Below are 144,179 nucleotides of genomic sequence, written 5' to 3' on the forward strand. Positions count from 1 at the left end.
GCCCCCTGTAGGTAATGCCACACAGCCCCCCTGTAGGTAATGCCACACAGCCCCCCTGTATGTAGTGCTACACAGCCCCCTTGTACATAGTCACCCCCCACAGATTTAATATTATTGAATTCTTGAAGATAATATAAGGATGTCATAGAGATGGAGCAGGTCAGGGCAGGTGAACGGGTTGGGTATAATCAGTAAATTTAGAATGCCATACTTCAGACCAAAAAGGAGACAACATGGGACACTCCCAAAAAATGTGTAATGCCCAATTCACACGACAGGGATTCTCGGCTGTGTGACGGGCGTTTTTTGAACCATCATATGTACGCGACACTATGGATGTGCAGAGGAGACTGGAGGACCTTTGTTTCACCCCTGGTACTATTTTAGCTAGTTTGGACGTAGAGGCCCTATATAGCTCCATTCCTCATGCTGAGGGTCTTAGAGCGATTAACCCCTTAACGACCACTAATACGCCTTTTCACGGGTGTCCTGTGCCGGCTAAAGCGGGTGTCGGGCGGTCTAAAGACAGCCGGGCACCTGCTCTATCTGGCAGGATCGATTTAAACATCGGTCTCAAACGTTTAACCCCTTAGATGCGGTGCTCAATAGCGAGCGCCGCATCCAAGTTGTTTTGGAGGGAGCTCCCTTTCTCACCCCACCAGCACACTGCAATGGCAATCGCAGGGTGCCAATGGCTTCTATGGCAACCGGGAGCCTAACAAAGGCCCCAGGTCTCCCTGTAGTGGATGCCTGACAGGCAATAATACGCTGCAATACATAAGTATTGCAGTGTATTATAAAAGCGATCAGATCGCATAGTGAAGTTCCCTAGTGGGAGCAAAAATAAAGTTATCAAAAAGTTTAATAAAGTAGAACTATATCCGCATGATGTATTTGTTCTGTTGGGTGGGGACACATGGCTATACAAGCGGTTTCTTTAATGGTGGGCCCCCTCATTTGCTGTTTGGCTGGTCTCTTTGTTGTAAGATCTCATTGGTTGGACTTGGTCGTTCGCCAGAATGCCACACTATATTCCTGACATGTGGCCTGTTGCCATCATGTGTGCAATACAGTATGATTTGTGGATGTTCGATATATTCAGACATTCTGTACTACCGTAGTTGTTTTATTTGATGTTATAACCCCCCCCATTTTATATTATTTTAATATTTCTATACTGCTTATGACTGAAGGTCTGCATGCCTTTAGTACATTTATACTTGTTTAAATGCTTTGAAATTCAATAAAAACTAATTTGAGAAAAAAAAGTTTAATAAAGTAAATATTAAATAAAAATCCCAAATAAAAAAAGTTTAAAACCCACTTTTTCCCTTATAAAATACTTTAATATGAAATTGTATTTTATTTTTTTAAATATTACACATTATTGGGATCACTAAATCTGTGACGACCCCAACTATAAAGCTATTACGTTATTTAACCCAGACGGTGAATGCTGTAAAAAAAAAAAGAACAATGTTAGAATTGCTGTTTTGTGTTCAACCTACCTTCAAAAAAATTTGAAAAAAGTGATCAAAAAGTCGGATGTACTCCAAAATGGTACCAATAAAAATTAGAAGTCGTCCCGCAAAAAACAAGCCCTCATACAGCTGCATCGGCGGAAAAATAAAAACTGATGGCTCTTAAAAACATGGCGACACAAAAACAAATAATTTTGAAGAAAAAAAAGCGTTTTTACTGTGTAAAAGTAGTAAAACATACAAAATTTATATAAATTTAATATCGCCACAATCGTAATGACCCACTGAATAAAGTTATTATGTTATTTATACCACACAGTAAATGGCATAAATCTAAGACGCAAAAAAGAGTGACGAAATTTATGGTTTTTTTCCCATTATCCCCCAAAAAAGTTAATAAAATTTAATCGATAAATTATATGTACCTGAAAATGGTGCTACTAAAAAACACAACTTGTCCCGCAAAAAAACAAAACTTTATACAGCTATGTCTACGCAAAAATAAAAAAGTTATAGCTCTTTGAATGCGATGATGGAAAAACTTAAAAAATAGCTTGGTCAAAAATAGGCCGGCAATTTAAGGGGTTAAACGCATTTAGGAGTTGTGAGGAAGGCATCTAGTCTGGTACAATGACTTCATCCTGTCACTTGTAGATTTTACGTTAAACCATAACTATTTCTTGTTTGATGGCAAGTATTTCCAGCTCAGGGCTACGGCTATGGGGACACCCTGTGCCCCCACCTACGCCAATCTATTCCTGGGCTGGAGGACGGAAAGAGTAGTGTTTGTTGACACTTATGAAAAAATGGACGTCACATATAGACCTATGGTTGAGGTATACTGATGACGTCCTTATACTGTGGACAGGCACACAAGTGTGTTTCCAGGAATTTGTCTCGTGCCTGAATATCAATGATGTAGGCCTGAGATTCACATCGGAGATCAATGATCAATGTATCTCGTTTTTGGATTTGTCTATTAGCATAGACTCACGGTGTGGTCTTAACACCACGGTGTTCAGGAAATCAACGGCCACGGACAGCTTGCTTGGTTGGCACAGTCATCACCCAGTCCCATTGAAAAGAGGTTTCCCCAAAGGACAGTTCCTAAGGCTGCGACGGAACTGTTCTACATTGTCTGAATTTAGAACAAAAGCCAATGAGTTGGACCTTAGCGTTATTAGAAGGGGGTACCCTAATAGAGTTCTTGAATCAGCATTTCATAACGCGATGGCCTCTGATCGAGCCTCTCTCTTAGTACCCAAACCAAGAAAGGAGGGAGAAGGGATACTACGATTAATAGACACATATGATAACCAATCTGGCAAAGTGCTTGAAATATTGAGAACCTATTAGGGTATCCTCGGTCTAGACCCAGATGTTGGTGACAAAGTTATGAAACATCCCTCTGTCACATACCGCCGATGGACGAAATCTAAGGGATAGGCTAGTTAAAAGTCATCTCTCAACACCTATGACAGCAAACACATGGTTGGGTAGACCCAACATAGTTGGCTCATTCAGATGTGGAGGACGTAAAGCTTTGCGAGTACGAGAATCCCAGTAAGAACTTCAGAAGTGTAACCACAGGGATGATTTATGCTAATAGCAATGTTATCAATTGTAGAATACAAGGCATTGTGTACATGGTTAGCTGACCTTGTCCTCTCAACTACGTGGGAAAGACCATACGCCAGTTTAGAAGACGCATTCTGGAACACGTAGGAAATGTCTTAAGAGAGGAGTATATGCCAGTAGCCAAACATGTTTTACTGCATTATGGAGGAAATCCAAAATGTTTAAAATTCCAGGGCGTTGAGATAGTACGACCTAATATCCGAAGGGGTGACTTTGATAATAGACTTCTTCTAAAGGAATCTTAGTGGATATTTAGGCTTAAAACGATTAAACCTAGAGGCCTAAATGATTCCATTTCTTTTGTGCCATTCATCTAACTCCTGTCTCACTTTGGTATTTTTCCAGTTGATGCGAGGAAGGTGAATTATTTTTCTATAGGGTGTGAGAAATTGAGGATATATAAATTTTTCAGTGTATCTTCTATATTATAATAGGGTATATTGGTTTAGGTCCATGTAATAGATCTGCAATATGTGACCTAATGCACTGGATTGGCATTATGCAGGTCTAATATAATAGTATCACTGTCAGACTATAAGGCTATGTTCACACTGCTTATTTTAAGCCGTTTTTCAGGCCGTAATCGCCCCAAAAAAAGTCTGAAAATACGTAAGCTGAACACTTCCAAACATCTGCCCATTGATTTCAATGGGAAAAACTGTGTTTCATTCCCAAGGGGCATTTTTTACACAGCCGTTTATAAAAAAAAAAAGGCGTGTAACAAAACGCCCCGTAAAAAAGAAGTGCATGTCACTTCTTGAGCCGTTTTTCATTGTCTTAATAGAAAAACAGCTCCAAAACGGCTGTAAAAAAACGCATCAAGTGTAACGTCTATGGCCACGGCCCGTCGTTCTGACTTACTCCTCGACGGCCGTGGCCATGGACATCCGAGTTCCTTGCAGCGTCGTCCTCCTGTGAGGCGCCGGCACTCACTTCCGGGTATCGAGACTGTCTCCGGAGGGGGCGCGCGCGCCCGCAAGTGCACGGTCTTAAAGGGCCTGTGCACGCATTATTGCAGGAAGTCTGCAATCTAGCCCAGAATGCTCTGGGTTATAAAAGGGGCTCTGCCCTCTTATTCTTTGCCTGAGCGTTGTTCGTTACCCAAAGTTTGTCTTGCTAATGGTCCCCTACTGTCTTCCAGTGTCCTAGTGTTCCCTGTTCCTGTATCCTGTTCCCGTGCTATCCAGATATAGTGCCGTGCTGAGCTGTTGTCGTATTGTGCTGCATTCCACGCCTGTTCTACTACGACACGCCTGACGTCTACCTGCCGCCTGGTCCCAGCCGTGCCTGCCTTGCTACTGTCTACATTGCCTCAGGTATCCTCTCTGGACTATGGATTCTGTACTTTACCTATTTGGCCAGCTGCCATCCCGCTACGCGGTACGGCCCAGTGGGTCCACACCCCGCATCGTGACAGTACGCTCAGGCCATGAACTTTGCTGGTCAATTCAAGGGCATGTCACCCTCCCAAGCCATGCAGGATCTCCCAGGTAGACAGGATCAACTTCTTGTGGCAGTGGACTCCATGGTACAGCAGCTAAGGACGCTAGCTGCTTCTCTTCCTGCCTCTATGCAAGCTCCTCAGATCAACCCTCCTGCTACACCACCTGGCAGTTCCGGTTTGGCTCCTCGGTACTCGCTGCCATTACCTTCTTGGTTCTATGGAGACGGCAGTACGTTGGGGGTTTCTGAACTAATGCTATATCCATTTTAACCTGCACGCCCGAGCATTTCCGTCGGACGGAACCAAGATCGCTTTCATCGTGTCTCTACTTGCCGTCAAGGCCCTGGCATGGGCAAGCCCTATCTGGGAACGTCAGGGACCCAAAACTTCCAGGTGTTTGTGCGGTTCTTCCGGACTGTTTTCGAAGAGCCAGGACGAGTCTCTTCGGCAGCTACTGCTATCTTTAATCTTCGCCAGGAGGACACCTCCGTGGGCGAATACACCATCCAGTTCCGGACCCTGGCAGGAGAACTATCCTGGAACAATGAGGCCTGGTGGCAATCTTTTGGCATGGTCTATCGTCCGAGATCAAGGATGAACTGGCCGCTCGAGATCTGCCACCTGCCTTGGACGACTTGATTCTGCTTGCCACTCGGGTGGACATAAAGCTGAGGGAGAGATCTCATGAAGTTCGTCAGGAGAGACGGCTTCCTAGACTGGCGCCCAACTTCCAGCAACCCCTCTTGCCTCCTTCTACTGCTGTGCCCAAGTTTCCGATGCAAGTGGATCGGGTAAAATTGTCCGTCCAGGAGAAACAGCGCAGGCGCACCTCTGGACTCTGTTTATATTGCGGCCTCGCTGGCCATGTCGTGCGTCTGTGTCCTCAGAAGCCAAAAAAAAACAGCGCCTAGGTTTGGTTGGAGAGAAAACCCTGGGCGACACTGCATTTAATCGAGAACTCTCTTCCAAACTGTTTATTCCAGTAACCATCATTGCTGGTGGGAGGCCCCATCCGGTCTCTGCCTACCTGGACTCTGCAGCCAATTTCATCTGCCAAGACCTTGTGGACCTTTTTCAGTTGCCCACTGTCCTGCTGGAAAGGCCATTGATCGTTGCCTCGGTAGATGGACTGCCATTGCCTGACCCAGTGGTCTGTGACCAAGCCATTAAGACTTCAAGTGGGAGCTCTTCATGCTGAGCTCATCTCCTGTCCAAGGCCGTCAACTCCGTGCTGCTGGGTTTGCCTTGACTCAGTTTGCATGCCCCAGTCCTGGATTGGAACTCTGGAGAGGTTCTCCAGTGTTTCTCTATTTTCTCCGATGTCTTTGATAAGGAAGCTGAGACCTTGCCGCCACTTCGAGCATTCGATTGTCCGATCGACGTGGTTCCTGAGTCGTCTCCTCCTCGCGGTAGAGTGTACCCTCTCTCCTTGCCAGAGACCCAGTCTATGTCAGCCTACATTAAAGAGAATCTGGAGAGGGGATCATTCGTAAATCCTCATCCCCGGCCGGAGCTGGGTTCTTCTTTGTCAAGAATAAAGATGGATTGCTACGACCTTGCATTGACTACCGAGGCCTCAACCAGATCACGGTGAAGAACAGGTACCCACTGCCTTTGATTTCAGAACTGTTTGATCGCATACAGCGGGCAAATTTTTTTTCTAAACTGGACCTGCGGGGAGCCTACAATCTGATCCGGATTAGTCGAGGTGACGAGTGGAAGACTGCTTTTAATACTCGTGATGGGCACTACGAATACCTAGTTATGCCCTTCGGCCTGTGTAACGCACCCGCGGTGTTTCAAGAATTTGTCAATTACATTTTTCGTGATCTCCTTTATGTTGGTGTTGTGGTGTATCTCGATGACATTTAGATTTTTTCCCCAGATCCAGTAAATCATCAGAGTCATGTCCGCTAGGTGTTGCTTCGTTTAAGAGAGAATCATCTTTATGCCAAGCTGGAGAAGTGTGTGTTTGAGAAAAAGTCTCTACCCTTCCTGGCCTATATCATATACGATCAGGGTCTCAAGACGGACCCTGAGAAGGTAAAAACTGTCCTGGAGTGGCCACGCCCCCAAGGCTTAAGGGCCACACAAGGCTTCCTGGAATTGGCCAACTTCTACCGGCTGTTCATTCCCAACTTCTCATCTTTGACTGCTCCCATTTTTACCCTCACTAAAAAAGGTATGAATGCCAAAGTGTGGACTCCGGAGGCAGAAGCCGCATTTGAGTCCTTAAAAAAAGCCTTCACGTCAGCCTCTATTCTTCACCCCCTGATGTATCCCTACAGTTTTTTTTAGAGGTGGAAGCTTCCTCTTTTGGTGCTGGTGCACTATTGTTGCAGAGAGGTTCGAAAGGCAAGTCTGTGGTATGTGGCTACTATTCCATGCTGTTTTCTTCCGCAGAGCGCAACTACTCGATTGGGGATCGGGAGTTACTGGCCATCAAGCTGGCTCTGCAGGAGTGGAGACATCTACTGGAAGGCGCAGTCCATCCTATCCTGGTCTTCACGGAGCACAAGAACTTGACCAACCTACAGTCGGCCCAGCGGTTGAATCCTCGTCAAGCAAGGTGCTCGTTGTTCTTTGCTCGGTTTCGGTTCGAACTCCACTACCGACAAGAATGTGAGGGCCGATGCCTTGTCTAGGTCATTTGCAACTGAGGACACTGTGGAGTCCCCACATAATATTATTGACTTTTCCTGCATCTTCTCTGTGAACCCCCTGCAAGTTAGAGACATTCATCCGGGAAGGACTTTTTTGCGTCTGGCAGACAGAGGAAGAATCCTTCGCTGGGGTCACAGTTCCAAGCTGGCAGGTCACGCAGGTGCTCGTAAGACTCAAGATCTAATCGCCCGCCAGTTCTGGTGGCCCACGCTGCCCAAAGACGTTATGGATTTTGTCTCCTCATGCACGGTATGCGCAGCAAATAAAGTTGCTCACTCCAGACCTGCTGGCCTGCTCCAACCACTGCCTGTGCCCGTTGCTACCTGGCAACATGTCGCAATGGACTTCCTCCTTCTGCGAGTTGCAGTGTGATCTGGGTGGTGGTGGATCGATTTTTTAAGATGGCTCATTTCGTTCCCTTTGATCGGTCTGCCTTCTGCTACGCGATTGGCTGACCTCTTCATTCAACACATCTTCCGTCTGCACGGCTTACCCCTGAATACTATCTCGGACTGAGGGGTCCAGTTCACCTCGAAGTTTTGGAGAGCACTCTGCGGTCTCCTCGGTGTAAAGTTGGATTTCTCTTCGGCCTATCATCCCCAGTCCAATGGGCAAGTCAAGAGGGTTAACCAGATTATGGAGAACTATATGCGTCACTTTGTTTCCAGGCGGCATGATGACTGGGTGCAGCTGCTTCCGTGGGCAGAGTTCTCCTATAATAACCACACTAGTGGTCCACCACTTCCAGTCCGTTCTTCATCATCTACGGCCAACATCCTCGTATACCTCTTCCTGTCTCTACTATGTCCCAGGTGCCTGCAGCTGATGCTACCTTCAGGGACTTTCTGCAAATATGGCAACAGACCCGATCTTCTATCCTGCTGGCGGTGGACCGCATGAAGAGAAAGGCGGATACAAGAAGACGGGCTCCTCCTCAGTTTCTTCCAGGTACAAAGGTCTGGTTGTCTTCAAGGAATATCCGGCTGAGGGTGCCGCCCTGCAAATTTTCCCCTAGGTTCCTCGGACCCTTCGAAATCCTGCTACAGATCAACCCGGTGTCTTACAAGCTGCGGCTGCCTCCTACCCTCAAGATCCCTAACTCCTTCCATGTCTCCTTGCTGAAACCCGTGGTCCTGAACTGCTACTCCAGGACTCCTAGTTCCCAAGTGGTCCCTGGCGGCTCATCCGGGACTTTTGAAGTAAGGGAGATTCTGGCCACCAAGAAGGTGGGAGGAAGGACGTTTTATTTAGTGGATTGGAGGGGGGTTCGGTCCAGAAGAGAGGTCTTGGGAGCCAGAGGAGAACATCGATGCCCCTGTCCTCATGAGGAAGTTTTTCTCCTGCTCTGTTCCGAAGAAGAGGGGGCGTGAGAGGGGGGATACTGTAACGTCTATGGCCACGGCCCGTCGTTCTGACTTACCCAACGGCAGTGGCCATGGACATCCGAGTTCCTTGCAGCGTCGTCCTCCTGTGAGGCGCCGGCACTCACTTCCGGGTATCGAGACTGTCTCCGGAGGGCGCGCGCGTTCACTGTCTTAAAGGGCCAGTGCGCACATAATTGCAAGAAGTCTGCAATCTAGTCCAGAATGCTCTGGGCTATAAAAGAGGCTCTGCCCCTTTGTTCTTTGCATGAGTGTTGTTCGTTACCCAAAATTTGTCTTGCTAATGGTCCCCTAGTGTATTCCGGTTCCTAGTGTTCCCTGTTCCTGTATCCTGTTTCCGTGCTATCCTGATCTAGTGCCGTGCTGAGCTGTTGCCGTGTTGTGCTTCATTCCACGCCTGTTCTGCTACGCCACGATTGACGTCTACCTTCCGCCTCGTCCCAGCCGTGCCTGCCTTGCTACTGTGTACATTGCCTGAGGTATCCTCTCTGGACTATAGACTCTGTACTTTACCTGTTTGGCCAGCTGCCATCCCGCTACGCGGTACGGCCCAGTGGGTCCACACCCCGCACAGTGACATCAAGAAACGCTTCATGCTTTAAAAATGGCTGAAAATCAGAGGCTGTTTTCCCTTGAAAACAGCCCCATATTTTACAGCCGTTTTTTCTTTACTGTGCAGGTCGGATATTCATGCATAATCATCCAGCATGAAAGATCAAATTTAATGTTGTTAATACATGGAGACAGAGAATAGGAACCATATCATGTATTGGACTGGGCTGGAGTAAACACTATTATTATTCCGTGGCTCTGTGGAGTTGTATGGACCATACTCCCTTAAAATATAGATTATGCTGAATATACTACCTTAATGTCAAAGACAGTTTACATCAGGTAAAAATACGATGCTTTGTCAAAATATTACTATCTTAGCCGATGTCTTTATTGGTGACCAGGGTAACAGCCGAACCTCCTGTGATGTTTATTATGACGCGCGCCGTGCCTGTGATCTCATTGGCTCTGATGAGAGATGGGAGGAGGACCCGGCGTGCGTCACTCCAGGGAGGGTTGAGCCTAGCTCTTATAAACATGGCGTTCGTGCCGCCGAGTGCGGCTCTCATCGTGGGCCCATCGGATTTTGAATATCAGAACTACGGCCTTATGAATTGGTATTATCTTAATATTGAAAATAGTCTCCTGAGGTGTCTGTGGGTTACACTACAGACGAAACGTGTTGAGGCTTTTATAATACGCTCACAGACACTCCTGAGTGTAGTGCAAAACTAGGGGCAGAATTTGTGTTGCTAGATTGAATGCAAAACTGTGATCTTAGACTGAGATGCATTGTCTCCCTTGTGGCCTTGAGGAAGCGTGTACGCACGTGAAACGGCCGTAGGCTAATTCCACATCCTGACCGAGATCCAGAAATAAAGAAGTTTGTTGATAATCCTGTGAGTGCCTCGATATCTTCTATCTCGTTTTTTTCTTAATTTATTATATCCACAAGAGAGTCAGTGATAGGGAATATGCTTTAAGGATATGTTGGAGGCTTCTGTCATATTTTGTCAATTTGACAGGAAAAACGGCAGTGAATGCAGCACCATTTTTTTCCCGTCAAAACAACAGACAGCTCAGCGGAACCCTTTGTAGGTCAATGTGGTCCATCGTGCGACGGATCCATTGCTTCTGTTATAAATTAAAGCCACAAAGCAAATTGGAACAGAATCTAATTCTATTGTTGCATGAAGGAAAGCAAAACACAGGACACTCCAGATCATAGAAATATGAAATTAAAGGGCACTTCGTTTTGGATCTAATTACAGTAAGGAAGACTGTACCAGCAATAAGTTGGCACTGTTTATAGGTAAAGGGGCACTCGGGTGTGGCCTGTATTTAGCAGCTGCATTTCAAGTCCCTTTATAAATGATTGTTAAAAGATTAAAGTATGCCCTAAAGAACACCTCTCTTTTGGCTGAGATTTTCAGCAGGAGGGATGAAAATCCTTTAAGACAGGTGTCGCAGAAAAAAAAAATTTCATATAAATTTGCTTTTAGTGGGTTATTAAAATACATTTTATTTATTTGTGTTTTACTGTGTTCTTACTTTTACTTCTCTATGGGGGCTGCCATTTTTTTTTCCATCTCTGTATGTGTCGATTAACGACACATACAGAGATGGAATACGGCACATACATCCCCATAGAGAATGCGAACGGGAGCCGTTCCATTCACTATGGCGTACGCTGTCTGTGTGGGAAAGGCGCATGCGCCGCTCCCACACAGCCCAAAAGGAAGGTCTTCGGCAGAGCGACATCCGGCGCCATTTTCATGTGGACCGGAAGCCGCGGCCGGACAGTAAGAGGACTACTTCCGGTCGCGGCTTCCAGACATATGTTCCAGGCAGCGAAGCCGCGAGGAGTAGGAGCGGAGGCAGCAGCGGCGGCAGGAGCAGGTAAGTTATGTTTGTGTATGTGATGTGTGTATTATGTTCGTGTTATACTGTCTGATTACCACTGTATCTAATCCTCCTACACGGTGTGCCGCCATTTTCTGAGCGAATGCAGTGTAGGAGGATTAGAAGATTCAACCACCTCCTTCTCCTGGCACTAGCCAGGATAAGGGAGGGGGGATTGTGTGAGGACACTAGAGCGTGTGTGTCTACACCAAATTTGCAGCATAAAGCAATGAGGTTGCTTTACCACATTGCAATGCTGCAATTTTGGGAATTGCTCCCTCTAGTGACCAGCACATGGAAATGTTATAAATTAGAATCTAATTTATAATATTTCCTGACTTGTGAAAAAATGTAAAACAATGTTTAACCACTTAAATACTAACTGTTTAACTGAAGAAAAAAAAAATTCTAGCAACACATTTAAGTTACCCCTCAGTACCACACTGCAAAAATAGAACTCGTTCTGTTTGTACAATCACTCGGAGTATGTGCTTACAATTTGCTGCTAAAGCGCAAACGAGAAACGTTGAAATTGTTTTACACCGTAAAGCACGTCCTTTATCACGGACATGATATAGACTCTCACCTGAGCGGATATCCGGTGCAATACCAAGTCACATGATAAGGGGCGTGACCGGCACTTACAGCTCGCATCTGCGGCGCATGCGCAGGAAGCAGCTGGGACTAGAGTCTTTTACGCATGCTCAGTTTTCAAGAGACGGGCACCGAGTGACAGAAACAGACCGAGAAACCGACTGGGAACTGGCACCACGGGAGTAAACGTAGGCTTGTGTGCACATACCGGGAACCTCCAAGTCTTCAGAGTGTGACGGACGCGGGTTGTTATCGGAAGAGCTAGCCTGGACAGCTCAGTGTGGGGCAAGGGCTGACAGGCCACACACACTAAACTGTTTATTAGTGTCCCCCCACCCCCTCAGCCTGTCTGCTTGCCGGCCTCCCTCTCGCTTACTGCATTCTCCTGACATACATTGTCACCCGGTCACTCTGCTGCGCCTCTTTATTCCTATGGCCTCCCTTGAATGACAGCTATTGGGGCTGGGCCCCTTCTCGCACCTGGATAAAGTCCTCTCCTTCTGTGCTGCTCTCACCCCGGCTGGATCATCATGGGGGAGACCAAGGTTATTTACCATCTGGATGAGCAGGAGACGCCGTATTTAGTCAAGTTGCCGGTGCCATCTGATCGAGTGACACTCGGAGATTTCAAGGGGGTGCTTAACAAACCCAACTACAAGTTCTTCTTCAAGTCTATGGACGATGATTTTGGGTGAGTGTCCTGTAAAATGATAACGTATAAGACTTGTGAGAGCTGGGGTGCTGCTGCATCTTCCCCTGTCACATCCTATAATGTGAGTGCTGTAAAGGTATAGACTACTTCTGTGCTGCTGCATCATCTTTCCGTTTGGATAATAATCTCCGTAGTATTCCATTGGTAATGATTGATCGTCCAGTGGGAAGAATAAAGTATTTGGTAATACATAAAAAGTTTCTCAACATTATATAATACATATAATGGACCAGATCATCGGTACCGCTCTATGAAACTGCTGCAGTCAATATCACGTACGTACGCAGAGCGGTGAGCTGTGGCTTATTGGCGAACGCTCTATGTAACTTGACAAGAAGCTTTATATTACATTTGATCATTTTATTTTCTATTTTTATGGTTACTTTTCGGCTCAGGCGTTCAGAGTTTCTGGGGGCACAGACCATTGAAAGCCTTGAATGTGCCCTGTCCGATAGGCCTAATATATGGATTTGGGTCACGCCGCATGTCCCTTTTTACAATATTTTTGACTGTAGGTAACAAGCCTTTGTCCACCCTTTTAAAGTGTTCTTTTTTTTTTTTGTGCCCCCATAGACTTTTTAATGTTCTATTTTCTATATTTAGATCTTAAATGACATTCATTGGAATGATTATTTTCCAGGTCTTTTCCATTGGAGAACCATTGAGGTGTCGGGCAAACTGCTGGACAAAAGGAATGAGTCCAGACACTCTTCTTGATGGACATGAGTCATTGTCCTGAAGGATTAGTGAATAATAACATTGCTGTGATTCTATGGGCAGACACTCCATACGTGTCTGATATTATACAATCCTTCTATAAGCTGTAGTGACGTCAATGGTCCGCTGTGGACAGGGATGATGTGAGCCCGGCATCGGCGGATACAATGGCATGTCTAGGGCTGTTTGCTTCTTCCGTACCTCCTTGAAGCTCTGCCCAGGCCCTTTGTCTGCTGGAGAGTGAACAGATCTGCAGAAGCCAAGGCTGCTGTGACAGGGAAGAGTTTAGAAAAAGTAACCAAGTCTTCTTGCCAAATGTAAACAGTGGCAAAGGTTGAGCAATGACGGCTATAGCAGCCTATGATATTTATATAAGTGCTCAGCAGGAGGGGTCGGGATATACTTTATCGCTTTGCTACGTTGCCTATGACTGGTTTTGAAGATAAGAATGTAATAACTGACCATGTGGATTATAACTGTGATTATTGATATTGCTTGCAACAATGTAATGTGTGAATATTGTTACAATCCCATCCAATGAATGAGAGTAAACTTGATCTGTTGTCAAATGTAAAGAAACTATCGGCCTGAGAAGTGATGCTCGCTGTGTTATATTTCATAGCAGTGATGGATCAAGTTTCCAGTATTCTTTACTTTGCACTGTGAAAGGATGACTTCCATTTGTAGTTTTTTTTTGTTTTGTTTTTTTCTCTTCTCCTGTAATCCCTTTGCATCCAGATAAAGGATCACATTCCCTGGCAATATTTCTTTACTGGTTTGGGTTTGTAGTGAAGTTCAAAAGCAGTATTGCAGAGCTTGGAGCATGTCCAGAGCTGTAGGTCGCTCTCTATACTTGTTTGAGGATTAAAGAGTTACTAGCACATGATGCTGTCACTTCACAAGTATACAATGTACAACAATAGGGGAAGGAAAATTAGTCAGATTAATAGTGGTTTTATTTGACATGATAAATATAACTAGCATGATGTGTATATAAGTTATGTGAACACGTTGTGGTATAATATTTAAGTGTAATATGATTCATTAATGTTGAGTGTTGGCAAAATAGCCTAAAAAGTATTCTGTGTGTGTGAACTTGACCTAAGTGACAGGAACAAGGCTGATGACTAACATGTCCTTATTCCTGCCTGTGAACAAATTCTGCAGCCGTCCCTGTTATTTCTTGTAACCTGCTTCTTCGCTTGTCACTCACTAGCGGGCAGTTACTGAGAAGTACGGAGAGGGGTGTTAAAGGATCAGACATTTTGACAGAAATACCGTCTACCCCCTACACTGTACCATCTCTGCGCTGTCCAGATAGAAGTCAGGCATGGCTTTCTACTACAGGGCACTTTCTATGGTGTGTAGGTGGATAAAGATACAAGTCATGTATTAACACGGGTGACACTCTGTAGCCGGCCGACCCGAAAATCACGGCCGTGCACGTGGCTACGGTCGTGTTCATGAGGCCTAAAGGAGAGAGGTTCCTCCCCATAAGAGCTTACTTTTTAAATGTCCTTGAATTTCAATGGTATAGTTTTAAAGTCCACCACCTAAACTTACTTTTTGCAATTCGACATAGTAAATAGATCAGGAGTTTTGTATGTAAAATATAACCTTTACTTTATTTTCATATAAAATCTCTTGAAAAAGTGTTAACATATACCGGTAGTGCATATATGTATAGAAAAATCTTTCTACATACAAAACTCCGGATCTATTTTTTCCTAATATATTTAAATGTACTGAAAGGAGTGGGCAAAGGGTATAAAGTTCTAATTTTATCCAGAGGACCTTCCCCTTGTGTAGACATGGGGAATATATATATATATATATATATATATATATATATATATATATATCTGCATGAACCCAGCCAGTGTCTGAGCTGAAATGGGTATAAATTTTAGAGTGACGCGACAAGAAAAGCCAGTTGAGGAGCGGTTCAAATATATACAGTACGTATTGCGCTCCACCACCATCAAGGATACGATATCAGGGAGTTAAATCCTCCTCAACCTCCCAGGAATCTATGTCCATTCACATCTTCGAAGATGTATAACCAGGTCCTGTTGTGTATAGGCCACGGATATGGTTATGTGACATCGGCGTCCTTAAAGAAATTCGTTTTTATCGTGCACTGAACATTGAAAATGCTAGAAGCAAGTCTAGTGGTCCAGGGTAGTGAGTTACACAGGAGAAGTCCTGCAGATGGGATTGAATGGATATAAAAAACTTAAAAGATCTAAAATGTCATAATGCATGGAGGACACTTCACCAGGAAATGACAATCCATTTGCACAGACCAGACAATTAACTTAAGGGATACAAAAAAGTACCATATAATACATGAGGGGGGGGGGGGGAATAAAATGTATTAGAAGAAAATCCTCTAAAGCTTAAGCAGCATCTCACAAGTTGACCCCTTCGGTGACAAATGCCTTGCATATACAGTGCTGGTGCTATGTAGTTGGTGCGAGGTACTGTAAATGTACCGTGCTGGGATGACACTTTGCTGCAACGGCCGGTATTGAAGGTAACTCTGATCCTGGCTGTTTAAGACCACAGATGCTGCAGTAAATAGTGACCGCCGCGTAAATGGTTAGACCCTGTGCACGTTAAGTTTTTTGCCTACATTTGACAAATGCATCAGGATAAAGCTCCTGACATAGGCGTTCATCGCAGTCTATGTTTAATGTAGAACAGTGACACATAATTGCTATGTTTAACGGATACGTCATGACCCTGTTCATGATGTATCCATTAAACTGATACCATAATTATCTGTAAGTTATGGATGCCATTGTTGGGTATTCGTCGCTGGCCTCCATACAGCTCCAGTGATGTCAGGAAGCTCCACGTAACTGTCCATATATGGACCGTTACACTGGAGTTTCCCGATGCAGCAGAGCCTGCCCTGCCCGCAGGCCCTGGTGTCCCTTTGGGATCCACACAGAACACCCCACCTGCTTGCTGGCCCTGTTGCACCTTCCGATCGTAGTCCCTGGCTCCTTTCAAAGTGACATAGCTTCACAGGGCTGAGATCGCATTCAGAGACTTCAGAAGGTGCAATAGGGCTGCCGTGGGGGGTCTGTTCTCTGTGGAGATCTCATAGATCTGACATTGCTACATCCTGAGGAGACAGAGCGGGATGGCCTCTGCGGTGTTGAGAAACTCCAATATGAATGCCATACATTGGCATCCATCACCAATAGTCCCCCATGTTTTACAAAAAAAACTATACTGGTCGTCTTCTTCGCTATTCCATACTTCAAAAAAAGGTATCTTGGCAGATACTAGCCTGGCGGAGGCCAAAGGGACACTCTCTTGGCCTCCCGTTGGGCTAATGGAGCCTTATGGACACGTTTAGCGTGTATGTCGACGTGCACTCGCTAAATGTGGGGCATAACTGTGATGTGTACAGGGCCTTAGACGGAAGGGCTGCCACTATCCTTCGGCGGCACACACCTATGGGTTGCCATAGCAGGTCTGCCATGTTTGTATGCCAGAGGCAGGGCTTAATACAGAAGTATTTTCAGTATATTATGCAAGTTATCAAACGATTAAAGGGGTTGTCAAGGATTGGAAAAACACGACCGCTTCCTTGAGCTGCAGTACCAGACACAACCCATGGACAGGAGTGGTGCTTTTTTGGAAAGAAGGCAGACATGTTTTGAAGGCCCAAAATAGATGCGTCTTTAAGCAGTTAAAGGGGTTGTCTCATGAAGGCAATCCCTTTATAACGAAGTCTGCTGATTGCTACTCTGACCCCTGACGATCAGCCAGTATCGCCAGGGGAAGCTACATCTGCAGTTGCAGAGAAAATATAGCATTACATGGCGGCCATTCAAATGAATGGTCTTCGGGGTAATGCATGGGAGGGCTTAGTCTGCTATAGCTGATATAGGGGTGTCCCGAGTGGGGTGGGGACACCCTTCTATGATGTCCTAATAGGGCATTAGGACAGTGGTTGTCTTCATGAGATAACCTTTTTTATTTTTGCTAGATCCATAAATTATGAACCGGTACTGAATGAAACCAATAAACAAGACCAAGAAAATACTAGTGGTGTAACATAAAAAAAAAGTAACCAGTTTTCAGGCAATCAAGGAGGCTCACGAATAAATGCAGCATATAGGGAATACATAACGAAAAGACCTGTGTGGCCAACGAACACAGACACCTGGGGCTTACAACATTCATCCCCATGTGTCGCTAGGCAACCATCTTCTTTAGGGGGGCAGAAAAAAAAAAACATTTTACGTTAATCTCTACTGAGATGCAGAGGTAAGTGTAACTGGCCATACACATTAGAGAAGTCGTTTGGCTGGGCTTATTTTGTACGGGATTGGCCTGCAATCTAATGTGTATGGGGGACTCCCGATTCGACACTGACAGCAGATGTCGGGGAGGGAGAAAGATTGGGCATGTTGCATTTCAACATGCCTGATCAATTTTTCCCGCAAGATATTAGCCTCTGCCATAAGTGGCAGCGACATATTCCCCTCTCCACATTTAAAAACGGGCAATATTTATAGTGGTTTTTGGAGAAATAGCTGTTGGCTGAAATCAGCATTGCTCTGATTTGTACATTAGACCAGCAGATGCCATCTTGCTGATGTAACATAGAAGCATGGGGGACTGGGAAGAATAGACTGGCAGCAGCATTTTTTTGTTTTGTTTTTTTGTTGTTTTTTTTAACTTGAAGTTTAGTTTTATTACTTCTCTGTGTAGGTTAACTTTTAAAGTGAATGTCTGTGACCTATTAGAGCATTTGGATGTAATAGAGGGGATGCCCTCTCGGGACCACCCTCCACTTGCTGCCGCAAAGATTTCATTCACGAGAGCTCAGTACCTCAATACATTACATGGACCATACACATGAAGCCATGTAGTGCTTCATTTTCCCTGCATGAAGTTGAAGGAAAGTGCGTATTCCCATCTCAGGCATTTATGGCATACCTATAGGATATGTCTAAAAGCTATAGCTGAGATCCACACCTAATAAACCGATTTGGGGTCCCAGACCCCAACTCCTCCTGGTGATATGGCTGCCGCTTCCAGGCAGAGGAATCGGTGCAGCTGGGACCTGTATCTATCAGATATTTATGGAATAACCTATGGATCCATCATAAATGTCTGAGATGGGAATACCCCTTTATGCATGATCAGCTTATTGTCGTGGAAAGCGGCAGGAGAACAGGAATTGTTCAAATATGACAGCGGTACTGGACAGAGCTCTTTGAATAGATGTTAACATACAAAAAACTGACAGTTGTGTAAACTTTCTTCTTGAGGAAAACCTACACCTGCCATTGTGACGGTCCTGTTGTCCGGTTTCAAACCAAGAAACTCTTGTGTCACAGGCAGTAGCTCTTCTCATTGAGCTACTGGTGATGCTTGACAGCTCCAATGCTGGATCTGTTGTCTAAGTTCTTTTTGATTTTTGCCTCTTGAGATTCCTTGATTACCTGAAAAGTTACACCTTTTTGGATTCCTATATAAGCCTGGCCCTTGAAGTTCTTCCTTTCTAGACTATTGAGCTACCTGCCTCTAGTCTGTTTCATTTGAATCTTAGGCCCCCTACACATGGCCATGCCCATAATGACGCCGGTGATTATGGGCGCGGTCGGTGATCAGCAGTTGCGGGCTGTTCTCCCATTCTAAAGTATGGGAGCACGGTCCATAAAGTCAAAATGTCAAATGTCCTATGTTTTTTGTGGGTCATTTCTATGGCCCGGATACCTGTAAATATTTGGGAAGGGGTCTGTGGGCAATAGAAATTAATGGGCTTGTACTCTGATCCACAATTGTGGCCTTTTTGCATCGGGCCTTAGGCTGGGTTCACACAGTGTGTTTTGTTGCGTGAACCCAGCCTTACTCTAAGGCTGGACTCACACGAGCATGTTCGGTCTGTGATTATACGGGCCATATGTCGGCAGTGTTTCAAGGACCGAACACGCTTCAGGGAGACTCCCTGCGCAGACCGGCATGATGAGGTACTGCAACACGCCGGTCTGCGCATGCGTCTAGTCCGGAGGATTCACATGCGTCCAGCTAGAGCGGCCGCCACAGGGCAAGGTATGTAAAATATATATATATTTTTTTTTTAGGTGGGGCTAGCGCTGTGTATATATACAAGGAGGGGTGGGGGAGTGCTCCAATACACTATATACAAGCGGGAGTGCTGGGTGGCCCTATATACAAGGGGGAGGGTAGCGCTGTGTGGGCCTATATACAAGGGGGAGGGGAGCGCTGTGTGGCCCTATATACAAGGGGGAAGCGCTGTGTGGCCCTATATACAAGGGGGAAGCGCTGTGTGCACTATATACAAGGGGGAAGCGCTGTGTGCACTATATACAAGGGGGAAGCGCTGTGTGCACTATATACAAGGGGGAAGCGCTGTGTGCACTATATACAAGGGGGAAGCGCTGTGTGCACTATATACAAGGGGGAAGCGCTGTGTGACCCTATATACAAGGGGGAAGCGCTGTGTGACCCTATATACAAGGGGGAAGCGCTGTGTGACCCTATATACAAGGGGGAAGCGCTGTGTGACCCTATATACAAGGGGGGAGGGGAGCGCTGTGTGCACTATACAAGGGGAGGGAGCGCTATGTGGCCCTATATACAAGGGTGGGGCGCTAAGTGGCCTATACACAAAGGGGAGAGTGCTGTGTGGCGCTATATACAAAGGGTGAGGGCTGTGTAGCACTATATACAAGGGGGGGCTGTGTGGCGCTATCCACAGCGGTATGCGTGTGGCGCTCTTTACAGGGGGGCACTGTGGCGCTATTTACAAGAAGGGGAGGGCTGTGTGGTGCTCTCTACAGGGGGGCTGTATGGCGCTATCTATAGGGGGCTGTGTGTAACGCTCTCTACGGGGGGGGGGTGCTAGCTATAGTGGGGATGTCTGATATATACAGGGTGCTGTGTGTGGCCCTATGTACAGGGGGCTGTGTGTATGTGGTGTTTTACAGTGTATGGTATTATTATATTCAGGCGCGCAGTGTTTGGTGCTATTATATTTAGGGACACCGTATGTGGCACCATGATAATTTTATTTTCGTTTATGGGTGTGGAAAAGTGAGGAGCTGAAAACATCTGAGTGGCAAATTCTGCAGAAATGGGTCATGGCCGAGATAAGTCGTCATGAGCTCTGGACAGGATGGATAAGAAAAGAGGAGAAAAAAACTAGAATCTGAGACGTTGTCACCTGTGAGTCACTAGATTTATAGAGAATCTGTCACCTCTCCTGACATGTTTATTATAGGAAATCCTTGTATTTCACAAAAAGTTTTTCTGCAGTCCAGGACTGATGGACAATTCCCCTTGTCAAGAGGATGTGTACCTACCCAGTGTGATATTGTCAGTATGTAGGGACACAGCACTGTGACAAGTGGAATCATAACACCCATTTGTTAATGCATGCCCAAAAAGGTAGTGCGTGGCAGGGCGGCGGTGCGGAAGAGGGGCCCAAGTTTGGCTAACAGCCCAGGGCCTATGGTCTACTTAATCCGCCACTGACCGCATTGGTGTACACCACCTAGGTAAGTATGATTAATAGTGTGCGTGTGTGCGTGTGTGCGTGCGCGAGCTCACACTCCCCTATGGGCAAAGAACAAGTGTAGCGTGTAATGTGTTAGAGTACAAGCAGGTTACAAAATAGCGAACTACAGACTGCAGTCTACACTACAAACAGCATGTAGACGCTTAAACTAGAAGCCGCCTGGATGGCAGCGCTGCCGGAATAAAATCCGGACCGTGCAGTCTCCCGCAGCGGCGTTCCATGAGGATAGCAGTGGAGCGGCAGTGTAGGAGATGCTATCTGGAGTAAAGAGCCGGTACACGCGAGGTCTCCTCGCTGTTCTGTACCAGTGACGGCTTACAGTAAAGCGCTGGTGCTATGCAGCCTGCGTGGCCGGAACTACACCGGACAAGGCGATGGTCTGCAGCGGCGCCCTGAGTGAGTCTCACTGGGACGGCGATGCAGGAGAGACTGTCGGGTGTGAGATAACGGTGGGATTATCCGCCAAAGTAAGGTAGGAGGATGAAGTGGAGCGCTGAGTTACACTCCACTGCTGCTCTAAAGAGCAGCGAGGTTTGCTGTAAGATCGCGAGACCTTGATGGCTTACATCCAGAACAGCGTGTAGCTTATTCGGATATTACAAGTAACTAGCTACGTACACACTGTTTGAATTATAGTGGACTGTAAATCGTAATAGACCCTATTGTTGCACCTAGGATGGTTTAAAAAAAACTAGGCATCTGACGTGCGTTTCGCCAGCATTCTGGCTTCTTCTATCCGGCTAAGCTTTACGCTGTTCTGGATGTAAGCCATCAAGGTCTTGATTTATGATAAAACCCGTTTAAGGCTTAGTTCACATTTGTGTCGGGGGCTCAGTCACAGATCTGGCATGGATTACCGGAGACCATAGCGCAGCATGCTGCGCTATTGTGTCCGGTAAAATCATTGACGGAAAGCCGACAAAACCTATTATCAATGGGTTCCGTCGGCAAACAGCGGTGTCCGTTGGTTCCGTTATTCCCTTGTTCTGCTCCTCTGACAGAGCAAAACAATGAAATGTCACAACGCAGGTGTGAACCCAGCCTAAGCAGTTCCCTTCTATATTTATATATTTGCCATAACAAACCCTTAAGTCTGCATTGAATCTTCCACTTTTTGTGATCATGTATCCAAGTTTGGAGTCTAAGGGTATGTTCACGGGCACTGTTTTCAGATGTAATTCGGGCGTTTTACGCCTCGAATTACGCCTGAAAAAACGGCTCCATTACGCCTACAAACTTGCCCATTGCTTTCCTTGGGAATTCCGATGTTCTGTTCCCACGAGCCTTTATTTTACGCGTCGCTCCGTATTTTCAGACGTTTTTGCTCACTGCGTGTGAACATACCGATATACACAAAGCCTAAACTACAGCAGGAATTTTGCTAAATTGATGTACTAAATACTAAAAAAGTGGTTTATGTAAACCCCTTACTTGGGTTGTATCGTGATCTCTCCTGTACAGTCATAAGAACATTTCCAAAATGTTTTTGTTTTTTTGTAACCAGTGAATTATTTTCCATTTAGTGATTTGCTTTTAGCTTCATTTGTTGACTAAACAAAGGACAATACATTAGACATATTTGCCAGTTCAAGAATAACAATGATGTAAATGTAAGGCTGGGTTCCCACAGAGTTTTTTGCAGGAGAAAAATCTGCCTCACAATTCCGTTTGGAATTTTGGGGCAGATTTTCCTCTGCCTACATGCCGATTTTCACAGCGTTTTTCGTCCGCGGCCATTGAGCGCCGCGGGAATAAAACGCCACAGGCATAAAACACAGCGAAATACGCTTTCTCTGCCTCCCATTGTCAGAGGCATAAACGCCCGAATATAGGCCATTTCCCTTCTTTTTCCTGCTTGCAGGAAAAAAACGCCTCCGTCTCCCATTGAAATCAATGGGAGGCATTTTCGTCCGTTTTTTGGCACGTTTTGCGACACGGCTTCCGCGTCAAGAAATTCTGTGTGAACTCCCCCTTAGAGGCTTGTTAAATTCCCTTTCGAGTACTTTATTTCTTGTTAGGCGCATGGAAGCCGTTCTACAGTTCCAGCAGTCACAAGCAGGCAAAAAAATTGAGGCCGTCTCTTGGTGTCTTGGCTCATACCCCCGCCCCCTCCCTCTTACACACCCTTCAAGCACTCTGCCAGACCATTTGAAGATTGCGGGCTGAGGGGAAGACTGCAGATGTGAGACTCCTGTGGGAGATAGAAAAGCAGACAACACAAGGAATCCTTTACATTTCCTGCACCACTAAAAAAAGACATAGGAAGTTAAAAAATGTGCCTACTCGTGAAAATATTTACAGTACATGATATAGACACTTTGTGTAAGGGCTCTTGCACACGGCAATGCACAGAGGCAGTACGAAAAAACCTCAGTGAAATTGGAAGCATACGTAGGTACAGTATAGGCCTCATGAAACTCTGTGGTAGCCTAGTTCACACTGAGTATTTTGCTGGCAGAAAAAATCTGCATCAAAATTCCTTCAGGAATTTCTTAGGCAGAATTTGATCTGCCTGCATTTTTTTGCTAAAGCATTTTTCGCCTGCGGCAATTGGGGACCGTGGGCAAAAACCATTTCAATGGGAGATCAGAGGGGGAACCGCGCAAGAAAGGATGTGCCACTTTTTTCCCCATAAGCGGCTGAAAGCCGCCTGGGAAAGAAAACGCCTCAATCAATGAGCGGCGATTTTGGCAGTTTTTTGGCGCTGATTCTGACTCCGTTTCCGCATCAAAAAGAGTACCTTAAAACTCAGTGTGAACTGGGCCTTGCAACTCTGTACAAAACAAAGCCATATACAGCAGTGTGCATTAACCCTAAGACCCTAGCTCCAAAGCATCACTCGCAAGTCGCAGTAAAAATGCTACCACCGACTATCTTAAAAAATAAATACATTTTTAAGGCTCAATTAGGGTAATCCCAAAATTTTACCTCTAAAATTTTGTGAGTCAAAGGAGCGTAAACTAAATAGATAAACCAGGCCTCATGCACAAAGTGTTTTTAAAAAGTGTCATTGTCCATAATAGCCAATAAGATCCCAGCTGTCATTTTTCCAGAGCATATTTGAGAATAAGAGGTGATCTAATTCGCTCCTATAGGCATTATTGTTTTTCTCTTTTAACGACCAATCAATTTAAATGTCGTTTTCGGAAACTGGCGAGTTTTCCAGCAGTAAATAAGCAGGACTGCCTAAGTAGTGGATGTGGCGGGTAATACTTCAGGGGTAGGAAAGGGTCCGGAGTCTGGGCAAAATGAAGAAAAAAAAAAAGGTAAGCATTTTAAAGGAAAAGCCTAAGGTTCTGTTCAGACTAATGTTAAAATACAATATCTCATTATATCCTGAATGGTGTGAATTATGCTCCTCATGAATTGGTTATATGTCCTCTGCCATCCATGTAACACAATAATAAGAATCTTAGGAACTCAACGACCACTAAGGTACAGGACAATATTTTGAACAATAGGGCACCCGAAGTTAGCACTGTTCTATCAGAATATACCCACAGAATTTACCTTCTCTCCCCAACGGCACCTGACTATGAGATTATCTTCCTCCACTCGGGTACAGTAGTTGACTGATTTAAACACCATGTTCACACTGGTGTTTTCTGTCAGGTTTTTGTTGCTTTTTTGAAGGGCAGAATAGCGTAGCATTCTGTACTATTCTATCCAGTAAAAAAAAGCCACGAGTATGCATTTTTTTCTGAAGAACTTCTCAGCCCTCCGTCTTCACAAGAATTGGCGGTCAGACACCAAATTTGTTTCCTTTGGCCAATCGCCTTATCCACCCTTCATCGGGAAGTAGCAAAATAGGTGAACTCTCCAAATAGCCGTGTTTGTAGCAGAAACAAACAAAAATGTGGCAAACTTGTTCTCCATTAATCCCAAGGAAAACCTGACCATGAAATACACCTTTAGTTTTATTGTGCAAACGCTGCAAAACATAAAAAAAACTATATACTTATGGTATCACCATAATCCTATCGACCCTCAGAATAAAGTAAAATTGTCATTTATAGCCCACGGTGAACACTTAAAGTGTAGCTAAACGTTCGACAAACTTCTGACATGTCATAGTGATATGTCAGAAGTTTGGATTGGTGGGGGTCCGAGCACTGAGACCCCCACCAATCGCTAGAACGAAGCAGCTGAAGCACTCGTTTGAGCGCTCGGCTGCTTCGTGTCTGTTTGGCTTTTTCCGGAAAGCAGATGTATCGGAGTACGGGCTCATAGACTTTCTATTGAGTCCGTACACCGATACATTCAGGATCTCAGTGGTCGGACCCCCACCAATCCAAACTTCTGACCTGTCACTTTGACATGTCAGAAGTATGTCGAACGTTTAGCTACACTTTTATTTTATTTGATTTTTTCAGTTAAACAATTAGTATTTGAGTGATTTACACTTTTTTTTTAAAATTTTTTCACAAGTCAGGAAATATTATAAATTAGATTCTCATTTATAACATTTCCATGTGCTGGTCACTAGAGGGAGCAGTTCCCAATATTACAGCATGGTCACTGTGGTAAAGTAACCTCATTGATTTATGCTGCAAATTTGGGGTGGACACACTCTCTCTAGTGTCCTCACACAATCCCCCCTCCCTTCTGGCTAGTGCCAGGAGAAGGAGGGGTTTGAAGGTCTTCAAACCTCCTACACTGTGTGCCGCCATTTTCTGAGCGACTGCACAGTGTAGGAGGATTAGATACAGGGCTCAGCAGACCGTATAACACGAACATAATACACACATCACATACACGAACATAAATTACCTTCTCCTGCCGCCGCCTCCACTGGTCTACGCTCCTCTTTCTTGCGCCTTCGCTTCGTTGAACATATGGCCGGAATTCGTCATCTTACTGTCCGGCAGCGGCTTCCACTCCACATGAAAATGGCGCCGGATTTCGCTCTACGAACGAGCTTCGTTTTGGTCTGTGTGGGAGCGGTGTTTGCATTCTCAATGGGGTTGTATGTGTCGTATTCCATCTCTGTATGTGTCGTTAATCGACACATACAGAGATGAAAAAAAATGGCAGCCCTCATAGAGAAGTAAATGTAAGAACACAGTAAAAAGTTTAAAGTCACAACACTAATAAATAAAAATTTTGTGTATATTTTATTAAAAGCAATATAATAATAAAAAAAAGAAATCATGACGCCTTCCCTTTTAAAACAAACAGAAAAAACATTGTTAGATTTGCTTGTTTTTGGTCACCTTGCTTGCCAAGAAATGGAATAAAAAGTGATCAAAATATTGCCTGCACCCCAAAATGGTACCAATGAAAACTACAGATTGTCCCGCAACAAATAAGCCCTCACACGGCTCCGGTGGATAAAAAAAAAAAGTTCTGGCTCTCAGAATATGGCGACTCAAAATGTGCAGAGCGTTCCAAAAGCGGATAAGATCTGGCGCCATTTATCAGTGCGACACCGTCCACACATCTGTGGATTTATTTACCGCATTTATACCCTCTTATTATACCCTGATGTTCTCCGCCCAGCTTACATATGACTCCACATTATGAACTGAAATACCAGTAAAACCCCAAACAGAACTATTACCAAGCAAAATCTGCGTTACAAAAGCAAAATGGCGCTCCCTCCCTTCTGAACGATACAGCGTGCCCAAACAGCAGTTTACATCCACATATATGGCATCGCCATACCTGGGAGAACCCGATGAATATTTTATGAGTTATTTGTCTTCAGCGGCGCAAACTGGGCACAACATATTGTGCAGTAAAATGGCATATAGGTGGAAAATTGCAATTTTTACTTTTGCACCATCCGCTGTGCATTAATAAAATGCCTTGAGTGTAGTTTCCAAAATAAGGGTCACGTCTAAGGGTCTTGTTTTACGATTTGACCTCAGAGCCCTGCAATTGTGGGTCAATGCTCTGAAAATCGCCAAAACAGACCTCAAATACGCACGGCGCTCTTCACTTCTGAGCCCTGTCATATGTCCAGGCAAATAAATGACTTGGGGGATGTAGTTTCCAAAATGGGGTCACTTCTTGGGGGCTTCCACTGTACTCTGGTACTTTTTTAGTGTTTTGCACATGCGACATGGTGCCCAAAAACCAATCCAACAAAATATGCATGCCAAATAGCGCTCCTGTCTTTCTGAGCCCTGACGTGTATCCAAACAGCAGTTTATGACCACGTGGGGTATTACCGTACTCAGTAGAAATTTCTTTACAAATGTCGGTGTGCTTTTTCTCCTGTATCCCTTGTGAAAATCAAAAAAATCAACGTTTCATTGGAAAAAATGTTGACATTCATTTTCATGGCCTAATGCTAATAAGTTCTGCAAAAGACCTGTGGGGTCTAAATGATCACAATACCTCTAGATAGATACCTTAAGGGGTGTAGTTTCCCAAATGGGCAAATTTTTGTATGGTTTCCACTGTTTTGGTCACTCATGGGCTTTTCAAACGCGACAGGACACCTGAAAACCATTCCAGCTAAATTTGAGCTCCAAATGGCGCTCCTTCCCTTCATACCCTGGCATGGGTCCAAACAGCAGTTTATCACTGTATGGGGAATTGCCATAATCGGGAGAAATTTCTTTACAAATTTTGGGCTTCTTTTTCTCCTTTTATTCCTTGTAAAAAAAATCTACGTTTTTTTCAGCAAGAAAGTAGATTTTCATTTTTACAGACTAATTCCAAAAAATCCAGCAAAAAACATGTTGAGTCAAAATGCTAACTATGCCCCTAAATAGAGTCCTTGAGGGGTGTAGTTTCCAAAATAAGGTCACTTTTGTGGGGTTTCCACTGTTTTGGCATCACAAGACCTCTTCAAACCTGACATTGTGCCCAAAATTATATTCTTAATGGCTTATTCAGACGGGGGCCATGCAGACTGTCCGTGACTTTCACGCAGCGTGTCCGCTGCGTAAAACTCACGACATGTTCTATATATGTGCGTTGTTCGCGCATCACGCACCCATTGAAGTCAATGGGTGCGTGAAAATCACGCGCAGCACACGGAAGCACTTCCGTGTGACGCCCGGGATTCGCGCAACAGCAGTAAAAAGTATGCATGAAAACCGAAAACCACCACGTGCTTTTCTGTTTACAAACATAGTGTCATAATGATGGCGGCTGCGTGAAAATCACGTAGCCCCGCATCATACGCGGCTGACACACGGAGCTGTTAAGTACCTTTTGCGCGAGCAAAACGCCATGTTTTTTCGCGCGCAAATCGCACACGCTCGTGTAAATCCGGCCTAAACAAAAGGAGGGCCCAAAATCTACTAGGTGCTGCTTTGCTTCTGACGCCTGTGCTTCAGTCCATTACCGCACTAGAAATATCCCACATGTGGCCCTAAGCTTCAGAATCTGGGCAATTAATATTGAGTTGCGTTTCTCTGGTAAAACTTTGTATTACAAAAAAATGTATTACAAATGAATTTTAGGGAAAAAACATAAAAAAATTATGTGTAAATTTCACCTCTACTTTGCTTTAATTCCTGTGAAAAGCCTAAATGGTTAAACTTTCTGAATGCTGTTTTGTATATTTTGAGGGGGGCAGTTTTCAAAATGGGATAATTTATGGGGACTTTCTAATATATAAGGCCCTCAAAGCTACTTCTGAACTGGTCCCTGTAAATATAGCCTTTTGAAATTTTCTTAAATGTGAGAAATTGCTGCTAAAGTTTTAAGCCTTGTTACATCCTAGACATTAACATAAAGTACAATGTGTCACGAGAAAACAATCTCAGAATCACTTGGATAGGTGAAAGCATTCCGAAGTTATTACCACATAAAGTGACACATGTCAGATATGAAAAAATTGGCTGTGCCACAAGGCTAAAACTGGCAGTGTGCTCAAGGGGTTAAGACCGCACACTACCGTGTAGTAAAGGATGGAGTGGGAGGAGCTGTCAGCATTTTATGCACATTGGGGAGGAGCTACACGGATTTTGCTTTTCGCACTCCTGATGAGTTTTCAGTGGAGAAAGGATGGGGCAGACATTGACCCTCGAAGACCAATTTGTACATGAACTTGTACTTTAGGAATTTGGAATAAGTGCTTGTCCACACGCAACGGAATTGCTGCAGAAATTCCACTGCGAAAAAACTGCACCATTTGCTGCGTTTTAGGGAAATTGTGATATCTCCTCTGGAAAAACGCAGCAATTCAGTTCACTTTCCGCAGCAGGAATTGACTTGCTGCGGTACGAAAAATACGCACCGCAGGTGAATTTCTGCTGGGAAATTTTACGCAGCGTGTGGATAAGATTTGTTAAATCTCACACACTTTGCTGCTACTGTATTCTGCTGCGTACTTTCTGTCCGCAATTCCGTTATGTGTGGACAAGCCCTAAGACTGGAGCATGTGGAGCCTGTACAAGCTGACATGGTCCAGTTCAAACCCGTGCATCCCTAACAACTAATACACAATGCTATAAATGTAAAATACTATAACAGAGAAGCGTGAAGTATGAACGCAATTTGTAGAAAAGTTGCCTGCAGGTATTAGGTTTGCATTTACAGTATTGGCGTTCTTTCTTCGGACTTATTTTATGTTCGATTAGTGGGATGTTAATAACTGGCTAAATGTATCATTGACATACACACGCACATTTTCTTCAGGCCCTGTGGTAAAATCTTTATTTCTGCTCCTATTGGCAGCTGCTGTCTGGGTTTCCAGAGTTTTCTGTGGAATGGTGTTTACAGTAGGCAGGTCGCATTTGTGGTGGAAATTCCTGACTGAAACTTTTGGCACTCTTTACACTTGCAGTGCTTGTTTCTGTCAGCTGTGGACCCTCGCTTACCTATCTTTCCGCCATGCGTCTTACATGCCTCGACCAGGTGCAGATGGTTGCGCTCTGTTCTCCTGCTGAGGTAAACACTTTTGGTTATTTTGCTTTTACAAGCACTTTTGTGAAATTTATTTTGTCAGGCAGTATTCTGGGATTTTAGGATGAAAGTGAATTAACTGTAGTAATCTACTACGTTCTTGCACAGTTGTAGCAACCTACATGTTTGTTTTTTTTACCACCACTGCACATTTCTTTTAATATTCTTGAGTACAGGTTTTGTTTTTTTTTGTAATGGGAACAAATACACCATACGGACAAAAGAATCGGGAGACACCTATTAATTATTGAATTCAGGTGTTCCATTCAGTCCCATTACAGGTGTATAAAATCCAGCACCTCGCCATGCAGTCTGTCTTTATATACATTTGTGAAAGAATGGGTCATTGTAAAGAGCTCACTGAATTCTAGTGTCCGACTACGGAGGATGTCACCATTGCAACTAGTCAGCTCATGAATTTTCTTCCCTCCTAGATATCATAGAGATGTGAGTGTTATTATTGCAAAGCATTTAGGAACCACAGCAACTTGGCCCCGAAGTGGCAGACCACGTAAAATTAGAGAGCGGGTCGCCAAGAACTGAGGCGCATAGTGCATAAAAGTTGCTAACGCTCTGCTGACAATAACTGCAGAGTTCAAAACCTCCTCTGACATTAATATCCGCACAAAAACTGTGCCCGGGAGCTTCATGACATGGGTTTTTTGGCTAGTAGCTGCATGTAAGTCTTACGTCACCAAACACAATTCCAAGTGTCGGATGGTGTAAAGCACGCCGCCACTGGACTCTGGTGCGGTGGAAACATATTCTGTGGAGTGACTAATCACGCTTCTCTATCTGTCAGTCTGGTGGACAAGTTTGATGAATGCCAGGAGAACGTGACCTGCCTGACTGCATTGCGCCAACTGTAAAGTTTGGTGGAGGAGGAATAATGCTATGGGGTTATTTTTTAGGGGTTGGCCTAGGCCTCTTCGTTCCAGTGAAGGGAAGTCTTAATACGTTCCCATACCAAGACATTTTGGACAATTGTATTCTACCAACTTTGTGAGCACAGTTTTGGGAAGACCCTTTTATGTTCCATCATGACTGTGCCCCAGTGCACAAAGCAAGCTCCAAAAAGGCATGGTTGGGTGAGTTTGCTATGGAGGAACTCGTCTGGCCCGCACAGGACCCTGACCTCCACCTCATCAAACACCTTTGGGATGAACTAGAACGGAGATTGCTAGCCAGGCACAATATTCGTGTCTGACCTCACAAATTCTCTTCTGGAGGAATGGACAAAAAATTCCCATAGACTTCTCTTCTAAATCTGGCAGAAAACCCTCCCAGAAGAGTGGAAACTGTTTTAGCTGCAAAGTGGGGAAAAAACTCCATGTTAATTAATGTATTTAGAATGGGATGTCAAAAAAGCTCCTGTAGGTGTAATGTGCAAGTAGGGTTGCACGATGCATCAAAATATCGCTACTATAGCTCAATTCATGTATTTCGATACATGAATTCGGCCGCACGTCTTAGTATTTTAACACATAAATGTAGTGGGAGCTGGGATTCGGCTGTGTAACACCGCTATTGCCCCGTTTCTGACAAGTGTGCGCATAGTCCACATGAGGTGATGCGGCCGGCGCTGCACTAATGAGCGCCAGCACTGAAAACAGAGAACGTGGCAGGCGCACTGAAAAACACCCCCAAGTTTTGTCTTCAGTTCAGGTGCCGCCATTCGTAAGTGCAGCGCCGGCCGCATCGACACATGCTGACTGCGCATACTTGTTGTGAGGAGTGAGGCAATGACACAACCGCAGCTCCGCTCTAACGGCAGAGATCAGAGAAACCTCTGATCTCTGCCACAATTCCCTTGAATGCTGCAATCAAAGCTGACCGCACCATTCAATGGGAAAATTAGAAGGGGGGATGTCCCTTGGATCGGGTCACAGGGAATCCCTGTGATGCGATCAAGGGACATACCATATATGGTCAGACAATCCAGGGTCCATTGAAGGAGCCCAGGGCTGTCTGACCTTATTTCTTGTTCTTAGCGCATACTTAGTACACAGGCAGTTGTTAGGACATACCTATCAGTACACAGGCGAATGTAATGGCATATAGATATATATATGCCACTACATTAACGTTTAAGAATTAAAAAAGTCAAAAAAAAAATTTGACATTTAAAAAAAACAATATTTTTTTTACAATAAACATTAAAATAAGTCTCGATACATAAAATATACACACATTCGATATCATCACGACCGTAATAACCTGCACACATTTATAGCGTCATTTATGATGTGTATTCTGTAAAGAAATAAAATAAAAGCTGCTTTCTTTCACTTATTAATGTGAGGCACGAGGTTTTATAAATTTAGTACCTCCATGTGCCTCACATTAATAGTAATTAACCCCATCATGTACCTCACATTCACACGAGCGTATCAGATTCACACGTGTGAAAAATGTGCGTGAATCTGGTCCGTTATGCATCAGTGTTCTTTGCGAGGGCATCCGTTATTCATGCACTCGCAAAGCACATCCTTTTTTTTTTCCTTCACTTGAATTGATGCATAAATCCAGCACGGCACACGGACGTGAAAAACGCACCAATATAGGATGTTTTACGCAACGGACACACGCTGCTTGAAAAACTCCTGCATATGTGAACGGCCCCATTGAAATCAATGAGTCCGTGTGCTGCGTGTGATTTTCCTGCGCAGCACACGGTTGTTATTCAGGTTAGTCTGAATGAGCCCTAACCCAATGTTGTCCATTATGACTGTGGGAAACATGATTGGGGTTAAAGGGGTTGTCCACTACTAAACAACTGATGACCTATCCACCAGATAGGTCATCAGTAGATCATCGGTGTGGGTCTGACACCCAGAGCCCGCACCGTTAGGGTATGTTCACACGTAGTGACCAAAAACGTCTGAAAATACGGAGCTGTTTTCAAGGGAAAACCGCTCCTGATATTTCAGACGTTTTTTGAGCAACTCACGTTTTCGCTGTGTTTTTCGTCCGTTTTTGGAGCGGTTTTCAATAGTCTATGAGAAAACGGCTCCAAAAACGCCCCAAGAAGTGTCCTGCACTTCTTTTGACGAGCCGTCATTTTACGCGCCATATTTTGACAGCGACGCGTAATATGACAGCTTGTCTGCACAGAACATCGTAAGACCCATTGCAGGCAATGGGCAGATGTTTGCCGACGTATTGGAGCCGTCTTTTCAGGCGTAATTCGAGGCGTAAAACGCCTCCATTACGTCTGAAAAGAGGTCGTGTGCACATACCCTTAAGCGCCTCCGGGCACCTGATGTTATGGCCCATTATGCGATGTATGGAGCCGTAAGCAGTTGGCTCTGTACATAGCATAGCGGCCATGCTGCTGAACTGCAGCTCTGCTCCTATTCACTTGACAGTACTGCAGCTCTGCTCCTATTCACTTGACAGTACTGCAGCTCTGCTCCTATTCACTTGACAGTACTGCAGCTCTGCTCCTATTCACTTGACAGTACTGCAGCTCTGCTCCTATTCACTTGACAGTACTGCAGCTCGGCCGATATTCAGTGGCCAGAGCCAACGGCTTCCGGCATGTACGTCCGGTTCTCGGAGGCAGCCAGAGCGGCTTAACGGTGCGGGGTCCGGGTGTCTGGCCTCCACAGATCATGTACTGATGACTTATCCTGTGGATAGGTCATCAGTTGTCCAGTAGTGGACAAGCCCCTCAATTATTATTAAGGTGAGGAACATGGAAGTTTAAAATTCATCACACCACATGCCTCACATCAGAAAATGGAAGAACTTTTTATTTATTTTATTGTTGGCAAGGTATCGTTTTGGTATAGAGAATCACAATACTACACAAAGTATCGGCATCAAAGTCCAAATTCTTGTACCATGACAACCCTACGGGTAAGTGTCCCAATAATTTTGTCCATAGAATGTATGTCCTTTTAATGAATTATTGGTATTGACGTATACTGAAGTGAAAAGGAATACTATATTTGTCAGTTGCATCCACCTTTTAAATGCAATTTTACAGGTGACATAAAGGATTATTTTTATAAGCAGTTCAGTAACTATGTTAAAGAGGCTCTGTCACCACATTATAAGTGGCCTATATTGTACATGATGTGATCGGCGCTGTAATGTAGATTACAGCAGTGTTTTTTATTTAGAAAAACGATCATTTTTGTCGGAGTTATGATCTATTTTAGCTTTATGCTAATGAGTTTCTTAATGAACAACTGGGCGTGTTTTACTATATGGCCAAGTGGGCGTTGTACAGAGGAGTGTATGACAGTGACCAATCAGCGTCACTTCTAATGTGGTGACAGAGCCTCTTTAAGACATCGCATTACTTATCTTTTACTGATCCTGACTACTAAATTGTGTTCTAGTCCATAGCTGCATTTACAATCCTGCAGACTTCAGAGCTGAAATTTCTCAGCATTCCTAACTAGCTCAATTGGAGAGATTTGTTCTACCATTTGCAACAGTATTCTGGCAGAAATGAAAGCTTTAAATAGTGGTGCCTGTTTTGCACAAATTTTTTTTAAAAAACATTTTTCTTCCACTTTCAAAAGCGGAACAGGGTCATCCGCGGCCTGACAGATCTACTATAAATTATGTCAGAATTTGGCATAGTTTATGGTGGACGTCTACGCCAGCTCATAGCTGGCATAGACCCCCCGAGATGCGACATATTTATTAAGATCCACTTAAACAATTTCACGCATCTTACTACATCGGGTTTCTTTTCGAGTATGAAACGCCAGTCTTAATAAATCCAGGCCGATGTCTGCACAAAGCTAGCAGTGGTGATTTGCATTGTATATATTCTGTATAACAGGCCTTGTACAATATTCTCCCCCTGCCTCATAGGAGCCCAGCTAAGCTGTTGGTGATCGGCCCACCATCAGGCTTTACTGAGAACACTAAATTCTGATGAAGTATATAGAAACACAGCTCAGGATTCTGCAGATCTGGCCTAGTGACCAGTTGATCCTACCAATGTACACATCTGAAATAACTACTTCATCCTCACTAGCAGCAAAAACATTACCTGGGTCATGCGTTGTGTTAATGAATTTATATGTTAACCCTTTTCCTTCCTTTTATTCATCCTTTATGAAACCGATGCACTATACATGTCATGTACTTTTCTACAGCTCTTTCTTTAATTAGTTCCAGGACGGCTATTGTAAAAATATTGCAACATGAGACCCACAATCTATGGGAAACTAGTAATTGGTTCCAAAGCGCCTACATTTCAACCCAAAATAAGATTAAAATTGGTCCTTACATATCCAAGTCCTAAAGCGCTACTGGTAAGTCACTTTTTATGTTGAGGACCTGAACTACTTCAGGGTCCTATAAAGTTCATACAAGGTATAGTAATCATAAAATGGAAACCTCCTCACCCGGCATCTAAAGGAGCATCTTATCCTAGCACCGATAAAGAGCAGTACAGTACGTGTAGAATTGTAATGTACCTGATGCCATTGAGCGACCGCTACACCATCATCCATCAATATCATGCAGATTGTAGGTTTTCCTCCAAACCCACAAAATAATTATTTTCCTTAGATTTTGCATGTGCGGCCTTATCCATATTGCAAAACAATGTTTGAACTCGACTTCTTGGCACCCATGTGCTGGTGATGCTTACATGCCAAGTGATAGAGGCGCTTAAGTGCTCAACCATATGGACCCATTATAGGAGGGATGGGGCATTTGAATTAATCCGTCACATCTGTCATGGATTCTGTTTGGACGGAGCCGTAGATTATTTTAAGCAGTGAATTTCATTGTTTATAACCACCACACCGGAGTTGAGTTGTTCATAAGTGTACACACTGTGTGGAAACCTGAACATCACACCTCTATGAGCTGGTAGGACATCCCATTCCAAACCAATAGTTTTATTATGAATTTAGGACCCATATTGAGGCTATGACCGCCTCCACTCTACCAAGAAGGCTGTCCACAAGATTTTGAAGTAACTGGGAATTTATGATCACAATGCCAATCGTCGGCTGAAGTAGTGTAAAGCACGCCACTGCTGGAGCAGTGGATTATTCTCTGGAGTGATGAATCGCGTTTCACTATCTGAAGATCTGATGTGTAAATATGGGTTTGGCGGGTACCTGGAGAATTCTACCTATCGGGATGCATTGTGCCTGCTGTAAAATTTGTGGAGGAGGGATAATGGTCTGGGGCTTTTTTCAGGGTTGGCCTAGGCCCCTTATTTACAGTGTAGGATAATGTTAAAGGGGGTTTCCAGCCACTAAAAATGTATGGGTCTGGGTCTGACTCCTGGATGTAGCGGGGGATTCACAGGTATTGCAGCCTTTTCTCCCATTCACTTCAATGGGAGAAAAGACTGCAATACCTGTTACTCGCCACTAAATGCGTGTCGACGATTCACAGTGAGGCAAGAAGAAATGAAGGGGAAGCAATGCTCGTATGTGCGCTGCAGTCCCTTCAAAACAGCTGATTGGCGGAGGTCCTGAAAGTCGGACCCCGACCCATCAGCTATTTATCGCCTATCCTGAGAATAGGCCATCAATTTTTAGTGGCTGGAAAACCCCTTTAACATTATCTTTCACTGGAAATAAGGGGCCTAGGCCAACCCTGAAAAAAGTCCTAGTCCGTTATCTCTCCTCCACAAATTTACAGTAGGCACTATGCATCCTGATAGGTAGCATTATCCTGGCATCTGCCAAACCCAGGATTATACATCAGATCCCCAGATGGTGAAATGTGTTTAATCACTCCTCCAGAGAACGTTTCCACTGCTCCAACGGTGGCATGCTTTACACTACTCCTGTCAATTAAGTCCTACATTTCCAGGAGGAATAACAGAGGAATGGCATAAAGCAGACATGTCAGGAGAGATGGCAGGTCCTACTTAAAGGGATTGTACCTTTTATCGCATCCAGCTTCCTGTGCATGGTATGCATACATTTTAGTGTTTGTATGTATATTTTATAATTTTTGTGTTCGTTGTCATATCCAAGATATAAGAAGATTATTTTCACAGGAAGAGAAGGCTGCACTTGTGTCAATTATTACATCCGTAAATTGCTGTACAACAAGACAGGTGTCCTACACTATTGGTCTGTCCCTACTTTGACAGCTGTCTTGTCCCTATGGGTGTTAGTCTGTCTGACACTTATTGATATTTATCCCTTTATATTCATCGGGGGATGGGAGATTTTGTCAGTTCCTGATTTAACAGCTGTGTATCTGCTATTCATCACTGTTGGGAAGATTGTAAATTCTGCGTGCTTAAAGAAACATAGTAAGGCCGTGTTTAGACAGTGCCATTGATGCACATGTTTTCTGCTTAACAGTGGGGTCGGTCAGTTCCTAAAAAAGTATATTTTGTATATTTTTATTATAGCTTTTAATGGGAAAATAAATATGCGTATAGCAGAGGCACCATCTGATCCCAGCCTAAGGACCTGTTCACATCACTTATGTGATGTACGTTTAGCGTGTACGCCAGGAAAGCTCCCGAGGTGCACGCTTTACATTTCCATAGGGTTGCATTAGTCCGATGGAAACCAAGAGTGTTCTTTTGGCCTCATTAGATGGAGCTAAAAAAAGAAATCGTGATGTGAAAGTGCCACGTGTGTAGGGTATGCCGAGCGATATCACCGCTGTAAATGTTTCATTTTGGCCTATGGAATATAGTTACTTGCATATAAGTTGTGTATGATTCTGCACGGTTCATCAGGGTGCTATAATTTGGCATCTGCAGGGGACTAGTTATAGTCGTCAGATTTCATGGCTTATTATGCACTGTTGGGGGCCATCAAAAATGCAATAGAAGATGTTTTAAAACTCCCCCGAACCCTAGACTAGATTCTTTAATGATTGATTTACTATTGTATGTGTTAGACCTTATTCACATGACCCTGTCTGATTTGCATCCGCAAAAAAACGGACCACTTTTTAATCCATATAAATGTCCGTGTGTCAAACATATATTTTTTTTTTTTTGCTCGTTTTTCTCCTGCAAGAACTTTCTGGTTTCACTTTTTTCATTTATTATTATTTTTTTTTTTTCTAATGCATTTCTTAGCTACGGATCTGTGAAAAACAGACCGCATATGGATGTCGTCCGTGGGCTGTTTTTGTTTTGTTTTTTCTCCCATGCACCCGCAAAAACAGACCAGATTAGGGCAATCGTTGAGTTTCCTGCAAGAGACACGCTCTGTGAAAAATAACAAAAAACTGGATGTGTGAAAAGCCCGATTGACTAAATATACGTTAGTGTGAATAAGGCTTTAGCGTTTTTAAGACTATTTTTTTCTATTACTTTTTTTTTTTTTTTTTTCCTTTCTGTAAAACTGGAATAGATCCCAGAGAAGGGGAGAAAGATAAACGAAAACGTTCATGAAGGCATTAGGGGTGCATAAGGCTGTAGCTTGGCAGATTGTGTTGACTTTCACTGCTTGGTGATGACAGCTGGCCACAATATGAATGGGTTTCTCTATAGATCTATGAAGAAAAAAACAGGCCCTTCTTTTTCTAACTAAACTGGCATTGCGGTGAGCATAATGTAATTGTTACTTACCTTTGAGGCTCCATGCACATGTAGCGCTTTTGCTGCAGGTTTTCCGTCCGGAATTACAGATGGAAAATTGGCAGTGTAAGGGTATGTTCACACGGGCTATTTTCAGCCGTTTTTCAGGCCGTAAACCCCCCGAAAAACGGCTGAAAAATTGATAGCAGAACGCCTACAAACATCTGCCCGTTGATTTCAATGGGAAATACGGCGTTCTGTTCCGACGGGGCGTTATTTTACGCCTCATTTTAAATGGCGCGTAAAAAGACGCCCCGTAAAAAGTGCGTGTCACTTCTTGAGCCGCTTTTGCGGCCTTTCTTCATTGACTCAATAGAAAAACCGCTCCAAAAACGGCAGTAAAAAACGCCGCATAAAACAGTAGCTGCTTAAAAAACGGCTGAAAATCAGGAGCGGTTTCCCCTTGAAAACCGCTCCGTATTTTCAGCCGCGTTTTGTTAAGCGTGTGAACATACCCTTACAGTAGAAGCAAAGTGGATGGGATTTTAAAATCTCATTTACGTGCTGCTGAAAAATTGACCAGCAGTGCAGATTTTTTAAAACTGCATGTTAATCTATGCTGCAGAATGGTTGCAGATTTGTTGCAAACTTTCCCAATTGAGTTAGATGGGGAAGTGAACTTCTGCAACAAATAGCAAGTCTTGTGATTTTTGCTGCAGAAAGTTTGCGAATTCGAGCAAATATAGCGAGTAAGACATTCCACACAAACACGATTTGGTGCAGACTTTTAAATGGAATTTCCTGCAGTATCTGGGTCGGATTTGTTGCAAAGTTTTCTGTAGCAAATCCGACCCGCGTGCAGGAGGCCTTAGTTCACGCAGGGCAGATACGCTGCGTAAAAGCACACCGCGTATCCACTCTGGTCACCGCAGGGAATTCCGGCTGAAAAACCGCACCAAATATCGATGCGTTTTTTTTTTACGGAATGTCCACTGTGGAAAACTGCACGTAAAAAAATATTCATACGTGCCCGCGTCCCTCTTCCGTCATTCAGCCTGTCCCCCTGGGATGACGTTTCATACCATGTGACATCTGCAGCTTGTGATTGGCTACAGCGGTCACATGGAATGAAACGTCTTGGATGAAGAAGCACAGGCTGGCTTGGATGAAGAAGCACAGAATTCTGGACAGGTAACATTTTTTTTTTTGTCTCCTCTGTTGCGATTTTTGCAGCGGAATCAAAGCTTTTCGGCTGCAAAAATCACAATATCTGCTATTTTTTGCGGGTTTTACCTTCCATTGAATTCAATGGGGAAAAGCAGCGATTACGCAAATACAATTGACATGCTGCGGATTCCAAAAACCGCACCGCAGGTCCATTTCTGAGCAGATTTTCTGCTTCTCATTTACGCAACGTGTGGATGGGATTTTTAAAAATCTCATCCACTTTGCTGCTACTGTATTATGCTGCGGATTATCCTCAACGAATCCGTTGCAGAAAATCCACAGTGTTTACGCTACTTGTGAACCCGGCCTTAACTGGCCATACCCATGATAGTTGTCAGTGAAATGGAAATAAAGCGGTGGGAATAAGTGATAAATAGACACACGTATTGCTCCCAATCTCCTGGTGAAATAAAGGATTAGACCGGTTCAAATTCAACCTGTCTTGATTATTGTTTTCCTAAAGAACATTTGCTTATGGGTTATTTTTTCCATTTCGCTGACAGCTATCAGGTGTATGGCCAGCTTAAGGGCTTATTCAGACGACAGACGAACGTATAATATGTCCGTGCTACGCGCGTGATTTTCACGCGCATCGCACAGACCTATATTAATGAATGGGGCCGTTCAGACCGTGAGTGAATTTCACGCTTCGTATGTCCGCTGCGTGAAATGCACGACATGTCCTATATTTGGCCGTGCTTCGCGCAGCATGCACCCATTGAAGTCAATGGGTGCGTGCAAATCGCTCTCGGCACACAGAAGCACTTCCGGGTACCGCGCGTGATTCGCGCAACAGTAGTAAAATGAATGAATACAGAAAAGCACTTACTTTAGACCAATTCTGGTGCATTTTGAGGCTAGTTCCTTTGTAATAAACCACTATCCCTTTTTTCTAGATACACTTCAAGGCGTCATACACTCCTCCATTCATTTACACAGCAGCGATGTGCAGCCACATAAACAGAGATTAACGTTAATCAAGTGTCCTGATAATGAATACACATGATCATCCAGCCTGGACGTCATGTGTATTCAGAATCCTGACACTTCTGACTCTTTTCTGTGAGATTCCAGCAAGCCACGCGTAATCTCGCGAGATTACGGAGGTAAACGAGATTTCATTTCCCTTGCTGGAAATCTCAAAGAAAAGCGTCAGAAGTGTCAGGATTCTGAGTACACATGACGTCCAGGCTGGATTTCATGTGTATTCATTATCAGGACACTTGATTAACGTTAATCTCTGTGTATCTGGCTGCAGATCGCTGCTGTGTAAATGAATGGAGAGGAGTGTATGACACTGACTGGTCATTGATTTGTCGGCGTCATACACGTAAACACGCCCAGTTAAAAACACAATACATGCCCAGTTGGACATAACGAAAAAAAAATGCCCGGTTGTCCATTTCAAACCTTATTTGCATATATATAAAATAGCTCATAACTTGGCCAAAAATGAACGTTTTAAAAAAAAAAAAAAAAAAAAAAGTTACGGTTATCTACATTGCAGCGCCGATCACATGCAATAGGAGATAGGGATTTGAGAATCTGGTGACAGAGCCTCTTTAAGATTTATGCTAATGACTTTAATAGACAAGTGAGCATGTTTTTACTTTTTGACCAAGTGGGCATTGTAAATAGAAGTGTATGATGCTGACGAATCAGTGACCAATCAGCGTCATACACTTCTCCCCATTCATGTACTCCGACATCGTGATGTCACTTAACTACACATTAACGTTACTGAAGTGCCTTGAGAGTGAATAGACATCGCTTCCAGCCAGGATGCGATGTCTATTCGCAATCCCGACGCTTCGGTAACGCTTGTGTGGGACTTAATGACAGCAAGCTTAATCTCGCGAGATCATGCTGTAAATTACAACACAAGGTGATCTCGATGTGCTGTAAGTCACACACAAACGTCTATTCACTCTCAAGGCACTTCAGTAATGTTAATGTGTGAGTAAGTGACAGATCACGATGTGCTGAGTACATGAATGGAGAGAAGTGTAAGACGCTGATTGGTCAGCGTCATACACTTCTCTCCACAACGCCCACTTGGTCAAAAGGTAAAAACACGCCCAGTTGTCTATTAAGAAACTAATTAGCATAAATCTAAAATAGGGTGGGTCCAAACAGTTTATTACCACATATGCGGTATTCCCGTAATCAGGAGAAGTTGCTTTACAAATTTTGTGGTTCTTTTTCTCCTTTATTCCTAGTAAAAATTAAAAATGTCTGTTTTTTGAGAAAAAAGATGTACTTTCAATTTTACAGACTATTTCCAATAATTTTAGCAAAAAACCTGTGGGGTTAAAATGCTAACTATACCCCTCGATAAATTCCCTGAGGGGTGTAGTTTCAAAAATGGGGTCACTTTTGGGGGATCTCCACTGCTTGGGCACCACAAGACCTTTTCAAACCTGACATGGTGTCTAAAATATAATCTAAAAAAAGGAGGCCCCAAGATCCTCTAGGTGCTCCTTTGCTTCTGAGGTCCGTGTTTCAGTCCAAGAGTACACTAGGGCCACATGTGGGATATTTCCAAAAACTGTAGAATCAGGGTAATAAATGTTAAGTTGCAATCCTTGGCTAAAACCTTCTGTGGTACTTGTTTTTTTTTTTTTATCACAAATTAATTTTGGCAAAAAAAAATGAAATTAGTAAATTTCACGTCTATTTTGCTTTAATTCCTGTGAAACGCCTAAAGGGTTAAGAAACTTTTTGAATGCTGTTTTGAATACTTTGACGGGTGCAGTTTTTAAAATGGGGTAATTTATGGGGTCTATCTAGTACATATGGCCTTCAAAGCCACTTCAGAACTGAACTGGTCCCTGTAAAAATAGCCTTTTAAAATTTTCTTGAAAATTTTAGAAATTGCTTCTAAAGTTCTAAGCCTTGTAACGTCCTAGAAAAATAAAAGGACGTTCAAAAAACGATGCAAACATAAAGTAGACATATGGGGGATGTTAACTAGTGACTATTTTGTGTGGTATTACGATCTGTCTTCCAAGCATATACATTTAAATTAAGAAAAATGCTAATTTTCACATTTTCTCAAAATTTTGGTGTTTTTCACAAATACTGAATTTATCGACCAATTTTTTTCACTAACATAAAGTACAACATGTCACGAGAAAACCATCTCAGAATCGCTTGGCTAGGTGAAAGCATTCCAGAGTTATTACCACATAAAGTAACACATGTCAGATTGGAAAAAATCTGTTGTGTCCTGAAGGGGTTAAACAAAAAAAGGGTGTGTATTTTTTTATGGTTTGCATTGTTGCGCTTTGCTGCGGAATTCAATGGGGAAAACCCGCAACAAAAGAGCAACTAATCCACAGCATAAATTGACACGCTGTGGGTTTAAAAACTGCACCGCATTTCAATTTATGAACGTTTTCGCAGCAGATTTTTCTGCAGTGTGTGGATGAGATTTGTTGAAATCTTATCCACTTTGCTGTGGAATTTCTGCACAGAATCCAGTTTCGGAAAATTCCGCAGCATTTACAAAACGTGGGTATCCAGCCTTGGGCTTTAATGGGCGAGTCTAGTCTGCAAAAACAGACCAGAATAGGGCATGCTGTAGGGTTCTCACTACGAACACACGTTCTGTTAAAAAAAAATGGATGTCCATTGAATTGCATGGGTCTGTTGAGAAATGGGTTCGTTTGTATAAGGCCTAAAACACATAATAAATCTGTCGCTTTTCGCTTAGTAAATCATCTTCATTGGCTACTGGGTTCTGGGATATTGTAAAGCATTATATTAATAATTGCATTGGTCCATGTATAAACCAATGACCTGAATTGGTTGGTATTCCACCTTCTAACTCTCGCTTCGGACACACTGGGGATTATGTAGCGTCCTGGTCACTGTGTGTGGCCTGCAGTGACCGCCTATGAGGTTTATAGTTCAGCAGGTGGAAGCGTAGCACTGCACTGTCATTACACCCGTTGTTTTGTGTCTGTTGCATACGAAGTGTTCTGTATTTCTATACCTGTTTGTGTCCTACTTTCTTCTATATTTGTTCTGATGTATATTGCACGTATATGTTCATGTCATTAACTCCAGTGTCGTTCTCGAAGGTAGCGTCCAACGTGCTGCCACTTTAACGGCAACATTTTAGCGTCTCTGAAAGCAATGCTGTGCGCTCCTCTGTGACTTCGGTTTGTTCAGCTGTGCTCCACATCCACTTCTGAAGCATCCACCCTTACCAGCAGGAATCCCTATACTTATGTCTGCTTTTATGGTGTTTGCATATTCCCAGTGTGGAATTTATTCCCAAGGTTTATGTTTTTGGGAGTGTCTGCTGCCTTGACTCTGTAGACATCTGTTAATGCCCCAAGAGACATTGACGGTAATTGGGTGTGCAAGTCACAAGGATGCCTGCTATAGGTTTACTAGGTCATGTCTATGGAGAACATCTGAATCCTCTATCCTTAATATGCCATTTGGTTTTGTTTAGCATTGATCCCCCATTTCTCCTCTGACTTGATTTGAAACATATTTCTGGGTTTTCGGCTTCAGCCTTATCTGCTGTGCACTAGTTTATTATAGAAGAAGCGTATTTCAGTGTCTGGTTAATAGGAGCAAGAAACTAATCAAATAAATACACACAGTACACGTCTATTGTCACCTATAGATATTCTCCCTGTGACATTGGTGGCTATATATTAAACAAAGTAACCTCCGATCTAAAAAGCCAAGCAAAAGCTTTACATTTTCCTTTGTTTAAAAATATTTTGGCCTATTACTTAGCATGTAGTTTTTTTTTGTGCATTAGGACTACCTGTCGGCTCCCATGTTGTCTGTTATACTAAATACTTGTATTCTCAATTAAATATTGTTGTTATATACATATTTTCTTCGATTACTGCAATGTGCTCTGTTTATTCCTTGTGGTAATGTATGAATAAATTGACAGCTCGACGTCCTTATTCCCCCATGTTAACAGGAGGTGTAGTCCATTTGTTCAAAAGTTTCCAGGGGGAATTGCAGAGCACCGGCACACTGCAGAGTGAGTCACAGGCACATACAGTGGTGTCATCTGCTATAAGCAGCTTCTAATAAAGTTTCACATTAAAAAAAAACAACTTCATTTTTGTATTCTGAATTCTCTATTTTTCTTGCAGGGTGGTAAAAGAAGAAATTTCTGATGACAATGCAAAGCTGCCATGTTTCAATGGAAGAGTTGTATGCTGGGTAAGTGATTTTGTAGTCTAATTTATTTTCTGACAAAAGAAAAAAAAGATTGCATTCTTTAAAAAATACTGTGGTCCCTTTTCAGATATCCTCATTGCAGAAGAGGGCCACATAAGTTACCTCTTATCCCTATTAGGCCTTCACACGGCGGAATTCCATGTTCCGACGCGTTTTCTGCATTGGAATTGGCGCGAATGTTTTTTTAAAAAGCCTCCCATTGTCGTCAATGGGAAACCGTCCCATTGTTCATACAGACATGTCACTGCTTGACACAATTTCCACCGCATATTCCGCTGTGAAAACAGCGTCGGGTAGTCACATGCAGATTGTCCCCATTAAATGGTGCTAATCTGCATGCAGAAATGCACCTGTTTGTACTGCAAAATTGCGAACGAATTCCCAAGGTCATCCTCCGGTTTCTGCCGCGGAATGTCAGAACATAGCCTTAGAAGTTTCATAGGCAATTTGATTTTCTTGCTCCTACTTCACAGTAATATTATGGGGAAAACAACCTAAGATACAGTATAAGGCTATGTTCACACGTTTTTTTTTAAGTGGAGAACGCGCCAAAAAACGTCCGAAAATACCTCCCATTTATTTAATTGAGATGCGGAGGCGTTTTTTTCCCGCGAGCGGAAGAACAGTCTCACGGGAAAATGTGACATGCCCTATGTTTGGGCGTTTACGTCTCTGGCCTCCCATTGACCTCAATGGGAGGCAGAGAAAGCTTACTTCGCTGCGTTTTTGCCCATCGGCACTCCACTGCCGTGGGCGAAAAACGGAGTGCTGGCAGAGCAAAATCTGCCTCAAAATTCCAAATGGAATTTTGAGGCAGATCTTCTGCCTGCAAAAAACTCTGTGTGAACCTATGCTAAGGGTCCATGCACACTACATTGCCGTACTTAGTGAGGTGTATTATCCAGTATCTCCATAACCCAGCATTAAATGGCATATAATATCTGTGACACTCCATAGTACAGCCGCGTACATTAGCACGTTAGGTTCTGGTGGATGGCTTAAAGCCCTTGTAGTTATTGGCTCTGACTATTTAGTAAAGGGAAAAGTGAGAAAACTTGGGGTTCTGCCATCCAAAAGTAGAAGTAAATCTATGGTGTCTGTCTCGGGCCTAGGCCTAAAATCCCACTAGGCTCATGAGAGAGAGCGAGTCTCTGGATGTACTTCTATTGGATGACCGCCCCCATGTTTCCTCGGTTTTGCCTGCATGCTACTGTTCACCTCTTCCTGCAGCCTGCGGAGGGAGAAGCAGTGGCATTTACATCTTACTATGTACCCGAAAACACCCTTACTAGTCTTGTGCCTATTCTTTCACGTTCCATTCAGGTAAGTGCCACCTTGGCTATTGTACCTAACATACCTACCCTAAGGGGCGCCATGTTTCTTTTTACTTCGAGTTCATTTTTTAGTGCAGAGATTCCTACTATAGACATGTGTCTATATTTGCTGGTTCTTTAGCGGTCACCCTTGCTGAGCATTTAGAAGTCCGTGTGCCCATCATTTTCACTGGTTCCAGAATGCGAGAAGTTGACAAATCCTGTTGTATTATAGTTGGCAAGTTGGCACGTTCCCCAGATTTTGGTCATTATGAGCATGTTACCTGGCAATGGGCAGTTAGGTTTTATGTATCTTGTTATATTCTAAAAACAAGTTTAGTCATGTTACCTGTCCCTGCCGTCATTACACATGGATATAGTTACATCCCTTGTTCTCTTCCAAATCAAGAAAAAAGTTTTTCATGCTTGCGTGTCTATCCAGTAAAATCTGCCAGGCTTCTGTTATTATCATGCGTTGCTTTAGCATTTCTTTTTCCCCATTGAATCCATTCCTCTTTGTCTTTCCCTTACTTGGCTGTCGTCTTCCTATCTACATATTTGTGCTATGAGTCATACCATGCACCAGCTCTGTGTTCAGAGGGAATGGCTGACCACATGCTCTTCTATCTTTTTGGTCTACAGGTCAGATGAGGTAATAGGATTTTGTCAGCAATATAATTTTTAACCTGTAAGGCTATGCTCACACAGTGTGGATACGCTGCGTAAAAGTACACAGCGTTTCCCTCTGGAACCCTGCTGGTATTCCGGCCGAAAAAACGGCACCAAATTGTACTGCAGATTTTTGGGCTGAGTGTCCACTGCGGGGAAAAAATTGCGGTGAAAAGAAAACAACAAAAGTCCCTCTGTTGTCCGTGCAGCCTGGCCTCCTGGGATGACGTTTCATCCCGTGTGAGTGCTGCAGCAGTCACATGGGATGAATTGTCATCGCAGGAGGCCGGCCAGGACGGAGAACAGAGGGACACCTCACCATTACTACGGAGACCAGCGTAAGTAAGGCCCCATGCACACAAATGTAAATTTCGTCTGTAATTACGGACCCATTCATTTCTATTGACCACGGACACCTTCCCATATATTTGCCACAGAAAGCCTCCGCAAAAGATAGGACGTGTCCCATCTTTTGCTTTTTACGTGCCGTGCTCCCACGGGCCGAAAATGCGGTTGGCTGTCCGCAGCCGGCCGTGCCCGTAATCGCGGATCGTGATTATCGGCACGGCAGTGTGCATGAGGCCTCCGCTTTTTTTTTTCCTTCTGAGTTGCGATTCCGCTGCAAAAATTGCAGCATTTACTGTTTGTTGTAGGTTTTATCTTGTATACAATGGGGAAAGCCTGCAACAGAAAAGCAGCGATTCTGAAGCATAAACTGAAAGCCCGCACAGCAGGTCAATTAATGAACGTGGGGTTTTTTTTCCAGTTAATTTTTTTACACCGTAAATCTCATCCGCTCTGCTGCTGCTACTGTATTACGTGCCGCATTTTCCGCAATTAAATCTGTTGTGGAAAATCCAAAGTATTTATGCTACGTGTGGACATACCCTGTATTTTGGAATATATTTGACCATTATGGGGAAATTGTCGTTCTTGTCATTCTAACTTTAGTCCTGTATATTATGTTTTTTATGTGTTCTGCCTATCTTTTTTTTTTCTTCCAGGTTTTGGTTGAATATTTGCTATTGATATATATATTCAGCTTCATCACTATTATAGATTATTATTCATGACCTATAATATAAAACTGTGGGATCCATAGCAAAATACTAATGTTATGTGTGCGCGTTCTGCAAGACGAGAAGAATATGTTAAAATCGAAATGTTTGTGTGTTAGTGATGAAAACGTATCTGTTACACATTAAGCTCATGGTCAGATCTGACATCGCAGTCAGGAATTCTACCTCCTGTAGTCTTATGTTTGGGTGTGTCTTTCTTTCATCACAAGGTGGCAGTAGACACTGACTGCTGTGTGGTTCGCACATACGTGTGTGGTCAATGTTCACGTCTCCTATGTTCTGTTTCTACAGCTTGTCTCTGCTGATGGGTCACAGTCTGATGCAGGCTCGGTGTGCGCTGACAGTCATTCTGATTTGCCTCCACCACTTGAGCGGACAGGAGGCATTGGGGACTCCCGTCCACCATCTTTTCAGTGAGTATAGAAGTTGTCTGTGTTTGGTGTCATCTTGTTTTTGTGAGGCTTGTGCCAAGCAATTGGCAGAGATGATCTTACAGAAACCAAACAAAATGTTACCAATTTTCCCCTGTAATCTCACACTTCAAGTTACCCATTTGTGTGACTTTATGGTGAAAGTACACGCCTTTCAACAGCATGTTATTTTTAGTTCATAAGATCTATGCTGTTTTGTATAATTTAGTTTCTTATAGGCGTCAGAATTTTTTTTTATTTAATTTTTTTGCTTTAACCATTTTTCTGCTGCAACAATTTATACATTTTATACATACCTGAATAAAACTGAATTCTAAAGTAACACAAACACAATACCCATTTATTTTCTGAAAGTGCCAAAAATGCTACTCAGCACTTTACACGCAAGCGCCTTCATGCAATTTTGTATGACATCGTAACGTAGTATAAAAGGAATGCAAAAAAAAAGAGGTAATAACATGAAGAAAAGTTCCTGTATTTCCCTGAGGTCATCGAAGTGAGGGGAGTGATGACCGTATCAGGCTGTGACCTTTCGCTCTGCTGTCACTTGCAGCCCCCCCCCCCCTCCACCCATTGAACCAGGAAGTAAGGGCCTGTTCAAATCACCGTTCGATTTCCGTTCCGGGGTTTCATCTGAGGTTTCCGTCGTAGAACGCCGCAACGGAAAGTCAAACAAAAACCACAGCTTCCGTTTACATCACCATTGATATCAACTGTGACGGAAACACTGCTAATGGAACCCCGGAACAGAAAGCGAACGGTGATGTGAACAGGCCCTAAAACTGTTAATGTTGCTCCCCAACTTTAAACGAGTGTTGCTCCTGATAATTTCACCAAGAGCTTTAACCCCTTCCCGACATCCGCCGTATATATACGGCGCACGCCGGGTGGGGGAATATGGAGCGGGCTCACGGGCTGAGCCCGCTCCATAGACCGAGTGTGTCGGCTGTGTGTTACAGCTGACACTTCCGGGTAACGAGCGGGATCCCGCTTGTTTTAACCCGTTAAATTTCGCATTCAATAGCAATCGCGGCATTTAAATGACTAAAAACAGGGGGTGACCCCTGTAACGTCCCAACGGCCCCCCGCAGCGAGATCAGGGGGTGCCGTTGGTGGGCATGACAGCCTGGGGGCCTGACTAAGTCCCCCAGGTCCGACATCTTTGTACTCCTATGAAGCCCTGCCTCCGGCATAGGAGACTGTCAAAATCACGATATACTGCAATACATTAGTATTGCAGTATATTGTGCAAGCGATCGAATGACCGCTGGTTAAAGTCCCCAGGGGGGGGACAAGTAAAAACCAGAAAAATAAAGTTTTTTTTTAACAAATAAAAAAAGAATTAAAAGCTCAAAACCCCCCCTTTTCCCATTTTTCCCTCAAGCACAATCAAAAAAAAAAAGAAAAAGCTAACATAACTGGTATCGACGCATCCGTAAAAGTCTGAACTATTACAATATATCATTATTTAGTCCGCACGGTGAACGCCGTAAAAAAATAAAAACATCAGAATTGCTGCTTTTTGGTCGCTTCATCTCCCACACAAAATTAAATAAAAAGTGATCAAAAAGTCTCACGTACCCCAAAACTGTACCAATATAAAATACAGCTTGCCCCACAAAAAATAAGCGCTCACACCGCTAAATCGACAGAAAAGTAAAAACGTTATGGCTCTCAGAATGTGGCGACAAAACCCTAATTTTTATTTTTAACAATCAGTATTTTCCTTGTAAAAGTAGTAAAACATAAAGAAAACTATATAAATTTGGTATCGCTGTAATCATATTGACCCGCAGAATAAAGTTAAGATGCCGTTTTTACTGTACGGTGAACGCCGTAAAAACGAAACCACACAAAATGTTGAGGAATCGCTGTTTTTTTTCCTATTCCACCCCACATGTATTTTTTTTCTCGTTTCCCACTACATTATATGGTACAAAAAATTGTGCTTTGAAAATCTACAACTCGTCCCGCAAAAAACAAGCCCTCGTACGGCAAGATTGATGGAAAAATAAAAAAGTTATGGCTTTTGGAATGTGGGGAGGAAAAAGAGTGAAAAATCCAAAAAATGGCTGCGGAGGGAAGGGGTTAATCCTGGTATCATGTGAAAGCTACATTTTTGGGCTTTAATATAATCTTTATATTCTAGCTGTGGCAAGCGTTTGAAGTCAAGACATATTGGATATGTGCTTGGCAGCGAAAGGGTTAAAGACTAAGTCCATCTTCGCAACAGATTTATTTTTTTCTTTAATTTTATCCCAATGCCTGTTTTTTTTTTTGTTTTTTTTTTTAAAAAGCAGTTAAGGACGTTTTTAATTGGGACCATGATTTAGTTTCACTGGCTCCTATACAGAAAGTGCTTCTCTATGGCAACAGACATAAAGTGGGTGACAAATGTATAGCAGGGCAGATATAGGGGAGTATGACGGATCGGACTATACAGGGTTTGTTCTGCATAGGAGCTGTAGAAACCCAAAAAAATTTTAGGAACATTTTAATCCAGACCTATTGCAAAGTTGCTGCATTCATTATTTTAGTTGCATTGGGACACGACAAAAAAAAAGTGGTTGCAGCGGTGAACATAACATAGCCATAGCGTTAAAGGTGTTTTTTTCATTCGACAACCCCGGTTATATGAGAGTTTGGCTCCCAAGATTCCCGGCAAAAACTGTAACTGATTGGCTATACAAACATAGTATTAAAGGGTTGTCTAGTTTCAGAAAATTACTGTTATTTTGTGTATAGTTTAGACCAAGGGTCTCAAACTCGGCCGGGTAAGTGGGCCGCATATAGAAAAAATGGGAAGTTGACGAGCCGCATTACTTTCAAATTTTATACAATACAAAATTATTATTAGTTATTTGAACTACAATAACACTACATTACTACAATACTACAATACTATAATAATACCGCTAGGTTTAAAATTTGAGATATTTCTCCACGTGCTTATTTCAACAATCCAGCTTTCCAGTTTAAGTGTCGCTAAATGCAGTCCGGAGGCTCAGTGAGCAGCGTTTGACAGAAACACATGTCAAGATTGGGCAGCCCCTTTTTAGATAGTGCCGCAGTGCCCTCGGTGGATGCTGCCGCAGTGCCCTCGGTGGATGCTGCAACACACCCCTAGATAAGGCCACAGTGCCCTCCAAAGAATGCTACCACAGTGATGTCAGGGTCTTGCCCAGAGCTGTAGTCCCGGAGCAGAGCCGCTTCTAGCACCCGAACTACAGTAGGTTTGTGATTGCAGCTCTGGATTTGTTTGGAGTATGGGACCTGATGTTACAGTACTGTTGTGACTGCAGCACTGGATGTGACTGGAGTATAGGACATGATGTTACAGTAGAGTTATGACTGCAGCTCTGGATGTGGCTGGAGTATAAGACATGATGTTACAGTAGAGTTGTGACTGCAGCTCTGGATGTGACTGGAGTATAGCACATTATATAATAGTATAGTTGTGGCTGGAGCTCTAGATTTGTTTGGAATATAAGACAAGATGTTTGCATCTGCATCTACTGATCTTGCAGTAGAGTTGTGAGTGTAGCTGTGGATATCTCTGGAGTATAGTACATGATACAGTAGAGTTGTAAGTGCAGCTCTGGATGTGACTACTGTAACATGTTATACTCCAGTCACATCCAGAGCTGCAGTCACCACTCTACTGTAACATGTTCTACTCCAGAGTGGTGACTGCAGCTCTGGATGTGACTGGAGTAAAGTACATGATATAATAGTAGAGTTGTGAGTGCAGCCTGGGATTCCAGCTCTGTTCCTGACATCACTGTCCATATATGGACAGCGATGTCAGGGAATTCCAGAGTCTCGGAGCAGGACAGATACTAGCGCTCTGCCCGGGACTCCGCTCTGGGGAAGCCACAGACATCGCTGTTCATATGTGGACAGCGATGTCAGGGAATTCCACAGAGTCCCGGAGCAGAGCCTGTACTAGCGCTCTGCCCCTGACTCCGCTCTGGGGAAGACCCTGACACACTGTCCATATATGGGCAACGATGTCAGGGAATTCCACAGAGTCCCCCGGAGCAGAGCCTGTACTAGTGTTCTGCCCGGGACTCCGGCTCTGGGGAAGCCCCAGACATCGCTGTTCATATGTGGACAGCGATGTCAGGGAATTCCAGAGTCCCGGAACAGAGCCGATACTAGCGCTCTGCCTGGGACTCCGCCCTGGGGAAGACCCTGACACACTGTCCATATATGGACAGCGATGTCAGGGAATTCCACAGAGTCCCGGAGCAGAGCCTGTACTAGCGCTCTGCCCCGGACTCCGCTCTGGGGAAGACCCTGACACACTGTCCATATATGGGCAACGATGTCAGGGAATTCCACAGAGTCCCCCGGAGCAGAGCCTGTACTAGCGTTCTGCCCGGGTCTCCGGCTCTGGGGAAGCCCCAGACATCGCTGTTCATATGTGGACAGCGATGTCAGGGAATTCCAGAGTCTCGGAGCAGAGCAGATACTAGCGCTCTGCCCGGGACTCCGCTCTGGAGAAGACCCTGACACACTGTGGAATTCCCTGACATCGCTGTCCATATATGGACAGAGTCCCGGAGCAGAGCCGATACTAGCGCTCTGCCCGGGACTCCGCTCTGGGGAAGACCCTGACACACTGTCCATATATGGGCAACGATGTCGGGGAATTCCACAGAGTCCCCGGAGCAGAGCCTGTACTAGCGCTCTGCCCGGGGCTCTGGGGAAGCCCCAGACATCGCTGTTCATATATGGACAGCGATGTCCGGGAATTCCAGAGTCTCGGAGCAGAGCCGATACTAGCGGCTCTGTGTCCCGCGGGCCGCAGATGACAGCCCCAGGGGCCGCATGCGGCCCGCGGACCGCGTGCTTGAGACCCCTGGTTTAGACCATTTTTTCAATATGCTTTCTGTATTCCTCACGGTTTTCAAGATTACTGCTTGTTGTTCAGTAGGAACATTCATTGTTTACATCTAGTGGATAAAGTTCTGTCCATGTGATGGACACACAGGTGCTGAGATCGTTAGAAGGCACATCTCTGATATACACACACAGGCCGGATTCACACGAGCGTGTTCTGTCCGGGATATACGGTCCCCGTATGTCGGCAGTATTTCCCAGACTGAGCACACTGCAGGGAGCTGGGCTCTTATAGTCATCGTTATCTATGACGATGGACAGAATTTTTTCCACTGGAATAAACCATGAATGTTCCTAGTATAAAACAAGCAGAGATCTTTAAAACCGTGAGGGCTTAATACAGAAAGTATATTAGGAAATTCTAAGGCCCTGTTCTCAGAGCGTTTTTTGCGGAAACCGCGGTAAAAAACCGCTGAAAAAAACGGCCGAAATGGCCTCCTATTGATTTTAATGGGAGGTGGAGGCGTTTTTTTCCCGCAAGCAAAAAAAACACTAGTGGGAAAAAGTAACGACATGCTTTATCTTGAGGCGTTTTCCGCCTTAAAAACCCCATTGAAATCAATGAGACAGAAATAAACGCGATTTTAGACACTATTTTTTTTTAATGCATTTTTTGCCAAAAAAAACGCTTGTGGTGATTCATTTGGTCTGTTGAAGAAATAGGTAAAAAAGAGCCTAAAAAAAACGCATAAAAAAATGTGTGGTGCAAAACCACTTCAAAAGAACCGGAGCTGATTTTTCCAGGCAGAATTTTCTGCCTGCAAAAAACTCTGTGTGAACATACCCTAAGGGTATGTTCACACGGCCTATTTACGGACGTAATTCGGGCGTTTTTGCCCCGAATTACGTCCGAAAATAGCGCCTCAATAGTGCTGGCAAACATCTGCCCATTGAAAGCAATGGGCAGACGTTTGTCTGTTCACACGCGGCGTAATTTACGCGCCGCTGTCAAATGACGGAGCGTAAATAGACGCCCGCGTCAAAGAAGTGACCTGTCACTTCTTTGGCCGTAATTGGAGCCGTTATTCATTGACTCCAATGAATAGCTGCGCCAATTACGTCCGTAATTGACGCGGCGTTCAAGCGCCTGCACATGCCGTTACGGCTGAAATTACGGGGATGTTTTCAGGCTGAAACATCCCCGTAATTTCAGCCGTTACGGACGCCCTCGTGTGAACATACCCTAAAGCTTTTAATTATAGGAGAAAGGAGGAAACCTCCATCTCACCGGTTATGCGTCTCGAATGAACACTTCGCTCGGATCCCCGCGACGGCCCACGGTAGGTAATGTAGGAAAAAAAGATGATCCAGCGCCGTGTCAAGATAAAAGCGATACTCCGTTCCCACTTTTATTGGTAGAAAAATAAAGTTAAAATAGAGAGGAGACGCAGTCTCTAGGTGGCTAATGATTGCGGGCAAATGCCCGAGCCCACGCGTTTCGAACACCGGCAGTGTTCTTATTCATGGCAGAAATATTTAATATATTTAAAATTTCATTTATAATTAATATTTAATTATACACCAAATAACATTAATTTGCTGAAACCGGACCATCACTTTAAATGCAGTCATTCAAGTGAATGGCTGTGGGAATGAGAGCTGCTGCGAAAATTCTGCTTGCCTACAACCACCACTAAAGGGGGCCGGGGATGTTTCATGTCATGCTGTTTTTAAATTTTTATTTATAAGCTCATGTACAGCTAAATGAAAGTTGTTGATAGACTCACTGTTTACTCTTTGACTTCCTGTCTAATAGCCCCACATGACTGTTGCCAGCAAAATAAAACATAACTCACATTTATGTCAATTTCTTTGAAATTCGGTCGGTCTCCGCACTACTAAGGGTCCTTTTTTATACAGCCCTATTTGGCGCGTGAAAATGAGCACCGATCAACGAGACAACTCGTTGATCGGTGCTCGTTTGCTCCTTTCGCAAGGAGCAATGATCAGTTGTGTATGGGGACAAGTGATCATTTCTATGATCGTTAGTTCCCATACGTTTCCATCATGCCGACTAGCAGACATTTTATTGGCTGTATAATGAGCAGATCAGCCGATGAATGAGCATTTTGTTGTTCATCAACTGATCGTTGCCCTGTATACACAGGGCGGTGATCGGGAACGAGCATTCATATGGACGCTCGTTACCTCATGATTGGCTGGTGTAAAAGGGCCTTAAGAAAATCAGAATAACCGTTTAGTTCTTATCTCGTCTAGAGCAATGGTGGAGAGAGAGAACTGATTAGACACCAGAATTAGCCGTATTTCACTACAGCACGGACTCCAGACATGAGCCTGGAGCCCGCTGCTATCAATAAATCTGTCAGAAGCTCACTGAGCAGCTTCTTGTGGCTGCTCCGCCTGGAGCTGTCCTGGAGAGATGAATACACTGTCCCAGTGCAGGACCGAGGCCAGAGGAGTGCGCATGCCCAGAGGCAGAGAGGACCTGGGATCCGGAGGTCTCTGTGTTTACTGTGCATGCACGTCCTCCACTGCTCTGCACTGCTGGGGGGGCTCCAATAGCAACCTAGGTAAACAGGAGCCCCCCCCCCCTCCCCCCCTTCATGGACTGTGCGTAATTATTTATTTGAATAAGGAAGCATTTTCAATTAAACATTGTGTTTTATCAAATTCTGATTGGGGGCATAATGAATCCTCTCGGATACAATCACTGTGATGACACTACCCATTTAAAGGGAATATTTACCCTATTAGGGGATTCTAAGTTTATGGAACTGTTACCTTCCCCCTTCATTACCCTCATCTGTTAGCCAGAGTGGAGAATGTTCAAAAATACTTTGCAGCCAGTTTCTGCTGGGTCTTGTCCATAACTTACATCTGATCACGTTTGGTAGACCATGTGATCGGATTAATTTGACACATACATATAAGGCGTTGTCCGCATTGGATAATACATTTTTATTAAATGACCCATATTTATTTTATATTGACCGTATACTTTTGATGTGAACATGATGATCACTGCTTCTTTAATCTGACCTTTCAAAACGCATAGGGTCATTTTACAGGCATACGTTATGTGGTGAATTTATGTGTGTGGTTATGTCCGTTTTGGTTTGTAATTTTCCTATTCACATCAAGGGTGCAGTAACATGCGGCAGATTTTGTTGCAGAAATTTTCACCGTTTAAAATGGATCCGTGTGTCCGTTGTGACATCAGTTTGGTTTCCATTGTCACGCCGTGTCCGTTCCGTTTTAAACGGATGCTGTGCTTCCGTTTGTCTTCCGTTTTAAACGGTCCGTTAAATTCCATCTTGTGTGTTGAATGTAGGGAACTTTGCCACGCCCTGCCGTTGTTTAGCAACGGATCCTTGAAAAACGGACGGGACACGGATGCCTTCCGTGTGCCGTCCGTTTTTTTGACGCACCCATAGACTTCAATGGGCCCCACGGTCACCGAACGACAGACAAAAGTAGGACATGCACTACTTTTGATGGAACGGAACCGTCAAAACAACGGTAGTGTGCATGGCCCCATAGAAATGAATGTGTCAGGGTGCCTTCAGTTAAAAAAACAGATCGCACCCTGAAGAAAATAACTGGAGTGGGCATGAGGCCTTATCTGAATAGAACCAGTAGAAATCCATGTGCTAGCTGCAGAAACAACTACATTCAGATGAATGGAAGTGATTTTCAAAATATGCCGCGTGTGACTGCAACCTTATAGGAAAAAAAACACTGCATTGAAAAGTGCAATGCCGTTTTCAATGGAGCAGTTTTAGTAAAAATTTTCTTGAAACTATATGTAATTTTCTACTAAAAAAATAAAATAAAAATTCCATGGTGGTATTGGTGTGGCATCACTATAAGCATGTGTAAAGATGCCCTAATGCTGAAAATGGCAAAATATATACAAGCTGGGAATCTCTTAACTGCTTTCCTTCTTTACAGCCCAAACACTCGAGGCAGCCAAGAAAACCTGGACAATGACACCGAGACGGATTCTGTCGTATCAGCACAACGAGAGAGACCAAGGAGAAAGGAGACATCAGAACATGGTAATTGGACATGTAGAAGACTGTTTTCCCATACCGTGGAGATGTATCAAAACTGGTGCAAATTAAAAGTGAAGTAGTTGCACGTAGCAACCAATCAGATTCCACCTCTCATTTTTCAGAGGCCTTTTGGAAAATGAAAGCAGCCAGTCTTGATTGGTTGTTATGGGCAACTACTCCACTTTTCCTTTGCATTGGTTTTGATCTATCCTCTCCACTGTTTTTACTGTGTAGTTGCGCTGCTGTACGTTACCGCAAAGGCCAGATGTTACACTAGTGAATAGGATTTTATGAAAACTCATTCACACGGTGAGGTTGAAAACGGAGCAGTTTTCAGGGCATGCTTGAAGTGGGGAAAATTGTGCCAGTGAAAACCACAATCTAGAACGGTTTCTTTTCTAAAACCGTGGCCGCTATCGTGGCAAAACCAAGGCAATAGACAAATGTCTCTCTAGAGGAGTGTGTTGTCACCCGTCACGTTTATTATATATTTCTGTTTAGTGTATCATAGGTGGTGCTTTAAAGCCAAGTCAGACCCTGGGTGGGTATTTGCGTCACAGCTCTGCAATTGCTGTGAATACACTTTTGCTGGGTTTTTTATATGGATGAATAAAGTGTGGGTTTTATGGATCGGGAGAGTGCCTTATTTTTACTTAACATTTTCAAGTATTGTGTACTTGTTTACCCTCAGTTTTTTTTTCCACATTTTTACCATCTTTACAGACCCGTTTAAATGTACCCTAAGATGCAGTAATAAGTTAATTTACGTTTTTGGTTTTTTTAAAAAACAAACATGTTTGAACATATATATGTTAAAGAGGCTCTGTCACCAGATTTTGCAACCCCTATCTGCTATTGCAGCAGATAGGCGCTGCAATGTAGATTACAGTAACGTTTTTATTTTTAAAAAACAAGCATTTTTGGCCAAGTTATGACCATTTTTGTAGTTATGCAAATGAGGCTTGCAAAAGTCCAAGTGGGTGTGTTTAAAAGTAAAAGTCCAAGTGGGCGTGTATTATGTGCGTACATCGGGGCGTTTTTAATACGTTTACTAGCTGGGCGTTCTGATGAGAAGTATCATCCACTTCTGTTCAGAACGCCCAGCTTCTGCCAGATCACGCTGTGACGTCACTCACAGGTCCTGCATCGTGTCAGACGAGCGAGGACACCGGCACCAGAGGCTTCAGTTGATTCTGCAGCAGCATCGGCGTTAGCAGGTAAGTCGATGTAGCTACTTACCTGCTGATGCTGCAGAATCAACTGAAGCCTCTGGTGCCGATGTGTCCTCGCTCGTCCGACACGATGCAGGACCTGTGAGTGACGTCACAGCGTGATCTCTCGAGAACACGGCTGTGTCTGCACTGCCAGAAGCTGGGCGTTCTGAAGAGAAGTGGATGATACTTCTCATCAGAGCGCCCAGCTAGTAAAAGTATTAAAAACGCCCCGATGTACGCACATAATACACGCCCACTTGGACTTTTACTTTTAAACACACCCACTTGGACTTTTGCAAGCCTCATTTGCATAACTACAAAAATGGTCATAACTTGGCCAAAAATGCTTGTTTTTTAAAAATAAAAACGTTACTGTAATCTACATTGCAGCGCCTATCTGCTGCAATAGCAGATAGGGGTTGCAAAATCTGGTGACAGAGCCTCTAAGTATCACATTGTTTTCTATGGGACCGCGTATGTCAAAGTATCTAAATTTGGCATGGGTTTTTGTGCAAACCTTGGGCATACCATTTTGTAGAACTTCATGCGTTTTTTTTTTTATGTGAAAAAAAAACTTTTTCTGTAATGGAAGGTAGTGGCAGATGTCTAGAGAAAATAAGTGTGTACATTTTTAAATGTGGGCCAAAAATGTGATGTGAATGGGTCCTAATATAGCTGGCATACATTTGTGCAGTTTTTTTTTTAATAAAGAAGGGAGCTCGGTCTTGCAGCACGATTATCTTTACAGCCACATACATACAACTATCTGTATTGTGAAAGACATTCACTGACCTCGCGTTTAATCTAAATTACTATTGCTGCAATTTTGTGGTAATATGTACTTTATAAATAAATAACTTTCCTATAGAAGTGCTTTTTCTTACTCTGGTCTAGAAACTATGGGCCTTAAGTATGAAAATTGATAGACAAAAATGTGTCCCGTTGTTGCTGGGAAAAGCCGCATATAGCCATACACATGAAGGCCATCCATGTAATGCATGGATGCCCTGGGTCTGATGGTGAGAGCCACTGTAACAGAGCTGTCCTCCGTTCTGGCTCATAGAGGATGGGCCCGAGTGGGAGACCCCTCTCTGACATCTGTGGGCTTTTAATAGGGCATTTGAACAGGTTGGTGTCGTGAGAGTCCCTTTCTGGTGTAGACCTACCTTTTGGAACCATATGCTTGTATATTATGGATTTGCATTATCAGTAATACAACTGTGCTATCAAGATTTGCTCTTATCACAACAGCTTCACTGTTTTTCCTTTTCACAGAATACAGGCACCAGTAGAGCAAAGAAAGGGTCAATTTGGCCTCTTAGGCCGGTTTTACACGAGCATGATAGAAGCGCATTTCTGTGTCTGTATTACGGTTGCAAATTCTAGCCCGACTGTGGGTTTATTAACTCTAACCGCATCATAGGTCGCTATTATGTGTGAAACCGGCCTTAAGGTGAATATAAAGTTTTTAATGGTCCGATTCATTTGATATCAGTCAAAAGAGATTTTGCAGCCTGTAAAATCTCTGGCCATTTGAGCTATATATGATATAGCCAAGGGTGCTCTTACACATGCAGAATTTCTGCACGGTAAACTAGCGGCGATCGTCTATAGATCATGTTGATTGGCGCTCATTTGTTCCATTTAAACGGGGCTATGATCGGCATGTATAGGGACAAACTTTTTTTCACCATACAGAAGCAGATTACCTGTTTATATAGAGAGATGTGCTGCCGACAAGCAACCATTTTTCGAATCGCATTAAAGATTAGATCAGCCAACAAACGAGGGTTTGCTTGTTTGTCGGCTGACAACTAGGGAAATAATTGGGTTCAAGTTCTCGTTCACCCGATCATTTGCCCGTGTAAAAGGACCTTAACATATATTCCCGTTCTAAAGATTGGTCTATATCTTGCCTAGAGTGTGTGAAGCTTTTGGCCATCCATGGCCAGCTTCCACTGAGTCAGTCTTATTGGTGACCCCCATTTGATCCACAAATTACTGTAATTTACAATCAAAATTGATAAACTGTCTTCTAGAAATAGTAGTTCCCTTTGTCTACCTGGAATTTGTGAAGCCTCATGATGAAATGATTTATTGTTTCTACTGTCTCGGTATGTTTGTATCCCGGGAAGAGAAGCTGTTGTCAGTTTTCATGTAGGGACTATAGCAGTCAGTGCTGCTTACATATCTCTTGCTTGACTTTGGGAATAGGGAGTGCGGCTTTTCTTGTCTTTTCTATAAATTTAAACTTGAAACTCTGTCACAAGCTCATGATATATTCACAAGCTCAATAGCTGGTCTATGAATTTTTAATAACTGAGCTTATACATTAACTCACTGCGTTCTCACCGATTTTTAATTCCCTTATTTGACTTATTTAAAAAAATACAGGGGGCTTTCCTACCAAAACAACTTTTCATCTATCCTGTGGAAAGGTGATAATAAGTGTTTGATCGCCGGGGGTTCTAGTGTTGAGATACCCACCGGGCAAGAGAACGGGGGGGGGGGGGGTCCCGAGTGCTCTACTTGGCTTTATCCAGCAGTCTTATAGAGCACGAATGGAGCTCTATAATTTAATCTTCAACATTAAAAGAAAAAAATGCTGGAAATAGATCACTCTGTGTGTAATGAAAATCAATATAATATAGGAGTTTCACTTTTTGAATTGAATTACTGAAATAAATTAACTTTTTGATGATATTCTAATTCATTGAGAAGGACTAGTATATATATGTCATGAAATGTACATTAGTGGGGGTCCCATCTTCAACCGATCTGACGTTTCAGTGGGATTAGTCAGCGATTTAATGTGTGGGCAGCCTGACAGTCCCCCAGTGTCTACAAGGGTTGCACATGTTTGATTTCAATATGCTCTGTCTTCTGTTCACCCGGAAGATAATGGATGTCAGCGGTGACTGGAAGCGGCTTATTCCAATCTTTGGAAGGGGCAACAAATGAAAAGATTGTTGTAAAATTGTTAATGTCTATAGTTTTATGTATTTCCTTGGGCAATAGTGAGCTTCACTACAATTGTAGCGTTTAGCACTACCGACCGAGAAAAATTAAGTAGGGAAGATGTTTGTAATAACTAATCGTTCAGTTGGAATCAATCGTTTTTGCTTCAATAGATGCAAAACAAATCATCTATTGGATCGTTAAGGATTATTGTTACCCACTCAGAAGAAGGTTATTACTATTCTAGTTGGAAAGGGAGATTATTTTAACATGCACAAAAAAAGGACACGTGAACAGTATTTCTTAGGATTCTAAGAAATACTGTTCACGTGTCCTTTTTTGTGCATGTTAACATAGTCTCCCTTTCCAACAGACCCCCACTAATGTACATTTCATGACATATATATACTAGTCCTTCTCAATGAATTAGAATATCATCAAAAAGTTAATTTATTTCAGTAATTCAATTCAAAAAGTGAAACTCCTATATTATATTGATTTTCATTACACACAGAGTGATCTATTTCCAGCATTTTTTTCTTTTAATGTTGAAGATTATGGCTAACCGTTATAACAGTTAATAAAAGCCCAAAATTGTGTCTCAGAAAATTAGAATATTCTATCAGCCCAATTTAAAAAATGATTTTTAATACCGAAATGTTGGCCTACTAAATATGTACAGTATATGCACTGAATACTTGGTCGGGGCTCCTTTTGCATGAATTACTGCATCAATGCGGCGTGGCATGGAGGCGATAACCCTGTGGCACTGCTGAGGTGTTATGGAAGCCCAGGTTGCTTTGATAGCGGCCTTCAGCTCATCTGCATTGTTGGGTCTGATCTCTCATCTTCCTCTTGACAATACCCCATAGATTCTCAATGGGGTTTAGGTCAGGCGAGTTTGCTGGTCAATCAAGCGCAGTGATACTGTGGTTATTAAACCAGGTATTGGTACTTTTGGCAGTGTGGGCAGGTGCCAAGTCCTGCTGGAAAAGGAAATCAGCATCTCCATAAAGCTTGTCAGCAGAGGGAAGCATGAAGTGCTCTAGAATTTCCTGGTAGACGTTGACTCTGGACTTGATATAACACAGTGGACCAACACTGCTGCTCAGTGGTCCAAAGTCCTGTTTTCAGCTAAAAGTAAATTTTGCATTTCATTGGGAAATCTCGGTCCCAGAGTCTGGAGGAAGAGTGGGGAGGCATCAATACAAGTTGCTTGCAGTCCAGTGTGAAGTTTCCACAGTCAGTGATGGTTTGGGGAGCCATGTCATCTGCTAGTATTGGTCCACTGTGTTCTATCAAGTCCAGAGTCAACGCAGCCGTCTACCAGGAAATTTTAGAGGACTTCATGCTTCCCTCGGCTGACAAGCGTTCTGGAGATGCTGATTTCATTTTCCAGCAGGACTTGGCACCTGCCCACACTGCCAAAAGTACCAATACCTGGTTTAATAACCACAGTATCACTGTGCATGATTGGCCAGCAAACTAAACCCCATAGAGAATCTATAGGGTATTGTCAAGAAGAAGATGAGAGACACCAGACCCAACAATGCAGACCAGCTGAAGGCCGCTATGAAAGCAACCTGGGCTTCCATAACACCTCAGCAGTGCCACAGGATGATCACCTCCATGCCACTCCGCATTGATGCAGTAATTCATGCAAAAGGAGCCCCGACCAAGTATTGAGGGCATATACTGTACATTTTAGTAGGACAACATTCCGGAATTAAAAATCATTTTTGAAATTGGGCTTATATAATCACATTTTCTGAGAAACTAAATTTTGTGGTTTTTATTAACGGTTAGCCATAATCATCAACATTAAAAGAAAAAAATGCTGGAAATAGATCACTCTGTGTGTAATGAATCTATATAATGAGTTTCACTTTTTTAATTGAATTACTGTAATAAATTAACTTTTTGATATTCTAATTCATTGAGCAGTGTGTCAGTGTGTGTGTCAGTGTGTGTGTCAGTGTGTGTGTGTGTGTGTGTCAGTGTGTGTGTGTGTGTGTGTGTGTGTGTAAATCTCTATGAAACACAAAATAAATATATTATCTAACGCTGGTGTTTTTGTTTTTTCCATGTTGCCACCAGCTTTAAATCGAGTGAGGTACATTTTTGGCGTGGGACTTATTTGAACAGCATATAGACCTCTTGGGTGCGTACCCCTTTATAGGGTGATGCTTCAGTTTTGCATTAAATTCTCAGTATTCAGAAACTGGTTTGTCTGTAATGCATTGTTGGTGGTCTGTATTTCTATTGCGGCCTCGCATTCACTTGCCATGTAGATGACTAAAAGTGGGTGTGGAAAGCAACACCTGTCTGGGAATGTTTCATTAATGACCCCATTGGAAATCACACAGAAAAATTTCCATTTCCATGGATGCTTTCACAAAACCATTAGTTTGTTGACTCGTATGTGGAGACTTGGCTTAGTCCTGAATAGTAATTACGGTCCAAGTGCAAATGAAGGGAGTCCAGAGGTGTCGGTTGACAAAAGGCATTTTCATTAATAGTAATAATATAAATATATAATATTTTGTTTCCCAAAAAGTGTATATAAAAAAAAAAAAACCACAGCAATAAATTCTTTGTCAACCTGAGACCAGAAAGTTTCAGCCATTTCCTAATTTCCTAATATGCGGCTGTTGCTGTAAGGTAAGGGTACAACCAATATTACCACAATACAGCTCACTCCATTTTTCCAGATTACTGAATGGCAAATCTGCCTAGTTATACGCCCGCATGTCACTGTACAACACACCATTGCTATATTTGTCATTTCCAAGCAGTCTGGAAAAAATGAGGTGACTGGCATTTGTTGTCTTGAGCGTTTCTCAGTCATTTACATTTTTTTTGGACATTTGTGAACCCTTCTTTTTTTCTTTTGTACCCCTGACCATCTTGGACTAATATTTGTGTCTAGACTGGCCTGAAATGATATTTCTCATATGTCCATAATCTCTGCAATTGTCATGAGATCTATTTGCTTTCGTGGTTTTGAATTTGAGGATTGTTTTGATAGTCCATTTTTGTAGGTTGTTAGTTATAAAGTTTGTGTTATTCATGTGGTGCCGTTGTGGTGATCGCCACGTGTAAATGGGAGCCGTTTTCAGTCATCGGCATAGGAATGGCTGGCCTAGCAATGAACATTAGTTCACGACCATCTTAACCCCTTAACGACCGCCAATACACCTTTTCACGGCGGCCGTTAAAGGTACTTATGCCAGAGCGCCGCTTTTTCACGGTGCTCTGACATAAGCCCGGCACGGGTGTCCTGTGCCAGCTAAAGCGGGTGTCGGGCGGTCTAAAGACAGCCAGACACCTGCACTAACTGGTGGAATCTATCTCAACCCTTAGATGCCCTTAGAATAGCGAGCGCCGCATCCAAGTGGTTTTGGAGGGAGGGTGCTCCCTCTCTCGCCCCATCGGCACCCTGCAATTGCAAACGCAGGGTGCCAATGGCAGCTGGGGGATCTAACAAAGGCCCTCAGGTCTTCCTGTAGTGGATGCCTGCTAAGCCATGCCTGAGGCATGACCTAGCAGGTGCCAGTTTTACACTGACCGGCAATAATACGCTGCATTACAGAAGTATTGCAGTGTATTATAAAAGCGATCAGAAGAACGCTTAGCCAAGTCCCCTAGTGGGACTAAAAATAGTTATCAAAAAGTTTAATAAAGTTAATAATAAATAAAAATCTCCCCAAAAAATTCATGAAAAACCCACTTTTTCCCTTTTAACAGGTTCCCGACCCCTGGCTGTATTTATACGGCCATCGGTCAGGGTCTCCGAAGTTTGCCGCATAGACTAATTACGGCGGCACTTCAGAGCCTGTGCACGCGCGATCGCGTGCACACAGCTCTGTGCCCTGGCTGTTGCTAACAGCCATGGGCACTGGGCAGAATGTCAGGGGCCAATCTTTTGGCCCGTGAACATGTGATCGCTGTGACAACCAATCACAGCGATCACATGCATTTGTACGTATAAAACAGTGTGCACGCGATCGCGTGCACAAAGCCCTATGCCCACGCTGTTACCAACAGCTCCGGGCACTGGGCAGAGTATCAGGGACCAACTGATGGTCCCTGAACATGTGGTCGCTGTGAAAACCTATCACAGCGACCACATTTGTTTTATTTTGACTTTTCTGGCAGCAAATCTCCTGCCTCTTTTCTTCTCCTCAAACATTGTTTCAGTTTGAGGAGAAGAAGAGACTCGGGAGAATTGCTGCCAGAAGATTACAGTTAGTTACAAAAAAATACAGTTACACTCTAAAACATTCTCTGTATAGATAGATTTCTATCTATCTATACAATCTATCCATCTCTTTTTTTCTATCTACCTTTCTTTCTTTTATTCTACTAGAATAGGCAGGTAGGGAGTATATAATTATATATATATATCCACATATATATAATATATATAGCAATAGCGGTTTATTTTTTTGTTAGCGGTAGTGTAGATATATATACCAGTTAGTTTGTGTGTTTTATAAAAAAAAAAAAAAATAATTTGTTTAGTTAGTGTTAGTAACGTTATGGCGAGGAAGTTGTTTAGCGCCGAGGAGGCATACGCCATGCTGTGGTCTGAGTCGGAGACCGCATCAGAGATGGCGTCCGAGATGGAACCTGTTTTAGGTAGTGACGATGACCGCGTCACTTCAGGTTCATCTTCAGGGGACGTTGTCCCTGATGCAGTTGAAACTGCAAAACATGAAAGCGCAGGGCCAAGTAGCGCTGTAGCACGGGACAGCCTGGTCCCTCCAGTCCAGGCTCTTGTATGGGCACCTGCCCCATCTTTTGGGCCTAGAATCCACGGATTTACTGCAACTCCTGGCATAACTGTGGACAATACAAATTTTGTCCAAATGGATTACTTCCATTTATTTATAACGGACGACATCCTAAATCTGATTGTCCACGAAACAAATTTATATGCCACTCAATATATAAGGCAGAAACCTTCATCCACCCATGCCAGAGATTGGACGCCCACCAATTTGCAGGAATTAAAAACAGGGGCTCACCCTAAATATGGGTATTGTCAAAAAGCCCTCCATTAGGTCTTACTGGTCAACAAGACCCGCACAAGCCACCCCAGTATATTCTGCAGTAATGCCCAGGTCTCGTTATGAGACAATAATGAGGTTCCTCCACTTCAACGACAACGCACAGGCCCCCCCCCCCCCCCAAGTACCGATGCAAACCGGGATCGGTTGTTCAAAATTAGACCACTGATAAATTCCCTGAATAATTTATTTCTGCAACTCTACACCCCTGAGCAGAATGTAAGCGTGGACGAATCCCTCCTCAACTTCCATGGAAGACTTAGCTTTCGCCAATATCTACCTTCCAAAAGGGCAAGATATGGCGTTAAGCTTTATAAACTGTGCGAAAGCGGGTCAGGATATACCACCGCCTTCAGGATTTATGAAGGGCGGGACCGCACAATAAGGGTATGTGCACACACACTAATTACGTCCGTAATTGACGGACGTATTTCGGCCGCAAGTAGTGGACCGAACACAGTGCAGGGAGCCGGGCTCCTAGCATCATACTTATGTACGATGCTAGGAGTCCCTGCCTCTCCGTGGAACTACTGTCCCGTACTGAAAACATGATTACAGTACGGGACAGTTGTCCTGCAGAGAGGCAGGGACTCCTAGCATCGTATATAAGTATGATGATAGGAGCCCGGCTCCCTGCACTGTGTTCGGTTCGGGACTTGCGGCCGAAATACGTCCGTCAATTACGGACGTAATTAGTGTGTGTGCACATACCCTAAATGTTCCTGGATGCCCCCCTGATCTTTCCACCAGCAGTAAGATCGTGTGGGAGATAATGCAGCCTCTGCTTCACAAGGGGTACCACCTGTACTGTGATAATTTTTATTCGAGTGTGCCCCTGTTTAAGCATTTGCATGCTGCAAGGACTGGGGCATGTGGTACCATGCACAAAAATCGAATTGGTTTTCCACAGCAATTAGTGGGGAAGCGCATGTTAAAGGGGGACTCTTATGCATCTGAGGAATTGCTGGCGGTCAAGTTCAGGGATCGCAAAGACGTGTATGTGCTAAGCACGATTCATACCGCAGGAACAGTGGCAGTGAGGGAAAGGGGGGCAACATCGGACAAGCACAAACCAGTGAGCGTGTGCGAATATAACAAGTACATGGGGGGGGGGGGTGGATTTGAGCGACCAGGTTTTACAGCCCTATTTAGTGAAGCGAAAAACAAAAACCTGGTACAAAAAAGTGGCCATTTATCTGTTACAGGTGGCCATCCACAACTCATTTGTGCTCTACAAAAAAAACAGAGGCAGAGACACATACCTGGATTTCCAGGAGAAAATTATTGAAGGCCTCATATTTGATGTTCAGGACACCCGAGAATGCCCCCAGTCTGAGGATGTCACGCGACTGACTGAAAGACACTTCATCAGTCGGATTCCCCCAACACCAACCAGAAGCAACCCTCAGAAAAAGTGCCGCGTCTGCAGAAAAGACGGGCACCGCAAAGATTCCCGATATTTCTGTCCCTCATGTCCCTCGCAACCAGGCCTGTGCATTGAGCCATGTTTTAAAAAATACCACACTGTTCTGAATTATTAGATTTTAGTTAATTTGTTGAAAATATATTTGCCCTACATTACTTTTTTATTTTTCCCCTGATTTTACTCCAAGGGTGAGGGAGGGAATGGGTGGGGGGTGGATGTCATGTTTGCTTATTTTCTAAAGTTCATCTGCTGGAGAGCTCCATTTGCATAAACCTGCAATTTATTATTTTAGAAAACCCCAAAAAATAAATTCCCATTATACCCCTAGATGAATATTTTGGGATTTCTGCTTCAAGAGCAGATATTTTGGAAGTGTAAGGGTATGTGCACACACACTAATTACGTCCGTAATTGACGGACGTATTTCGGCCGCAAGTACCGGACTGAACACAGTGCAGGGAGCCGGGCTCCTAGCATCATAGTTATGTACGATGCTAGGAGTCCCTGCCTCTCCGTGGAACTACTGTCCCGTACTGAAAACATGATTACAGTACGGGACAGTTGTCCTGCAGAAAGGCAGGGACTCCTAGCATCGTACATAACTATGATGCTAGGAGCCCGGCTCCCTGCACTGTGTTCAGTCCGGTACTTGCGGCCGAAATACGTCCGTCAATTACGGACGTAATTAGTGTGTGTGCACATACCCTTATAGAAACTCTGTTGAGTTTTGTAAAACCAGCTTTGAAAAAAAAGCGATTTGTGAAATAAGCTTCTTCTATCGTCTGCCCTCCTACATCTCTATGTGATAATAAGGCCCACATATTTGGTATCCCCATGCACAGGAGAAGTGGCAGAATGTGAAAGGAGATGAATTTTGTCCGTGGTCTATACTGTGTGTGAAAAATGCTGGCATAAACTGACGCATTTGCTAAAAAATTGCTAATTTTATTTTGATCCATCTTATTCAAGAAACTTTCAGAAGAAAACTGGACCGTCTAAAAATATGTTAAACCCCTTGAAGGAAACCTTGTGGGGTCTACTTGTGTGAATGAAGTCATTTATGGGGTGTTTCTAATGTTTCAGCAGCATTACACCCCCCAGATTACAGTATGCGGCTATAAAATCAAATGCAGAATTCCTGGACCGAAAAGGCCAAAAAGCCTCCTTTTATGCCAAGCCCTGGCACATGCCCGTGAATAAAGCACACATATTTGGTATCCCCATGCATGGGAGAAGTGGAAGAATGTGAAAGGAGATTAATTTTGTCCGTGGTCCATACTGTGTGTGAAAAATGCTAGCATAAACTGGCGCAATTGCTAAATTCTTGCATTTTTTTCCAATTTTGCCCACTTTAGAGAAAAAAATAAAAATGATATATACTGATAAATGCCACTAAAACAAAGCCCTATCTGTCCTTTAAAAAGAGTGTAAAATTCAAAGATGAACTTTATTCACCTGCAGAGTTATAGTCATCTAAAGAAGCGCATAGCAAAATTGTGAAATTTGCTCTGGTCTTTTAGCTGTAAAACAGCCTAGTCCTTAACCGGTTAAAATACTTTAACATGAAAAAAAAAAACATTACACATATTTGGTATCACCACGTCCGTAACGACCCCGCCTATAAAGCCTTTACGTTATTTAACCCGCACACTGAATGCCGTAAAAACAATGCCATAATTGCTGTTTTTCTTTTCATCCTGCCTTAAAAAAATGTGTCGCATGTACTCCAAAATGGTACCAATAAAAACTAGAAGTCGTCCCGCAAAAAACAAGTCCTCGTACAGCTGCTTCGGCGTAAAGATAAAACAATTATTGCTCTTAAAACATGGCGACACAAAAACAAATAATTTTGAAAAAGTGTTTTTTACTGTGTAAAAGTAGTAAAACATACAAAATCGATATTAATTTGGTATCCCCACAATTGTAATGACCCACTGAATAAAGTTATGTTATTTATACCACACCGTAAACTGCGTAAATCTAAGACGCAAAAAAGAGTGGCGAAATGTATGTTGTTGTTTTCCCGTTCCCTCCCCCCCAAAAAAAAGTTTATAAAAGTTAATCAATAAATAATGTCCCCCAAAATGGTGCTATTAAAAAAACACGACTTGTCCCGACTTGGAATGCGACGAAGGAAAAACGCAAAAAATAGCTTAGTCGTAGGGGATTCTATAATCAGGAAGACGGATAGAATTATTTGTCGCCAAGACCACCTCAACTGAATGGTTTGCTGTCTCCCTGGTGCCAGGGTTCGGCATGTGGTGGAACGGGTGGACAAATTGCTGGGAGGGGCTGGTGATGATCCAGCTGTCGTGGTCCATGTCGGTACCAACGACAGAATAAATGGTAGGTGGAGGAGCCTTAAGAATAATTTTAAAGAACTAGGCTACAAGCTGAAGGGAAGGACCTCCAAGGTTGTATTCTCAGGAATACTGCCTGTGCCATGCGCATCACAGGAAAGACAGCGGGAGCTTAGGGAGTTAAAGAGGCTCTGTCACCAGATTTTGCAACCCCTATCTGCTATTGCAGCAGATCGGCGCTTCAATGTAGATTACAGTAACGTTTTTATTTTTAAAAAACGAGCATTTTTGGCCAAGTTATGACCATTTTCGTATTTATGCAAATGAGGCTTGCAAAAGTACAACTGGGCGTGTTGAAAAGTAAAAGTACAACTGGGCGTGTATTATGTGCGTACATCGGGGCGTGTTTACTACTTTTACTAGCTGGGCGTTGTGTATAGAAGTGTCATCCACTTCTCTTCACAACGCCCAGCTTCTGGCAGTGCAGCACTGTGACGTCACTCACAGGTCCTGCATCGTGTCGGCACCAGAGGCTACAGATGATTCTGCAGCAGCATCGGCGTTTGCAGGTAAGTCGATGTAGCTACTTACCTGCAAATGCTGATGCTGCTGCAGAATCAAGTGTAGCCTCTGGTGCCGACACGATGCAGGACCTGTGAGTGACGTCACAGTGCTGCACTGCCAGAAGCTGGGCGTTGTGAAGAGAAGTGGATGACACTTCTATACACAACGCCCAGCTAGTAATAGTAGTAAACACGCCCCGATGTACGCACATAATACACGCCCAGTTGTACTTTTACTTTTCAACACGCCCAGTTGTACTTTTGCAAGCCTCATTTGCATAAATACAAAAATGGTCATAACTTGGCCAAAAATGCTCGTTTTTTAAAAATAAAAACGTTACTGTAATCTACATTGCAGCGCCTATCTGCTGCAATAGCAGATAGGGGCTGCAAAATCTGGTGACAGAGCCTCTTTAAATGCATGGCTGAAGTCTTGGTGTAGAGGAGAAGGATTTGGGTTCCTAGAGCACTGGGCTGACTTTTCATTGGGGTACAAACTGTATTCTGCAGATGATTTGCACCTAAATGGAAGGGGGTCCGCTGTGCTGGGGGAGAGAATTCTAGCTGGGGTGGCGGAGTATTTAAACTAGGGCTGAGGAGGGAGGTCAATGTAGAAAAAAAAGGGGTAGCCAGGTTAGAGAGGGGTCAGACTATATTGGTGGGGGGAGAAACAGAATGTGGGGAGAGGACTAGACAACAGGATAAGGAGATCCTTTCGTTACAAAACATCAGTGTAAATAAAAAGGACCGATTAATGTCAAATCACATTTCTGATAATAAAAGTGAAAAACTGACAGGCAAGTTAAAGTGTATGTTCACAAATGCCAGAAGTCTAGCAAGCAAAATGGGGGAGCTGGAGGCCTTGATACTGGAAGAAAATATAGATATAGTTGGTGTTGCTGAAACATGGCTGGACTCTTCACATGACTGGGCTGTAAATCTACAGGGTTTTACACTTTTTCGTAAAGACAGGACAAATAGGAAAGGCGGTGGTGTATGTCTGTATGTGAGAAGTGATATGAAGGCGAGTGTGAAAGAGACAATAGTGGGTGAAGACTGTGAGGAGATTGAAACCTTGTGGGTGGAACTAGAAAGGGAGGTAAACACTGAAAAAATTACTTTTGGTGTAATCTATAGACCCCCCAATATAACTGAGGAGATGGAAGTTCAGCTATATAAACAGATGGAGCGGGCTGCACAGGCGGGTACTGTAGTGATAATGGGAGATTTTAATTTCCGGGATATTAATTGGTGTCATGGTTCGGCTTCAACTGCAAAGGGGAGACATTTCCTCAACCTGTTGCAGGAAAATTTTATGGGCCAGTTTGTGGAAGACCCGACTAGAGGTGAAGCTCTGTTGGATCTGGTCATTTCTAATAATGCAGATCTTGTTGGGAATGTCAATGTTCGTGAAAACCTCGGTAACAGTGATCATAATATAGTTACATTTTACCTATACTGTAAAAAACAAACGCAGGCTGGGAGGGCAAAAACATTTAATTTTAAGAAAGCCAATTTCCCCAGGATGAGGGCTGCAATTCAGGATATAGACTGGGAAGAACTAATGTCAAATAATGGAACAAATGATAAATGGGAGATTTTCAAATCTACTTTGAGTTATTATAGTGCAAAATTTATTCCTACAGGTAATAAGTATAAACGACTAAAATTAAACCCCACATGGCTTACACCTTCTGTGAAAGGGGCAATACGTGACAAAAAAAGGGCATTTAAAAAATACAAATCTGAGTGTACAGCTGTAGCCTTTGTAAAATATAAAGAGCTTAATAAAATCTGTAAAAATGTAATAAAATTAGCAAAAATACAAAATGAAAGGCAGGTGGCCAAGGATAGTAAAATTCTTCAAGCATATAAATGCAAAAAAGCCCAGGTCTGAACATGTAGGACCCCTAGATAGTGGTAATGGGGAGTTGATCACAGGGGATCAAGAGAAGGCAGAGTTACTAAATGGGTTCTTTAGCTCTGTATATACAACAGAAGAAAGAGCAGCTGATGTAGCCGGGGCCAGTGCTGTTAATATATCAGTTGATCTACTGAATTGGATGAATGTAGAGATGGTCCAAGCTAAATTAAATAAAATAAATGTGCACAAGGCTCCGGGACCAGATGGGTTACACCCTAGAATTCTTAAAGAGCTTAGTTCAGTTATTTCTGTCCCCCTTTTCATAATATTCAGAGAATCTCTAGTGACTGGTATAGTGCCAAGGGACTGGCGCAGGGCAAATGTGGTGCCTATTTTCAAAAAGGGCTCTAGGTCTTCCCCGGGTAATTATAGACCAGTAAGCTTAACATCCATCGTGGGGAAAATGTTTGAGGGGCTATTGGGGGACTATATACAGGATTATGTGACAATAAATAGCATTATAAGTGACAGCCAGCACGGTTTTACTAAGGACAGAAGTTGTCAAACTAACCTAATCTGTTTTTATGAAGAGGTGAGCAGAAGTCTAGACAGAGGGGCCGCTGTGGATTTAGTGTTTTTGGACTTTGCAAAGGCATTTGACACTGTCCCCCATAGACGCCTAATGGGTAAATTAAGGACTATAGGTTTAGAAAATATAGTTTGTAATTGGATTGAGAATTGGCTCAAGGACCGTATCCAGAGAGTTGTGGTCAATGATTCCTTCTCTGAATGGTCCCCGGTTATAAGTGGTGTACCCCAGGGTTCAGTGCTGGGACCACTATTATTCAACTTATTTATTAATGATATAGAGGAAGGGATTAATAGCACGATTTCTATTTTTGCAGATGACACCAAGCTATGTAATATAGTTCAGTCTATGGAAGATGTTCATGAATGACAGGCAGATTTAAACAAACTAAGTGTTTGGGCATCCACTTGGCAAATGAAGTTTAATGTAGATAAATGTAAAGTTATGCATCTGGGTACCAACAACCTGCATGCATCATATGTTCTAGGGGGCGCTACACTGGCGGATTCACTTGTTGAGAAGGATCTGGGTGTACTTGTAAATCATAAACTCAATAACAGCATGCAGTGTCAATCAGCTGCTTCAAAGGCCAGCAGGATATTGTCGTGTATTAAAAGAGGCATGGACTCGCGGGACAGGGATGTAATATTACCACTTTACAAAGCATTAGTGAGGCCTCATCTAGAATATGCAGTCCAGTTCTGGGCTCCAGTTCATAGAAAGGATGCCCTGGAGTTGGAAAAAATACAAAGAAGAGCAACGAAGCTAATAAGGGGCATGGAGAATCTAAGTTATGAGGAAAGATTGAAAGAATTAAACCTATTTAGCCTTGAAAAAAGACGACTAAGGGGGGACATGATTAACTTATATAAATATATTAATGGCACATACAAAAAATATGGTGATATCCTATTCCTTGTAAAACCCGCTCAAAAAACAAGGGGGCACTCCCTCCGTCTGGAGAAAAAAAGGTTCAAGCTTCAGGGGCGACAAGGCTTCTTTACAGTGAGAACTGTGAATTTATGGAATAGTCTACCGCAGGAGCTGGTCACAGCAGGGACAGTAGATGGCTTTAAAAAAGGGTTAGATAATTTCCTAGAACAAAAAAGTATTACCTCCTATGTGTAGACATTTTTCCTTCCCTTTTCCCTTCCCTTGGTTGAACTTGATGGACATGTGTCTTTTTTCAGCCGTACTAACTATGTAACTATGTAACTATTAAGGTTTAAAATAGGCTGGCCATTAAGGGGTTAAGAACCTGATTGCAAGTTGGATCATTGCAAAAAAATAACTCTGTATAATCCTAACCATCTCAAAAGCGTAATAAATGGCGAGCTTCCCTGTAGCGATCTGCGGTGTCCGTTAATTATTTAGTCCGTACTGTAAGCTCCCGTGGCACCAGGTGCATTCATAACACTGAATGGTAAAAGATAACAATACTTCCCCTGCAGTCTGTCAGACTCAGGGCGGCCTACACCCTGCAGGCTTCTATATTGTTTGACTTTGTTGCTGAGCGACTCATTAGCCACGCCTCTGCAAGGTAGAAGCGTGGGAGAGGAGGAGGAGTAGGAGTCTCTCCGACAAGGCAGGAAATGTTGTAAGAAGGGCATAAGCTGGAAAGCCACATCTGACTGACGACTGTGAGCAGGAACCCTGCAAGACTTTTTATCTTTAGAAGAAAATGATAGCATTGAACGATTTGTTGGAGATGGGTCTCAGCTGGTTCTGAAGAGACGACCACGTGTACAGGAGGAGGATGGACACTGTTCCTTTTTATGTAACTGGCAACCTCTTGGTGTTTTGAGAAGTGTCGGATATATCTGTTGGATGAGCGTCTAGTGAGATTGCATTTACCATCCAATGCCAGAATGGTCATGGTTCTCTGCTTTGGAAGTAAGGAGAGGAGTCGCTCGACATCCAGAGCGCAGTCGACTGCCCATCGCCCGCTCGATGTACACCCTGATTTCTGGTACCCCGGTCCTGATCAGCGAAGTCTGCAGCGTGAGTGTCTCTTAGATAATTGAATTCAACTTTATGCAAGTTTTATGGAAATCTGTGAACAGATGTGTATGTTCTGTAAAAAATAGAAAAGGAAAAAAAAGCTTTGATTTTGACAGCCTTCATGCTGGTTTCATGGCTTCCGTTTATACAGGATCCAATATGGTCTCCTTTTTTATTTTTTTTAAAATTTGGTTCGACTAGCACAGTATGCTACGCTATTCTGATAGTCCGCCAAAAGCAACCTTCCACAACCTCCCCATAAACTTGCATGTTTGGCTCTGCTTTTTTTTTCAATGGGGAGAGTGGAATAACTGATGTGAAACCCGGCTGACAGCGGCTTGTATCTCCCAGACAAACCAAAGATTGGGCATATTGAAGTCCAATGTGCCCCATTCTCCTTTGCCCCGACATCTCCTGCCAGGGACATTCAGGCTGCCCCCCAACTCGCATGAAATAGTTGGTCAAAATAAGCAGATGGCTGACTTTCAAGTAATGTTTATGACCACCTTATGTTTCTTATTTATCTAAAATATGTATAAAGAGAAACCTAAAGAGCTGAAGATATTTTGGGGACGTCCAATATTCTGCATGATGTGTATTGTGTTCTATGTGGACTCTCAGTACTGCATTCTTTCTGCTGCTTTGTTAGTTATCTGTTTGTTTTGCTAAACCGGTTATTTTGGTTGCTGAAGGAGACGTCACACGTCACATATCGGGTATCAGCGTGGAATCTGTCTCTGATGTATTTGCACTTCATGCCTCCTGATGTACTGCTTGCGTGTTGCTGTTTTGCCTGCTATTCATGTTCTGCTTGAACCTGATGGAAAATGTTTGTGGATTCCTTATTTTACTTCTTTAACAAAATAAAAATGTTAAGATACAATTGCATACTATGATAAAGTCGATTTTACCTAAAGCGTTTCCAAAACTAATTTAGTTTGTCCTCTCCCAAACTGGCACGTCATAAGCACGCTGTACCAATCTGTTCAGGAGCATGGCGGTCAGCCTCTGTTATCTGTGCACTCTGGCAAAGCTTGATCTGGTTTAGGTTGGGGCCTAGCAAACGGCACACACTCATTCGTTGGAGAGTCTGAAGAACGCCTTGGTGAAAAACGTTTATTTTTTTTAAGAAACCAACTTTTCTTTCATGGACCGTGATTACGGGCACGGTCGTGTGCATGGAGGCCTAAGATTAGCAGAATTTTTCCTGATGAGAAGTATAGTAACTATTTGGCTTCTAATAGTTTGCCATCATTGGTCTATTCAGTGCAACAAGGGAAAATTAAAAAGGGTGTTTATTTTCTTTGTGATGTTCGGATTAACTAGAGAGCATAATTGTGCCAGTATTATCCATCTATCAAATGTTGAACAGAAGACCAGCTGTATAAGCAGTATAATGTGACTAAATGTGTGACAATTGCGAATACTTTTACTTAGAAGGAACCTGTTGCTAACAAGTCCCCCTTTTCTTTAAAACTTTTTAAAAATGCCATCATAACTTTTGTACTGGTTGTGCCTTTGCCAATATTCCTTAAGGGACTGGAAAATGGCTGGTCATATATGGCCACCTTCTCCTTGTGCCGTTCTCTCATCCAGTTATAGGAGCAGAGAGGGTTTCCTTGCTTTGTGTAGTCGTTTTATACTTGTTATGGGCACTTTAGGGGACAATTGCACCCGCTAGTTAAGCTATGGCAGGTCCGTGTACTGATGCCCAAATCAACATGTCAACGTTAGTACGGTGTACATAGCAGCTTAGAAATTTGACTCCCGGAAACGTACCAGGCAGGTAAGTTTTCAATTCAGATATGTTCACAAGGCCAAAGTGAACTTGTCTCAAATAGAATGTTGAAAAGCTGAATGACTTCAGACTATGAAGTTTGCATTCTTGCCTAAAGCTCAACATAAGCACTGTAATTTTTTTGCATGGTTTCTGATTCCAATGAGTGTAGAAATGTATATTTCGGCAATTGGTACTATTTATGATTGTGGTTTGTCAAATCTCGACTAGTAAATAATCGTTAAAGGGTTTTCTGGGTCCTAAAATTGATGGTGTATCCTTAGGACAGACCATCAGTATGTGATCAGTAGGGTTTCGACCCATAGTAGTCGTCGTTGTTCCCTGGATCAGTAAAATGAAGGGGCAGCAGGGGACCCTGATACAGTGATTCTCTTGTCTATGCAGCAGTTTTGGGTACCGGTGCTTAGCCCCACTTAAATGTACCAAACACAGCCGCACTGACATTGGCAGAATTATGTCATTTACTGCAGTGGAGGAGCCCTTTGCTACAGTCACACGACCGTGAAACGAAATGGCCACTAAAAAGTGATAAACGTTCAGTTTTTTCCATGGCCATTTTTCATCAGTGTCTCCAAATTTTCGTCCATTTCCAGTCCGTCTGTCCGTTTTTAATGGCAATTTGAAATCCATTTTTCATGGCCGTTAAAAAAAAATAAAAAAATACAAAAACGGATGGATTAAATTTGACAAGGTTTTTTTTTTTTGTCACAACCTCCTGAAAACTCCACAGTGCCCACGTAGACAGGGCCTCTATGTTCCTGTAGATAGTGCCACATAGTACCACAGTGCCCGCATATAAAGTGACATAGTGGCCACATATAAAGTCACAGTGTCCATGTAGATAGCTCCACAATGTCCCCTGTAGATAGTGCCATATCCCCATGTAGTGCCACAGTGCCCATGTAGATAGCACGCCCCCCCCCACCCCCCATAGATGGCGCCACTGTAGCTCCCTGCAGGAACATAATCTCTCGGTGATTCCGGTCCTAGAGGGAGCCCCTGACACGTCTGTCCATATACTCCTGGAGCGGAATCCCCGACCAGAGCGGGCTCTGGTTGCCGATTCTGCTCCTACATGGAGCTACAGTAGCGCTATCTAGAGAGGGGTGTGCCATCTACGAGGGGAGTGCTATCTACATGGGGGGTCCTATCTATGGGGGGGTTTCAGAGGGAGCCCCTGACGTCGCTGTCCGTATATGGACAGTGACGTTTTGATGCTCATGTGGTGTCCAGGGAGTTCTCGGCCAGGATCCCTTTTACCGGCCGTTACAAGGATTGATTCTAGAAAGACAGCAGTTAAAAAATTATCCATTGAGCTGTCAAGTTGTGAAAATGGGCAAAAATAGGACGTGTCCTATTTTTTGATTGACCGTATTCACGGGCCGTTAAAAAAAAAAAAAAACAGCAAAAAAAAACGGCTGTGTGAATACACCCATAGAACTTCATAATTCTGAAAACGGTCGTGTGACGGCTGTTAAAAAAAACATCCATCACACAGCCATTTTTCACTGTCGTGTGAGTGTATCAGATTCACGCTCGTGAAAAAACACGCGTGAATCTGGTCCGTTATGCATCAGTGTGCTTGCGGATGGCACGTCTTATTGATACGTGATTTCCCTGCACAGCACACGGATGTTATTCACGTTCGTCTGAATGAGCCCTTAGGCCCTATTCAAAAGGACAGGGTTTCCCGGCCGTTCAAAAAACAGCCGTCACACGGCTGCAGTAGGAAAAATAGACCCCAAATGGGGCTATTCACATGACCGTTAGAAGTCTATGGGGCCAGGTAATATACAGCCATCACTGGAATGTGTTCCGAGTGACGGCCGTGTCTTCCGTCGCTCTCTCCTCCTCCTCCTCTTCCTCACAGTGCGAAGTGCATGTGAGGAGGAAGAGGGTATTTTTTTGCTCCCTACGGGAGCGGAATCCCCAATCCCTGGCCACAGCTTCGGCAACACTGTGGCCGGGGATTGGGGATTCCGCTCCAGCAGAAGTCACTGTCCATATATGGACACAGTGACATCAGGGACTTCTGGTTTCAATAGTTTTTTATTAAACAGTTTTTGTAAAATAATAACACAGACTCGCAGAGTCTCAACTTTTTGAAAATCAATAATACAATTGAGCAGAATATTAGACCAACATGGCCTGCAGTGAAACTCACATTACATGTCTGTTATGACGTCAAAACTCCTTCCAAATATAAGGCATATAAATATAGTTATTGCTAACATAGGTAACTATCATTGACATCACATTGCTTTATAGAGTCCCATGACATGGCCTCTAAAAAAAAAAAAAAAGGGGGGGAAACATTCAATAACAGACACAAAATATCAGTAATACTGAACATAGTCTACCGACTAAGCAGTCAAGAAGGACTGCAAAATGGGGGCAGCAGACCGTCGAGAAGGCAAAGCATATCCATAAATACATATATAGACATTTGGACCCGTAACACATACCATCCCTGAGCATACTAGGTGGAAAATCTTTCCCTTACACCCCGCTATGTCTCCCCCCCCCCCCTGTATCCCTCATACCGCCCCTTAACCGGGACCAAGTGGGAGCAATAACAGGGAAGATAGGTAAACACATGTTAATAATATGCATTCATATACTAATAGTGATATAAAATAAACATTGCATCCTTAGCTGAGCATATATATATGGCCGGAACGCGAACTCACTGCGACTCCAGGATAACAAGTTCTTTCCTCGTAATGTCCGGGCCAAACTATAAACAAGGTCCGATGATATATGTGGAAGTCTGACAACTCCAGGACGAACTCAACAAATGGAATCGAGGCTCCCATCCATCTAGGAACTGCAACGGGCTGCAACTAGGAAGCATCATGTTTGGGCACAACATCTGTGTTTTCTGAAGACCTTGTGATCCTTAATGAAGAAAAATGAATTGAGCTATCCCTCCACCTGTCATGGGGGATTGACGACGAGCGTGCACCCTCGGTTCCCGGGGCCCATCTTGACGGCCACCTTGCGTGCGCCAGATAGGCGACAACGGAGGTTCCTGTATATGTAAACGAGAAGAGCTGGATGTGTCCGGTGACGGTAGGATATTGAAGTCCCTCAGAAGATCTTCCCCTTCCTGTAGCGTAGAGAAGCCATATTGCCTATTGTTGCGCATAAAGAGGAGACGAAATGGGAATGCCCACCGATACGGAATAGCATAGTGTTTGAGGGTCTGCAAAATAGGGCGCCAATATCCGCCTTTTTTGTATTGTTTGGGGAGCCAAATCCGCAAATATCTGTATCGTGGTGTTACAAATGGTGATCACCGGAAGCTTCCAAGCTTTTTCCATCACTTTCTCTTTAACCGAATAATAGTGGAGTTTCACTATTATATCTCTGGGAAGTCCATCCCGCCTCATGGCTGTCAATGCTCTGTGTGCCCGGTCAATTTCCATATGAGATTCCGATATATCGGGTATCGGGGTAGTAAGTAGCATACGAACCACCGCCTGCACATCTGTTTGAGATTCCGGGACCCCTCTGATCCTGAAGTTATAGCGTCGGGATCTGTTTTCCAGGTCCTCAATTCTGGTATTCGCCACCTCCAATTGCCCCTGTAGGTCTTCCATAAATCTGTTGTTCTGGTTAACCCTGGTCGTGATGGAGATCATTTTGGTTTCTATAGCCTACATGTGAGCCCCTACTTTATGAAGGTCCTGATGAACTTCGGCAATTTTGGAGCTGATTTCTCCCATCTGCGCTTGCATGGCTCGTGATATGCACGAGAAAATGGCGTCTTCTGACAGGGCAGTGTTACTGACCGGTGGCATGAACGGGTGCTATACCACGTGAGCGGGCAATGGCTGCGGCATTCCTAGGTCCGGGATCGGGCCCTCTGCCTGAGAATCCTCCAGTGCCTGCGTAGGTGACTCACTACTGTGCTCCCTCAGGAGCACAGGATAATCCTGCGATAGTGCCGGGCTGTGTCTGTGCCTGTGTCTCCTGCTGCTGCTGCAGGCCTTGCTCCGCCATGTTTGGCGCCGCCATCAGCATGTCCGCCACGGATCTTTGTGCCTGGATTTGCTTACCCCGTCTGCCGCTCCCTCTGGCCATAGATGGATGCCCGAGCATCCAAGGTATTTCCCCTGCCTCTTTTAGGGGTCCGATGCCTGCTGTTAGCGGTATGTATGCTGGGTTGCCTTCACGAGGTGCGGAGCCTGGCTAGAATACGTCCGCCATGTTAAGCTGCGCGCATGCGCCCCCCCGACGCCAGGGACTTCTGAAGCGGAATACCCGGCCACAGGCCGGTGTTTCCACTCCAGGAGAAGTCCCTGACTTCACTGTCCCATATATGGACAGTGAAGTCAGGGACTTCTTCTCTTTGAATAGTGGCGCTATCTACAGAAAGGAAGGTGGGGGTGCCATCTATGGTAGGGGGTGATATGTAAAAGGTTCCTGTGTAGAACTACCTACAGGGGTCTGTGTGGCATAACCTACGGGGGTCTGTGTGGCACAACCTAGAGGGGTCTGTGTGGCACTACCTAGAGGGGGCTGTGTGGCACTACCTAGAGGGGGCTGTGTGGCACTACCTAGAGGGGGCTGTGTGACACTACCTAGAGGGGGGCTGTGTGGCACTACCTACAGGGGGGCTGTGTTAGGCTGCTGATCAGCAGGGGTCCTGATGTTCACCTCTCAACAGATTTCACATTGATGGCCTATCTTTAAGATAAGCCATCAATGTTCTATCCCAGAAAAAAAAACATTTTAATCTGTGTTCCTTATAAATCTTAACACGTTACTCAGTACAGCCTAGGGCCTTGATCAGAAGATTCCCTGTTCTTTATTATTTATTTTAAAGCGCCATTAATTCCAGGGTGCTGTACCCTTTCTGGCTTAGTCTGAACACATGCCAAACATGCATTGTGTAAATGCCACCTTACACTTTTCACATAATTCATTCATAACTTGCCTGCATGTTGTTGTGGGTTTACATCTGCGTTAGGTATTTGTGTTGCTCTGCTTCCACATAGGAGCAGAGCAATGAAAATACCGGACATAGTGGTTCAGTTGCACCCCGGACACCCCCAGCGGCCGGTATCCTTCGGGGTATCCGTGCTTTTACCAGAAATGCTAGCGCAGCATGGAGCCTCCAGTGCAGATCTGAACGAGGCCTTACTATTTGTGTGAAAGGATCCCACCTGTAATGATATAATGTATGTAATAAAAGGGGTGTTCCAGGAATTAGTGTTTATTAGCTTCTGTAAACACTGAAGCTTTCTAATATATATCCAGCATCAAAGTCATCCTCGAGCTGATATCTTGGGGACTGCTTTGTATGGGGGAGGTGTGTTCACACTTCTATGAAGTGATTCTAGCTGCCTCTAACAAAATAGATAATGTGTTGTTGAAGCAACGGACAGTTTCTCAAGCAACCATGAAAGCAGATCAGGGCTGGGAAGTAACGTTTTATTTTGTTAATTCAGTATACACTCATTCAAGCTTTTAAGTAAAGAGAATTTAAATCAGAAAATATAAAACAAGAACAATAATATTATGTGAAGTAAGCACCGTAAAAAAAAAAAACGTCAGTTTATACTGCTTGTAGGCATTGTGTGTCTCCCGAACCCCACCCTTACTTCCTTCTCACAGCCACAGACTAAAATATGTCTGGGAAGCAGCTTGCTGCAGTGGGAAGCTTCCCCCTCTGCTCTGTGTGCAATTAGCCCAGCCCTCTCTCCGCAGACGTCTTTCTCTTCCTAATTTCTCAAAACTATTTCAGAAGTTTACAGAAAGTTGTGAAGAGTTGCTTTTGTTATGCTATTGTTTTTTGGGGGGTATTTTCTTCATATTGAGGTTTATTTTGTCTTTTAGGCAAGTCTATACCACAATCTTTTGGAATCTATACCGTGTTTTTTCCCACCAGTACTTAAATATTTTAAAGTATATCATTATGTTCTCTTTTAAAGTATGTCATTTATAGTTTTTTGATGCTAAAACCGCATCGGAATCGGCACTAAAAACGCCCGAAACCGCCTCCCATAGATTTCACGCTCATTCTTCCCGCAGTTCCGTCTCTGACCTCCCATGAGAGGCAGAGAAAGCGTTTTTCGTGGCATTTTTGGGCCGTGGCGCTCAATGGCCGCGGCCAAAAAAACGCAGCGAACACAGTGGCAATAAAGTGCAGGCTGGTCAAAATCTGCAGCAGATTTTTTCATCCTCCAAAATACTCAGTGTGAAAAGGGCCTTAATTCTCCTATTATTATTTACTGGAAATGATATATCCTTCAACAGCTCAACTTGAGTTTCCAATGATGGTAATCTACACAAATACTTGGTAAGCCACAATTTCCTGCTGTAATGATGTCCGCTACATTGTCCCATCTTGTGCCCATAATGGCACCAGCCACATTGTGCCATTAATTTTGTCTCCTATTCCTTCACTACCTCCTCTGTGTGAGGTGCCTATAAGGTAATCTAGCAGCGTAAATGCACAAAATGGTAACCAAAAAAAAGTATTGTTTATCGTTGGTACGAATTGAATATTCATACATAAAAATGATCCTTATTCATCACTGTGTCAGATTAGTCCTCCTACCTGTGCTACTGTACCACCGATAGTATGTTTTAAAATCTGTCGTAGTCGTGTAAACATCTGTTTGCTGGTTATCTATACAAGGAGTCGGGGATCATTGTTTAATAAAAAAAATGTGTGCAAATTTACCTTTTGTAATGGAAGTTCCTCCAGTGCTGGAGGTTAAATTTGACAGATTTGTTTTTGCAGGTAGAGATGCATATAATTGAGCACTCTGTATAATCAGTACATTCAGACATCAAATTATTATATTTATGTACATATCACTGAAAATATCCAGTGACGTGCAATAAAAATATAATACTGAGTGTTTGTATAGATTATATACCTTTCCAAAAGATTACCCATAAATACCCCTTTTGTTGGATTCTTTGAGGCTTTATTCGCACGACCGTGGAAAAAAAATGGCAGTTTTTGCACCCGTGTGTGTCAAAATTTTCAGTCTGACCATTTTTAATGCCCGTTTGCCATCGGTTTTTCATGGCCGTTAGAAAAAAGCGGATGGATTTCATTTGTCAGGTCTTTTTTCGTTCCAACCCTCTGAAAACACTGCAGTGCCTGCTGTCGATCGTGCCCACATAGACACACAGTGCCCACTGTCGATTGTGCCAGACACCCCCAGTAGATGGCGCCATTGGGCCATATATGGACAGTGACGTCAAGGGCTACCATGGGCTCAGCACTTAAAGTTTATGGGGCCCGTCGGGCCGGGAAAACAGGCAAAAATAGAACCTGTTCTATTTTTCGAGGGCCATTTTTCACTATCGTGTGAATGTAGCCTCATAGTGTTCATTCAATGAGCAGGATATTATTCTGTATTGAACAAATTGAATTGACGTTCTAAATTGGGTTGACCGGATTTTTCCATTGCAGCTCCCAGGCTTAATGGGACATCAAAGATGGAGAGGCGCAGGGATACTGGAGGATATGAAAGCTCGTCCACCCTAATGAGCAGTGAGCTGGACTCAACTAGCTTCTTTGATTCTGAAGAGGATGATTCTACGAGCAGGTATGCTGAAGTCTAACCATTTTAATTTAGACAGTCAGACCGTTATTGTTTTAATCATTTTTAACTATTCATAATTCAAGTATTTTAATACTCATGGGAGCTTCGTAGTGAAAGTGATGAAAAATGAATGCGTATATTGCATTAGCATTATTTGTTTAAGCACACTGATGCTTTTTCTATGGAGGGAGGGAGATGAAGTGCTGTCACTGCATCTAATGGGAAGTAAAGCTTCAGACAGATAAAAGTCCTACCTGTCACATCTACGTTTTGTTACGGCACTATTGGTCTATCTTAACTGACATGAGATCCACCGACAAATTTCTCATGTGGGTGGCAAAGTTGAGTTTGATTTCCAGATTTATTTATTTTTTGGGGAATTTGTATCACATGTAGCAGAAATCGCTATGAAATTCTTTACCCACAATGGCAGAACTGTGTTGTTCACTGAACATCTATCGTAATTCATTTAACATCATTTTAAAGTCTTTACGAGGAATTGATCTACATGAAATGATGAGTAACTTTGTAAATGCATTGTATTACATATCTTTCATAGTGTGTATTAAAGTTCAGAGCTGCATTTATAATTCTACAGATTTTAGAGTATTCCCTAATCACTAAATCTGGGATGTGCACTTGTCTGATGGTTGCTGTTGGAAAAAGAGTCATGTCAATGCTGTATTGGACTATAATCCAGGCTGTAATTCGGGACCAGTGCAAATAAATTATGCATTGTATGTGCACAAAGTCTCTTAAATTTTTATGTTGCAGAGGCACCAGGGGAAATGCCATTTCCTAGCACCTGGACACAGCCCCCCCCCCCCCCCCCCCCCGCTTTTCTTCCTCACTATGCCTAAATTATTTCTGCTGGTACCTGGCAATAGGGGGAGCTCCTAACATAAGGATTTCTTCATCTAGTATTGCGCTCAATGAAAGAATTCAGTGTTCTGCCCCTAGGGGTCGCTCCAGGCAGAATTTTATCATGTACCTCTGACTGAGTGAGGGTAGAGTGATTTTGGAGTAGGGCTGGACAGTTAATCAAAATAGAAATTCAGCACAATTAATCAACGTCCTCTTGCGAATTTCGGTTTTATCAATTCTTTTCTCTCAGCTTAAACTGTATCTGCATCTTCAGGACGCAGATACAATTGAAACAATGGTAGAGCAGGGGAACGTAAGGTCCCTGCTCTACCATTCACTATGTATCGCTGGACAGGAGGCAGTGATGTCATCGCGCCTGTCTGCTCCGAGCTGCACACACCAGAGGAGCACAGGGATCTCCTCCACTCGTCATTGGAATGGGGTTAGGTGAGTGGGTATATTATTATTTTTAGCAGCCACTATTGGGGGCAGCTGTGGGGGGCATTATACAGCGTGGGGGCAGCTAGGGGGGACTTTATACTGTGTGCGGTGTAGTTATGGGGGCATTATGCTGTGTGAGGGCAGCTATAGGGGCATTATACGGTGTTGAAGTCTGTTATTGTGGCACTTATACTATGTAGAGGCAGGTATGGGGACATTATACTGTGGGGAGAACAGTTATGGGGGCATTATACTGTGTGGGGCAGCTATGAAGGGATTATACTGTGTGGGGCCAGCTATCGGGGCATTATATGGTGTGGGGAGCACTATGGGGGCAATATACTGTGTGGGGGCAGTGCCAGGGGTATATTATATATAGTAGTGCACCGCAGGCACGGGATAAATATTAATTCAATGGCGTAGCATGAGAATAGGGGGAGGGGCATGCAAAAAATGGATGTGACCTAAATAATCGTTAAATAAAAATCACAGTTAATTGAACATGTAACCTCGATTATTGGTCAGAATTTGCCCAGCCCTATTTTGGAGCTCTGTAACAGAAGCTGCACAATGTAACTATAAAGATAAATCATGAAATTAATCAGCATAGATCGGTATATTAAGATGCATTGTAGTCCTTTGTTTTTCAAAACCAGAATTATTTGCTGTTTAATCTTTAACCTACCCCATACCTCCAGTGTATTACAGTTAACCCCTCAACAACCCTAGAGAAGTGGAGATGGCAACCTAAACCAATCTAGACCACTAGGGATATTGCATACTATCACTAAGCCCCTAAACCACAATATGTTCAAACTAGGGATGCACGATGCATCGAAACTTCGATACTGTTTCGATACTCTGCATCCCCAAACGGTTCGATACCGTTATCATGTATTTCGATACTTATCTGTGCGCCCGCACAGCTCAGTATAGTAATACATGAATGTATAAGAGCGGGGCTGCGGCTGTGTAATAGTCATTGCCCCGCTCCTGACATGTGCGCGCCGTCAGGATGATTTGATGCGGCCGGCGCTGCACTAATGAGCGGCGGCACAGAAGACAGAACATGGCGGGCGGACTTCAAAACACCCCCCTGTTCTGTCCTCAGTGCCTGCGCCGCCGCTTATTCTAGTGCAGTGCCGGCCGCATCACCTCATGCTGACCGCACGTGCACTTACTGTCAGGAGTGGGGCAATGGCTGTATTACACAGCCACAGCCCCGCTCTATAACGGCAGAGATCAAAGAAACCTCTCATCTCCGCCGTTATTCCCCTGAATGCTGTGATCAAAGCTGACTGCAGCATTCAAGAGGAAGTGAGAAGGGGGGATGCCCATGGATCGCGTCACAGAAATTCCTTGTGACGCAATTGAGGGACATACCATATATGGGCAGACAGCCCAAGGTCCATTGAAGGACCCCAGGGCTGTCATACCATATTTCCTATTGTTAGGGCATACTTAGATATGTCCTAACAACTGTCTGTATACTATGAGTACACAGGCTAATGTACTGGCATATAGATATATATCCGTACATTAAAGTTTAAAAATAAAGTAAAAACAAAGTAATATTAAATGAAAAAAAAAATACACATACACCTTTTTTACAATAAGGGTATGTGCACACACACTAATTACGTCCGTAATTGACGGACGTATTTCGGCCGCAAGTCCCGGACCGAACACAGTGCAGGGAGCCGGGCTCCTAGCATCATACTTATGTACGATGCTAGGAGTCTCTGCCTCGCTGCAGGACAACTGTCCCGTACTGTAATCATGTTTTCAGTACGTGACAGTGGTCCTGCAGCGAAGCAGGGACTCCTAGCATCGTATATAAGTATGATGCTAGGAGCCCGGCTCCCTGCACTGTGTTCGGTTCGGGACTTACGGCCGAAATACGTCCGTCAATTACGGACGTAATTAGTGTGTGTGCACATACCCTAAACATTAAAATAAGTCTCAATACATAAAGTATTCACATATTGGGTATTGGCACGGCCGTAATAACCTGCACCACATGATGTGTACACTGTAAAAAAATAAAAATAAAAACTGCTTTCTATAACTTATTGTGGGGCACGAGGTGTGATGAATCTAACCTCCATGTGCCTCACATTAATAGTAATTAACCCCATCATGTACCTTACATATTAACCCATTATGACTGATAAACATGATGGGGTTAATTACTATTAATGTGAGGCACATGGAGTTTAAATTCATTATCACACCACGCGCCTCACATCAGAAAACGGAAGAACTTTTTTTTTTTATTACTGTTGGCAAAGTATCGAATCGGTATCGAAATCGCAATACTAAACGAAGTATCGGTATTGAAGTCCAAATTCTGGTATCGCGACATCCCTAATTCAAACTAATCTTAACAAATTTGTAAATTCCCTATATTTTGGAAGGCCATATCTTTACATAAAATACTATATCTATCTATATATATATATATATATATATATATATATATATATATATATATACATATATACACTACCGTTCAAAAGTTTGGGGTCACCCAGACAATTTTGTGTTTTCCATGAAAACTCACACTTATATTTATCAAATGAGTTGCAAAATGACTAGAAAATAGTCAAGACATTGACAAGGTTAGAAATAATGATTTTTATTTCAAATAATTTTCTCCTTCAAACTTTGCTTTCGTCAAAGAATGCTCCATTTGCAGCAATTACAGCATTGCAGATCTTTGGCATTCTAGCTGTTAATTTGCTGAGGTAATCGGGAGAAATTTCACCCCATGGTTCCAGAAGCCCCTCCCACAAGTTGGATTGGCTTTATGGGCACTTCTTGCATACCATACGGTCAAGCTGCTCCCACAACAGCTCTATGGGGTTGAGATCTGGTGACTGCGCTGGCCACCCCATTACAGATAGAATACCAGATGCCTTCTTCTTCCCTAAATAGTTCTTGCATAATTTGGAGGTGTGCTTTGGGTCATTGTCCTGTTGTAGGATGAAATTGGCTCCAATCAAGCTCTGTCCACAGGGAATGGCATGGCGTTGCAAAATGGAGTGATAGCCTTCCTTATTCAAAATCCCTTTTACCTTGTACAAATCTCCCACTTTACCAGCACCAAAGCAACCCCAGACCATCACATTACCTCCACCATGCTTGACAGATGGCATCAGGCACTCTTCCAGCATCTTTTCAGTTGTTCTGCGTCTCACAAATGTTCTTCTGTGTGATCCAAACACCTCAAACTTCGATTCGTCTGTCCATAACACTTTTTTCCAATCTTCCTCTGCCCAATGTCTGTGTGCTTTTGCCCATATTAATTTTTTCCTTTTATTAGCCAGTCTCAGATATGGCTTTTTCTTTGCCACTCTGCCCTCAAGGCCAGCATCCCGGAGTCGCCTCTTCACTGTAGACGTTGACACTGCCGTTTGGCGGGTACCATTTAATGAAGCTGCCAGTTGAGGACCTGTGAGGCGTCTATTTCTCAAACTAGAGACTCTAATGTACTTGTCTTGTTGCTCAGTTGTGCAGCGGGGCCTCCCACTTCTCTTTCTACTCTGGTTAGAGCCTGTTTGTGCTGTCCTCTGAAGGGAGTAGTACACACCGTTGTAGGAAATCTTCAGTTTCTTGGCAATTTCTCGCATGGAATAGCCTTCATTTCTAAGAACAAGAATAGACTGTCGAATTTCACATGAAAGCTCTCTTTTTCTAGCCATTTTGAGAGTTTAATCGAACCCACAAATGTAATGCGCCAGATTCTCAACTAGCTCAAAGGAAGGTCAGTTTTATAGCTCCTCTAAACAGCAAAACTGTTTACAGCGGTGCTAACATAATTGCACAAGGGTTTTCAAGTGTTTTCTAATCATCCATTAGCCTTCTAACACAGTTAGCAAACACAATGTACCATTAGAACACTGGAGTGATGGTTGCTGGAAATGGGCCTCTATACATCTATGTAGATATTGCATTAAAAAACAGACGTTTGCAGCTAGAATAGTCATTTAGCACATTAACAATGTATAGAGTGTATTTCTGATTAATTTAATGTTATCTTCATTGAAAAAAACTGCTTTTCTTTCAAAAATAAGGAAATTTCTAAGTGACCCTAAACTTTTGAACGGTTATGTATGTATGTGTGTGTATGTATGTGTATATATATTTATATATATATATATATATAATACATCCTACTACCCAATGTATTAGAATATCATCAAAAGTTTAATTTATGTCAGTAATTAAATTCAAAAAGTGAAACTTATATATTACATAGATTCATTACACACCGAGTGATCTATTTCCAGGTTTTTTTTTTACATTTAACGTTGATGATTATGGATAACAGTTAATGAAAACCCAAAATTTAGTTAGAATATTATATAAGCCTAATTTAAAAATGATTTTCAATATCGGAATGTTAGCCTACTGAAAAGTATGTACAGTATATCCACCAAATACTTATATCAAGTCCAGAGTCAGCGCAGCGTCTACCAGGAAATTTTCGCGCACTTAATGCTTCCCTCGGCTGACAAGCCTTATGGAGATGCTAATTTCATTTTCCAGCAGGACTTGGTACTTTTGGCAGTGTGGGCAGGTACCAATACCTGGTTTAATAACCACAGTATCACTGCGCTTGATTGGCCAGCAAACTCGCCTGACTTAAACCCCATAGAGAATCTATGGGGTATTGTCAAGAGGAAGATGAGACCCCAGACCCAACAATGCAGACGAGCTGAAGGCCGCTATCGAAGCAACCTGGGCTTCCATAACACCTCAGCAGTGCCACAGGCTGATCGCCTCCATTCCATGCCGCATTGATGCAGTAATTCATGCAAAAGGAGCCCCGACCAAGTATTAAGTGCATATACTGTACATACTTTTCCGTAGGCCTTCATTTCGGTATTGAAAATCATTTTTAAAGAGGCTCTGTCACCACATTATAAGTGCCCTATCTCCTACATAAGAAGATGGGCGCTATAATGTAGGTGACAGCAGTGCTTTTTATTTAAAAAAAATCTATCTGTTTTCACCACTTTATTAGCGATTTTAGATTTATGCTAATGAGTTGCTTAATGCCCAAGTGGGCGTATTTTCACTTTAGACCAAGTGGGCGTTGTACAGGCGAGTGTATGAAGCTGACCAATCAGCATCATGCACTCCTCTCCATTCATTTACACAGCGCATAGGGATCCTGCTAGATCGCTATGCGCTGTCTTATACTTGCACATTAACAATACTGAAGTGTTTAGACAGTGAATAGATATTCTACGGAATGTCTATTCACAATCTCTGCACTTCGTTACTGTTTCTATGGTAGTTACAGCCGAGGAAGCGTGATCTCGTTGTAACCGGTCATTTACCGCGTAATCTCGCGAGATTACGCGTCCTCTGCTGTAACTACCACAGACAGAGTAACGAAGTGCAGAGATTGTGAATAGACAGTCCGTGGAATGTCTATTCACTGTCTAAACACTTCAGTATCGTTAATGTGTAAGTATAAGACCGCACACAGCGATCTAACAGGATCCCTATGCGCTGTGTAAATGAATGGAGAGGAGTGCATGATGCTGATTGGTCAGCGTCATACACTCCCGTGTACAACGCCCACTTGGTCTAAAGTGAAAATACGCCCACTTGGGCATTAAGCAACTCATTAGCATAAATCTAAAAACGCTAATAAAGTGGTAAAAATCGTTTTTTTAAATAAAAATCACTGCTGTCACCTACATTATAGCGCCCATCTCCTTATGTAGGAGATAGGGCACTTATAATGTGGTGACAGAGCCTCTTTAAATTGGGCTTATATAATCTAGTTTTCTGAGACACAAAATTTTGGGTTTTCATTAACGGTTAGCCGTAATCCTCAACATTAAAAGAAAAAAATGTGGGAAATAGATCACTCTGTGTATAATGAATCTATACAATAGGAGTTTCACTTTTCTTAATTTTATTTCAGTAATTCAATTCACTTTTTGATCTAATTCATTGAGAAGGACTAGTATATATACACACAGCACTGTGCAAAAATTTTAGGCAGTTGTGGAATAATTCTGCAAAAGAATGCTTTAAAAAAAATACATTTTTTTTAAAATCAATTAACAAAATACAAAGTGATTGAACAGAAGAGAAATCTAAATCAAATCAATATTTGCTGTGACCACACTTTGCCCTCAAAGCAGCTTCAATTCTTCTAGGTACCCTTGCATAAAGTCATGGATTTTGTAGAATTAGTCAGGTGTATGATTAACCAATTATACAAAACAGGTGATTATGATCATCATATTCATATGTAGGTTAAAACACAGTTATTAACTGTAACAGAAACAGCTGTGTAAGATGCTTAAAACCTGGGTGAGGAACAGCCAAACTCTGCTACAAAGTTGAGGTTGTGGTAGACTGTTTCATGTCACAGGTCCACCATGGCAAGATTGAGACGACAGCAACAATTCACAAGGTAGATAAACTGCAACATCAAGGTCCCTCTCAGGCAAAGATTTCAAAGCAGACTGGAGTTTCAAGATGCGCTGTTCAAGCTCTTTTGAAGAAGCACAAAGAAATAGGCAATGTTGAGGACCGTAGACGCAACGGTTGGCCAAGGAAAATTAGTGCAGCAGATCAAAGGCACATCATGCTTACTTCCCTTGGAAGTGCTGGACATCTTCTGATTTCAATCAGCTCAGAACTGGCAGAAACCAGTGGCCCCAGGTACACCCATCTATTGTTTGCAGAAGTCTGGCCGAGAGTGGTTTTCATGAAAAATTTGGACCAAAAAGCCATACCTCTGACGTAGAAACAAAGTCAAGTGACTAAACTATGCATGAAAACACAGGAATTGAGGTGCTGAAAAATGGCAGCAGGTGCTCTGGACTGACGAGTCAAAATTTGAAATGTTTGGTTGTAACAGAAGGCAGTTTGTTGGCAGGAACGCTGGAGAGCGGTACAATAATGTGTGTCTCCAGGCAACAGTGAAGCTTTGTGGGGATTTCTTGCAAGTTTGGGGCTGCATTTCATAAAATGAAGTTATGGATTTGGTCAGGATTAATAGTGTCCACAATGGTGAGAAATACAGGCAGATACTTATCCATCATGCAATACCATCAGGGAGGCATCTGTTTGGCTCTAAGTTTATTCTGCAGCAGGACAACGACCTCAAACACACAGCCAATAACTACTGTTATAGCTACTACGCATTGTACATTCAGATCGATCAAGTCCCCAGTACGGCTCAGTGCCCGACGAAGGTCTTACGACCGAAACGTTGACGTTGCACATATAGCCTCTGGCATTTATCCTGAGAAACAAATAAATATAATTTTGAACACAATCAAGGTGTGCAGACTACAATTCTTAACCTACATCCGGGTTGGGACCCTATCTCGAGCACCCAAAGATACCGGTGCTATCTGAACACAACCATACATTGGGCTTCATGTTCGTGGTAAAATTTGGTCGATATATTCACTGTTTATTGGTGAAAAATTGCAAAATTTAGAGAAAATGTTAAAAAAATAGCATGTTTCAGAATTTAAATGCATCTGCTCGTAAAACAGACGGTTATACCACCCAAAATAGTTACTAGTTCACATTTCCCATATGTCTACTTTAGATTGGCATCGTTTTTTGAACATTCTTTTATTTTTCTTGGACGTTACAAGGCTTAGAACATAAACAGCAATTTCTCATATTTTGAAGAAAATTTAAAAAGCCTTTTTTTTAAGGTACCTCTTCAGTTCTGAAGTGGCTTTGAGGGGCCTATGTATTAGAAACCCTGATAAAACACCACAATTTAAAAACTAGACCCCTCAAAGTATTCAAAACAGCATTTAGAAAGTTTTTTTTAACCCTTCAGGCATTTCACAGGAATTAAAGCAAAGTGGAGGTGAAATTTGCAAATTTCATTTTTCTTGCTGAATTTCAATTTTATTCAATTTTTTTTCTGTAACACAGAAGGTTTTACCAGAGAAACACTACTAAAAACTACACCCTTAAGGCATTCATCTAAAGGTGTAGTGAGCATTTTTACCGGAGACATACACCCCATAAACTGTAATGTGGGTTCTCACGGGTATGGCAATACCCTACATGTGGCTGTTATCAGCTGCCTGGGCACACAGCATGGCCCAGAGGGGAAAAGACGAGGGGGGATAAGCTGTGCGGAGTACATCAGGGTAAGTAAAATTGGGGTAAATTATAAACCAAGGGATGTATGATAAATTTTAAAACACTCTTTCATACAGAGCTCTGGTTTTTCGGGACACGTGTCACATTGATATATTGTGTCCTCCCTTATCCCCCTCTTATAGCAGACATTGCACCTCTTTTGACTTTTTCCCTTCTTGCCAGTTTGGGGAACGTCTCCTGGACATTGTTGCCCTGGTACGATGCGTGTGGCCTCTCTTCCAGAAGTACTGGGTGCCCCCCCCCTTTCTTGGTCCCTAAAGATTAGGTTCCTGATAATCACCTCTTGAAATTCCAGGAAAGTGCCCCTCTGGCCTGCACATCGATGTAGCACGTACACATTGTACAAAGCCATCGGTATGATGTGCACGGCCAGCTTCTTATGCCACACAGCATGGCGCTGTAGGGCTTCAGGACTTGATCTGACAAGTCCACCCCTCCCATGTACCTATTGTAGTCCAGGATGCAGTCTGGTTTGGGGGTCTCTGTACTGGTACCTCGTACAGGTACATGGGTACTGGTGTGGCAATGTATTGTCAATACAAGGACATCTCTCTTGTACTTGACACACAATATGTTGCTGCTAGAATGTGCCCAGCTCTCACCCCTTCTGAGTGTTTGCACAAGCAGAGTCTTAGGGAGGCCTCTCAGATTTCTTCTAGCAGTGGCGCATGCCGCAGTACTTCTGGAAGCGAGGCAGTTGAAGAGTGGGACGCTGGTATAAAAATTAACCAGGTAGAGGTGGTGACCCTGGTCCAGCAGTGGGTGCACCATATCCCCCACAATTTTTGCATTAACTCCCAGTAAGGGGGGGCATTCTGGGGGCTGAATACTGGTGTCCTTCCCTTCATACATCCTAAATCTGTAGGTATACCCTGATGCCCTCTCGCACAGCTTATGCATCTTCACACCATACCTTGCCCTCTTACCCGGCAGGTACTCGCGGAATTGAACCCTCCCTTTAAAATGTACCAAGGACTCATCAAGAAAAATACACTTCTCGGGGGTGTATGCTTGGGAAAACCGGGCACTGAAACGGTCTAATAGGGGTCTCCGTTTATACAAACAGTCAAAACTGGGGTCATCTCGGGGTGGGCACGGCTCATTATCAGTATAATGTAAGAAGCGAAGTATTGCCTCATTTTTTTTTATTTTTTTTTTAGGTTACAGTTCAGTTCTGAAGTTGCTTTGAGGGGCCCATATATTAAAAACCCCTATCAAACACACCATTTTAGAAACTAGACCCCTCAATGTATTCACAACAGCATTTAGAAAGTTTATGAACCCTTTAGGTGTTTCACAGGAATTTAGAGCAAAGTAGAGGTGAAATTTACATTTTTTTTTTGTCAGAAAATCCTCTTTATACCATTTTTTTTTATAACACAAGGTTTTATCAGAGAAACGCAACTTAATACATATTGTCCAGATTCTGCAGTTTTGAGAAATATCCCACATGTGGCCCTAGTGCGGTAATGGACTGAAGCACCGGCCTCCGAAGCAAAGGAGCACCTAGTGGATTTTGAGGCCTCTTTTTTTTTTATTAGGCACCACGTCCGGTTTGAAGAGGTCTTGTGGTGCCAAAACAGTGGAAACCCCCCAAAAGTGACCCCATTTTGGAAACTAGACCCCTTGAGGAATTCATTATAGTTTTCTTGGGGTGCATGCAGCTTTTTGATCAGTTTTTATTCTATTTTTAGGTGGCGTGGTGACTAAAAAACAGCAATTCTACTATTGTTTTTTTTATTCAATTTTTTTTTACAGCGTTCACCGTGCGCTATAAATGACATATTCACTTTATTCTGTGTGGCGATACGATTACGGCGATACCAGATGTTTATAGGTTGTTTTTTTTAATGTCCTATGGCGTTTGCACAATAAAATACGTTTTGTAAAAAATCATTCACTTTTTGTGTTACCTTATTCTAAGAGCCAGAACTTTTTTATTTTTCCATCAATAAAGTCGTGCGAGGACTTATTTTTTGCGTAACGAACTGTAGTTTCGATCAGCACCATTTTTAGGTACATGCGACTTTTTGAGCTCTTTTTATTACATTTTTTGGGAGGTGAAGTGACCAAACAATTGTGATTGTGGTACGGTCTATTATTTTCTTTTACGGCGTTCACCGTGCGAGATAAATAACGAAATAATTTTTTAGTTCAGGCCGTTACGGACATGGCGATACCAATTATGTATAGTTTATTTGTTTGTTTATAATATTAAACGACTGATGAGGTAAAAAGGGGGATTTTTACTTTTAATACTTTTAAAACTTTTATTTTCTTATTTTGACACACTTTTTTTTTACTTTATTACTTTGTCCCACTAGGGGACTTGAGGACAGGAGGCCCTGATCGCAATTCTAATACACTGCACTACATGCGTAGTGCAGTGTATTAGAACTGTCAGCTACTCACTGACAGCAAGCATAGTGGGTCCTGACTTTGTCAGGACCGACTAGGCTTCCGTCGATGGCATAGCCGGACGCCATTGTTTGGTGTCCGGTTGCCATAGTCACCATCGCCGGCCGCTATCGTGTAGCAGGCCGGCGATGGCAGTTTAACCCCCAAAAAGCCGCGATCTCTATTGAACGGGGTTAATCAGCTGGGACACAGCGATCGGTCCCCGCTGTAGGAGCTGTGACAGCTGCTGTACGAGAAAGCAGCTGTCACAGCTCCTGTATGTGTCGGGAGGACAGCCGAAACGGCCGTTACTCCCGAGACGTACTATTAGGTCATGGAGCGCGAACGATACAGCTACCATGACCTAATAGTACGTCCAGGAGCGGGAAGGGGTTAAGAACGATCTTCAGCATAAAGAAGAACAAGGAGCCCTGGATATGATGATATAGCCCCCACGGAGCCCTGATCTCGACATCATAGAGTCTGTCTGGGATCACATGAAGAGACAGAAGGATTTGAGAGCCTACATCCACAGAAGATCTGTGGTTAGTTCTCCAAGAATTCAAAAACTGTGTGCAAGTGTACCTAGAAGAATTGATGCTGTTTTGAAGGCAAAGGGTGGTCACACCAAATATTGTGTTTTTTATTTTTTTTGTTTTTTATCTGTTCATACACTTTGCATTTTGTTGAATGACAAAACAAACGATTACCACTTCTGTTTTTGAAAGCATTCTTAATTTGTAGCGTTTTTTTTTTCAAAACTGCTTAAAACTTTTTCCATCAAACAGGATGGATGATGGTTTGTCCAAGCTGAAAAAAACGTAATGGGGGAATTTGGGAATGTAGTTGTCATTCTGCTACGAACAATATTATTATGTTTTGTCCCAGATGTTAGATTGTTTTTTGTTTTTTTTATAAGTTTGTGTTCATTTTTAAGAAAATAAATGTTATCTTTTCAGGTTCAGCAATTCCACAGAGCAGAGCAGTGCATCTCGTCTAATGAGGAGACATAAGAGACGCCGAAGAAAACCAAAGGTCCCTCGCATTGAGCGGGTGAGGAGAAAATGTGCACTGCAGGTTGCATGAGCATGTATTAGAGTATTCTAAGACTATCACTCATTCAAAGTGATGGAGCCATTTGAAATATATTCACAAACTGCAGTATGAGCAAAATTTTATTATGTCAAAAGTATTCTGATTCAAAGACTGCATGGCAGTGGACTATTTTAACTGTCTGCTGCTATCATTCAGGAGTCAACACAATACATGACAATTTTATGATTGGACTTTTGATTGTGCCCATCTGCACGTTGTGATAGTAGTCTTTCTGAGTAGTTCTATGACAAAAACAGCATGAGGGTTCGGGTGCCGAGACTGATCCACTGATTACTGGAATGGAGAGTGATGTACCTCTTCGGCTGTGATCAATTTAGTTTTGCTCACCTGGAGAACAGAGAATGGTCGTGCAGGCTTATACATAGTCTACGGCCTGAATACCAGTAATCTTGCATCTCCAACGATCAGCTAAACTAAGCTGATGACACGCAAAGGTACAGGGCTCAGCGTCCAGTGCCACATGATCATGGCAGAAAAATCACAGGTCACAGCAGTGATGTGCCACCCATCGTGACTTCACTGTTTGGTTTGTGCTACAGCGACAACGGGTAGCGGTGGGGGAATCCAATGGCAACTACTTTTAAATACATTATTGTGTTGTTTTGTGGGGCTGAAAAATAACTGTGTCTTATCTTTCAGTCCTCTTCATTCAGCAGCATAACAGACTCTACCATGTCTCTGAATATAATCACGGTCACACTAAACATGGGTGCGTATGTCTGAACCAACTGCCCTTTATTGTTTCTGACCATTCCTTCAAGAACTGTTTTACTAATTTCATCCTGTGTTGGTTTTATGACATTAGAAAAATACAACTTTCTGGGCATCAGCATTGTTGGGCAGAGTAATGAGCGTGGGGATGGAGGAATATACATTGGATCCATCATGAAAGGAGGAGCAGTGGCTGCCGATGGCAGAATTGAACCAGGCGATATGTTACTGCAGGTGCTTATCTTCCTCTTTAGATTGTTAGAATTTGGGAATGGTTTGGTTCAGGGCACATTTTTACAAGGTTGACACATAAAATGTCATATGTTTGTAATTTCTGCAGGTCAATGACATAAATTTTGAAAACATGAGCAATGATGATGCTGTAAGAGTCCTTAGGGAAATTGTGCACAAGCCAGGGTAAGTTCTTTTTACAAGCATTTCAGTTGTATATCACAATATAGCCATGTAGCTACATTTGTCATTGTGGTTTGCTAAAAATACCCGTGTAATAGAAGTGGTATAAAATCTTATATGAACAACAAGGGATATATTCACTTGCCATTTCTTGGGTAATTTATGACCCCTTCAGTACAGGGTTCACTAAGAAACCATGGGGGAGATTATTAAGACTTGCATGCTACACTCAGTTGCAATTTGCAGCATAGCATGCGCTATAGACCCCAACAATGCACACGCCTGTTGTGGGACATAATGGAAGCTACTCAACAACTCCAAATTGTACCTGCCATAATTCCCTGTGCCAGAAAACCTTAAAAATACATTCACACTAGGTGATGGCTATGTCTAATTTTATACATATTGTCTTTTGTATCTGAGGGCCCTCATAAATATGGCATTTAATACATATACCATTCTAGTGTAACTGCATTCATTATTTTCCCCCAATTTGTATAAAATCACCCCAAAATTGAAAGCATATCATGAGACGGGCAGTTTAAATTATGATCTTTATAAGATACACCCACCATACATAGTTCCTTAGTGGAACTGCGTGTTGCACCTATCAATCACCTTAAAATGATTTTCAGACATAGAATTGTAAAGGGAGTGCCGTTCATCCTCTGTTCTCGTCTAATCATCTTTCAGCTGTCTATCCTCCGAAATCCGGTTTGAGGGTCCTGTAAAATGGTGCATGCTTTTTGAGCCACTATTTATACCCCGCATGGTCCCTTGTAGATGCTTTTGTCTTTTTCTATTATATTATGAGCCCTCTTCACCAGTAAGGAGCACCAATAGGCCTCTTACTCCCTGATTTACATACTGCACGGGAAATCCTCCCAATTTAAAGATTGATGCTGTTAAATAAAGAGCACTTTAATAGATCACCGCAAACCCTGAATTTATAGACTTCTAGAGACTTACAGAACTTATCAAATTTGGTATATTGAATTGTCCAGGTATAAAAAAAAAAAAATCTCCATGTTTTCTTTTGCAGGCCCATCACGCTTACTGTAGCGAAGTGCTGGGATCCCTCTCCTCGTGGTTGCTTTACTTTGCCAAGAAGTAAGTTCCAGAAAGCAATACCTCGACACCCTTTATTATTTTCTTTTTCAGTAAAGTAATCCATGCTTGTTTAAAGTTAAAATTTCAAATGTGTAGACGCTGAAGCTATTGTGTAAAATATGACGGGAGAGCAACTGAGCCGATAGAGTACATAAGGGAAAAGTATTTCTGTATTTGTTAGTAAGGCTCTTTCGTTTTTCCTTTCTTTTCCTTTTTCCTTTTCCTTTCTTTTCCTTCCTATTTTTTCCTTTCTTTTCCTTTTTCCTTTCTTCTCCCCTTCCTTTCTTTTCTCTTTTCTTCCTTTCTTTTCCTCAGCCTCCACCTACCATGTGTCATTTATAATACTGGTGTCTGTTCAGCCATCAGGGCACTAGTGCAACTGCTGCTTCTGCACCACCTATCTGTCTATCTCATATTTTATCTGTCTATCTCATATGGATCATCTTTCTTTTTTTTTATTTTTCTTTCCTCCCTTTTCCCTTAAGGTCCACTGGTCTATTCCACAAGTGGTTACACTGAAAGCGTACCTAACTTTTCAGGTGACTTCTCAGAATAAGCTGTCATATGTGTGTGTGTACATGAGAAATAACTATTTCTGGCCATTGTATGACTTGTATTCATAATTTTTTAGCATTTTTTCCTTCTGCATGTGCTATCTCTAATTTTCCATTTTCTCTGCGCTAGTGGGTGGAGCCTAATGGCTATTACGTCTTCTATACACAGCACACACCGTAACGATGAGGGTCCTGCTCTCATCGCGATCACATATATATATATATATATATATATATATATATAAGCATAGAGGAGATTATACAGCAGTAACAAGCAGTGTATCTGAGAATCCAGCATTGGGGTGAGACAGTAACACTTACCAGGAAGCTTCAGCATATATCTGTGTCTTTCTCACTTCTGCTCGCCCCTCGCCTTTACCATAGACTTGTATTGGTAGCGTTTCTGTGTCTCTTCCTCTCCCTGCTCTCTCCTCCTGCTCTCACCTCTCCATAATCTATGGTCAGGCTTTGAAGAGACACACCCCACTTCCTGCAGTCCGTCTCCTCTGCTTTGTAACTAGGGACGGATTTTGCTTGGCAACAGGGGGTGGACCTCAGATTACAGGAAGTGAGAAACCTAGCGGCAGTAACTTCACACAATATTTGCATGGATAAAACCACTACATTTTAACAATAAGTAAATAAAGTTGATCTATATGTGGCATACTATCGGATTAGCATAAATTGTTTGAAAAATGTTTCTATTGAACCTGTATTTTCATCAACTAATTATAAGAAATCGCCTAATGTATTTGTCAGAATTAAAGGTAATAAAGGGGTTTTTCCAGGATTGGATAATTGGCTGTTTTCATCCACAAACAGCACCACACCTATCCACAGGTTTTGGTATTACAGTTCAGTCTTATCTACTGCAGTATTATAAAGGGAACTGCAACAATCTCTTTTAGAATGTCATTCATAGAATTCTGGAATTCAGACAAGGGAAACAAGTAGTGGGCTCTGGTATTAACTCTCTCCTAAGGTAGCAGTTCCAAAGGCAGCATTAGAGAATTCCTCACAATTGTATTGACTAATGTAATGGTTTAAGGGGTATTCCTATCTCAGATATTCATGGCATATGCACCAAATGTCATGAATGTATGGTAGGTGGAGGTCACGCAACTATCTTGAGCATGTGGGGACCCCTGTTCCCAGGCTGCCTCTATTCCCGTACCTCTCTATTCTGGATGTGGCCAGCTCCTCCTGTGGATATGCTATACGTGTCTGAAATGAGTGCTTCTGTGAAGTGGCTCCAGCCTAGGACTTCACTTTTATATGAATCATTTTTAGCAAGTCTGTGTGTGATTTCTACCGCTATTCAGGGCCTTTTTGCAAATATATATCTCTAAAGGTGAGGTCAACGTTTGCATGCCCATTTTCTCTGAATATCACAAGGGTGGCACTTCATTCAGTGAAACAGATTCCTGGTAGTGTTGAATGCCCCCACACTTTCTCACAAAAAAAAACATCTGCGATAAATCAGTTAAAGGGATTGTTCACCTTCTGACAACTGATGACCTATCCACCGGATAAAGGGGTTTTCTTGCCAAACTTCTGTAATACTTTTAACTATGTTTCTTTCACTTTCTGGAAAGTCAGTGGCATGTGTCCATGGGCAGCAGTTATCACACTCACTGAGCTGCTGTTGGCAGTGGCTGCCACAGTCTACCCTACCCTACGGAGGGTGTGCTCCATCTGTGCAGACTCGGGCCGCTCCTCAGCAGGGACTGCAGCTCTCTTAGCCTGTGCTATGCCTGTTGTTCTGGGACACTGTAGGTGTGGCTGTGCCCTGCTGTGCACACTCCGAGCTGCTGCTGCTCTTTATTTCTTCCTCACCTGCGCCACAATCGTACTGCTGCTGGGCACTGCATGGTCCGCATTGTCTTCATCAGACACCACTGTGCTGTGCACTATATGTGTGTGGCTGTTCACAGACTGCTTTCTCGCTATCAGCCAAGAGAGCCCGTAGCTCATATAAGCTGATCTCTAAGATCTCAGAGCACTGTAACTAATAAGCTGCCGTGTACTGTGAGCCTTTGGCTACGCTACAGCATACAGTATTTTCACATGTGAAACAAGGCCCTCTGCTGCACAGGCTTGCCATGTGTAACAAGGACGGTGGATTTACGCATGTGCTGTTCTTCTGTGGTCTGCAGTACAATGAATGGGGAGATACTGCGCATACTCGTCTTGTCTAAAAGTGGACTACAGGAGGCTATAACTAATAACAATGTACAAACACTGGTAGGATGAGGGATATTTGGGGGGGGGGCTTTTATTGATGAGTTACAAATTGGCTAATAACTTTCAATGGCACATTTGTTTTTTGTATGATCTTCAATATAAGACCTGATAAGTTTTTGTTTGTTTTTTAAATCACTACTTTACAATTTTAAAAGTAACTAATATTACTAAGCTTTTCCAAAATGTATATGACCCTTGCAAACTTCCTGATTTATTACTTGTCCTCTTGTGTATGGTAAGTCCTGTTCATCACTCCCTTTATGATCTTGAGTCGTCCCTTGATCTTCCATCTCATCTTCTATCTACTGTCTTTTCTTCCCATCAGGTGAACCAATCAGGCCTATTGATCCAGCAGCTTGGGTTTCACACACCGCAGCAATGACTGGTACATACCCAGCCTATGGAATGAGTCCATCTATGAGTACAATAACTTCAACCAGCTCCTCCATTACCAGCTCTATACCTGAAACTGAGCGTAAGTGTGATCGCTCCATTGCTTCTAGTCCTCTGGGACTGTTGGATTAGCTTGTCTGTTTGCTTGCGCATTGATTTTTTTTAATTTTTTGGTTATAAAATGTATAATTTTTATTTAGAAATAAAACAAATTACAAAAACACCTCTCTTGCTAAAGAAAAGTGAAGGAACAATTTTTTTTATCACTTAACAATTTTTTGTCTCCTCTAAGGCTTCGATGACTTTCATCTATCCATACATAGTGACATGGTAACAATTGTGAAAGCAATGAGCTCACCAGAATCGGGTTTGGAGGTGCGGGATAGGATGTGGCTTAAAATTACCATCCCGAATGCTTTTATTGGTAAGTAAGCTATATTATCTAAATTCTACATTAATGGTGACTGTTGAGAATGCACTCAATTCATACATTTACACCTCACCCCAGGCTATGACCTTGGCCAGCTTTACATACATAAAAAACTGCAGTGGGATATGTTTTACTATTGTTTTGTTCCCGCAATTCCTTATTTTTGGGAATGCATGATTTACTGATTTATTTATTTTTAGGTTCTGATGTAGTAGACTGGCTGTATAACCATGTGGAGGGCTTCACAGATCGCCGAGAAGCAAGGAAATATGCAAGCAACCTTCTGAAAGCTGGCTACATCCGCCATACAGTCAATAAAATAACTTTCTCTGAGCAGTGTTACTACATTTTTGGAGATCTTTGTGGCAGTATGTATCTATCCATCATCCTGCCTTTCACAGCTCATTTGTTTATTGCTTTACTTTGTTTGTTCTGCCTAATTCTCTGGGAACATGTTTAGTTATTTTCATATTGATACCGTCCTTCATTCAACACACACACTCACACTCAGATACGCACACACACACACTCTCTCACACGCTCTGTAATGTTTTTATTGAAATCGTAGCATGGATTTCCACAATGTTACTGGACCTAGCAGTCCTAATGACAAAAAACATCCAATGAGGAGGTGACAGTGTGGAGCCAATCCTTTCCATATCGTTAATTTCAGCGGACCACTGTGTTATTTTTTTATGGGATAGATCTGGAAACATGATTTTTAAGAGTTTACATTATACTGGTCACTTGCATGTACAAGGGACATCCAATCTGTCATAAAGACAATCCCTTTCCATAAGTTGTGTTAGGGCATATGGACATCATGGAGTAGGGATTCTCCCTTGGGATCCTCCTCTATTACGCCAACCAAGAGCAGCTCCCGCTCTGGCATACTCAGGGTGGCCAATGTATTACATAGCTATATACTCACTGCAGGGAAAAAGTATGGCTGGCTCCGACTTTTAGCTGGGGTCTCAGAAGCTGGATCCACAGCGATCAGCGGATCGCCAGGTGGCTTCATTTGGAAATGATTTGTTATGGTAAGATAACCCTTTAATTGATTTTATATAAAGAAAAATCTCCACACAAGTCTCTAGAGCCAGATATATCTTGCAATCAACAATTAATCTGATTAATCCTATTAATAAGAGCGCGTAATTTGTATTGCAATATATATTTAAGATGGGAAAACAACAATAGACATGTTTCTTTATTTCTGTCCAAAGTTCAGCTTTTCAAAAGGCCCTGTTCATGAAGGTCAACAATGCACCCAGTCATGATTTTGTGAAACCTGGTCTTTCCTCAGTCACTACTGCTAGTGCCTCCACTGCTTTTCTGAACCGCATAGTTGTTAATTGAGTAATTAAGTAAAAAAATAATAATAATGATCACCCTCTTTCTAATTCTCTCCTAGGGGTGGGAAAAAGGGAAAAATAGCTTTGGTAACTTGAAATACGCATATTGTATTTAAGCCTTTGTTGTAAATTTTTTATAAGAGAAATTATTTAAAAAACGTTTTTCCCCCTCATTTTCCAGACATGGCAAATCTTTCTCTAAATGATCACGACGGTTCCAGTGGGACATCTGATCAGGACACATTGGCTCCACTTCCACATCCTGGAGCTGCCCCCTGGCCCATGGCTTTTCAGTACCAGTACCCACTGCCTCATCCTTACAGCCCACACCCAGGATTTCCGGAACCTGGATATAGCTATGGCGGTGGTGGGGGTGGTGGTAGTGCTGGAAGTCAGCATAGTGAAGGTACGTTTTTAATTTAAAGTGTAGCTAAATGTTTAACAAACTTCTGACATGTCATAGTGACATGTCAGAAGTTTTGATTGGAGAGGTTCCGAGCACTGAGACCCCCACCAATCGCTAAAACGAAGCTTCAGAAACGCTCATGTGAGCACTCTGCCGCTTAGTTTCTGTTCGGCTTTTTCCGGAAATCAATGTATCCGAGGACAGACTCAATAGAAACCTAAAAATTCGTAAGACAAGGCAGCACATCCAAGATAAATAGGAGTTTATTCACCCACAAATGAAACGTTTCAGTCCAACATGACCTTACTCAAGCATGTGAGCATACAGAAAAAACACAGAATATAAGGACTCAAAGTGATAAATACCAATAATACAATCTATTTAAGTGTAAAAAAAAACTAGAATACATTCTAATATATATTCTAAAATACATGATATAATGCATATCAGCGATAATAAGGGGTAAATGTGCAAGAATAGAGAAAAATAACTAAAGTGCCTTATTTACCCAGGTGTAGGGGAGTTAAAAATTGCAATGTATTTCTTCATACATTAAAACGTGTGGACTTCCTGTACCTGCGTCTCCAAATCTCTATTGCGCATGACCATCCAAATCCTGTTGATGTATCACGACTAGAGGGCGCAATGAGATCAAAGAGCGCATGCGTGTACGGGAAACAGATCAAACGTCTGTGTCCTAACCATGTAAGTCAATCAGACTACAAGAACGCATGCGTACCACGATCAATTTTCAGTCTTGTCAAAAGATGTATCTATATGCTGCCATCTCATGAAAAAGTACATGCCCTACTACATAGACTCATAACTAAGACATATGCAAACAGCGAAAGAACGCCTATCAATGGTAAAGCTTCCATTGCAGTGTGTTTGTTTCCGTTCTGTAAGGTTTCTGTTTATTTTGCGGAAACAATAGCGTAGACGACTAAGCTATTGTTTCCTCGAAAAAAGCCGAAAACCTTACAGAATAAACCAATTGCAACGGAACCATTACCATTGAAAAAAGTAATGCAAACGGAAGCTAAGGTTTCCGTTTGGTTTTCTGTTCATTGGTTCCTCCGACCGAGAGATCGAATGGAACTGATGAACTGAAGCCCGACCCTCATGAGAACACACCCTAACCCAATTCTAACCCCCCCCCCCCTCCCCCCAGCACTAAAGATGCAAGAGGAGATTAATGGAATCAAACATTATTGGGGCTTCAAGGTTACAAAAAAAGAAAAACTCAGAAAATTATTTTGAACTAAGGAACATAGTACGTAGACTGCAGTTCAGATTCACGTTTTGGGACAGTATTCTATCCTGTGGGATTAAGAAACTTTATTGTACAAAAGTCTGAAAACATAAGTTTGCAAACAGCTGGCATACTTTAAACTAAATTGTATGTCCACCTTTTGAACAAAATTCTATGATTATGTAAAAATTCTGTGCTGATTAATTTCATATTGCATTGTTTCTTTGATTCAGTGCTCCAAATTCACTAGTACCTTTCAAACCGCTATGGAGTTAAAGCGACCCTCCAGTCAAAAGTAAAAATGTATAGTCCACATACCGTTGTCATCTTTCCAAAATGGCCACTGCAGTCTTCGATTTCCCTATGCAGAGTGTTCTGCACAGGGAAGTCTGAGACACGATCCCCTCCCCTGCACTCCAGTGGACCAGCACCAATAAGAGTGGCGAGAACATCCTCTGTGCTGGTCCATCAGATGGAGGGGGGCTTGTCCAAGGCTTCCTAAGGATGCTCTGCATAGGGAAGTCTGAGACTGAGGGGCCCATTTTGGAAAGATGTCAACTGGAGACCAGAATTCTGGAACGGTGGCAGGATAGTTTGAGGAGAGAGCACAAGGTATGTTGACACTTACATTTGCAATGTATAGTAAAATTTTTACTTTTGACTGGAGGGTCCTTAAGCGATTAAAATTCTGGCTTCTAGGAGGTGTTAAGGAGCTCACTGCATAAATATTTTTTCATGAGTTATATAAAGCTCCTAGTGGTGTATACAGGCAGTCCGTTTTATAATTTAAGACTGTGTGAAGGGAAGCGGGGGATTTGAAGCTCTATATCAGAAAAACATTGCTAGCACTCCTATAAAGATATATATATATATATATATATATATATATAATCTCCAAGAAGATAATTCAGCAGCACTCCGATGATAAAGGTGAAAAAGTGAAGTTTATTGTGCCAACATGGCAAATGCAACGTTTCTGTCCCACCTTGGGACCTTTCTCAAGGTGGGACAGAAACGTTGCATTTGCCATGTTGGCACAATAAACTTCACTTTTTCACCTTGATCATCGGAGTGCTGCTGAATTATCTTCTTAGATATGTGTATGGTCTTTGGATCGGGACTATCAGCTGGCACCCTTCATTACTTGATCTCGTATTTGGAAACAGTGCTGCCGTCTTTCTACTGGTGTGTATATGTATATATATATATATATATATCTCTATATCTATATATATATATATATATATATATTTATATCAATTAGCACAGAGTTGGTTACATTTTTATTAAAAAAAAGTAATAAAACAAACGGTGCTCATTGAACTCACAATAGTAGTATAGCTTTTATATTGAAAAAAAATAAGAGGTTGTTACAAAAATGTAATTGTTTAAATAAAACGTTTCTAAGAAATTGTTATTGTTGCCAAAATCTAACTAATACGATCACTTCTTTCATTTTCAACCCTTTGGAAAAATGAAAGATGTACTATGACTGGCTGCAATTGGCAAAACGCTCTATTGATGCATTGTTTTGTTTTTTGTGATTTAAAAAAATATATATATATCTGCCTTTTACAGGTAGTAGAAGTAGTGGCTCCAACCGCAGCAGTACAGAAAAAAGGAAAGATCCTAAGACTGGTGAATCAAAATCTGGAGGGAGTGGAAGCGAGTCTGACCACACTACACGTAGCAGTCTACGCAGAGACAGAGCAGCAAGTGAACGCTCCGTACCAGCAAGCGAACACAGCCACAGGAGCCACCACTCCATAGCACACAGCATCCGGAGCCACCATACACACCAGTCCTATGGTCCTCCAGGGGTGCCTCCTCTATATGGCCCTCCAATGATGATGATGCCTGCTCCACTCCCAGTCATGGGACCCCCAGGAGCCCCACCAGGCCGTGATTTAGCCTCCGTCCCACCCGAACTCACCGCTAGTAGACAGTCCTTCCGCATGGCTATGGGCAATCCCAGTGAGTTCTTTGTGGATGTTATGTGAACAAAATTGACAACATTGGCCCTGTTTTTAGCAAGTTTAATTTTCTGAAATTTTTTAAATATTATTTACATCCTGATATTAAGAACCGAAATGGAGAGGCCAGCACAATTTCGCTGAGATGTATGTGTGATGTTCGCACGGACCCTCACACTTGCCACTAATCCATGCACCTAATCTATCAGACCCCGCTCCAGACTGTGTGTTTGTGCAGAGGGAGGAGGCTGGCCACATTCTTGCCTGGTTGCTTGGCTTTTGTAACAGATTGATTTTAACAAATTAATATTGCATCTGTTTAAAAAAAAAAAACAATCGGCAGTAATGGAATGGATTTACTCTTGTGTTAATTATTTTTTTTTCCTTTACAACTGTGTTTCTTTTATTAAGCAGCAAAGAATTCGGGGGTCTTTGACTTTCTCTGAGCAAGTTGCCAGTGAAAGTGCATGATCCTCAGTCGGAGGGTATCTCTTCATTGAACATATCATGGCGTCATTGTATAGATGAGGAGAATCCATTGCCACAGGAAGATTTTGGTCTTTAAGTAGAAGACGACTGATTGGAGTGAAGCACCACAAGCCTTACATATTCATAAACCACAAAGAACATGACTATTTTGCCTTTGGAGTGCCATGATTTTTCTTACTCCGTTTATGAATTGATGTACATCAATCTCATACTTTCATTTCTACTGTTGCAAAGAATTGATCCCTCGTAGCTCCCTTTTCTAAAGGTACCTATTTTTAAAGAGTAGTAGGGATCCTAAAGTACGTCATCTTGTTTAGCTTGTACACCATTCCTGTCCCCGTATTTTATTATTTTGATGCAGTATATTGTACGTCATCTTTTCAGGAGCTTGTGGTTGTCATGTAGATGTTAAACACTACAATTTTATGTTTTTATGTTATTTTGCTATGTGCAAGTATTCTCCTGTCACCTGGAGAATGATGCCCAGGAATGGTGCTATTAAAATTATATATATATATATATATATATATATATATATATATATTTACACATACATTTTTTTTGTTAAAAACCCACAAATAGCAATCCTTTTTTTTTTTTTAACCTTTCCATGCCCCTACCTCTCCCAGCAACACTAATTAAATAAAGGCACAATTGGGGCTAGTGGCAAACAGATTGTACTTTCACTGACTTTTTACGTTTTCTCAGAATTTGCATAAACACAACTGACAGGACAGCACAGAATGGCACAATTATACAAAATTGATGATTTGCCTTAGCATCGACCCAAAGGGAGACTTGTGTTGTGCACAAGGTCTGCTCCCGCTTTCTAGGCTCTGCAGTGGACTGATGCATTGCTGCAACGTGGGTGTCTGGGAGCAACACACATTAAGCAGAACTGTGAGCAGGAGCCTGTTTTTTCATTTGTTTTTTTTTGTTTTTTTCATTGCTTTGTTGCACTGAGATGTTTCATCTGCAATAAATCTACACACATTTTATGTCTTGTGCTATGTTCTTGAGGGAGAATGTCTAAACTTTTAAATTACACAATTTAATTCATAACATGTTCTTGAATAACTAATGTTTATTCCAACATTACTATATTCTCGAAGTACATTTTCACATCAATTTACATAAAAGCATCCAGTACATCCTGTCTTAACCCCTTGAGGATCTGCCCTATTTTGGCTTTTAAGGTGGTTGTCCACTACTGGACAACTGATGACCTATCCTCTTGGCACCGGACGTAGTTTGCTCCGGCCACGGAATAGCGTCCGAGTTGCAGTTCTACAGCACAACCGCTATGCTATGTACGGAGCCAACTGCTTCCGGCTCCGTACATCGCATAATAGGCAATATCATCCGGTGCCCACAGGCCACTGGCGCAGGGTCCGAGTGTCGGACCTGCACCGGTGAAATACTGATGACTTATCTGGGGGATAGGACCAAGCCCCATTCTTTAAATATGACACGTGGCTTTGTGGTAATAACTTTGGAATGCTTTTACTTATCCAAGCAATTCTGAGATTGTTTTTCATGACACATTGTACTTTTATGTTAGTGGTAAATTTCGGTCCAGGTGTTTTACATTTATTTATTTAAAAAAACAAAAATTGTCAAATTTGGAAAAATGAGCAATTTAACACATCTGAAGCTCTTTGCGTATGAGACAGTCATACCACACAGAATAGTTAATAATTAAAGGGGTTTTCCCATGAGAGACATTTATGACATATCCACAGGATATGTCATAAATGTCAGATAGATGCATGTCCCACCTCTGGGACCTGCACCTATCTCTAGAACGGGGCCCCCTAAACCCTGTTCTAGCTTTGTCTGATCTCGCTGACTCCCGGCCACTTCCTGGTTATGTGGTCGGGAGTTACGAAAACAGCGTAGCTCGCTGAGCTACGCTGTTTCCGTAACTCCTATAGTAGTGAATGTCTGTTACGGAAGCAGGGTAGCATGCGAGCTACGCTGTTTCCGTAACTCCTATAGTAGTGAATGTCTGTTACGGAAGCAGGGTAGCATGCGAGCTACGCTGTTTCCGTAACTTCCATTCAGTTCTATGGGACTTGCGGAAACATCGTAGCTCAGCGAAATACTATGCTTACGTAACTTACGACCATATAACCCTTTGTATGGTCGAAATTCACCTCATTCAGCCGCAACACGTAGCGGCTGAACAGGGTTTAGGGTGCCCCGTTCTGGAGATAGGTGCGGGTCCCAGAGATGGGACCCACATTTATCTGACATTTATGACCTATCCTGTGGATATGTGATCAATGACTCATGAGAAATCCCCTTTAATATTAACCATATCTCTACTTTCATCTTACCATAATATTGTTTTTAACATCCTCCTTATTTTTGTAGGATGTTAGAAATTTGGCAGCAATTTTTCTAATTTTCAAGAAAATTTCCAAAACCTTTTTTAGGGACTAATTCTGTTCTGAAGTGACTTTGAGGGGCCTATATAATAGAAACCTTCATAAATGACCATTTTAGAAACGGCAAAACTCACATTATTCAAAATTGCAGTTACAAACTTTGTTAACCCTTTAGGTGTTCTACAGAAGATAAAGCAAAATTCAGGTGAAATTTCAAAGTTTAATTTTTATTTAGATATTCCATTTTTACTGTAACACATCAAGAGTCAACGGCAAAACAAACCTCAATATTTATTTACCCTGATTCTGCAGTTTGTAGAAATATCCGATATGTGGCCCTAGTGCGCCTTTCGTCAGCTGAAATGAAGGAGCACATATTAGGGCCTTGATTTTATGATCAATATATGCACTCCAAAAGCATTTGTACTAAGGGCTGGGCACGATTGACAGCAGAAGCGTCCCCCCATAAGTTACCATATAGACAGCTCCATATTGTATACCAAACACAAGAAAGAGAAACGATCTTATAGCCTGATTGTATATAAAAAGTGGAATTTATTTAACACCTATAACAAACAGTTAAAATTTAACAAAAGGACAAGACCCTAGTATGAACATAGGAGCAGTTACTGACTCTTGCAAAACATTGAATATATGTATATGGGCTATAAGTCATGTGTAGACCCACAAGCGGTAGTCTACCTTATTTGATAATTAATAAACCGTATATATGTATGTTAAGTCAATAGTAGAGTAGGAAAACAGGGGAGACTCGATTAAATAAAGTGCTAGTGCATCAGTTTGATTTTCTGAGGATGTTTTTCAGGCACCATGTCGCATTTGCGGAGCCCCTAAAGTACCAGTACAATAAAAAAAACAAAGAGAGACTTGTTTTGGAATTTACACCCCTAAGGCCCAGTTCACATAGTTTTTTGATTCGGAAACCGCGTCGCCATCAGCGGTGAAAAACGTCCGAAACTGCCTTCCATTGATTTCAATGGGAGACGGAGGCGGTTTTCCCACCGCGGCATGCTCTTTCTTGCCGTGGTTCTGCCTCTGACCCCCCTTTGAAATCAATGGGTGGCAGAGAAGGCGTTTTTCGCTGCATTTTTTTGTTCACGGTGCTCAATGGCCGTGGGCGACGATTGCCGCGAATATCGCGCCAAGAGTTTGCAGGCAGGTCAAAATCTGCCTCAAAATTGCTGAAGGAATTTCGAGGCAGATTTTTCTGCCTGCAAAAAAACTCAGTATGAACAAGGCCTTAAGGAATATATAAAGGGATGTAGTGAGCATTTTTACCCCACAGGAGTGTTCCAGAATTTGATGTCAAGCACGAAAAATTTCTCATTTTTCACAATTATGCGATTCCAGTGCCTAATATGTTGTGCCCAGCTTGTGTTATAGGAAACAAACACTCCTACCATAGATTGTTATACAGGTTCTCCTGGGTATGGATATATGGCAGAGCTCAGAAGGGAAGGAGTGTCATTTGGCTTTTGGCGCACAGATTTTGCTGGAATGGTTTTCAGGCGCCATGTTGAATTTGCAGAGCCCCTGAAGTATTAGTATAGTAGAAACCCCCAAGAAGTGACCTAATTTTGGAGACTACATCCCATGAGGAATTTATTTAGGGGTGTAGTGAGCATTTGGACTTGGAGGTATTTTATAGAAGTTATAAACATGGGGCCGTGAAAATGCATTTTATCCAATTAAATCGCCGCTTTAGCCCCATATTTTTCATTTATGCAAGGGGTAATAGGAAAAGAAAATCACTGCTTAATTTGTTAAACAATTTCTCCTGAATACAGCAATACCCCATATGTGGTCGTAAACTGCTATATGGGCACACTGCAAGGCCCAGAAAGGAAGGAGCACCATTTGGTTTTTGAGCACAGAATTTACTGGAATAATTTTCACGCACCATATTGTGATTGCAGAGCCCCTGAGGTATCAGTACGGTGGATACCCCCAAGAAGTGACCACATTTAGGAAACTACACACCTTAAGGCATTTATCTAGGGGTGTAGTGATCATTTTGACCCTACAGGAGTTTTCCAGAATTTGAAAAGCATGAAAACTTTCACATTTCAGCGCCCAATATGTTGTGCCCAGCTTGTGTTATCTGAGACGCTCAGCCCATGAATTGTTATGCAGGTTCTCCCAAGTACGGCAATACCCCACATGTGGCTACGATCTCCTGCTAAGGCACTTGGCAAAGCTCAGAAGGGAAAAAGCACAATGCCTACTTTGGTGATATTTACTACATTGTAATATGATTACAGAGGCTCAGAGGTTTTAAAATATTAGAAAACCCCACGAAATTACCCCATTTTGAAAACTACACCCTCAAGGTATTCATCTAGCGGTATAGGGAGAAATGTTACATTTCAGATTTTTGTAGGAATTAAAACAAAATTGGTAGAAAACAAAAAAACATATTTCTTTTACAGACTTGTGAGTTTGCTGAAACCTTTCGGGAATGTATCAAGCTGCAATCGAAAAAAAATAATTCATTGATACCCCATGTGACCTTTTTTTTTTATTGTACAGGCACGCTGTGGGCCCAGAAGTGAAGGTGTACAATGAGGCTCTTTAAGGCTCAGTTTTTTCCTTCAGTGATTTTGGGCCACCATGGTGGTATTCATCTAGGGGTATAATGATTTTTTGTTTTTTTATATACAGTTAGTGTACAATTGGGCAAGTTTAAATGAAGGTGATAGAATTTAAGATTAAATTTGATATGGCCATTCTGACAATGGCAAAAGGGATCAATAAAACTAGTGATCCAATCAAGAATGGTAAATTCTGAAACATTCTTTCATGCAGAGCCCTGGTTTGGAGGGACAAGTACTGCATTGATATATCGTATTCTTTCGGATACCCCTCTTCGAGCACACGCGACATTGTTTTTGTGGATGGCTCTTCCTGATGCCCTGCTTCTCGTTCCTTCCTCTTGGTCTCTGAAAAAGTTATTAAAAAATACATTTTTAAGGTACTCCCTGTACCTAGAACGATTGCCAGCACTTCAGTACAAAATAAAAGAATTTAGGAGGACCATTTCAATTAAATACATTGACAGTTTTTTTGTACTATACTTTTGTCTTTCCCATGGCACATTGTGTTTTCATTAGTTGATCTCCCAAATCCACCCTTCCAATGTGTGTGTTTGTGGGCCTGTATGCATACAGGCTTTGAAACGGTGGTGTTTGCTCTACGAACTGAAACTAGGTTTGTGGTGTTGTCATGGATTGAGGAGAGCATGAGCACCTCACATTTTTTGTTTTTTTGTCCCTGAATTCTACCAGGAGCACATTTTGATCATATTGTGCCCTGGTTTCGTCAACTGCCAGTTTTTCAGCAAGGAAAAGTTTTGCAAGATTTTTTTAGATTCCGGTCAGCGGTGCCACAGGCCAGTGTTTTCCTTTCAACAGGGCACTTAAATAGCGGAACGCTAGTATGGAAATTGTCGAGGTATAGGTGGTACCCCTTATCTATCAGCGTACGCATCAGGTCCCACAATACTTTACCGCTAGTACCAAGAACTGGGCGGCACTCTGGGCGACTAATCTGTGTGTATTTCCCCTCATACACACTAAAGGAGTGTGTGTGTATCCAGACTGACTGTCGGTCAGTTTATATATTTTTATGCCGTATCTGGCTCTCTTGTTTGGCAAATATTGATGGAAATGAAGCCGTCCTTTGAAATGGACTCATGATTCGTCAATGGCTATGTTTTTTTCAGGGACAAACTTCTGAAAAAAAAATAAAAATGTCCGATGAGGTTCATAATCTTGAAAAACTTGGATGTTCTGGGCGTGGGCACTACTCATTGTCCACAAAATGTAGAAACTTTAAAAGGTGATTGGTGAAGATCACCTGTCTCACAGGGTTAAATTAGGTCAGGAGGACCACATTGGTGTACACCACCGTATTGAGCTAAATTGAGTAGGGAGTAGGGGGAAGAGGAAAGATGTGGTCTAGAGATGAATTAATATATAACTTTTATTGATCTGCATTAAAATTGTTAAAAGTCCTTTGGTGCAAACTGGTATGTGAGTGACCCCCAAACTCACATACCCTTGGCCTAGAATAGTATAGTGTGGTAATGTATTGAGTGATTAACCATCACTATTGCTCCATTGTCGTCCACAAATCACTGAGCTGTGGGTAATAATTGAAGCTACAGATGGGATAGAGTGGAGTCAATGCGCTAATATATGTAGTATTGTGTCAGTCTCAGGAGGCTAGGTTGTGCTGGATGGCAGGCTCAAATTGTCTTTGCTGCACTGTTGCGACGACAGGCAGCAAAGTTGATTCAATTCAAATTGGCCCTGCAGTAAGTGTTGATATGGTGAGCAGATGTGATCTCTGCCAAGTGCACACCTTGCGTAATTGCTGCGGTATTAGTGAGCAGTTATTGTAACAAACGCACCCTCACGCCGGTGTCCTTGCTCATAGAGCAGCAGCGTGGGGAGCGGCTGTGTTGTGTGCCGCCCTCAGTTGTCAGCCCAGAGGCGGCGGATAGAGGCCGTCCTCCAGGTCGACTCCGATGTGAGAGCGGTTGTGAATAGGTCCAGTGACCGCGCTCAGCTGTCAGCTGAGAGGCGGTCTGCAGATATAACCCAGTGTGTAGGCTGAGTTTGTGAGCGGGGCGGTGAGGACTCAAATTGCCGAGACCCCACAGCCACCCCGCAGCGGATCTGCGGTCTATTCCCGTGGGTGAATAGTATATCAGCCCCGGGAGGACCGCACTGAGAATCACCACCGTCAAGGCAAGACGTGGTGATAGGAGGGAGAAAATGCCCCAGCTGTTCAGTAATCCACAGCGGGACACGCTGCAGACAAGGTCGTGCAGCAACAATTGAGCAGCTGTCAGCCGCAGTGTGTATCGTGAGCTGAACTGAACTAGGACAGCTCAGGCCAAGTGTTCGCACCAGGGGATTGTGGATTATGCACCCGACGCGCGTTTCGCCAGCATTCTGGCTTCTTCCAGGGGTGGGGGGCTGCCATTGTAACGCCCTATAAATAGGGTCCTAGTTGACTGGCAGCCTCATAGACCAATCAGAGACCTTGGTCTCGATTGGTATAGTATTAGTGGAGTTCTCAGTAGGAATTTTGTGAGAACATGCAATATTTATTGATAGGGCACCATACAACTATCTAAATACGAACTCAAGCAAAATAAAATAAAATAAACAACCTATAGGCCCTGCGGATATGAAAATGATAGTAACCGGAAAGCAGGAAAAATGGGAAAGATAATAGGAAAAATGATGATAAGCCAATATCCATCCTGTCAAAGGAAGCAACCAAATCCTAAGTTTTCATTAAGTCCAGATGGACTCACTGTTTTCATATTAAAGATCCATTCACTTTCCTTTTTCAGAAGCGCCTGATCTAAGTTGCCCCTTCTAATGCCCAGATGTATTTGGAACAGGGCCCAGCCTTTCAGGGCTGTCCAATTGGAATTGTGTACGTCCCCAAAATGTCTGGCTATTGGAGTTGGATTAAATGGTTTGTTCTTGAGCCTGCAATCATTCTCATTTTTTCCAAAGTTGATTATAGAGTTGATGTGCTCACGGATCCGTGTGCGCAGTTCTCTCTTGTTTTTCCCAATGTATTTGAGACCGCATGGGCATTCAAGGCAATAGATCACACCAGGGGTACAACATCTTATATGGTCTGAGATCCGATGGAGGGTACCAAAGGCATCCACAAATTCTCTCTTGTCCTCTAGTACTCGACAGGCTCTACACATTCTGCACGGATAGAAACCAGGATTAAGTACTATATTGTTCTTATTTTTTCTCAAAGTGGCTTTGTACCAAAATATTTGAAATGGTTTTACATTTTCTGTATCCCAGAGAGACTTTGCTGGCAAGAAGATTTTTAAGTACTGGGTCACTGAGTAAAATGTTCCAATGACGGTTCAGAATGTGTGTCATTTCATCCCAGTTTTCATTGAAATCAGTGACAAATCGTGGTTGGGATCGTTCTGTGTTAACCCTTATTTTTGGGGTCAACAGGGTTTCACGATCCAGTCCTCAGCGCCCAGTTATAGGCTTTCTTGATGTTCCTTTTACTATAGTTCCTACCTGACAGCCTGTTTTTCAATTCTGTTGCCCGAGTCTTAAATAGCTGGAAGGTGGAGCAGTTCCGTCTGAGCCGCAGGAATTCTCCCTTTGGAATGCCTCTAATAGTGAACAGAATGTGCACTTGTTGCATCCAAAAGGCTATTAGTGGCTGTTTTCTTATGGTAAAGGTCTGTCTCAATTATGCCACGCTCGTTGGTAAACAGCCTCACATCCAGGAAAGGGATTGACTGTTGGTCATATGTGAGAGTCAATTTGAGGTTAAAGTTGTTGGTTTTCAAGACCTCTATGAACTCTTCAAGTTCCCTAGATGAACCATTCCAGATGAGCAATATGTCATCTATAAATCTGCGCCAGATATTGATCTTAGAAGTAAATTTGTCCATTTCGGGGCAAAAAACTTGACATTCTTCCCACCAGCCTAGATATAGGTTGGCAAAGGTGGGTGCAACCGCTGCTCCCATTGCTGTTCCTCGTAGCTGCAGGTAAAACCTGCCATCAAAGAGGAAATAGTTGTGCTTCAAGATAAATGTAAGTGCACGTAGGACAAAGTTCTTCCGAGATGGATTGTAGCCCTCCTTTCTCTGCAAGAAGAATTCCACCGCTGTGCAGCCTACCTTATGGTCTATACTCGTGTAAAGGGACTCCACATCGCACGTAGTGAGCCATTCGTCCTTCTCCAGAGAACTACCATTCAGGTCTTTGAGCACCTGCATGGTATCTCTGGTGTGGGAGGGTAACTGGTATACCAATTCGCGTAGTTCTTCATCTAACCAGTGATTATTTTTTTCAGTCAAATTACCCACACCAGAGACAATAGGCCTCCCTGGAGGGTTAGTGGAGTTTTTGTGCACCTTTGGGAGGAGATAGAACGTTGCGATTCTAGGGTGCTGTACCCTCATGAAGTCCCTCTCTTTGGCAGTTATGGCCCCCTCCTCAAAACCATCCTGGATCATGTCGTTATATTCCTTGAGAAATTGTTCAGTCGGGTCACCCCATAGTGGACGGTAACAGGTTTTATCCAACAATTGCTCTTTAGCTTCCAGTAAGTACTTATCTTTGGACCAGATAACAACATTGCCCCCCTTATCCGAATTCTTGAAAACAACGTCATCCCATTTGCGCATTTCATGAAGTGCCCGTTCTTTGTCCGGGCTGAGATTGTGAGGTAGCCACTGGTCAGGTAATGACAATAGGTCCTGGGACACTAGGTCAACAAAAACTTTGATTGCCGGACAACCGTCCAAGGAGGGCATAGTTGAAGTTTTAGACTTAACTTTAGATTTTTTGTGAGGAGTAGTCAGAGAGCCACAAACACCCTCATGTTGCGGAGTGGAGTTTTCCAACAAAAGTGCCTCCAGGTCTCCCAGTGTGTTGATTTCAGCTTCTGATAGACATTCTAGGCTGGCGGTGTTTGACTGTTCCCTATTCGTAATTTTGGTTGGTCTATTATACATCTTTTGATAGAACAATTTTCGCCCAAAAAGGTGAAGGTCTTTGATTACAGTGAATTTATTTAATTTAGTTGTCAGGCAGAAATGAAAACCTTTTTTGAGGACTGAAATTTGAGAACCCGTGAGGACATGCTTAGAGAGGTTAATGACTCTCAGGCATTCCTCACTAAGATTTTCACTACTGTGGTTCACTTTTTGTAGGGTCTCTGAGATTCCTTCCTCCACTGTTGGGAGCCCCTGAAGCCCCACCTCCCTCTGTCCTGTAAAAAAGGGACTTCGGTGGTGGTGTTATCAATTTTTCTATTGGGATTCCTGTTCCTACTGGGTTGTCTGCCCTGAGTTGGTTGTGGGTCTGTGTCTGAGTCCGATACATCTGTCCCATCTATTCCTGTATCGGAAAACTCGTGTGGGTCCATTGACTCAGTGTGGATCTGTATATTAGTTGGTCTGCCACTTTGGAACCTCTGTGATCTCTTCTTCCCCCAATCGTAAATATCTCCTCTAGAAAAGTCTCCCTTATCTCGTGAAAATGTCTTCCTTTTCCTATTCTTTATTTGAATTTCAACTGAATCTATATGATCTAATGTTTTTTTTGAAAGCCTCTGCAAATTGTGTTGAAACCTCGTATTTCTCCAAACTGGGTGTAAGAACTTCAAGATCTTTTTCAACCAAATTGAGAATATGAGTTTCGTCTTCTATTAATATGCCCATAAGTGTGTTGGAACACACTGTCAGGGCTAATTCCCATTTATCTTTAAGCCCTGGTTTGGACAATTCATATGAGGGAAAGAGTGGGATGCGCAAACCTCTAGAGATAAGGCCCTGTTCTAGATATTGTTCTAGTGTAGTTTTAGTCCAGGTGGATTGTACCTGCCTTAGCTGTAGGTTTTTGAACCTTTTGATAAGATCATCCATGTGTAACTCTGTTGCCTGGGTCTGCTGAGTGTTAGCTCGACTGTCCGAAAAGACACTACCAACATCCTCCTTTTGGCGTAACTGTCTCCCCACGCTGCTGCTCTATGAGCAAGGACACCGGCGTGAGGGTGCGTTTGTTACAATAACTGCTCACTAATACCGCAGCAATTACGCAAGGTGTGCACTTGGCAGAGATCACATCTGCTCACCATATCAACACTTACTGCAGGGCCAATTTGAATTGAATCAACTTTGCTGCCTGTCGTCACAACAGTGCAGCAAAGACAATTTGAGCCTGCCATCCAGCACAACCTAGCCTCCTGAGACTGACACAATGCTACATATATTAGCACATTGACTCCACTCTATCCCATCTGTAGCTTCAATTATTACCCACAGCTCAGTGATTTGTGGACGACAATGGAGCAATAGTGACGGTTAATCACTCAATACATTACCACACTATACTATTCTAGGCCAAGGGTATGTGAGTTTGGGGGTCACTCACACATACCAGTTTGCACCAAAGGACTTTTAACAATTTTAATGCAGATCAATAAAAGTTATATATTAATTCATCTCTAGACCACATCTTTCCTCTTCCCCCTACTCCCTACTCAATGAAACTTTAAAAGGGCCTCAAAATGTTTTAGACGCATCAAAGCATGGAATATCGGTGTATCATACAACATATCTGTGGACTAATATGATTTTATGGTTGGTTTTCTTATAAGGCCCATGTTGAGTAAAAGCCCACAGAAGGTTGCAATTTAATTTGGATTGGTTGGATGCCAGGCTTGCATTCTGGCATAATGGGATGTCGGATTTTTGGCTAAGAACTCTTGTACATATACATTTGTTAGCGCAATCATGGGGTTAACTAAAGTATCCGGAAAAAAAAATCTATTTCCTAAAAGACAGTTGGATTTATTTTTATGCCAGGGGCAAAGGCAAACTCTGGTATTTCAGGTGTGTAGAAGGTAGGTGGTAGCCATATGCGGTCGCTTGTGCTGGGCTCATTCGGATCACTAGCCATCCTTAGTTTCTGAGGGGGTTCCTCGTCATCAGTGGAGGAGGATAACAAAAACTCTGATTCATCCTTAATGGTGCTTTCAGTATCGGAAACATAAAATGGCATATGCCTCCTCCACGCTAAATAGACGAGATATTCTGGGTATATAACAACACTGCACACATTTATTTTTGTCTTCACAAAAAACCCTGACAAGATAACAGTGACGTGCAATAGTAGCATACAAAATTACTCCGAAATTATTAAACTAACCTAAATGACTAAAACGTTTTTTTTTTTTTATAAAGAGAGAAAACTGGAAAAAAAAACAACACAAAACTACTACTCAAAAATATGGGAGTATTGGGTGAGTTTGGACTAGTGTGTTGTGCACTAAAGGGTGGGCAGTAAAGGGTGCTGGCAGACACTATAGTGGCACTAAAAGCTGCTGGTGGACTCTAGCAGCATTAAAGGGTGGGCTGTAAAGGATGCTGGTGGGCACTAAAGGGGGTTGATAGATATACTGATGGGCACTAGAGAAGGCTATTCTATATTGATGGGCACGCCGGGAGACTCGATTCAGTACTCTCCGGCAATTATTTTCTACTGTGACGTATATACAATTGTACTGCCCGGTGATATCCAATCTAACAATAGTCTGTGACCCCTGGGAGGCACCCTTTATACAAACTCTGTGTAGAAACATATAGGGACACGTATTGTTAGACAGACAATTTAGTGTCAATTTTTTCAAGTAGATATTTTGTGAATTAGAGCATGGTTGGGTCTATCAGATGGATATTGAACCTTTTTTCTCTCCCGGTGCAATAATCAGTCTGATATAAATTGCTTGTGCCTGATCGTTATATGGGCATACCAGCCCATTTTACTTTCTTAGAATGATTAAAATAAACTTTATTTTCCGGCAGTGATGTATATCCCGTGGAGATGCTGTAAATGTCTTAGATGGGAATACCCTTTTAAACTAGCCCCACATTTCTAGATCTAAAAATACTTTTAAGACCTTAGGTGGACATTTGGTTGGCTGTTCTTGTCAGAGAGCTCAGTTTCTGCAGCATAAATTGTACTTTTCTCACATGGACATTTTAACCCCTAGGCGCACCACGACGCAACTGTACGTCCTGGTGGCCAGTGTCTTAGCGCATGAGGACGTACAGTTACTGCGGCCCCAACAGCTGACACTCCACTGTTGCCGATCAGCGGTTCATTGCCGCTGATTTTGGTAATTAACCCCTTAAATGCGGCGATCGATTGCAATCGCCGCATTTTAGGGGTTTCTAGCACATCGTAGACCTCACAATGAAATTGCGAGGTTTGCCGATGGCTAGCATGGCGACCGGAGGCCAAACTATGGCCTCCGTGTCTGCCATGTATGGAAGCCTATTAGAACCAGCCTCCAGATAGGCTTCCTATCAGAGTGACAGGAAGTCACTGTGTCGTTCCTGATGCACACTGTCAGTGACAGTGTGCGTCGGAAACCTGGAGGTCAGCGGCTCATCGCTGCTGATTTTGGCAATTAACCCCTTAAATACGGCGCTTGATTGCGATCGCTGCATTTAGGGGGTTTGCAGCACATCAGCAGCCCCCATTCAATTGTGGGGGTTGCTAATGCTTGTGATGGCATCCGGAGGCCAGACAACGGCCACCGGGTCTGCCATGTATGGAATCCTATGAGGACTAGCCAGAGGCTGGTCCTCGTAGACTTAGGGTATGTGCACACGATAACTGCAATTACGTCTGAAATTACGGAGCTGTTTTCAGGAGAAAACAGCTCCTGAATTTCAGACGTAATTGCATGTACTCGCATTTTGCGGGGCATCTTTTACGGACGTAATTTGGAGCTATTCTTCATTGGAGTCCATGAGAAACGGCTCCAATTACATCCCAAGAAGTGTCCTGCACTTCTTTTGACGAGGCTGTAATTTTACGCGCAGTCTTTTGACAGCGACGCGTAAAATGACATGTCGTCGGCATCGTAAAGCCCATTGAAAGTAATGGGCAGATGTTTGCCGACGTATTGGAGCCGTTTTTTCAGACTTAATTCGAGGCGTAAAACGCCTCCATTACGTCTGAAAATAGGTCGTGTGAACCCAGCCTTACTGTCAGAGTGACTGTGACGTCACACTGACAGTTGGAATACATTACACTACTAGGCAGTGTAATGTATTCTAGCAGCGATCAGTGCTACAGGTCAAAAAAGAAAGTGTAAAAAGTTAATAAAAATGTTTTACAAAAGTGTAAAAATAAGTTGTTTTGTTCCTATAATAAGTCTTTTATTATAGGAAAAAAATGAAAACATTAAAAACCAGTACACATATTTGGTATCACCGTATTCGTAGCAAACAAAACTATAAAGTTACTTTTCCCACACGGTGAGCACCGAAAAAAATTAAAATTAAAAACAATGCCAGAATCACTATTTTTTGGTCACTCCCCTCCTAAAATATATAATAAAAAGTGATCAGAAAGTCACATGTACCCCAAAATAGTACCAATAAAAACTACAAGCCAGTCCCGCAAAAAAGAAGCCCTTACGCAGCTTTTTTGACTGAAAAATAAAAAAGTTATGGCTCCCAGACTATGGTGACCGAAAATAAATTGTTTTGTAAACAAGTGATTTTATTGTTGAAACGCAGCAAAACATAGAAAAACGATATACATATGGTATCGCCGTAATTGTATCGACCTGCAGAATAAAGTAAAACTCATTTATAGCGCATAATGAATGCCGTAAGAAATAAAGAAATTAAGCCGCCAAAAATCACTGTTTTTTGTTCACCTTAGCTCTAAATAAAATGTAATAAAAAGTGATCAAAAAGTTGTATGTACCAAAAAATGGTACCAATAAAAGATACAGCTCGTCCCGCCAAAAATAAGCCCTCACACCGCACAATCGACCAAAAAGTAAAAAAGTTATGCCTCTCAGAATGTGTTGATACAAAACAAATTTAAAAAAGTAGTAAAAAAAAACTATATACATTTGGTATCACCGTAATCATATTGACCCGCAGAATAGAGTTAAGTTTTTTTTTTTTTTACTGCACGGTGAAAGCAGTAAAAACGAAACCCAAAACACAATGGAGGAATCTCCGTTTTTTCCAATTTCACCCTGCAAAGAATTTTATTTTCGGTTTCCCAGTACATTATATGGTGTCAATAGAAACTACAACTCTTCTCGCAAAAAAATAAGCCCTCACACTGCTCTGTTGATGTAAAAATAAAAAAGCTATACCGTTTGGAAGGCGGGGAGTGAAAAACTGAAATGGAAAAGCAAAAAAGGATCAGTCCTGCAAAGGTTTATTAATTTCTAATAAAAAACAAAACAATTGATACCGCATGTGGGGTATTGTCATACTTGGGAGAGATTGCGTTACAAATTTTGGGTGGCATTTTCTCCTTTATCCCTTGTGAAAAATGAAACAATTCAACATTTTAGTGGACAAAAATGTTGATATTCATTTTCACGCCCTAATTCCACTAAATTCTGCAAAAAACCTGTGGGGACAAAAAATGCTCAATCTACCCCTAGAAAAATTCCTTAAGGGGTGTAGTTTCCCAAATGGGGGTTACTTTTGGGGTGTTTCCACTGTTTTGGTCCCTCCAGGGCATAGCAAACAACATGACACTGAAAACCAATCCAGCAAGATCTGCGCTCCAAAATCCAAATGGCGCTCCTTCCCTTCTGAGCCCTGATGTGGGTCCAAACATCAGTTTATTACCACATATGGGGTATTTCCGTAGTCGGGAGAAGATGCTTTACAATTTTTGGGGTGCATTTTCTTTTTTATTCCTTGTAAGTATTACAGATTTCTTTTTGTTTTTTCTTTAAAAAAAAGTAGATTTTCATTTTCACAGACTAACTCTAATAAATATAGCAAAATACCTGTGGGGTCAAAATGCTCAGTATTCCCCTAGATAAATTCCTTGAGGGGTGTAATTTCCAAAATGGGGTCACTTTTGGGGAGTTTCCACTGTTTAGACACCACAAGACCTCTTCAAACCTGACATGGTGCCTAAAATATAATCTAAAAAAAGGAGGCCCCAAAATCCTGTAGGTGCTCTTTTGCTTCTGAGGCCGGTGTTTCGGTCCGGTCCATTACCACACTAGGGCCACATGTGGGATATTTCTAAAAACTGCAGAATATGTGTTACAGAAAAAATGTATTTCAAATGAATTTCTGCAAAAAAAATTAAATTTGTAAATTACCCCTCTACTTTGCTTTATTTTCTGTGAAATGCCAAAAGGGTTAAGAAACTTTCTGAATGCTGTTTTGAATACTTTGAGGGGTGCAGTTTTTAAAATGGGGTGATTTATTGGGGATTCTAATATATAAGGCCCTCAAAACCACTTCACAACTAAACTGGTATCTGGAAAAATAGCCTTTTGAAATTTTCTTGAAAATGTGAGAAATTGCTGCTAAAGTTCTAAGCCAAAAAAAAACAACAACGATGCAAACATAAAGTAGACATATGGGGGATGTTAACTAGTGACTATTTTGTGTAGTATTATTATCTGTTTCACAAGCAGATCCATTTACATTTAGAAAAATGCACATTTGTGCGCGTTTTCTCTAAATTTTGGTGTTTTTCACTAATAAATATTGAATTTATCAACCAAATTTTTCCACTAACAAAGTATAAAATGTCACGAGAAAACATTCTCAGAATCGGTTGGATAGGTAAAAGCTTTCTTAAGTTATTACCACATAAAGTGACACGTCAGATTTGAAAATATCGGCTGTTGCCACAAGCTAATTTTATCCTCCACTGCCTGTGATGTTTGTTTTTTTTGTTGTTTTTTTTAAACTCAGTTTATTGAAGGAGACATATAAACACATTAACACAGTAAACTGCAGGACCCCCGCACAGCGGACATGTCCATAATATAGGCATATACAAAACTGTTCATTATCGCTTTGAAATATTTAACAAGATTCATAACACTTTTATGAAATAAAACAAAATAGAGAAAAATAAAAAAAAAGGAAAAGAAGAAAGATACATCTCTTTTATCGAATTCTTGCCAGCTACATTTCTGTCCCAATATAATATGCGTATTCCCAAAATAATCAAATAAAGGAGCAAGGAAACAGAGTAACACCCCCTGTAATAACGGTCAATCAATTAACCACGACCCCACCTAGATCAGAATAGGTCGGTAATGCTCATGTGTGAATCCCTCTAATAGCCACTGATAGCTCCCTCCCTGAGTAGGACGTAAGATCCGAGTTGCACCAACTATCCCAGATCCAGTTGAATTTTTCAGGTCGGTTTCTATGAAGATACATTATACGTTCATAAGGTATAGCCGTGTTTACCAGTTGGATCCACATTGCTTTGGTAGGGGGTCGAGCATTCATCCATCTGAGTGCTATTGCTTTGCGGGCCATAAACAGAGTTTCACGAAGACACGTGCGAAGGTGTGGTGAAACCAATTCCTCCTCAATCAACCCGAATAAGCAGATACCTGGCTCTGCCAATACAGGGATCGACAGCACCCTAGCAAGCAGGGCAGTAACTTCTGTCCAGAATTGGCGAATGTCTGGGCAGTCCCTGAATTGCATAAATTTGAAAAAAGCTTGTCTCGGAACCTGATATACCTCTTCCATCTGGGTAAAAGAAAATAGTAAATTATTATCAAAAACATCCCCAACAATGTTGATACCTAGATTAGACCAGAACCTAGCATCCTGTGACGAGCTCAACTGGCCCATCGTGTCATTATACCACAAGGGGGTCTCTGCCATTATCTGACCGTTCCACGAGACCTGCATCGCGGTTGCCCAGGACTTTTTCGCCACCCTATGAATCGGTAAGGCATTACTGCCAAGTGGCACCAAAGGATCCAGTATTGGCCACAGTTTCCTTAATCCTAGAAATTTTGCCAGACAACTCTCCAATCCCGCCGGTTCTTCATGTGACACCCAGGCTCCCAGGTATTTAAGTTGGCCGGCTAGATAATATACATATAAGTCCGTGAGAGCCATACCTGCCAGGTCTTTAGGCTGCTGTAGTTTGGCTAATTGCAACTTAGATCTGGAGGACCCCCATATAAACCTTATAAACATAGAATCCATTTCTTTAAAAAACGTCATGGGAATGGGGACAAATAAATGCTGCAGTACATATAAGCACTTAGGTTGAACCACCATTTTAACCAGGTTAATACGGCCCGCCACCGAGAGCGGTAGAGCCGACCAAATTTTGAATTTGTCTTTGAAGATCGCAAGCATAGGGTCGACATTCAGCTTCAGCATGTCGTTGTCTGATCTAGCTATCTGGATCCCCAAATATTTAAATTTAGATACCACTTGCAATTCACAAACCTTCTGGCCCTCCACCGAGTTCCGGAGCGGGGAGAGGTACATCAGACAAGATTTGCCCCAGTTAATACGTAGACCAGAATAATCTCAGAATAGTTCAATAATTGACATTGCTCTGTGTAACGACTCCTCCGGATATGACATGTATAATAACATATCGTCCGCATATAAGGCAATCCGTTCCTCACCCGTGTTTAAGCATGTACCCCGAAATATCTCATCCTGTCGTATCAGGATAGCTAGGGGTTATCTGGCAAGAGCAAACAATAGTGGAGATATTGGACACCCCTGCCTGGTACCCCTTTCCAAAGTGAAGTATGGAGAAAGCTGCCCATTCAGGGATATGGCCGCCCTGGGATGTAAATATAGGAGGCCTATCCATTGTATAAAGACTGGCCCTAGCCCAAATTTTTGGAGAATATGCAGTAGGTATGGCCATTCAATGGAGTCAAAGGCCTTGGCCGCATCCAATGAGGCCAAGGCCCAGTCCTGTTTTTGCCGTGAGGCTATTTGAGACACGATTTGGGTTCTACGTAGGTTATCTGATGTACTTCTCCCTTTAATAAACCCCGTTTGATCCGGATCTATAATGGATGGCATAATGGTATTCAACCTATTGGCCAACACCTTCGTCAGTATTTTATAATCCACGTTAAGAAGTGCTATTGGTCTATATGACGAACAGTCCAGGGGATCTTTATCTGGCTTCAATATAACCACTATAGTTGCGTCAGAAAATGAGTCTGGTAGGGCCTTTGCCACTAGAGATGCATGATACGTCTTAAGCAGCTCAGGGGCTAACTGGTCTTGATACTTCAAGTATACTTCTAGTGGGATGCCATCCGGGCCCGAGGCCTTCCCCTTGGGCATGGTCGATATTGCTTCCACTATCTCCTCCATAGTAATAGGGCTATCAAGATACAGTATCTGGTCATTTGTTATTTTAGGACAGCGAACTTGGTCACAATAGTCTAGCAACTCTTCCTTTGATCTATGAGATCTAGAGACATATAAATCTTTGTAAAAGGCGTAAAACTCCAATAATATATCAGGTGTAGATGTCAGAGTCGTACCCTCTCTAGTGTTGATTTTCAGTATAGCCGGTGACGCATTATTCTGGTGGATAATATGTGCTAGCATGCTACTAGATTGGTTGCCCTGTTCAAAATACTTCTGGTTATTAAAAAACATTCTGCGCTTGCTTTTCTCAGTAAGATATAGAAGATACTGTCTACCCGCCTGTAACCATGCCAGTCTATTAACCTCCGAAGGATCAGAAATATAAGTAGCTTCTAACTGTGTACAAGACTCAGCTAATTCCTTCTCTTTTTTGACCGACTCTCGCTTTATGTAGGAAATGGTAGATTGGAGGCAACCCCTAAGATATGCTTTTTGTGCATCCCAGTAGGCTGAGTGATTAGGTGTTAACGAGTTTTCCCCTACGTAAATCTGTAACTGGTCCGGTATGCGGTCCTGATGGGTAAACTGTGTTAGCCAAAAGGAATGTATCTTCCTACTCAACGTTCGTGTCCCCCCCTGAGCCACCTTCAGACGTACCAATATAGAAGAGTGGTCTGAGAACGTGCGGGGTAAATGTTCTGCAGACTGCAAGGCCAAGCAAGTCTGCCCATTCCCACAGATGTAGTCTATGCGGGACATCGAATTCTTCCCGGGGGTAAAGCAGGTAAACTCCCGAACCCCGGGCCACATGTGTCTCCAGAGGTCATGCCACCCAACCTCCTCCAAGAATAGTGCCAATGGCGAAGGCCTACTACCTGACGAGGGATCAGGAACAGTGTCGCCTCTGAACTTATCCAGAGCAGGGACGGCTAAAGAGTTAAAGTCTCCCATACAGATAATTGTGGCCGAGGGGTAGGCTGATGCGAAGCCCGCCGCCTCGTATAAAACTGCTAAGGCCTGCGTAGGGGGTATGTATACACACATTATTACATAAGGCTGACACTCAATCCACGCATGTATGAAAATGTAACGACCCTCCGGATCTTTTTTGATTACTCCAGGCTCCCACCTAAGGGACCTATGGACTAGCAGGGAAACCCCTCTGGAATAGGTAGAGTAAGTGGCATGTGCCGCCCATTGTATCCATGACCTTCTGAGAAAACGAACCGTTTCTGGTACTAAATGCGTCTCCTGTAGACATATCATCTGTGTTCCGCTTGCCCGGATTTGGGAAAATACTTGGGTTCGTTTACCTGGGGTCCCCATTCCCCTGACATTCCATGATAATACATTTAGGACTACCATTCACTGGCAGATATAAGACAAAGAGCACCAAAGAAAAGAAACAGAACTTAGTAACACAACAAAACTAAAGAAACTCCTCAGAATCTGATATGAAACGAGTCAGATCCTACTATGAAGATTATCACGGGGGTAGTCTGTGATGAACGATCTACCTATCACAGACTATTGCCCCGCCCAATCAGCGTCTCCCAGGCTGTATCAGACAATTGTGTGCAACAATATAAAGATATACCTGTATTTGCAGTCGATCAATATATAATATCTCTCCAACCCCCTCTATTATGTTGTAGATTATCAGCCATATACATTACATTCCTGCTATAAGACTCTTTACTATGCAGTTATCATTTGTATCATTCCGCACAGATATGCGCACATACCCAAAAGATGCAGCAGGGGTGGCTGTATACTTATTTTAAACATAACTAGGTACTACCAGGTATTTAACACTATGGTACACATCTGAGTATTAAAGTATAAGAATAAATCAATCTGCTCTGAAAAAAACGGTACTCAGCCTAGCAGTCCATGTTTGCTCTTCTTGCCAGGATCCATGTCCTGCTTCGCAGCAGATGGGCGTTATGATGAACTTCTTGGCGCCGTGGCATTACGGCTATTCAGCCAGTCTTCGGCCTCCGCCGGCATAATAAAGAAGAGAGACCTGTCCTGATAAACGACTCGAAGTCTTGCAGGGAAAACCATTGAATATGGGATCTGGAGATCTCTCAGGCGCTTTTTAATCCCCACAAACGTGGCACGAGCTTTCTGGAGTACAGCAGAGAAATCCGGAAATAGCATTATGGATGCCGTGTTGTAGGTGATGTGACCTTTTTGGCGCGCAGCTCTCAAAATGGCATCTCTATCTTTACTGCTTAGCAATTTAACCAGCATGGGTCTCGGTGCAGTCCCAGGGGGGGGGGACGAGAGGGGACTCGGTGAGCTCTCTCAACAGCATAGGCCAAAGACAATTTAGCATCCGGCAGAGTATCCTTAATCCACTGCTCCATGAATGTGCTGGGGTCCGGTCCTTCAGCTCGCTCCGGCAGCCCCAGTACGCGTACATTGTTCCGCCTTAGGCGGTTTTCAAGATCGTCGGATCTTTGGGACCACATTTCTGCCGCCCTCTCCAAGGCCCCAAGCTGTCTGGCTACTGGCGCAGCGTCATCCTCAATCTGTGATATTCGGGTTTCCGTGTCTTTCACTCTGTCCCGGAGATTATGAATATCCTGGCGTATCAAGCCAATATCAATTTTAACTTTCTGTATTCTAGTGGTCAATGAGGTAGTCGACTCCCTTATAGCCGTCAAAAGCTGTGCTGTGACTTCTTTCAAAGTTGGTTCCTTCTCCCCCTCCCCCTCACCTCCACTCTGCTCGTGTCGCACCTCAGGAACATCGGCGCCATGTTGGCCTCCCGGCCTTGCAAACTCCCGGAGCTTGTCCGCAGCAGTCGAGTTTCGAGTTTTACTCATGGTAAGTGCTCCTCGGTTCCTCCGTCTGGTATACCTGGTCCAAGAAATTTTGCGGCAGTATTATGTCAGGATTATGAGTGGAGATGCTGAGACATGGACGGAGCTCCTACTGCATGCGACTGCTCGTGGCGGTAGCTAGCCACGCCCCCCACTGCCTGTGATGTTTAACAAATTGTCAGGCTTTACAGGTTAGTCTTTGGTGCATAAAGTATATTTATTCTCTGGAGTTAGACAAATGAGCCCTATCTCATTGCTGTCCTGTGTGTTTGCTTGGCTCATATTAGGCGTTCACACTGTGACTGTTCAATGCCATCCGACGGCAGACCCATTATAATGTTATAATGTCAATAGGATCCATTACAAAATGGATCTGTCATATCCGCAATTGAGCCTGTAAAAAAATGGAACTCATGGCGCCAGTGTTAATAGAGCCTTACCCATACAATTTGTCTTATGCTAAAGGCTGTATTTTTATTGTATGCTGTATTTTTTCGCATGGAAATTGAGCTGCATTGCCTTTTGTAAAATCTGAAGCGTGTCAACTTTTCACCATAGGTTTCACTTCTTTCAATGTCGAGGGGTAAAATCCTCAGCATAATTTTGTTGTTTATTTTTTCCATGTGCAATAAGGGTATGTTCACACAGAGTGTTTTCGGCCGTTTTTCGGGCCGTAAACGCCCGAAAAATGGCAGAAAAATCGGAAGCAGAACGCCTCCAAACATTGGCTATTGATTTCAATGGGAAAAACGGTGTTCTGTTCCGACAGGCCGTTTTGTTACGCGGCCGTTTTGAAAAGCGGCCGCGAAAAAGTGCATGGCACTTCTTGGGACATTTTTGGAGCCGTTTTGGATTGACTCTATAGAAAACAGCCAAACAGTTAAAAATGCAGCCAAAAACGCGAGTGGCTCAAAAAAGTCTGAAAATCAGGAGCTGGTTTCCCTTGAAAACAGCTCCGTATTTTCAGATGTTTTTGAGTTTGTGTGTGAGGAGGAACGGAGGCTCAGTACCCATTGCTCTAGTGATTACTGGGGAATTCCAGTGGTGGGGCCCACAGCGATCATACATTTATCACCTATCCTGGGAATAGGTGATCAATGTTCTTAGTGGGAATATCTCTTTCACTATCGCCTGCAGGCAGCATAAGAAAAGTTAATATTCCGCTTGCTCCCAGCTACGAAAAAAACAAACAAACCGATTAAGTCTTAATTGAATAATTAAATATCACTTCTGCCCCTAATAAAGCCATGCCTGAGGCTCCATGTATACGACCGTAGTTATGGATAATCTGCAGACCCATTCATTGCTATAGGCCATATTTACGGATGTGTGTCCAGGCCGTAGAAATGATCCGTAAGATATAGAACATGTCCTATTCCTGTCCGCAATTGCAGCATGGACCTGCCCATAGTAGTATATAAGTGCGTGCAAAATTTGCGGACGGCTACGGATGTGAATTTGCTGGAAGGTGTATGGGGGAGGATTCATAGAGCGAACAAGACGATCGAAGTGGTCCCACAGATGCTCAATTGGGTTCAAGTCTGGCTAAGTAGGGGGCCAGGGAAGTACTTGGAAGTCTTGACTGTGCTCTTCAAACCACTGTCGGACATTTCTAGCTGTGTGGCATGTCGCATTGTCTTGCTGGAAGGTTTCATCTGCCCCAGGGAAGACCAACAGCATGTATGGGTGGGCGTAATCTGCAATGATGGATTCATAAACAAATTGGTTCAGAATGCCTTCCACGTGGATGAGTGGGCCCAGAGAATGGCATGAAAAAATTCCCCAGACCATAACACTGCCGCCACCAGCTTGTGTTCTTCCAGCAATGGTTGCAGGGTGTTTGTTCTCTGACGTTTCTCGCCTGACACGCCAACGTCCATCCGTTTGATGATGCACAAAACGTGACTCTTTGGAGAAGGCAAACCTTTGCCAATCATCGGTGGTCCAATTACGATACGGCCGTGCAAATTTAAGCCTTTTTTTCCGATGCACCTTTGTTTTTTTTAAAGTGAAAGGGATTGATTACACTTTTTTTTTTTTCAAAAGTTTTAACATTTTACAGCATAATAATCAGTATATCAAAAAAGTGTGCATTTATAGTAATAAGATAGGGAAGAGGTCGTTCAGTTATATGACGGAGATAGAACTAATAACTATTTCCCTATTCTTTTTCCTTAACTTTGCTTTTTCTTCCCTCTAACCCCCTTCCAACCCCAAATTACCACAAGCTCCCGTACTGGAGAAAAAAAAAAATAATGCACCTTTGTTAGCATTAGGCTGGGTTCACACGACCTGTTTTCAGGTGTAAACGAGGCGTATTATGCCTCGATTTACGCCTCAAAATACGGCTCCAATACGTTGGCAAACGTCTGCCCATTCATTTGAATGTATTTGCCGACGTACTGTGCCGACGACCTGTCATTTTACGCGTCGCTGTCAAAAGATGACGCGTAAAATGACTGCCTCGTCAAAGAAGTGCAGTACACTTCTTTGGACGTAATTTGAGCCGTTTTTCATTGAATCCAATGAAGAACAGCTCCAAATTACGGCCGTCAAAGACGCCTTGCAAAATGCGAGTACATGCAATTACGTCTGAAATTACAGAGCTGTTTTCTCCTGAAAACAGCTCCGTAATTTCAGATGTAATGATCGTTATCGTGTGCACATACCCTAAGAGCAGTGACCATACCCTAAGAGCAGTGAGCAGTGACCCACCAAGCCAACCCACGACGCATCACTTCCTGCATGGGCTACGGGCTGCCGATGTCAGAAGTAGGAGGTGGTCATAATAATGTGACTTGACTGTATAATTAGTCTTTGGCCTCTCGGTTTGTCGACACTCTGCCAGGCTGCACTTTACTTCAGCATTTAAGGTAGGACACGGGCTCTTCCCTCTGTGGCCATGTTTGGGGTTCTAAAAACTGCTAGTATTCCCTGCATGCTTATGCTAGTTTGTGTTGGCTCCTAGATGTCCAGCTCTCAGCATAGAAGATGCAGGAGCAAAAAAGTCAAGACATAGAATTTGTGTTAGGCCTCATTCCCACGACAGGGTTTCCCAGCCGGGTGCCGGCCGTTCATAAATCGGCCGGCCCCCGGCTGCTTTAGGAATAATAGACCCCTAATGGGGCTATTCACACGACCGATTTTTTGACGGCCTGGAAAACCGGCCGTCAAAAAATAGGACATGCTCTATCTTCGGCCGCCCGGCTCCCATAGAAGTCTATGGGGCCGGGTAATACACGGCCATCACCGGGATGTGTCCCGAGTGATGGCCGGGTTTTCCTGCGCTTGCGCTCTATCTCCTCCTCCTCACAGCGCAGAGTGCATGTGAGGAGGAGGAGTTGATGCCATTCTGACGAATGGCTGTGCGCTGTACACTGTGTGGCAGGGCCGGGGTGTACAGCAGGTGGAAGGGAGCGCTGCGCTGGCTCCCTTCCCCTGCTTGTTTTAAAAGCGCCCTGGCCCGGCGACACCTTCGATGGCGCCGCTAGCAGCTGCTGCTGCTGCTGCGGCTGCTACTACTGCAGCGACGCCACTATAGCAGAGCAGGGAGGTATCTCCCTGCTCTGCTATGTGCTAGCCGCACTTTAGCTGCTTGAAGGAGCGGAATCCCCGTGTTTTCGGGGATTCCGCTCCTGGACAGAGCGCTTGATGTCTCTGTCCATATCTGGGCAGTGACATCAGGGGAAACTCCTGAAGCGGAATCCCCGAACACATGGGGATTCCCCTTCAGGAGCTGCCGCTGATGTCACTGTCCAGATCTGCCCGGCCCGGCACGGATGCAAAACTTTATGCAAACCGGCCGGGCAGAATGGCCGATTTTACCGGCCGGCACTCGCGCGCGACCCGGTCGCGTGAATCCCGCCTTAAGCTCCGTGCACACGACTGTATAAAAGCTCTGTAATTGTGGACCGTAATACGGTCCACAATTACAGACCCATTTAGTTCTGTTAGCCGGGGATACCTTTCCGTATCGCTACGGATTGGTGTCTGTGCCGTAGAACTGTACCGCAAAAGTTAGAACATGTCCTATCTTTTGCGTTTTACGTGCCGTGCTCCCATACTTTGTGGGCTGCGGTCAGTGGCCGGAACGTGATTACGGGCACGGTCGTGCGCATGAGGCCTCAAAGGATCTGTCACTAGTTTAGTAATGCCCGATCTCTTAGCTAATCTAATAGGCGCTGTCACACTCATAATGCTACGAAATATGAGATTCTAATCATTCATATGACACCAGGATCGCGGGTTCTAGCTGTGAAACCACAGGTATCACAAGTTGAAAATACAGTCTGGAATGGAAGCTGTATGCTTTAGGCCCTGTTCACACAGAGTTTTCGGCGCATTTTTTGATGCAAAAACTGTTGTAAACCATTCCAAAAAATGTTTGATAACGCCTCGCATTAATTTCAATGGGAGGCGGAGACGTTTTCTTCCGCTTGTAGAAAAAAGCGTCATGCCCTTTCTTCAGACGTTTCCTTCTCTGACCTCCCATTGACCTCAATGGGGGACAAAGAAAGCATCTTTTGCAGCGTTTTTTTTTAAATCTGACGTGTTACTTTATGTGGTAATAACTCTGAAATGCTTTTACCTATCCAAGCAATTCTGAGATTGTTTTCTCGTGACATATTGTACTTTGTTAGTGAAAAAATTTGGTCGATAAATTCAATATTTATTTGTGAAAAACACCAAAATTTAGAGAAAATTTGCACAAATTAGCATTTTTCTAAATTCAAATGTATCTGCTTGTAAAACATATAGTAATACCACACAAAATAGTGACTAGTTAACATTTCCCATATGTCTACTTTATGGTTGCATCATTTTTTGAACATCCTTTTATTTTTCTAGGACGTTACAAGGCTTAGAACTTTAGCAGCAATTTCTCATATTTTCAAGAAAATTTCAAAAGGCTATTTTTTTAGGGAACAGTTCAGATCTGAAGTAGCTTTGAGGGCCTTATATATTAGGAACCCCCACAAATCACCCCATTTTAAAAACTGCACCCCTTAAAGTATTCAAAACAGCATTTAGAAAGTTTCTTAACCCTTTATGCGTGTCACAGGAATTAAAGCAAAGTGGAAGGGAAATTTGCAAATTTCATTTTTTTTTTGCAGAAATTCCATTTTAATCCATTTTCCCTCTAATACCGAAGGTTTTTACAAGAGAAACACAACTGAATATTTATTGCCCTGATTCTGCAGTTTTTAGAAATATCCCACATGTGGCCCTAGTGCGCTACTGGACTGAAACAAAGGCCCCAGAAGCAAAGGAGCACCTAGTGGATTTTTCGGCCTTCCTTTTCTTAAATTATATTTCAGGCACCATGTCAGGTTAGAAGAGGTCTTGTCAGTGGCGTAACTACCGCCGTAGCAGCAGTAGCGGCTGCTACGGGGCCCACGGCATGAGGGGGCCCGTGTCGCCCGCTGGCACGGGCCCCCACCATGGCCGGAGGCTCCGCTAGCAGCCGCTATGGCTGCTACAGCGCGACGTCATTGAACACTACGGCAGAGCAGGGAGGTATCTCCCCGCTCTGTCATTAAGCAAAAGACATGTATCCCCTATCCACAGGATAGGGGATACATGTGTGATCGCTGGCAGCGATAGGGAGAACGGGGGACTGAAAGTCCCCTGAAGTTCTCCATCACAAACCTCGGACTTCCGAGGTCTGTGTCGGCAGCTCCGTAGAAATTAATGGAGCGCCGGTCCCGCTTGTGCGCATGCGTGACCAGCGCTCCATTCATTTCTACAGAGCTGCGCAGACGCCGGAAGTCAGAGGTTAGTCATGGAGAACTTGGGGGGACTTTCAGTCCCCCGTTCTCCCTATCGCTGCCATCGATCACACATGTATCCCCTGTCCTGTGGATAGGGGATACATGTATTTTATTAGCACAGTGTAGGTCGCATTTTTTTGGGAGGGGGGACGCTGTATGGCGTTATCTACAGGGGGGGGCTGTATGGCGTTCCCTACAGGGGGGGCTGTATGGCGTTCCCTACAGGGGGGGACACGCTGTATGGCGTTCCCTACAGGGGGGGACACGCTGCATGGCGTTCCCTACAGGGGGACGCTGTATGGTGTTCCCTACGGGGGGACGCTGTATGGCGTTCCCTACAGGGTGGACTACGCTGTATGGCGTTCCCTACAGGGTGGACTACGCTGTATGGCGTTCCCTACAGGGGGGGGACGCTGTATGGCGTTCCCTACAGGGGGGGGGAACGCTGTATGGCGTTCCCTACAGGGGGGGCTGTATGGCGTTCCCTACAGGGGGGGCTGTATGGCATTCCCTACAGACCCCCCCTGTAGGGAACGCCATACAGCCCCCCCTCTAGATAACGCCACAGTCCCCCCTCTAGATAACGCCATACAGCCCCCTCTGTAGATAGCGCCATACAGCCCCCTCTGTAGATAGCGCCATACAGTTCCCCCTGTAGATAGCGCCATACAGTCCCCCCCTGTAGGGAACGCCATATACTCCCCTGTAGGGAACGCCATACAGTCCCCCCCCTGTAGGGAACGCCATACAGTCCCCCCTGTAGGGAACGCCATATACCCCCCCTGTAGGGAACGCCATACAGTCCCCCCGTAGATAACGCCATACAGCCCCCCCCCCCGTAGATAACGCCATACAGCCGCCCGTAGATAACGGCATACAGCCCCCTCTGTAGATAGCGCCATACAGCCCCCTCTGTAGATAGCGCCATACAGCCCCCTCTGTAGATAGTGCCATACAGCCCCCTCTGTAGATAGTGCCATACAGCCCCCTCTGTAGATAGCGCCATACAGCCCCCTCTGTAGATATCTACAAAGGGGGCTGTATGGCGTTATCTACAGGGGGGCTGTATGGCGTTATCAAAAGGGGGGGGTTGTAAAAAAGGCACTATCTACAAGGGGGGGGGGGTTGTGTGACACCCAGGGGAGGGGGGGCCCCAGTCAAAAGTTTTCTATGGGGCCCAGTCTTTCCTAGTTACGCCCCTGGGTCTTGTGGTGCAAAATCAAAGGAAACCCCCCCAAAAGTGACTCCATTTGGGAAACTACACTCCTAGAGGAATTCATCTAGGGGTGTCGTGATCATTTTGACCACACAGGTGTTTCATAGATTTCATTAGAATTGGGCAAGTGAAAATGAAAAATGACATTATTTTCAATAAGATGTAGCTTTACCTCAGAATTTTTATTTTTTTCAACAAATAAATGAGGAAAAGCACGCCAACATTTTTAAAGCAACTTCTCCAGAGTACGGAAATACCCCATATGTGGTAATAAACCACTGTATGAATACACATCAGGGCTCAGAAGGGAAGGCACGCCATTTAGCTTTTGGAGCGCTGATTTTGCTGGTTTGATTTCTCAGCACCATGTCTCATTTCTAAAGCTCCTAAGGTACCAGTACAGTGGTAACCCCCCAAAAGTGACTCCATTTTGGAAACTACACCCCTAGAGGAATACATCTAGGGGGTGTAGTGAGCATTTTGACCCCCCCCCCCAGGTGTTTCATAGATTTCATTAGAATTGTGCAGTAAAAATTACATTTTTTTTTTCACTAAGATGTAGCTTTAGGTCAAAATGTTTCATTTTCTCATCAAATAAAAGGAGAAAAAGCAGCGTAATATTTGTAAAGCAACTTCTCCAGAGTACGGAAATACCCCATATGTGGTAATAAACCACTGTATGAATACACATCAGGGATCAGAAGGGAAGGAGCGACATTTAGCTTCTGGAGTACAGATTTTGCTGGATTAATTTCTCGGCACCATGTCTCATTTGTAAAGCTCCTAAGGTACCAGTACAGTGGTAACCCCCCAAAAGTGATTCCATTTGGGAAACTACACCCCTAGAGGAATTCAACAAGGGGTGTAGTGAGCATTTTGACCCCCCAGGTGTTTTTTTATAGATTTCATTAGAGTTGTGCAGTAAAAATTAAAAATTAAATTTTTTTCCACTAAGATGTAGCTTTAGGTCAAAATGTTTCATTTTCTCATCAAATAAAGGAGAAAAAGCACCGTAACATTTGCAAAGCAACTTCTCCAGAGTACGGCAATACCCCATATGTGGTAATAAACCACTGTATGAATACACATCAGGGATCAGAAGGGAAGGAGCGCCATTTGGCAAGCAGATTTTGCTGGATTGGTTTTTCTGCACCATGTTGCTTTTGCAAAGCCCCTTGGGTACCAGTACAGTGGAAACTACCCAAAAGTGACTCCATTTGGCAAACTACACCCATTGAGGAATTCATCTAGGGGTGTAGTGAGCATTTTGACCCCACAGGTGTCTCATAGATTTTATTACAAATGGGCATTGAAAATGAAAAATTACATTATTTTCCAATAACACAAAGCATTAGTTCAAAATTTTTCATTTTCTCAACAAATAAAAGAGAAAAAGCACCATAACATTTGTAAAGCAACTTTTCCGGAGTACGGAAATACCCAACATGTGGTCATAAACTGCTATTTGGACACACAGCAATGCTCTAAAGGGAAGGAGCGCCATTTAGTATTTGGAGTGGAGATTTTACAAGATTAGTTTTTTGACACCATGTTGCATTGAGCTATAATACCAGTACAGTGGTACCCCTGACAAATTACCCCGTTTTGGAAACTAGATCCCTCAAAGAATTGATCTAGGGGTGTAGTGAGCATTTTGACCGCTCAAGTGTTTTGAAAAAATGAGTAAACAATAGATGTTGCAGATTGAAAATTGCCGTTTTCCACAGATATGCCATTTCAGTGCCCAATGTGTTGTGCCCAGCTTGTACCACCATAGACACACATCCCATAAATTGTTAAGCGGGTTCTCCAGAATACAGTAGTTCCCCATATGTGGTCATAAATTGCCATTTGGGTACACTGCCAGGCTCAGTTGGACCACCATTTGGCTTTTGAAGCGCAGATTTTGCTTGGTGTATTAGTGGTATTTCAGCTTATAATGTGGGGGCATATGTAAACTGGGCGGAGTACATCAAGGTATATGTGAGCTGGGCGGAGTACATCAGGGTATATGTAAGCTGGGCGGAGTACATCAGGGTATATGTAAGCTGGGCGGAGTACATCAGGGTATATATAAGCTGGGCGGAGTGCATCAGGTCATGATAGGATGATGTAATAATGGGGTGAATGAATAATCCATGGATTGGTGTGGTACGCTTTGAACCAATCCTTTATACACAGGCCGGGATTATTGGGTATTATACAAAATATCTGCGCTCCAGTATTGCCTTATATTTGACTTCTTCACTAGCCCTATAAGCCGCACAAGGCCCTAAAGTTTCCTCATCTCCGCTGCATCTACAGGGTCCACCTGTGGGGTCCAGCAAATGATGATGTGGGTTATTTAGTGAAATTCTACTGGACCTAAAAATTAGTCTGGGCCGTCATTTTGCATCATTGCGTTTTGAGAGTCATAACGTGTTATTTTTCTGGTGACGGAGCTGTGTGAGGGTGCGTTTTTTGTGGAACGAGCTGTAATTTTTATTGGTTCCATTTTGGAGTACATGCGATTTTTTTATCACTATTTATTCCATTTTTTGGGATATAAGGAAACCAAAAAACAGCAATGCTAGCACGTTTTTTTTTGTTTTGTTTTTTACAGTGTTCACCGTGCAGTATAAACAACATGTTAACTTTATTCTGCGGGGCGATACGATTACAGCGACACCAAATTTATTTCATTTTTTTACGTTTCACTACATTCCCACAATAAAAATACTCTTTTCTAAAAAAAATCATGTTTTAGTGTCGCCATTTTCTGTCAGCCATAACTGTTTTATTTTTTCGTTCATATCGCTGCGGGAGGGCTTGTTTTATGCGTGACGAACTGTAGTTTCTATTGGTACCATTTTGCGTTACTTGCATCTTTTTGATCACTTTTTATTACATTTTTTTTGAGACAAGATGACCAAAAAAGAAAATGCTGTCTTTGGTTTTTATTTTAAAAAAATTACGGTGTTCACCGTGAAGTAAAAATAATGTGATATTTTTATAGATCAGGCCGTTCCGAACGCGGCGATACCTATTATGTATAGTTTTTTTTCATATTTTAAATTTTTTTCGAATAATAAAGGCGTTGATCAGGGAAACAGGGCAAGTGTTGTTTTTATTATTTATTTATTATTTATTAACTTTTATTTATTTATTTTTCTTTCACATTTTTTTTTACATTTTTTACTTTTTCTTTTACACTGACCTGGGGACTTGAAGATCTGGTCTTCTGATCCCCGCTACGATGCACTGCACTACTTATGTAGAGCAGTGCATTGTAACTGTCATTCTTCATTTGACAGCGTATTAGGTCCTGCCTCGGGCAGGACCTAATAGGCTACCGTACCTTGGCAACCAGGAAGCCTAGTAACGGCTTCCTGGTTGCCATAGCATCAATCGCCACCCGCGATCCATCGCGGGGTGGCCCGGGGGATACAGAGGGAGCTCCCTCCCTCTGTAAACCACTTCAATGCGGCGGACATCATTGACAGCCGCATTGAAGGGGTTAAATGGCTGCGATCGGCGGTAACAGCCATCGCAGCGGCATGTCAGCTGTGTATAACAGCTGACAGCCGCTGAAGATAAAGCGCGCACAGCTCCTGTGCTCGCTTTATCTGCATGGCGTGACTGTACGCCCGAGTGCGGGAACTCACTTAGATTTTGGACGTACAGTCACACCCGTGTGCGGGAAGGGGTTAATAAACTAGTGACAGATCCTCTTTAAAGGGAATGTGTTGCTAGAAATTATTATCATTTTTTTTAGTTAAACAATTATTATTTAAGTGATTACACATTGTTTTAAAAAAAAAAAAAAATCACAAGTCAGGAAATATTATAAATTAGATTCTAATTTATAACATTTCCATTTGCTGGTCACTAGAGGGAGCAGTTCCCAAAATTGCAGCATGGTCAATGTGGTAAAGCAACCTCATTGCTTTATGCTGCAAATTTGGGGTAGACACACACTCTCTCTTGTGTCCTCACACAATCCCCCCTCCCTTATTCTGGCTAGTGCCAGGAGAAGGAGGGTGTTGAATCTTCAAACCTCCTACACTGTGTGCCACCATTTTCTGAGCGATTGCACAGTGTAGGAGGATTAGATACAGGGCTAATCAGACAGTATAACACGAACATAATACACACATCACATACACAAACATAACTTACCTGCTCCTGCCGCAGCTGCCACCTCCGCTCCTGTTCCTTGCATCTTCGCTTCCTTGAACATATGGCCGGAAGCCGTCATCTGACTGTCCGGCAGCAGCATCCGGTCCACATGAAAATGGCGCCAAATTTCGCTCTGCTAACGAGCTTTGTTTTAGTCTGTGTGGGAGTGGCGCAAGCGCCATTCCCACACAGACGGCGTACGCTGCAGTGAATGGAACGGCTCCCGTTCGCATTCTCTATGGGGATGTATGTGCCGTATTCCATCTCTGTATGTGTCGTTAATCGACACATACAGAGAGGAAAAAAAAAATGGCAGCCCTCATAGAGAAGTAAAAATAAAAGAAAGGGAAAAAGTAGAACACACGAACACAAATAAATTAATTTTATTTTATCATACTAAAAGCAATATGATAAAAAAATAAATATTCATGACACCTTCCCTTTAAGTGCAATCAGCCATTACCAGGAGTTAGGAAGCAGAGTTATGCAACGTGTGTGACCCCCCCCTGAGGATTCTGCAATACAACAGGAGGCCAAACAACTGGTTTAAGGCACAGCTCCTGGAAGCTTTTCAGTAAGTTAAACGTAAGCAGAAATCATCTAAACGTAAAAGGCCTAGCATTGAGGAAGGACACTAATCGGCTATATGGTCTAACTCCTCATCTGGATCAAGGCCCTAGTAAGAGATTTAATCTGATTCTGAGGGTATGTTCACACACACTATTTACGGACGTAATTCGGGCGAATTACGTCCGAAAATGCGCCTCAATAGCGTCGGCAAACATCTGCCCATTCATTTGAATGGGTCTTACAATGTTCTGTTCAGACGGTCATTTTTTTTACGCCCCGCTGACAAAAGGCGTAAAAAAGACGCCAGCGTCAAAGAAGTGTCATGTCACTTCTTCAGACGTAAATGGAGCCGTTTTCCATGGATTCCATTCAAAACCAGCTCCAGTTACGTCCGTATTGGACGCGGCGTTCAAGCGCCTGCACATGCGGTTATGGCTGAAATGACGGGGCTGTTTTCTCCTGAAAACCGCCCCGTAATTTCGGCCGTAACGGACGCTCTAGTGTGAACATACCCTGACTCCTCGGATTTATGAATTTCGGATGATTTTTATTTTTTTGATAAAGACAAAATGAGTACTTTAATTACATCTGTAAAAATACACACTGGAATTCTGATGAAACAAGAGAGGACAGGCCTAAAAAAAACAGCAGCTGTTTTATCCCCCCCCCCCCCACAAAAAAAAATAAATCAGGGAAACTACAAACACATCACCCATTTCTGAAATATTTTTTTTTAAATGGACTGGTCTAAGCCAGAAATAAAACCGGATCTGGGTCACAGGTTTAGATCCTTATTTAAAATAAATCCGTTGGAGAGGTGTCCTTTGGCAGAAAAGTGCTGGAAGCTGCTGACCATTATTTTTTTCCCCTTTTTTTATTTTAGATTGCTTTGCTTTCCCTTCTTGTGCTTCCTGAGAATGATAGGGAAAGTTACATAGTTAGTAAGGTTGAAAAAAGACAGTCGACTGTGCTATCGAAAACAACAGAACCCTGTCACAACTGTGACAAACGGAAGCCTTTATCAACGTTTCTGTCACCATTGAGATCAATGGTAATGCAAATGGAAGCTAAGGTTTCCGTTTGCCTTTCCGTTGTGGGGTTAAATTGACGGAAACCTCCGACGGTACCCCTCAACCGAAGGGCAACACTGATTTGAACACAGCCTTAATACTTAATATCTTGCTGGCCTTTGAAGCAGCTGATTGACACTGCATGCTGTTATTTAGTCTATGATCTACAAGTACACCCAGATCCTTCTCAACAAGTGACTCTCCCAGTATAGCTCCCTCTGAGGGTATGTTCACACGGCTTATTTTCGGCTGTTTTTCGGGCTGTAAACGGCCGAAAAATCGGAATGGCGTTCTGTTCCGACGGGGTATTTTTTTACGCGGCGGTTTTGAAAAACCGGCGATAAAAATAAGTTGAATAATAGTGGTCCCAGCACGGAACCCTGGGGTACACCACTTATAACCGGTGACCATTCAGAATAGGAATCATTGACCACAATTCTCTGGATACGGTCCTTGAGCCAATTCTCAATCCAATCACAAACTATACTTTCTAAACCTATAGTCCTTAATTTACCCATTAGACGTCTATGAGGGACAGTGTCAAATTCATTTGCAAAGTCCAAAAACACTAAATCCACAGCGGCCCCTGTGTCTAGGCTTCTGCTCACCTCTTCATAAAAGCAGATCAGGTTAGTTTGACAACTTCTGTCCTTCGTAAAACCGTGCTGGCTGTCACTTCGAATAATATTTTTTGTCACAAAAAACATTTTTCCCATGATGGATGTTAACCCCTTCAGGACCCAGCCTGTTTTGGCCTCCAGGACCCAGACGATTTTTTCAAATCTGACATGTGTTACTTTATGTTGTAATAACGTTGGAATGCTTTTACCTATCCAAGCGATTCTGAGATTGTTTTTCTCATGACATGTTGTACTTTATGTTAGTGAAAAAATTTTGTCTATAATTTTGGTATTTA

General features: G+C 42.9%; 1 protein-coding gene across 5 annotated transcripts; it reads left to right on the forward strand.

Moving 5' to 3' along the window:
- Nucleotides 1-11,752: 11,752 nt before the first annotated feature.
- DVL3 (dishevelled segment polarity protein 3) lies at nucleotides 11,753-108,870 on the forward strand. 5 transcript variants are annotated; one of them, XM_075861876.1, is made up of 17 exons: nucleotides 11,753-12,348; nucleotides 44,366-44,435; nucleotides 47,806-47,927; nucleotides 56,763-56,869; nucleotides 84,090-84,225; nucleotides 97,053-97,146; nucleotides 97,849-97,918; nucleotides 98,015-98,154; nucleotides 98,261-98,337; nucleotides 99,377-99,444; nucleotides 99,930-99,983; nucleotides 102,568-102,717; nucleotides 102,928-103,059; nucleotides 103,266-103,433; nucleotides 104,602-104,826; nucleotides 107,657-108,052; nucleotides 108,466-108,870. In XM_075861876.1, the coding sequence occupies exons 1-17, from the start codon at nucleotides 12,188-12,190 to the stop codon at nucleotides 108,495-108,497; spliced, it is 2,202 nt and encodes a 733-aa protein (XP_075717991.1). In that variant the 5' UTR covers nucleotides 11,753-12,187; the 3' UTR covers nucleotides 108,498-108,870. The 5 variants fall into 5 exon arrangements, with proteins under 5 accessions (XP_075717991.1, XP_075717992.1, XP_075717994.1 ...); XM_075861877.1 differs by having other exon boundaries at nucleotides 107,657-108,870; XM_075861879.1 differs by lacking the exon at nucleotides 99,930-99,983.
- Nucleotides 108,871-144,179: the final 35,309 nt, after the last annotated feature.

This window comes from Rhinoderma darwinii, chromosome 4 (genome assembly GCF_050947455.1).
Source record: "Rhinoderma darwinii isolate aRhiDar2 chromosome 4, aRhiDar2.hap1, whole genome shotgun sequence".
NCBI lineage: Eukaryota > Metazoa > Chordata > Amphibia > Anura > Rhinodermatidae > Rhinoderma > Rhinoderma darwinii.

Excerpts from the sequence above, each read along its gene's own strand:
- DVL3 (XM_075861876.1), top strand. The coding sequence starts at position 12,188 with ATGGGGGAGACCAAGGTTATTTACCATCTGGATGAGCAGGAGACGCCG. Across the intron at positions 12,349-44,365 it reads TCTATGGACGATGATTTTGG|GGTGGTAAAAGAAGAAATTT; the intron begins GTGAGTGTCCTG and ends TTTTTCTTGCAG. Across the intron at positions 103,434-104,601 it reads TTTTGGAGATCTTTGTGGCA|ACATGGCAAATCTTTCTCTA; the intron begins GTATGTATCTAT and ends CTCATTTTCCAG.